A 139,680-nucleotide genomic window follows, 5' to 3' on the forward strand; every position below is an offset into this window, starting at 1 on the left:
ATGCACCATACATAAAGCATACCTACTTATTTGTTTAATTATCCCATTGAAGGTTTAGTGTGTCTTTGAGATTCTGTTATTTTGTGAAACCGAATCATGGGAACATGATATACTATTATACTAGGACATGTACTTCTTGGATGATTTTATTTTTACTCTCTTGGTGCTTGATGTCAATGAGTTCTAGCTCAAATGGTTCATTCTCCTTCTATAATAATGAGATAAAGAATCAGGTATGAGTACAAGACCCACGGAGTGTGTGTAACTTATCAATTATACATCTGCGTGTGTATGGTTTTTGGTGATTGATTGTCCTCCATTCCAACTTTGTTGTATACAATTAGTTCTTTTTTGAGTTCTACTTTTGTTTGTACCGTATCTTGAATAGAGTAGGCATGCTGCCAATGTAGGGAATCAATCCACTAATGAAGATATCTCAATGTCGCAGGCATATTTCAACAATATCTGGTTTATCAAGTCCATAAAATACGCTTGCAGGTAATATATATATATCAGTTACATAGTTAACCGTCTATTTTCTGCTCTCTCTCTCTCTACCTATGTGATGAAGATGCTCTTTCTCACAACCCCTCAATACACAGACACAGAATTCTGCTGGTCCTCTGGTTTGTGGAAGTTTATTCTGAGTAGACATGGAAAGCTGTTCCTAAAGATAACTTAAAGGTTATACCTGGTGCATAATATTCTCACTTTTTGCGGAGTTTGGGAGAGGTGATTGGACTGCCTTACCCCCATTTTTTTTCTCCCCGGAGGGGCTGATTCCTAGGCTTGAACACACAGTTTGTCGCTTTTGGTGGAAGGAATTTACCACTGCACCAAGGCCAACCTCTTTCCCAACANGCTCTTAGTTATGGAAGTGGAGGTCATATCTGGAAGTGACTATATTATAAAATAAAACTATGTTAATGGGAAATATTTAACCTTATTATAATTATCTGTATGTGCAGAAAGACTGGAGGGTAGAAGGCATAGTCAGCCCAATTAAAGATCAAGGCCATTGTGGATCTTGCTGGACATTCAGGTTAGTTTGGGTTAGATTCGATGTACTCAAATAAGGCTCACAAAATATACCAATCACTCTGCTTCTAAGTTCTAACCTTCAATTAATAAAAAAAAAAAATCCCTAACATTAATCAATAGACATAGTCGGCCCAATAATAATAATAATAATATCACCACACACTCTTGATATGATGGTTACTTTATAAATATAAATATTTGTGAGATGTGAGAAAAAAGAACCGAATTCAAGACTTTACGAAGTAACTCCACACGCATACTACGTAGATTATACTATCTTATATAAATAAATAAATAAAATAATAATAATAATAATAATAATAAAAGGGTTCGGTCGAGCTTACAAGAACAAGAGCAAGATCGCATGATTTGTCTTTCTCTGACAATTCAATTCAAAACCGAAATGACACAGAGCGCATGACATTGATTCAAATCTCACTCACATAGACATAGACATAGACATGGCCACAGAAAGAGAGAGACACGCTTCTTCTTTACCCTCAACATCACACCAAGACAACGCCCTGTAAGTCTTCGTTTCATTTCATTTCGTCTTAGCATTCAGATTCAGATTCAGATTCAGATTCAGATTCAGATGCTGATGGTTTCAATTTCAATGGTTTGTGGTCATTTTAGGTTTCTAGATATACTTCACGAGGCTCCTTTATTCGGTGACCGCAAGTCCAGAAGCATATTTGGGAGTGTCTTCTACTGTTTTTGCTTGGCAAGTACAAACTTTGGTTTTAATTGCATTGTTTATGTAATTTTTTTGCTGACCTGACTAATAATGTTGGGTCGGGTCGATTTTAGGCAGCTTTTGTCGTGTTGGCCGTGGGAGCTCCATGGATTTTTCATCCTATACAATACTTGATTGCGCCGTTGCTTTGCAGTTGCAATGTTGCTCTTTTACTAGTCACAGGTTTTTGAATTCAGTGGCTCTTATCTTTATCTGATTTTACAATCTTTTTTATCTCTGAAATTACATTTGTATGTAATGACTTTGTTGCAGTATTATTTTTTATAGTATTGATTGAAATCTTACATTACTTTGAAGATGCACCATACATAAAGCATACCTACTTATTTGTTTAATTATCCCATTGAAGGTTTAGTGTGTCTTTGAGATTCTGTTATTTTGTGAAACCGAATCATGGGAACATGATATACTATTATACTAGGACATGTACTTCTTGGATGATTTTATTTTTACTCTCTTGGTGCTTGATGTCAATGAGTTCTAGCTCAAATGGTTCATTCTCCTTCTATAATAATGAGATAAAGAATCAGGTATGAGTACAAGACCCACGGAGTGTGTGTAACTTATCAATTATACATCTGCTTCAATAATTATATGGGTCCACAGGAAAACTCTTTTTTGTTGTTGGGAAAGAGGTTGGCCTTGGTGCAGTGGTAAATTCCTTCCACCAAAAGCGACAAACTGTGTGTTCAAGCCTAAATCAGCCCCTCCGGGGAGAAAAAAAATGGGGTAAGGCAGTCCAATCACCTCTCCCAAACTCCGCAAAGAGTGAGAATATTATGCACCAGGTATAACCTTTAAGTTATCTTTAGGAACAGCTTTCCATGTCTACTCAGAATAACTTCCACAAACCAGAGGACCAGCAGAATTCTGTGTCTGTGTATTGAGGGGTTGTGAGAAAGAGCATCTTCATCACATAGGTAGAGAGAGAGAGAGCAGAAAATAGACGGTTAACTATGTAACTGATATATATATATATATATATATATATTACCTGCAAGCGTATTTTATGGACTTGATAAACCAGATATTGTTGAAATATGCCTGCGACATTGAGATATCTTCATTAGTGGATTGATTCCTACATTGGCAGCATGCCTACTCTATTCAAGATAAGACAACAAAGTAGAACTCAAAAAAGAACTAATTGTATACAACAAAGTTGGAATGGAGGACAATCAATCACCAAAAACCATACACACGCAGATGTATAATTGATAAGTTACACANGTGGTGGCTTGAGGACAGGAAAAAAATTCATGCTTACATACCATATGCAGTGATGGCAAAAGGGAGCGAACAATATGCTTCAATTTCTGGCTGAAACTATAATAACCCTACCAGACAAGAAAAATGTCACGATTTAAAGAATAAATAAATAACATATCAAAATACATGAATTAACATCCTAATACCATTCAACAAAATAGAATTATTATTGCATCTTAATAGCTAAATCCTCAAGTCTGGACAGTGCTTAGATTCATCCCCAGTACAGGGACTCATGGATTATTTTTATTGGTAAGTTATACATGCAAATGAGTATTAAACCAATGACCTCAACCTCCATCCCATTATTATGAGAGGAGGAAGTGACATTTGGACTAAGCTCATTAACTAGGGACTCATGGACTTAAGAATAACAAAACCAATATAATCCATGGTATCAATTCAAAAGGAAATTCTATTTTCAATGGGGCAGTAAGTGAATTTTCAATAATTATTATGGGGTCCACAGGAAAACTCTTTTTTGTTGTTGGGAAAGAGGTTGGCCTTGGTGCAGTGGTAAATTCCTTCCACCAAAAGCGACAAACTGTGTGTTCAAGCCTAGGAATCAGCCCCTCCGGGGAGAAAAAAAATGGGGGTAAGGCAGTCCAATCACCTCTCCCAAACTCCGCAAAAGTGAGAATATTATGCACCAGGTATAACCTTTAAGTTATCTTTAGGAACAGCTTTCCATGTCTACTCAGAATAAACTTCCACAAACCAGAGGACCAGCAGAATTCTGTGTCTGTGTATTGAGGGGTTGTGAGAAAGAGCATCTTCATCACATAGGTAGAGAGAGAGAGAGCAGAAAATAGACGGTTAACTATGTAACAATTATATATATATTACCTGCAAGCGTATTTTATGGACTTGATAAACAGATATTGTTGAAATATGCCTGCGACATTGAGATCATCACCCCCCCTCCCCCCTCCCTCTTTCTATTTTTGGTTTCTTTGGAATCTGAAAGAATATAGATGGTTCTCACTGAAGTTAACTAGAGAGCAAGGATTCATGTAGTTAGATCATAGTTGTTGGGATTTTATCTTTGCAATAATTGTTGTTATTATTGGACTTGTTTCAAATATTTTGGTTCAATGATAGGAACTGCTGCAATGCTACTAATCATGGTATGGAAACCCCGCATCTATTTTCTTTCCATCTCAACAATACTAAGGTACACATACTATCTAATTGTGCTGATTAACATTTATCTGCAAGATATACTGCTTCATGTAATAAAGTTGAGATAAAAGGGCAAAAAAAAAAAATTGCAAGAATTTTCCTCTTTGGACTATAAACAATACCTCTTAAATTTAGATGATCTTGAATGTGAATTTTTTTTTCTCAAATTATAATACAAACTACAAAGTGAATCAACAAAGGAAGAGATTAATCTTTTACTGTGAACTCTATTGTAAGTGAATTAACCTAAAGGAGTTTAGTTTGACCAAAAAGACTTTTTCACTGTCCAGAATCTTTTTTGTTGTTGCCATAAATGTTCAGATTCCTGATCTAGATATGTTTAATTTGTTTATAAAAAGCCTAAGGAACTATTCATAGGTTTGAACTTTAATGGTAGGAAGCATGAGTGCAGATTTACAGTACAGATACATTGGTATGGCAATTTTTAGAAAAGTATATAATACAATCTGGTGTGGATGTATTAATAAATGAACATACTTTTGTAAATCTTCAAGGTATATCCTGTACTTGTAACCAATGAGTATGTGGTAAAATTTTTACATCAAGTTATTGACAAATTTTGGGTACACCCATAAAGTATTGAATACATATTGAGATTTATCTCTTTCTAATTTTGCATTATTGATCTTTAACACTTAAATATTGATTGTTATGTCATGACACAATGGATTATTGTCAACTTACCATCCTATCTGTTGGTAGCTTGTAGTTAAATATGTTTAATGTGAATGCTACTTCTCCAAATTGTATTCTGGTTTAGTTTATGATTAAATATTGATTGTGACTGTGCCAAGCTATGTGCTGCTGACAAAACTTGGTTACCCATAAATCTGCAGGATTATTATGGTAATCGAAGCAATATGTGCTGGATCTTTTATGAGTGTCTATATTGGTGAGTTCTTACATCCTATTGACATTTAAAGGATTTGACATACTAGAGACTTGTGATTGAATCCCGTCTTTATTAAGGGGTTTGTGTGTGTGTGTGCGCATGTGGGGGGGGTTAAGTTTATGGGTTGGTAAAGTGGTACTCATTGTTTCAACATTTGTATTCAACAGGCATGGCTATTGGAAAGAATTTATTGAATCCCAATGTTTCTGTTTATAATAATTTCGAAGTTTCTCTAACCTGTAGGCCCTAGTTGCCTTTCCAATTGTCTTAATAAATAAAACTACATAATTCCCAGTGGTTGTGTACTATATCCATATTATACTAAGACCAATTACAAGGTAACCTCATAAGGTTGGTTGGTTTATTTGGCTGTTTTTTTTATTGGGTCTCTCTAATAGGTAAAAAATTACACACACCCAATGAGTTTTGAACCCACACTTCACCTTGCTCTAACAAGGGGATGAGATACTGTTTGAACTAGAGCTCACATACAAAAAAAGAAAAAGAAAAACATGACCTAATTTATGTTTTGTTTCATTCCAACTGCGGTTTCTGTATAGTCCAAGAGAAAAGCATTTTCTTCAGAGAATATTAGGATTCCTTTTTTCTGCTACCCCTTATGCTTTTGTTATGAAATTTTTTTGCATGTTGTGGTGTTCTATTTTGCTGAATATGAAGTTCTAAATTCATGTTGCATTAGAGGTTATAGGTTCCTTTAACTCTTTTCAATGTGTATTTTGGTATTTGCAGGTTATGTACACCAATACAATTCATTGAATTCTCAACCTGATGTTTTAAAGTCATTATATTCTCCACTTCAACCATCAAGTTCTTTGGAAGGTTTGAGGTAATCATGGAGTTATTGTTAATTTTTTTATTCCACTATCCGTATTCAACACACACACTCATGCATATCTATTAGTTGGATTATATATAACGCAATATGTGATGCCATATAGCGAATTTTGGTGCAACAGATATCATGAAGGCGGTCGACTCTCTGATGAGCAAATGGCTTTGTTGCAATATCAGCGTGAAAACCTTCATTTCTTGAGTGAGGAGGTATTTGATGATCTGAAATTTACAATTGGCATTGCTCCTATTTCACTGCATTTCATATCCAACAGTTCATTATGTCAGCATTAGCTGCTCCCGCATAATGGATTCCACACAGTAACACACACACAAAATATGTATGTACAATATTGTTACTAATTTCAGAGAAAAATGTGCTCATGCAGATTTTGCGATTGCAAGAGTGCTTAAGTAAATATGAACGGTCTAATGATGGAAGCACACCCCAGGTATTTGTCATCCTGGAGATGATTTTCCCTGTTTCTGTGAAATAAAAGCAATCTGAATGTCTTTGTTTCCTCAAAGAAAGTTCTATCCACATGATAGTAGATGGTGATGGTCAGTTTTAGATCCTTGAAGACTGAAAAGAATGTGATGTGATTGTGGGAGTCTTGTTAACTCCATATTCATATGTGCAATGGCTTGTAAGATACAGGTGGTGTATTAGAAACATTTTAAAAGACATGAATTCTGATGGCCAGTTCATGCTTGTTAGGGAGAGCTTATTTCATTGGTTTATTGGCTTTCCCTAGAAAAAGTAGGGTTTTAAAAAGTTTTACATGAGCCAAATAAGTAATAACAAACAGTCACATCTAATTGAAGGATTTGATGAAATATTTGAAGTGAAATGTAATAATAATCATATGATTTCTTTTGGAGTCCATCCAGTACGTTTATGTTCAATTTTTCACTAAAAGTTTTTAGGAAGAACAAAACTTAGATACAGTTTCTTTGGTGTTGTACCTTAGGTTCCCTAATTGAATTCAACCACGTGGTCCATAACATTGTTTGTACTGCATTGGTCAATATAATCATGTGATTGAATTTAATTGGGGAATCCAAGAAAAAACACTTAACACTATGTTTGGTTGGGTGGAAGGGGAAGAGAAGAAAAGAGAATAAGGAGAGGGAAAGGGGGAAAAAAATTATTTTTTATGCGTGTTTGGATGTAGAAGGGAAGAGAAAGGAGAGAGAGGGAATAAGAAAATAATAAAAAAAAGATCATTTTACTATTTTATTCTTATAAATTAATAATTAATTATGAGTACATAAACGTAATTTCACAAAAAATTCAAAATTTTCCAAGGGTTTAACCGTTTAAGAGTAATTTTAAAGATTTGAGGGGGGAAACTAAAAAATAAAAAATTGGTGGGCCCCATGGAATCTATTTCTTCCCCCTCTACCCCCTCTATTTCCTTCTAACCAAACAAAGGACAATGAGTCATTTCTCTTCCCTTCTCTCCCATTCCCTCAAACCAAACAAAGCCTCAAGGAATTGTACCTAAGTTTTACTTAGTTGAGGAATAGTCAGAAAACCATTTACTAATGGCTCCATGTACAGGTTGATCTCGCCCACATGTTAGCAGCTCGTGATCAAGAATTACGGACACTTACTGCCGAGGTAAGACCTGGTTGATCTTCCTCACTTGTTCATGTTAGTATGTTACACTTCTCCAAATGTCAATCCCTCATGTTGCTTTTGATTTTAGCATTGCATGAGCAGTGTTTACTGCTGCTATCCATTTGAAAATGAAACAGATAATGTGCATGTTAATTTTGTACTCTTGTGCTTTCTGGATTAGCAATGGCACAATGTTTCCATTTTTGTACTTTCCTGATGAAAAGCCTACTGTTGTGTTTTTTGATAAGAAACAAGCCTAATATTGTGTTCACATATCGTGATGGATGTTTGAAAGAATTTATTGTTTCTATCCAGGAAAAAGAAAAGAGGAAAAAAGAAAGGCACGTTATTTTGTGATATATAATAAAGGTAGATTATGCCAATTACTATGTGAACTACACAGGCATATCAACATTTATTACAAGGGAGAAGTTTTACGTTTTCAAATTTGTAGTTAAATGGGTAGTCCTTTCTACTTCAGATACAATGACCTATGGCATCATATAAACAACAAAAGAATGACACTTGGAGAGGTAACATTGCAGCAGAAAAATAGAGATTTCTACATTCTTCTTTCTAGTCCAAAGATGAATGAGATGAGATCCCTGTTTTTATTTTGGTAAGTTACACACACATCTATGAGTATTGAACTCACAACTTCACCTCCATATTCTTGTGGGAGGAAGTGACATGATGAAATCCCTACGTATTTGTTAATGTCTTTGGGGCTAATGTAATTGTTAGTGTCAAATGATGTAATCTTACTTTTGAGTTAGGTTAACTAACAGTGGTTATCTCTTAGAATAGGTAAGTTTTTTTTTTTTTTTCTCCGAGTAGTAAAACTTATTCTTTCTTTTTTGGTTAACACTTATTAAATCCTGTTCTTTGAAACAGAAGTATACATACTAAAACTTATTAGCCAATGACCTTAAATACGATTGAAACTTTTTCTCTGCCCCTAGACACCGGGACCTAATTTGTTCATCCATGCACACTATTCTTTTATTTAGGAAATTGAATATAGCATTTGACAACAATCTGCTGCATTATTAAACTGGATACTGAAAGGGACTCACATTGTAGGTGAATCAACTGCAATCTGAGCTAAGGCTTGCTCGGTCTTTGATAGCAGAGAGGGACTCTGAGATTCAGAGTGTTCGTGCTACAAACAATCAGGTAGGTACAAACATATTAGCTCCATGTCATTTCAGTATCATGTATATGTATTATAATTATTGAAGACCTGGAAACTCTTTATTATATCAACATATATGTATCATGTTTAGCATCTCCAGCTAGTAAGATGGACATACTTTTAAGCTTGCGTTGAATTTTTTTTTTAATGTTGTTTATATTTCTGGGGGTACTGAACAGTATGTAGAAGAAAATGAGAGACTAAGAGCTATTTTAGGAGAATGGAGTACCCGAGCAGCAAAGGTATTGTCTATTCGTTTAACTATTTGGTGTATGAAGAACATATGGCTAATACAATCTCAAATTTTGATTTTTTAAAGCTTGAGCGAGCATTGGAGGTCGAGCGAATGTCAAATCTTGAATTGCAGAAGAAGGTTTCAACACTCACAAATCAATCAAATACATCTGCAGAACCTACTGAACACCGTGGAGCATAGTCACACTTGTGTTGAATGTTTCTCAGTTTCATTCCTCTGCTAGGTTAAATTGAGAGAGAGAGAGAGAGAGAGAGAGAAGCAGAAGAAGAAGAAGAAGCGTTAAAAGAACTCAGCATTGACAAGTGATGGTTTTTTTTTTTGAGATAACTGACAAATGATGGTTGATTGTATATAAATTTGTTTATAGATTGCCCTTTTTTTTCCATACTCTGATAGGAGAAGAACATATATTCACAGCAGCCACCTATAGGTGGTGGAAAAAATCCTCCCATTTTGTTCTTGATATAGAGAGTCCATAATGATTCATTTCAATTGTCCCATGGCCATGGAGGATTTATAAATACTCGTCTCATATTATGCACCCACAAGGTCTGTCTATTTTATTTTCCTTTTAATTTCAACAAAATGGTATAATTTGATCCCTGATTTTCCTAGCCAACTCTTTCAATTTCAATCAGTTATATCTGGGAGGAGAATATGAATAATGGAAAAGAAAGAAAAGAATATATATATATATATATATATATATAGTCCTGTCATTCTCTCATTTGAGAGGTTTCTCCTTTTTTCTTTTCTTTTTTTGGGTGGGGGGAATTAACCCCTTTTTGAGAGTTAATCGGAGGGAATTACTTTCCTTCTTATACTAGCTTTTCAACCCCTAAAAATTTATAAGAAAAAAATTTATAAGAAATTGAAGGAAGTGGAATGAAATGAATCATTTAGAAATATTTATTCTATTCCTTTGTTTGGGAGTTTTAATAAGAATTAAAAGACCATTATCTTATTTGGAAGTTTAAGTAAAAGGAAATGAAATTGATAGAACATTACACATTTCTCTATTTCCCTCAAAATGTCAAATTTTCATTTCCCTCAAAATGTCAAATTTTCATTTTCCTCAAAATTTGGATGAATCAAAGGGAACGAAATTAGGCTTAAAGAAATTTTATGAAAACTCACAAAATACTCTTATATATTTAGCAATTTATTTTAAAATACGGATTCAATAGCAATATTGTCATAAAATGGTTTCATTACTCTCCCTCTAAAACAAGATTACTTACCTTCCATCTATTTCTATTCTTTTAGTTCAAAACATCCAAACAATATTGCTTAATTTTATTACATTTTTTCCCCATTACTTAAATACATTATGTTTCTTTTCATTTATTTTCATTCCTATATGATTTACTTATTACATTCTATTTCATTCCTTTATGAACTCCCAAATGAAGTGTTTCCATTCAAATTACCTAAAATGGAATGTGAAAGCATGTTACATCCAATCCCTTTTATCACTCATGACGTTTAGAGCACTTATATTTGTGTGTGGATTACATATGGTGTTAAATTTGCACAGTCAAGCCCAAAAATCACCCACATTAATTAATCTAAAAGTGTGTAAATTTACATTGTTGCTGTAATAACCATGTAAATAATCATGGTTGCTATTCACATGCAATTTTATTTTTAGTACTTCTTTACTCCTACGCGAAGAGATGATTAAAAAAAAGTAATAAAAAATTTTTCAAAAATATATTTTAATAAAATGTAGTATAAAATAGATAATATGATGTGAGATATTTTGAAAATGGTTGTGTAAAATAAAATAAAAAATTTATTTAAAAAAGTAGGTTCTTTTATGCTAAAATCAATAAAGATGAAAATGCTCTAGTAGGAAATAGATTTAGCTAATTTTAACAATGTGCATATCCAACCCACATTAAAGTCCCAATGCCAAAACGTACATTGAAAATTATGGAATTATAAATTCTGTTGTGTGTCTCATAGTAAAATTTCAATTAGTTCAACTGTTAAAAGTTCTTATTATCGAATAAAATACTTGAGTTCTAACCCACCAACAGCATAGAAACCAATTGTTATCTTGTTCTTATAATTAAAAAATAATAATAATAATAATAATAATTCATGGAATTGACTCAATAGCTTTCAATCATAGCCTATCTAAAAAAAAAACCCATGATGATAGCAAGCAGAAATGGGAAATAGACCGTTATAAAAAGATTATTAGCTATAATTCAAATTACAAGGGGCTGACATGAGTAGTTTCATTCAGAAAGAGACAGCCAAACACATCATTAAAGAAATCACGACCTTTGATTTCTCCTCCAACTAGAGCTTCGGTATCATACTTACATGCTCTCGTACAGTCGGGACAATAAGTCACCTACAAAACAAACAACATAAATCTTCATCATTTTGCCAAGTGCATTGGATAGAAACAACCCAAAAGAACACAATAATTGATACTAACACGAAGCTGGCATTCAGACTTTCAGGTACATACCTCCAGTAACTTTGGCTGGAAAGAGGTATCAATGACATCCACACCATAAATAGCCCTTGACTTCGGACTGTGCATATCTGGATGTACTGCAGCAGCAGCCTGAAGACTGATCGAATCATTGTTCTCACTCGCAGATGGATCTCCGACCATTTAACTACAACAAAAACAGGAATTTTCATGAGTTATGAGAAAGGTGATGATTTGTTAGAAGTTCTCAAATGACCATTCCCTTGGGAAGGCAAGCACAGTTTCAAATGAGCAAGCCCTCATACCTTGATGTTCCTGTTCAAACTCTGTCACAAACTCTGGTGTATTCTTGTGACTAAACCTCCCACGATAATTCTGTAGGCCATAAATTGATCATGCAACAAAACTTAAAACTTACTTTAATGCATGAAATGTTAAATTTTTAAATAAAATGTCAAAGTTAGTCTGGTTTTATTTACACAAACTTCGGATTAAAACCTCTGCGCCGGGGGAGGGGGGGGAGGGGAGGTAGTCCATAACCGCGTACTAACTAGAAAATTTATATAGTGATACTCAACCATTATGCATAGAACATACCATGACAGTAAAGTGGGTCTCATATTCGAAAAAACTGTGCTTGTCTAAAGAATATTGGTTGTTCGCCAATCTAACCTGAAAACCAAAAATGAAAGAACCATCTTAATATGGAAATCTTAAATGAAGACAATATCCAAGATACTCACATGCAAAATGTTGTTCTTCATTAATCTTTAGATAGTAAAGACGACAGGTTCATATCACATAAGCATCTAGGAAGTATTACACCAAAGAATAATGAGCATACCCAGAAAACGTCAGAAAGGAATATTTCTAGAGGGTTTATACTCCGAACTAATACTATGTAACGGAGATCAAACTTCTTCCCATTGAACAAAGCAGGGTGTTCAATATACTTTTGGCATATTTTAGGACCAGTCTCCATATGACGGATGATGCTGGATAAATTATCCGTTACAGTTGTATCAATGGTTCGTGCCATATTCCAAGGTTTTAAGATCCACAGATTGTCAAGCCCATCTCTTTTGCGTACATAATAGTCACCAATAAGTTGAGATAGATGAGTTTCAAGATTATAAGTAGGCTGCAACCATTCAGGAGATCCATAGGCCTGTTAGAACAAAAAAGATCCGAAGTTAATGATCTTCTTGCAGAGAAAAAAAAAGTCTTGTTTCTGTCTTTGACTTGATTATCCAAGCATGCCATAATGCCTTAGTTACATGGCAGCTCTTCAAAAGAGAAGTGGGCAATTTAATTTAAAACTGATGACAGGCAAAGGTCAGTTCAGTCAAAGAGTATTGACGCTAGCATTCACATGCAAAGTGAGCTTTTCCTAACCTTATGAACAGTCTCTGCCAAATGATGTTTCATGACAAGACAAGCCTCGAAAGGAAATTGGTTTATATATTGCTGATCTGTTATTCCAGCAGCCTTTTTCATATCCTCATCTACCTGGGTACTTGTCCATACAATATCAGCATCCTTTGGTTCAGATACTGTAAGCAAAACAAATCATAAAAGAAAACTTTCAGAAAAGAAAAAACCATAATTGAAAAAAACCATCAAAACAACAAATATGAAATAAATTGTTGTCAACCAAAGCTGACACACCAAAAAATACACCTAAGTTTTGCTTATCAGTGTAGTAGAGGATGCAGATAACTGCTACTAAACTGGCAATACTTATCGTATTCCTAATAATATTTTGCAGATGCATATCTCTTAACTTAACAGAAAAACACTTTTGAGATGTTACATACTAAACACAACTATGAAAGAATATAATTTTTTTATTTTATTTTATGGGACTACGAAAGAATATAAATTGATTAAATGAAGTCATACATAAAGGAGTTGAAAGCAATGAAACACAACACATACTGATAACAAACTCCGAACGTGTCAAAAACTCTTCTACATGAGGTAAATCAGTGTACACACGTAAAGGAGACCCATCAGTATGACGTATACTTCTAGTGGTAGAAGACTGTACAGATGGAGAAATCAAACTTTTCGATTGCAACTTCTGACAGTGCTTCTCGTACTCCTGAAGGATTAATGTCACGTAAGACTTGGCAAGAAGACACAGTTTGAATGAATAAAAACAGTGAATCACAATTTAAGATAGAAATTGGAGACAATACTTTTATAAAATAATTCTGCGGCGTATGGAACCAAGCTGAAAGTCTGGCAGAACGTTGTTTGTCCTCCCCAATACCAAAAAGAAAATCGCGAGTGCATTCATCTCCTTTTTGAACATTCTGGGTTGGCCATAATATAGAAAAGCTGAAAAAAGATAACCAGGAATTATTAATGTCAATAATTCTGCTAGTACCATTGGATTTACAACAAAGGAAAAGCTGCATCAAACAAAATGCATATGATGTCTCCACATGTGTTTATATGCACCAAGTGCATAAGGATCATATAGGTGTTTACATAAATCACGCATGAAAAATCATGTGGAGAGAAATTACGAAGTTCATCTACAAATGAGAAAAATAGTCTCTGCAACAAAGCAGAAAATTAAAATGAAGGATAAAAAGACAACCTCACAGCTGATGCCAGATTCCCCTCTGGCATGAAGAGAAAAGGAGCCACCCTGAAATTTGGTTCATCATTATGCCGCAATGCTGAACCTAGTTCATCCATCACATACCTAAAAAAGAAATCAGAAACAAAGAATCATCACTTCAAATTATCCCAAAAAGAAAAGTTCATCAATCCTTAAACGCATACCATACAGAGGTTTCATCAATCTTTTCCTCATCTGCAAGCCTATATGTCATCAAATATAGCCACATAGCACTTATAATGCGATCAGTAACAGGCTCCTCAGCAGTCCATTCAGGAAGACGCGGCTGAAGCACTGAATCAATCACATGCTTGCCAGTATCTAATATTTTTGATGCATTGACACCATTCAGTTCAGAAAGCTTAGGAAGAGATTCAAGAATATCTATGGCACTTTCCCCAAGGGGCCCAGGAATATCCACCTGCAAAACAATTTAATTTCTATAGAACCACAAAAATTTTTCCAATGTTGCCTTCAACAGAATCATCTCTGCATATATAGGATTGTAGCTATATCAAACATAACTACCTCCAAAGACTGTAAGCAGGGAAATTCCTTCAGGACTTCCAACAAGACAGCAACAGAATTCTGTTCCAAAGGATTCCCCCGAATATTCAAGTATGATAGAGAAGGCAACTCAACAGGTGAAAAAGCCTGAAAAAGACAAAGGGGAATTAGGAAAAGATCAGCAATGACCACTCCATCAGACTAACCAATCACATAAAATTGTACGTCCAAAAATCAAACTCAGTCCCTTTTTCTTCAAATTGGTATGCAAATATCAGAACTATATCAGCGAAGTAAGTACAAGGCAACCCCATTGCAATATTCCAGATCTCAAAATTCTTATCTACCTAATAGTTGCTGATAAAAATAAAGCATATAAATAAAGAAGAATCACATGAAGGAAGTACTGCCCGAACCTTACTGATCAAATTGTGAATACTTCTATCCGAAAGGTCAAGAGAGGAAACACTCCCCAATTGATGGTCACCCTCATGGATACTTCCTGGATTATCCTTTCCATACACTCCTCCACAGAAACCCAATGCCCAAGCACCAAATTTAGTGGTGAAACGCGAGTTGTAAATTTCAAGTCTTGGCAGTCCTTGAAGAACTCTATTCTCCAGCTGACTATCACTGGAAAAAGAATACATCAGTCCGCTCTTAATATAAAACCACTCGGTTAAAGCATAAGTGCATAACAGTAACAATTTTCCAAGTATTAGGGGCACATACCAATTTTTAACAACTGGGTTATTGTTCAACCAAAGAGCCCTTAGCTGTTCAAATTTAGTAACTTCCCGAGCAATTATTTCCACATTCTCAAGCTTGTTCCCACACAAGCTAAGTGCAAGTAAACCCTAATGCATAGCAAAACATATAGACACCCAAAAATCAAACAATGCCACATCTGCTAATATTATGAAAATTTCTCAAATAACATGTAGGCTGTAAAAGTTAACGCCTAAAGCAGTAACCAAGAAAAAAAAAAAAAAAAAAGACCGTCACACCGGAAATCTACTAGATAAATCAAGGGACAAGAACGTGTCATCATCAATGTCAAGCTCCTCAAGCTCCAGCCACCTGACTGCACCATCTCCATTCTCTTTTGCACCATGAATTTCACTTTCCATTGCTTCAAAAACGCTCAATTTGGTACCATTATGGTGTGAAATTCCATCAACAACTTCCTCAGCCTCTTCAGCATTGGAATTCAAATCAATATCGACACACATCAAAGCAGCCATCCTCTCAGCCAATCCTGAAACTTCCTGCAACTGTTTTGGTATTTTGGATTAGTTTTGAATATAATTAATTGAAATTGCAAAAGATAGTAATGATTTTGTCAGTGAGCAAAAGATAGTGAATTACAAATACCCAATTGAAAACTTAATAAATTTCAATCAGAGTTTGCAAAAACAAATTAAAAAGAGAGAGAGAGAATGGCATGGCAATGATATGAATGGTGTAATTCAAAGTAGAGAGTGAGGTACCTGTTTGTAGGCATCGGAGAGGCGAAAAGTCCAGGCATGGTCGACGAGGAACACTTGGGATTCCTTAGCCATGAAGTCGGAGGAGGTGAGTAGGAGACGCCTTTGACGGCCATCTGAAGTGGGCTCGATTGCGAAGTGGGCTCCGCCGTCAAAGGTCTCCGAGGTGAGCTTCTGGAACAGCTGGAAGTGCAGTGACTGAGGCAGCCCCGACGCCGTTAGTAACAGCCCGTGAACTTTCACGAAGTCTGAGTACCTCGTTATTCTCTTGCCCCCATCCCCAACCATTGCAGTTAAGTTATGGTCACTCTCAGTCTCAATCTCTAGGAACTGTCTACAGTAGAAGAAGAAGAAGAAGAAGAAGGTGGCCTTGCCCTTTTCACTACAGTAATAGGCTTATTATCATGAATATGAATAAAAAGACTCGTCAAGCATTCACATTTGCGTGAATTATTATTAGGGCATTAATCATGATTTCAACAAAACTAGAGCCCAGCCCGTTCCTTTGAATGGCCAGGGCCAGCTCATCATCACTGCTCACTACAGAGCGGGAAACAACATGTTTCGGGGCAACCCGGTCCCTCGGGGCTGGGGTATATCCATCTATACGCTCCAATTTATGGGATGAATGCCAAGTTGCCAACACTTGCGGCAAACATGGTTTTTTTTTTTTTTTTTTTTTTTTTTTTACATGTAGGCTGTAAAAGTTAAAGCCTAAAGCAGTAACCAAGAAAAAAAAAAAAAAAAAAAAAGACCGTCACACCGGAAATCTACTAGATAAATCAAGGGACAAGAACGTGTCATCATCAATGTCAAGCTCCTCAAGCTCCAGCCACCTGACTGCACCATCTCCAATCTCTTTTGCACCATGAATTTCACTTTCCATTGCTTCAAAAACGCTCAATTTGGTACCATTTTGATGTGAAATTCCATCAACAACTTCCTCAGCCTCTTCAGCATTGGAATTCAAATCAATATCGACACACATCAAAGCAGCCATCCTCTCAGCCAATCCTGAAACCTCCTGCAACTGTTTAAAAAAAAAAACTTTTACTTTGGTACATGAAAAATGTGTGGAAGTTCAATTTCATTCCAAACTTTCAATTTAATTAAAATTGCAAAAGATAGTGACTTGCAAATACCCAATTGAAAACTTAATAAATTTCAATCAGAGTATGCAAAAACAAATTAAAAAGAGAGAGAGAGAGTGGCATGGCAATGATATGAATGGTGTAATTCAAAGTAGAGAGTGAGGTACCTGTTTGTAGGCATCGGAGAGGCGAAAAGTCCAGGCATGGTCGACGAGGAACACTTGGGATTCCTTAGCCATGAAGTCGGAGGAGGTGAGTAGAAGACGCCTTTGACGGCCATCTGAAGTTGGCTCGATTGCGAAGTGGGCTCCGCCGTCAAAAGTCTCCGAGGTGAGCTTCTGGAACAGCTGGAAGTGCAGCGACTGAGGTAGCCCCGACGCCGTTAGTAACAGCCCGTGAACTTTCACGAAGTCTGAGTACGTCGTTATTCTCTTGCCCCCATCTCCATCCCCAACCATTGCAAACACTATTGGCCACTCTCAGTCTCTAGGAACTGTCTACAAGTAGAAGAAGAAGGTGGCCTTGCCCTTTTCACTACAGAATAGGCTTATTATGAATATGAATATGAATAAAAAGACTGAAGCATTCACATTTGCGTGAATTATTATTAGGGCATTAATCATGATTTCAACAAAACTAGAGCCCAGCCCGTTCCTTTGAATGGCAAGGGCCAGCTCATCATCACTGCTCCCTACAGAGAGGGAAACAACATGTTTCGGGGCAACCCGGTCCCTCGGGGCTGGGGTATATCCATCTATACGCTCCAATTTATGGGATGAATGCCAAGTTGCCAACACTTGCGGCAAACATGTTTTTTTTTTGGGCTTAAGTCATGGTCCAATTCGGTATCTTTACTTATGGGGTAACAAGACTTGTGATATAATCATATATCGGACAAGTTCTTCTAGATATACAACAAAATGTCACATTATTTCTATAACAAGGGAAGTGTCAACCTATTATAGGTCAAATAAAATGAGATTAAAAAAAATTATACCCAAACTCACCACAAAATAAAAGATAATGTGAGATTTTGTTATCTTTCTCTAATCTCTCTCTATCTCTCTCTCTCTCTCACTCTATCTCTATTTCGTATAGTAATATGAATGTGAATGTGAATGTCACCCACCCACCCAAGAAATGATAAGATCCACATGGTAGACAAGTGATGTAATCCACTATTCCACTAAAAAACTGCCACTTGTTTAAAATTGTTAGTTAGAAAAATTTTTTAAACAGAAATTAATTACTAACTCAGCAATTTTAAACAAGTTGAAGTTTTTTAGTGAAATGGTGGATAAGTAACATGGTCCACCAGAGGACTCTATAATTTCTCCACCCAGCCCACTTTGTGTCTCATCTAATGCCCTTTTCTTTCTTTTTCTCTTAATTAATTTGATGATTATGTCTGTGATTATTACTGTAAATGTGCATGTCATAGGAGCCGCAGTAGCTTCCAAAATTTTGCGATTCAAAGCATCCCTTGGTCTTCATTGAAGATGGATATGGTTGTTATGGGTGCCAAAAACTGCTTTATGGTCCTAGCTTCATTTGGAAATGGGAATTGATACCTATAAGAAGAACTTACTACTTTTATGTTCATAAATCATGTGCGGAAGCACCCATTGGGTTGTACCATCCCTTGCACCCAATCCATCCTCTCATTCTCTTTGATGAAAAGACACATTATCCTGAAGAAGAAGAACACAAACAAAAGACCAAATGCCAACTCTGCAATGAATCTCGCTGACAATACACTTATCGTTGTTATCGTTGTGACTTCAACCTTCACACCACATGTGTTTCCTTACCGCCCACCATGGAATCTAAAGTCTACCACCACCCATTAACCCCTTTTTGGAAGTGGATTACATTCACTTGTGACCTTTGTGGCAAAGAAGTCAAGGGTATACCTAATCAGTGTGCCCTATATGGTTTCTAGGTTCATAGTAGTTGTGCTTCTTTGCCGCGCAGTCTCAAAGTTGTGCATCACAAATACCCTCTCCACCTCACCCATTCTTATCTTGAAGTTGAACTCCATCAATCTGACTCTCGATTTTGTCAACTCTATGTTCAAAAGGAGAACACAAACTATGGGTTTTACTATTGCTCCAAATGCGATTTCGTTGCCCACCTTGATTGTGCTGTGGACTACTCAAATAGGGAGACCATAAATTTGCTAGAACTTAAAAAGGAGGAGAATGAAGATCTAGAGCTCGATCAATCTGTTAACTCGACAGCTTACGAAATCAAAAATATCAAAGTGGGGGAGGATGGAATTGAAATAGCCACATAAATCAAACATTTTAGTCATGAGCATGACTTAAAGCTTTCAAATGATGAGATTCTAAATAAAGAAAAATGCAACGGGTGCATCCAAGCCATTTTCCCTCCTTTTTATAGTTGTGTAAATTGTAGCTTCTTTCTTCATGAATCTTGTGCTAAATTACCTAGAAAAAAACAACACCCACTTCATCAACACTTACTCTCTCCCCAAAGTCAGATCATTGGAGAAAGACATTTGAGTGTTATGCCTGTAAATGTCATTGCAACGGCTTCATCTATTGGTGTGGGACATGCTATTTTGAACTTGATGTTCCATGTAATTTAATCCCGAACATCCTTACCCACCATGGTCATGAGCATCAACTTCTTCTCTCAAGCATAAAATTTGAACATAATTGTAGTTGTTGTGATTCTAAAATTTATCCAATATTCTATTGTACCACTTGCGAAATTGCTTTAGACTTCAAATGTGCTACACTATCATAAACCACAAGGTACAAACAACATGAGCATCCCTTCACTCTCCGTTATATTGCTGAAAATGACTTCGGTGAATATTATTGTGATATCTATGAAGAAGAACGCAATCCAAAGCCTTGGTTCTACTATTGTGCAAATTGCAATTATCCTATACATCCCAAATGTATTCTTGGGAAATATCCAAATATCAAGTTTGGAAGTGCATATGAATTTGGCTATCACCCACACCCCCTTACTTTCATTGAGGAAACTAAAGACCACCTTAAATGTAATCGTTGTGATCGTACTTGCATAGAGTTATTTTATCAATATGTCTAGTGTAATTTCAACTGTCATCATGATTGTGTATATTAAGGACAAATGTAGTTTTAATTTTTAATTTTATATATTCCTGTTGGGTTGAGCCTTAGTTCTTTATTATCAAATCAAATGTTTTATTACAACAATCCATTAGTGTCTTTTACAGGAGAATTTTTATTTATTTTGTTTCCTTTTGCTTATAAGCTTATTAGAATTGTTGTTTCATACGTCCAAATTGACCAAAACAATTAAGTGTTCTCACATTCATTAAAGTTAGATTTCAATTTCTACTAAATTCTTCATTGAACCTACCAATCTTGATGCTGGCAATAAGCCTAACCTAAGTTTTCTCTATTTTATTTATAGTATGTTTGGGTGTCTTGAACAACATTTGAGTTGGTTGTTGGTGTGTATGTATGTTTAGGTGTTGGGACATTGGTCAATTGTCGATGATGTGACCATTTTGGGGCTATGGGTGGTGTTTGGGGGTGTATCCTACCTTTTTGAAAAAATGTCTTATAAACCTCAACCGTTAATTCAATTACATAAAATACAAACAGCTTAGGCTCATAAGTTTAAAAATTGTCTGTAAGGAAAACTATGCAATCTTAGAGAAGATATGAATCCACAAAAGCATATAGGCAAATCACTAAGAATAGAAAGGTTGGTTTTTCTCTGAATTTTTAAACAATTAAGTCATTTTCTTTTTGTTTACTTCATTTATTTTGTGCGGCGCCCGAACTGTTGGCGAGAACGAAGGCAGAAATGGCGCGAAGACAGGCGTCAGGAGAGAGCAGAAGAAAGTTCCGGATTTGGAGAGGGCTCGTACCAGACGCAACGGGCGGAATCTGGTGCGTCGGGGCGAAGGCGGTTTGATGAAAGAGACGAGGAGCTTGAGCGTTTGCGAAGGATGGTGAGAGATTTAGAGTTGGAGGCAGAAGACAGGCGCCAGAGAATGAATCAGGACAACCGAGCAAGAAGACCGGGGGCCGGGGGGGAGCGACAAGGAGCAGGATCTGAACAATCTGGTTACCGCCGTCAACGAGAGCGCTCGGCTTCGCGAGACTCTCGCTTACACAGGGGTCAGCGCCGAGAACGCTCACGATCACGAGAGTATCCAGATCGGGGTTCGGATTCCCACTTCCTTGTGTTCTATTCCATCTTTGAAGATGATGCATTGGAGACATAATGTCACCATACAGTTAGAAATTGCTTATTCGCCCATTTATTGACTTGAGTGATTATTGTTACAAATGTAACTCATCATTTCTTTTCATTGTTGCAAATGATGAATTGCATATATTCGTGTAATCTTTTAGTTTTCCACTTTTATAACTTATTAGTTAGCTTTGAAGATGCCAAAACATGATTAGAATTGAAATAGAAATAGTAGAGCAACTCAATGATTCATTGTATAAAATAGCCACAGAAATCCAATACTTCAGTCATGAGCATGACTTAAAACTTTTAGATGATGATGTTCTAAATAATGAAAAGTGTCACGGGTGCGTACAAGCAATTTTTCCTCCCTTTTATAGTTGTGTAAATTATAGATTCTTTCTTCATGAATCTTGTGCTAAATTACCTAGAAAAAAAGAAACCCACTTCATCAACATCCACTCACCCTCTTTCCAAAGTCACCTTATTGGCGTAATACATTTTGGTGTTATGCCTATAAGTGTAATTGCAATGGCTTCATCTATTGGTGTGAGAGATGTGAATTTAATCTTGATGTTCCATGTAGTTTAATCTCAAACATCCTTACTCGAGCATCGACTTCTTCTTTCTAGCATAGAATCTGAACATAATTGTAGTTGTTGTTATTCTAAAATTTTCCCACTATTCTGTTGTACTACTTGCGAATTTGCTTTGGACTTCAAATGTGCAACACTAACACAAACCGCAAGGTACAAACAACATGAGCATCCATTCACTCTCCGTTATATGGCTAAAGATGACTACGGTAAATATTATTGTGATATTTGTGAAAAAGAACGCAACTCAAAGCATTGGTTCTACTATTGTACAAATTACGATTATCCTGTACATCCCAAATGTATTCTTTGGAAATACCCAACTATCAAGTTTAGAAGTGCATATGAATTTTTCTTTCACCCACACCCCTTTACTTTCATTGAGAAAACTAAAGACCACCTTAAATGTGATAGTTGTTGTCATGATTGCATAGAGTTTTTTTTTTTTTTTTTTCTTTTTTAAATTTTTTTTATCAATGTACCCAATGTAATTTCAACATACATCATGGATGTATATACTAAGGATAATTGTGATTTTACTTTTTATTTATGTATTTTCCAGTTAGGTTGAGCCTTAATTCTTTATTATGATACCAAATGTTTTATTACAACAATCCATTAGTGTAATTTACAGGAAACTTTTTTTTTTTCCTTTTGCTTGTAAACTTATTAGGATTGTTATTTCATACTCCCAAACTAATGAAAACAATTAACATGTTGTCACATTTATTAAAGTTAGATTTCAATTCTGTTAAATTTTTCATTGAACCTATCAACCTACTAATAATCCTGAGATGAGTTTTTTCTCTATTTTTTTTAAGCATGTTTGGGAGCTTTGAGCAAAATCTGAGTTGGTTGCTAGTGTGTATGTATGTTTGGGTGTTGGGACATTGGTCAATTGCCAATGATTTGATCATTTTGGGGCAATGGTTGGTGGTTTGGGTGTATCCTACCTTATCGAAAAAATGTCTTATAAACCTCAAGTGTTCAATTACATAATACACAAGTAGCATAATCTCATAAGTTTAAAAATAGTCTATGAGGGCAACTATGCAGTCTTAGAGAAGATAAGAATACATAAAAGCAGGTAACCAAATCAATAAGAATATAAAGGTTGGTTTTTCTCTAAATTTGTAATTAATTAAGTCTTCTTCTTTTTTTTCTTTTTACTTCCTTTATGTGACTAATTTTCTTTTGGCAGTGGACCTACTCCTTGCCTTTTGTGACTCCTTGTGATCCTTCCACTGCTAGTATGGGAAGTTTTTATCTATAAAAGTTTGAATCTCACTTCCTTGCATTCTATTCCATCTTTGAAGATGGAGTATTGAAGAAATGATGTCACAATCTAGGTAGAAATTGCTCCTTCACCCATCCATCATCAACATTTCTTTTATTGTTGCAAATGATGAATTGCTTAAATTAGTGTAATCTTGTAGTTTTCACCTAATAATTGATTTGTTAGCTCCAGAGATGCCAAAACATGATTAAAATTGAAATAGTAGATCAACTTAATGATTTATTTTATAACCCTGTTTTGGATAACAATGATGAGTCATAAACTATCCATTTCTGGCAAATATTTTGCCACTTACAAGAAGGGTGGGTTTATCTTTGACAGAAAGAATATGATCAGTATCCCTAGTTGGCCTCGTCTTGTTGTTGTTTAGGCTATTTTTGTTATTATTTGGGTCAATTTTTATTAATGCTATTTGGGGGGCATTTATATATATATATTTTTTTGTTTAGAGGGTTAAAGATTATGTTTTGGTGGCCAAGATTACTTTTGTTAAACCCAAATTCTTGAAATACTCAAGTCAGGGTGTTTAATACATTTTTTTAGGGTAGATGTATTCATGCTTCATCATGCCGTTGGATGTATAGACTTGTCTCATTTTGCTACCAGGCGTTCATGATTGCACTTGTGTCATTTTTACTAATATTTTTTTTGCCAAATTTATAAACTATTATTATCTCTAGACTCAAGATAAGTCATTATTCCTCTACCTTCAAATTTATGATTATTTAACCGCTAAATGCAAGTTACTTTATTGTTATTTTTACCGCTAAATGTACATGACTTCACCAATACTTTACCATTAAACACATGCTACTTAATTTATTTACTTTTCTTCAATGTTGGATATACATTCCATTTATCTCACTACCCAATACACCTTACTTTGTTTTAACTCATCATTAAATCCATGCTATTACGATCTTCACTTAATGTTAAATAAATATTAAAGTTCTTTAATTATTTGTGCGTTAGGCTTTGTTTCTTATTTACGCTTAAAAATACAATTGAAACCATTGGTCTTCTTTGAGTCAATGTTGAGTTTTGAATTTCAGTACCAAAACAATCTAGCACCTAGTTAGAACATTAGCATCAAGCGTGCTAAATGATAAAGTTTTGGCATTTAGAACATAAAATACCAAAATGCCACATACATCAAATCTGTCAAATGTCAAAAAAAAAAAAAAATGGTTGAAGGGTGTTGTAGCACCATACTATTTTTTTTCTTAGTTTTTAATTATATTTTCTCTTCTCTCTCCTAGTTAGTTCTCCACTCTTCCTCCAGGCTCTCTTTTTTCTCTACCTCTCTTTCTCTCTTTCATTTTCCTTAATATCTCTCACAGTCATCCCTCTCTCACTCTCAGCCTCTTGCCATGCAGTCGATGCCACCGACCTCACTTTTTGGTTTTCGAGTTGATTTTGATCATTTCTTTTTTTGTGATTTTGGGTTAATCTAATTTTGGGTTTTTTAGGTTGGTGGTTTCGGTGTGTTTTTAGTGGTTTGGGCTAGTGGTGGTTGGTTGATTTTAGGTTGTTTTTACGATAGCCAGTGATGGTTGGGTTAATTTTGGGTGATATTTGGTTAATTTTGGTAATGGTGGGTTTGCATTTTTTGCCATAGTGGTGAGTTGTGGGGGTGGATTGTGGATGCTGGTTGGGTTTTGTAATTTTTTATTTGTATTTATTTTTTATTACAGTAGGTTTTTTCAAGGATATTTAATGTGTTGTAATTATAAAATAGAATTAAGGATACTTTAATGTATTGTAAGGATAAAATAGAAGGTGAGATGGATGATGTATTGAATGTCATGTTAAAAGAGTGAAGTTGCCTTTTGGTGTGTCAAAGTAACTTTTTGTTTTTTTTTTTTTTTTTTTTTCGACACATCTTATGCCACCCCTCCTGTAATGACTTCCAGATGGCATGCACCCCAACAGAAGTGGTATCAATCAATACATTCATATTGTAATTTACCAAATTTTCTCCCCCAAAAAAAAGGAAAGTACTTTCTCAACTAAAATAAACCAGCGTAAAGGGGGAAATAAAATATAAAAATAATAACATAAAACCGAGAGGGACACAAAAACAAATTAAAATTTTGAGAATAAAAAATGAATGAGTTGATTATATCCAAAGAGTAATGGGGGTATTTACAAAGCATTGGACGGTGGTCTCCAATGTCAGATGAGATGCAGAGACAGAAATGAGAAAAATGAAAAATGAAAAATCTCACTTCTTCTTCTAACTTCTAAAACCCACGTTTTGCTTTCACAGGTGAATGCTCAAAAATGTGTTAAAAATATAAGAGCTGTTTAGACTCCCAAATTAAAGTTACGGCTTGATAGATTTTACTCTAACTTAATACTAAGTACGGAATAGAGTAACTGCGAGCGGATAAACAAATAAGCTACTCTAACTCATAATCATTATAACACAGCAGTAAAATGAAAGGTAAAAGAGTAGGGAAGAAGAATGCAAACACAAGATAACACGCCGATGTGTTATAGAAGAGGAAACCGAAGAACTCGGTGAAAAACCTCTCCACCGCCCTCCAAGCGGTAATCGATCCACTAGACAATCAGTTGGTATACATGAGTTAGCAAGAGACACTCCAAGCCTAATCTACCAGATGTACCTAAGCCCTTCAAGCTTCTACTCCAACAAGGTTTCTCGAAACCGTGTCTTGTCTAGCTTTCCGGATTCCGCAATACACCAGATTGCATCCGCCAAAGCCTGGCTTCTTCCAATATTTCCTAGCAGCACCAAAACCTCACTTGACACTCTGAAAGAATTCGGTAAGTGTTTGAACTATCAACCTCTAAATGGTATGGAAATTGAGAGGTAGAAGTTGAGGAAAATCCACAAGCAATTATGTAGAGAAATGTGGGTATAACAATCTCTAACTCTCAAGATTTGTGGTTAGGGTTTTCTCTCAAAAACACTCTTCAACATCTGTGGGTAATAATGATATATAGATAGTGTAGGTACAAAAAGTGTGTATCAGATAGGACAATCTGGCAAAACAGAATGTTTTACAGGTGTCTTGCTAGAAGGCCTTACCTGTGAGTTACTTGCGAAACACAGCTGTCTCCATCTTGTTTTGACTCTTCGCATTCCAGCATGTGCAGGTCATATGCATTACTTCGCGGGATGCTTAGTCACAAGTTATTCGTAAAAACTCTTTAGTCTTCAATTTGCTTGAGTCTTCACATTCTCTCTCTCTTACACACAACCTTTACAATGAAATCCCATAACAAATATAGGGTACAAAAATTGAACATAATTACAATAAAATTTAACACGGAATAAAAGCCAATAAAACATATAGTTGTAAATTACAACTTTACAACAGACAAACAAGGCACATGGCGTTATCTCTGCCAATTATGGAGAGTATACACAACCTCTCTCCCTTTTTTATTTTATTTTTTCTAAACTCTCCTTCTTACTATTACTAATACTCTAATACTATAATACATGCACTAAGGTTTACGATAATGTCTATGTTGAAACGAAATAAATATATTATTATTATTTATAATATGCGAAAAAGATAAAATTTCTTCTGCGGGTCGGGTCTACGTTACAATCAAGAATATTGCAACATATCTGAAGCAAATGCAGACCTCGATGAATATGGAACTATTAGTGGATTAAATACATTCACAATTTCACATCGTAAAGAAATAATAATCATCTTTATTTTAGTATTTCTTTTTCTGCTTTCCCATACCTAGCTCAGAAGAAGAATCAAGAAAGTGTTTACTAACCAGAAACCACAAAAGCTACTATCTGCATTAAGATAAAGGATAAGATGGAGTTATATTATATATTCACAATTATTTAAAGTATATCTATGATCTAGATTGTACCACATTATTTAAAATTTAATTGTGGACTTTCTCGTCTTCAAAAAAAAAATAATTTGTGGACTTTCTCCCTGTTCCACTACAAAATACTATAAATCTTAATCTTATCTCATAAACTTTCATAAGTCCTAAACTTGAAGATAAAAAGTTTTGACTCTTCCTTGGTCATTTGTAATTGTGGATATTACTAGATAATTTAAATATCTTGACAATTGGATTAAACAAAATAAGAGAAGTCTCTTATTGTCAACCTTGTTCATAAAAAAAGTCTTGTCTCTCATAAGAAAAGATAAGCTTCATATGTTTGAAATTTTGAGGAAATTAATCATGGATGTCATAAATTTAAGTCTCAAAATAACAAAAGACTTTTTTTTTTTTGAAATTGAGATTAAACTCTAAATCTCTTATTCAAAGACAAAAAAACTTATCAATTAAACAAACTAGCAGGCTGGAACCCACATTCTCTATGTTAAAATAACAACAAAGATAACAAAATGAACCTTCATATCAAATATTATGTACTATTTTTAAATTTTATTACAACATTACCACGTTTGGTAGTGATTATGGACTGTAAATAAAAAGTGTAATGATAAGTCTAAAAATTTCAATAAGAGGAAGAGGATTTGAGTCACAAAATGTGTTCGATTGTAGGAATTGATTAGGTCAAACTGTAAACAAAAACAATGTATTGGCGATAATGCTGAAAGTTGAAAGTGCACACACAAACGACAAAACTAAATGTTCCAAAATAGGGGGAGGAGAAGTTAAGGTAAAATATATATATATATATATATTTTATCATAACAAATAATAATAAAATATATATATGAACTTATACACATTTTCCATAATATGTTTTATTTAAATTGTATAAAGTACAACTATTTATAAGTTAAATACAACTAGTTTTTTCTTTAACAATTTAAATACAACTATTTATAAGCCATTATTATATTGCAAAAAAAGTTAGGATATAAAGAATCTGTTTTAAATTTTAAATGTGGCCTAATTAAATTTTATGTTTTTGAAAATTATTATTTTTCTTATTTGACCTTATGTTTAAAATTTTAAAATTATTGTTATTAATTTCTTAGGGTTTTGGACAATTTACAAAATGGACATTAAAATAATATTTGTCAAAACACAAATACAGTCTTTCACTTCTTTGAATAAATTTAGGAATACAATTTTATTTCACAACTTGTTAAAGTGAGATAGATTATGATTAGTAAAAAATAAAAGTGAAGTTAGCATTTAGTAATTATTCCATGTAAAAGTGATTGTCTAATACTTACCGCTTGTTATCTCAATAATTTGTGTAAAAAGTTGTGTTAGAGTTTATTTGGAATTCGCTTATTTTGTTGATGTAAGGACAATTTTTGCCTCAAGATCAAATGTTGCACTTTGTAATCATTTTTGACTTAAGAGTCCTACATTGGAAGAATTACCTTCCTTTTTCTACCTTATAAGGCATAAGCCAATGGAGTTAGAGTACCACTAACTTGGTTAAACTCATGAGTAGTACCAAAAAATACATTAAAACTTCTAAATAGTAGCAAAAATAAATTAAATAATAAAATAAATTGACAAATTTTATTCATGCCAAATGGACGCTTAGTTCATTAAATTTGGAATACAAGGGGACTTTTATCATGTATGATGTAACTTGAAAGGTGTAGGTGTGGTCAAATGTGAAGAAGATGATAATGGAGCCGTTCACATCAAATACCAAGACTAAGAGGTCAACAATACACTATCCTTGTATAGCCTCGAAACATCGTAACCAGGTACAACCTGGTCTACAACACAACTCTCACACTGACTGACACATGATATTTTATTTAAATAAAAAACAAAAACAAAGAGATAAATCACAGGTCAAAAAACAAAACGGAAATTCTTTCTTTCTTTAAAACAGTTTGCTTACTAGATCTCTTTCATATCCAAGAAATATATGTATAATATAATTTTAATTTTAACTCTTCTTTGATCTGGATAAGGCTTCAGAGTTCAGAGCTTTCACTTTCCCCCTTATTTATTCTCTCTCTTTTTCATTTTTTTTATTATTAAAAAAAAAAAAAAGAGAAAAATCTCTGTGTCTCGCTGAGATATCAAGAATGGAGGAGAAAATATCGGTGGCCCATGTGCTTGTTTTATAGTAAGAGTATATTTAGATCAGAAGTAGTAGTATTTATATCCACCAACTAAGCTCAGTAGTCTCTCTCACGCACTTGCTCTTGCTTATCCAAATTTTATTCTATTTTATTGATTTTCTGAAGAGTAGTAAAAGTCCTATACATATTGATCAGAAAGAAGCATGTCCATCACGATCGAACGCTCCAAATTCATGCAGTGTATTCCGATCTACGACTCGCCGCGGTTCCGGGCGGAGAGAGTGGGTGACGCGGAGGACTCGTGTAGCTCTTCATCGATCGGGAGGAACAGTGATACGTCGGACGGTGGTGGTGGTGGTGGTGGTGGTGATGAGTCTGGAGAGGAGAGTGAGGTTCAGAGCTCGTTTAAGGGACCCTTGGATACCATGAATGCTCTTCAGGAAGTTTTGCCGCTCAAGTATGTGTTTACTACTTTTCTGTTTCTGGGTCAAGCTTTCATTTTTATTTGATTTTACATTGTTTGATGCATTTAATTTTGGAGTGGATTAAATAAGGAAAGTAAATTTGTGTATGTGGTTGTCTTGATGTCTTCTGATTAGTTAGGCTGATGACTTTGTGGGTTCTTAATTTCATATCTTGTAGTCTCATAAGCTTTTATGCTATTTCTAGAATTTTGTTATCACAAATACGAAACCCCCTGAAATGATTGATGAAGTTGTTTGTGTCTTCTTGCATTTCATAACTCGTCTTAGGTAAACCTCGAATTGCTGCACTTCCATTATGTTACTTGATATGGCAATCATGCTCTGGCTGTTTCCTTTATCTACATCCTTATACCAAGTGTGTCTACGCTGTTACTGAATGGAGTTTTGTTTAGTCGGGAAGCTAATTTTCCCAAAATCGAATGGAGCGTAAAGAGGTGTAGAATGCCGTAGCCAAGCGAGTTGTAAAAATAATAGAAGAACTTGAAAAAGTGCTTATTATTAATGTTTAGGAGCTTGGATTCTAGGAGCATATAAAATCAACTTTATCTTAATATGGTCTATTAACTATTACCTATAAGAGTGATGATGTACAAGAAGTGAATATTTAATTTCCATAACTTAAGTAAATACTGATTTATTTCTATTCACTTAAAAGTGAAGTTTTCCATTCAAAATAAAAGAAAATGAGTTTTTAACGCACTTGTATTCCACATCAATAGTATTCTAATTCTAAATATGCCAATTTCCAGTTTTAACTGACCATGTTTGTATTAGGTTGAAGTAGAAAGGAGCGAGTCTATAGATTAGAATTTTAGGTCTTCTTGCTTAAGAATACTAATTCTATGGAAGCAGGCTTCAAGCTTATATATGCAATTTTCTATTACATGTTTCCATGGTCTTTTCTTGCGTGAAAACAATTTGACGCATAACTGGAGTGTTTTTCCCCTGGAGATCATTTTAACTGGAACACATGGATCTTCAACTTCAAGATTGTAAAATATAAACATATGAGCATGTAGCACCTGTCTTTCTTTCAAATGTAATAGTTGGCTGATAAATAACAGTTATGTTGTCCATCATTTTCATTGTTACCATCTGGTTTCTTAGTTTTCTTGCAATGTTGTTCTTTGTCTCATTTCAGGAGAGGCATATCCAATTTTTATAGTGGCAGGTCAAAGTCCTTCACAAGCCTAGCAGATGCCTCATCTGCTACCTCTATTAAAGACCTTGAAAAGGTAGAAAATCCCTACACCAGGAAACGCAAGAATTTATTAGCGCATGGTAATTTCTTGGACAAGAATCACAATTACCCGTTGAAAAACAATGGTGGTGGGATATCAAAGAGACCAGCCAACTCCAGTCGAAGCACAATTCCAATTGGGGTTACCATGACCAGCTCTGTAAGCAATAATAGAAGCGAGGACTCAAATTCAGTTTCAACATCCCCTTCTTTCTGCCTTCCACCTCTGCATCCACATGGTAAAACCCCACCCAGCAGCAGCTCATCACCACCGCCTCCCTGGCGAAATTCTCCATGGCGGTCATTCTCTCTGTCTGATCTACAGTGTGTTGCTGCAGCAACTCCTAACATATCTAGCTTGGCAATTTGTAGTCGAGATGAGGAAAACAAATTACTCTAACTTGTGTTTCATCCCACGCCGAGTTTGAAAGTTGGAAGCATGTTTGCTGTGTTAATTCTTTGCAGGCAGTCTCCTTGATTAATATGGAAATTTTGCCGATTGTACTCGCAGCTAAAGGTATCATGCCCGGGCATTTCTAGAATATGATCATAACAATGCTGCCCCTGCTCACCCCACTTTCTGTCCACTTTCGCAATCATGTAATGACTACAATGCTTTATTACTGTATCATAGAAGAACTTAAAGTTTGCTCCTCTTGTTTAAACTATTTTAATTGTCATCAATCTATGAAAGCAATTATCCTGCTTGGGGAGGAATGTAAAATTGTAAATAACCATATTTTACCAGTTTGTTTGATTAATTATCCTGCTAAGTGCTATGAGAAGTACACTTACTCTCTCTAGCCCTATAAAGGAGTGGGGTGCTGTGGCATGAGTATTCCATCCTTTATATAGTGTGTGTGTGTGTATTGGGGGGGAGGGGGGTGGGGTGTGTGGGTGGGGCGCGGTGTGTGTGGTAAGAGAATTCTAGGAGGCATTAATTTAGATTGGATTATTAATTTGTTGGTGGGAGTCGAGAGCAAGCAAATCCGTGTTTTTCTATAAAAGCTTCCCATAATAGCTAGCAGTTTAACTTTAATATATCACATCTCACTTGTTTCTTATTGAAATGGCTTAATTTGTTCTTGTTATTGAAACTTTGGATGTCTACTTCCAATAAAAAAAAAAAAAATCATCCAATATACTTTACGAATGGTAAAATCAATCTGCGTGACTCTTTCATGATGCCTTTTGAAGGGCTATAACTCTTAACTATAAATAGTATTCCATAATTATTATTTGGATAAATTTTCACAATTTTCATAGAAATTCCCAAGAATTCTCATAATTATTATTTGGGTAAATTTTCACCATTCTCATAGAGATTCACAAGAATTCTCTCAAGAGTACTACTTGAATAAGTCTCGGCTTAGTTGTATCATGGGTACATATTTACAGCAACTCTTTAGTATCATTTTTGTGGGGGAAAGTATTATCTAAGGATAATGAAGTGATCGTGCCTCTAAACCCTTTGTTATCTAATTATTTTGTAATTCCTTCACTGAATTACATATATTTTCCTAACATAAACATGACTTCAAAAACACCAAGATAGAAGGATGGGAGAGAATTTTAAATTTCGAGATCCTTTCTCTTTTATAAATATATGAAGAAATCATTTGAAATTGGACTTTTGGCTCATCAAATTTTAATATCTTTTTTTTTTTTTTTTGTATTTTTGAATAAAGAAATTAGGTTGCTTTCATACAACACCTCTCTTTGCAAGTGGCATGACTAAAGCTTCATTAGCAATCATTTCCCACCTCTTATACATCATTCACATATCACTCAAGCCATCTCAATCATCCATCCAAAACCCTAGACACCAAAAATTCATCAAACACCTGAAATACTTTTCGATTCGACTCAAAAGCAACTTAGGAAAAGATCTAGTCACATCTGCGCTATATTCCAAAAGGATTAATCTAGTCATAAGTAAAGTTCATTGTAGTTGTTAATAAAGCCTAGATCAACCTATATGGCTGATGTGAGACATCGCCCTTCAAGATCATCATCATCAAAGATCATCATCTCAACCTCATGATGATGAGATCTTTAAGTCAATTTCAAGAGTCTTTCATCCACAAAATCTGAAGACATCAGGTTGCACATTAAAAATTAACAACTTACACAAGAAGAAGAAGCACAATCTACCATGCAGTTGACAAATCCATGGATTAATCCAAGAAAGCAAGGCCAAAAACTTATTCTATACTTTTGATAGTGATCTGCCATCATATCATTTATAAGAGGACATGCATGTAGGTAAAGATCCAAACTTAATTTAATTTTCATCATAATTGGTTGGATGAAAGGATAAACTTTGATAATATGGGTTAATTCATATGCTCATGGATATAATACTATAATCATGCATTAGATCTAGGTTTAGAATAGGAATACTACTAAATATCACAAGATGAGGATATTTATATTCAAGCAATCCATAGCATGGTATCATGTTGGATGAATATGCATACATGACATAGTCATCAATTTTCTAAAGATTGATGTACGGATAGCATAGAATGGGTGCTTAACTCATTCCTATCTTTGTAACCTAGCATTTGAATCTATATCTTGAGTTTGTAAACCAAGTCCTTTTCTTCTTTTTTTGGAATTTTTTAGATTATAATTAGAAAATAACGCAATATACTTTCTTGTTCTAGATTTTAACGCTTTTACCATAACTTATTTTAAGCTATCAGTGAAGTTGTGTAAGGAGATAGAAGTCTAGATATGAAAGTTTTGGTGGGGTCATAATGGAGATAGAAGATCCACTTACTAGATTTTGATAGTGATCTGCCATCATATCATTTATAAGAGGACATGCATGTAGGTAAAGATCCAAACTTAATTTAATTTTCATCATAATTGGTTGGATGAAAGGATAAACTTTGATAATATGGGTTAATTCATATGCTCATGGATATAATACTATAATCATGCATTAGATCTAGGTTTAGAATAGGAATACTACTAAATATCACAAGATGAGGATATTTATATTCAAGCAATCCATAGCATGGTATCATGTTGGATGAATATGCATACATGACATAGTCATCAATTTTCTAAAGATCGATGTACGGATAGCATAGAATGGGTGCTTAACTCATTCCTATCTTTGTAACCTAGCATTTGAATCTATATCTTGAGTTTGTAAACCAAGTCCTTTTCTTCTTTTTTTGGAATTTTTTAGATTATAATTAGAAAATAACGCAATATACTTTCTTGTTCTAGATTTTAACGCTTTTACCATAACTTATTTTAAGCTATCAGTGAAGTTGTGTAAGGAGATAGAAGTCTAGATATGAAAGTTTTGGTGGGGTCATAATGGAGATAGAAGATCCACTTACTAGCTAGGTTAGATGTGAGAAATACTTTTGGCCAAAAGAAGTGGGGGTTTGGGCTCTGCGAAAAATCAACGATGCACTCCTAGTTACACAAGTGTGGCACATTTTCCATAATATTAATTATCTATTATACAAAGTTTTCAAAGCAAAAGTATTTCTCTAAAGGTTACATTTTGGAAGTAAAGGAAAATAAATCTAGGTCATATATACGCATGGAAGAGTATTTTCAAAGCAATCAATGTTATTCAAGATAAGACTCTTTGGACAATAAGGGATTATACATACATACATACATACATACATACATATATATGTGTGTGTATGGAAGGATAGGTGGTTACCACAACCAAATAACCATTGAGTTATTAGTCCACCACACACACATTGAGTGGAGAGTAGAGCGCATGAGAAGTAAATAAAGATGCTATAGAACCTGGAATGAAGAAGTCCAAATATGGCACATCTATATATATAATAATAGGTGAAGCAGAGAGAAAATCAAATAGAATTTCAAATTAGAGTTTCAATTTTGTGCCATGTGTCATTCTAATTGTTCAATTAGAATCTAAAATTGGAGTCCAATTTTACTATACACATGTACAAAGAAAATAATCAGAAGAATATAATATGATTTAGGGTTGTTTTCGAGAGAACCATTATTCTGATTCATTGTTTTTATTTATTTTTACGTAGGTTCATTGTTCTCTTAATTCAAACTTCAAAGTGCCTAGGGAACTATAACAGGAAGCTAAATATGGAAAGTGGCCATGGGAATTGAAAATAAATTTCAAAAAATTAATTAAAAATAAAAAAAATGAAAGAATATTGCAAGAGATGCACCACTTGGAAAAATTGAATTCCAATTAAAATTCATTGGACTTGGTAATGAGATGAGATGAAATTAATAACACATTAACCACTCATACTTTGGGAATCGATATTACCAATCTAAATCCATTGGACTTGCTTCGTAATAATACAACTATAAAGAATGTATAAAAACACGCACAAATCCATCTCTCTATAAAAAGAGATTGGAGAGAATTTCTTTTATCAGTCATGCAACTTCAAAGGATTTTTCTTCACACAAATGGCCATCATGTTACAAAATGACCCATCGTAAAACTACAAAATGAGTACAACTCTAAGTTTTTTTTTTTTTTTTTTTTTAATTTTAAATTTTTTAAGCTACGAAAATTTCAATCACCAATAGAGATTGAAGATTTAAAAGCGTGAATGGATCTTTTGGATAAACATCGTCACCAAGGTTCATCTTTCTATGTAATATTTCTATTTAGTTTTGATTCTCTTAATTGATATAGTGATGGGTTTGTGTGTATGCACATACATTGAGTCAATATTAACATTTTTTAAAATCCTTTGGTCCTTGCTTGATGATTGACTTCTCTTGCAAATATCAATCTTGCACGAAGATGGCTTTCAACATATTTGGTGTGACCTTATTGAAAACAATATTTAGTACATGGGAAGAATATCCAATGTCTATATACATATATATATATATATATATAATTGCATGGTTAATAATATGAATTTAGACTTAATTGAACCTTTTAAACATGAATAAACTCATGATTAATAATATATTCATTCCCATGCGGTAGCATGGGTTACATACTAGTGTTTATAAACCATGAAGCAGAAGCAATCCTGATGATCCCACTAAGTGTTAGAATGCAAGGAGGTAAATTGGTTTGGTTGGGTACTCAGAGTGTCAATTCAGGTTAGCATGTCGGGTTCGTGTCGTGTCGAGGTAGGGGTATTCGATTAAATGGCTCAATCCGAACCTGATCCATTTAATAATCGTGTTATAATCCTTCAATCATAACCCGACCTATTAATAAGGTGGGTTGACCTAACCCAACCCACTTGATATGCTTAATAAACGGGTTGTGTTGGGTTGACACAAATGTAACACAACCCATTTCAACCTGCATAATACTCCCTCCATTTCAATTTGTTTGTCCTCTATTTTATTTTGGGATGTCCCAAAATATTGTCATGTTTCTAAAATTAGAAGTCATTAATTTACTAATGTTCCTATTATGCCCCTACTATATTTCCAAAACTATTTGAAAAGAAAACCAATAAATATTTTAAAAAATCAATATTGATTAAAAAGATAAACTAGAATTTGTATTTGAAGTAATCCAAAATTGCTTGGAGCCAATACCCAATAGTTTTTGTATTGTGATAGTAGTAGATTTTTCAAATTTGATTAAGAGGAAAAGTTACAATTTGTGCAGTGTAATTTCAAAAATGCTAATATTGCTAAGGAGCGGATTTTTGTGCCTGTAATTTTAGATTTAATATTCCTATTTTTTGATAAATTTATTTAAGGGTAATTTGGAAAATTATATATTTTTTATGACAAACGAGACAATAAATGATGTTCCTTTAAAAAGTTTGATTTTTGAAACAGGACAAACAAATTGAGATGAAGGGAGTATTAAATATAACACCTGTCTAGAAATAATTTTTTTTTTACATCCCAAAAGTAGTGCATGCACTTCAAGTCTTCAATCCACATTCAAAATAATATAATTCAACAAAAATATAATATCTATCTAGAAATAAGTTCTTTACACTCCAAAAGAAGTGCATACACTTCAACCCAAATTCAAAATAACATAGTTCAACAAAAATATAATATCCTTAGAACTCGTCAAATGCTTAGTATCAATATTGAAAGAGTTTGAGCAAGCAATAGACTATTCCTAACTATGACTATAATTATTATCCATAGATTCTTTGTTGATGTCCAAATTCATAATATCTCCCACAAGCTCATCCAATTTCATTTGTGCAAGTTCTATGCCAAAAATATTTATAAGTATTAGTAGTTACAAAATATGATCACGCCTCAATAGTTTTACAATAACTAAATAATAATAATATAAGAGTAATAATAACTAATGAAACAAATAATATTACCTCTCTCCATACATCCAATCTCTAGTGCAAACCAATGCCTCAACAGTGTTCGGCCTTAATGAACTCTTAAATTGATCAATCACTCTCCCACCAACACTAAATTAGACTCTAAGGCAACAGTAGAAATAAGAACACTCAAAACATCACGAGCAATGGAAACTAATCCAAGGAATCGGAATTGATTTGCTTTCCAAAATGAGAGAATATCTAAGTTTGCACTCTTGTCCACTCTTGGCTCATCCAAATAGAGTTCTAATTGACTTTTTTGTGAATGGGTAAACTCCTCATCAATTTCAAATGAATCAAATTCCTAGATAAACAATAATGTCAATTTTTTTTTACAAAAATAATAAAATTAGATATTTATAAGAAGGTTTATAGAGTTAGGGTTTGTAGGGTTTAGAGATCTAGGGTTTGTAAAATTTTAATTTCCAATTATATCCCTTGTAAGTTTTTATAATTACTCACTTTTCTTTTTAAATTTAAAATATAAGTTGGATATAAAAGGCATTTGACAAATCTAAAATAAAATGAATATTTATTTGTTATACGACTTAAACGGGTTGTGTTAAATGGGTCATTTCGGATTGACACAAATAAATTGGTATGTCAAATGTGTCTATTGTGAGTTACGCGAGTTGACTTGCTTATAACACGTTTCTTATCGTGTCATTTTCAGGTTGACCCATTTATGACCCAAACCCAATAAGGTCCAACCTTAACATGCAAAAACCCATGTTGGGTTTGTGTCGTGTTCATAGGTTGAGTTGAACATTGACACCCCTAGGTACTCCACATGAATTGTGTATAATGTACTTGCCAAGGTTAAATCCTAATTCTTAAAATGAGCTTTGCACGATGCCATTCCCATGAAAGTGGACTTATTAAGACAAAGTTCATTTATTCATGAAGCCTAGCTACTTTGAATCCTATTTGATGGGCTAATAATAAGATACAAATCATGCACTTTGTTCATTTAATTCTATTAAACTAGTAGTGTGGCTCAAGTTAGACTTGCTTAAATAAGAGACTAACTTATTATTTCATATCTTCGATCGATGATATAATAGTGGAAAACATATGATTGTTATGCTGTCCTCGGTAATTCCGCAAAATAATAATAAATTTTTTAAGCAACCCCATCAATTCAGTGACTAATTTCGTCAGATACTCACAAAACTTACTGAATGAGTTCCTATCACACCAGCCGATCGAACAACAAACCTTTAAAGATCGAAGATCAGTACAAAGTAGTCATATATAGGTGCCACCAGATGGACATTTTTAAGGTGAAATTTTATAGAGCAGTGTTTTTAGATAAAAATTGAGCGGGCTTAGTTGGGTACGGTCATTCCAGATCAAACGGGTTCCATGTTTATTGCATTAAACAAAATATCTGAATGCATAAAATGAATATTTATTTGTTATACGACTTAAACGGGTTGTGTTAAATGGGTCATTTCGGATTGACACAAATAAATTGGTATGTCAAATGTGTCTATTGTGAGTTACGCGAGTTGACTTGCTTATAACACGTTTCTTATCGTGTCATTTTCAGGTTGACCCATTTATGACCCAAACCCAATAAGGTCCAACCTTAACATGCAAAAACCCATGTTGGGTTTGTGTCGTGTTCATAGGTTGAGTTGAACATTGACACCCCTAGGTACTCCACATGAATTGTGTATAATGTACTTGCCAAGGTTAAATCCTAATTCTTAAAATGAGCTTTGCACGATGCCATTCCCATGAAAGTGGACTTATTAAGACAAAGTTCATTTATTCTAGACATGGCAAAACGGGTCAGACCCGTTTGACCCGACCCGTTTGACCTGCGACCCGTTTGACCCGTAACCCGTTTGACCCGCGACCCGTTTGACCCGCAACCCGTTTGACCCGTTTAAAAATGACCCGTTTTGACCCGTGACCCGTTTTGACCCGCGACCCGATTGACCCGACCCGAACCCGACCTGAACCGCCCGTTTTTCCACATCTACCAACGTTGAGTAGATTGAGATTGAGGTGTAATTCTTATAAGATATTTACTTATTCTTCTTCACTTAATATGTTATGTACTCCATTATAGTTTGTCATTCTTTACTTGCCACCTTCATTTTCTCTTCCTACTTTAAACATATCAAAAATTATACCAAGATTAGCTTTTAGAAAGCTGGAATAAGAGTTGCACCAAATTTAGGTATCAAGTGTTTAGTGGTAATTGGTAAGTGGTAATAGTATCACCAATGAAAATCTAATCACAGTTAAAGAACTTAGAAACAATTGACAAATTGCATCTATTTCCAAAAAAAAAAAAAAAAAACTTGTTTGAAAAATACAGGTCAACTCGACCCGTCCCGCGACCCGTTTGACCCGCGACCCGTTTGACCCGTTTAAAAATGACCCGTTTTGACCCGCAATCCGATTGACCCGACCCGACCCGCCCGTTTTGCCATGTCTATTTATTCATGAAGCCTAGCTACTTTGAATCCTATTTGATGGGCTAATAATAAGATACAAATCATGCACTTTGTTCATTTAATTCTATTAGACTAGTAGTGTGGCTCAAGTTAGGCTTGCTTAAATAAGAGACTAACTTATTATTTCATATCTTCGATCGATGATATAATAGTGGAAAACATATGACTGTTATGCTGTCCTCGGTAATTCCGCAAAATAATAACAAATTTTTTAAGCAACCCCATCAATTCAGTGACTAATTTCGTCAGATACTCACAAAACTTACTGAATGAGTTCCTATCACACCAGCCGATCGAACAACAAACCTTTAAAGATCGAAGATCAGTACAAAGTAGTCATATATAGGTGCCACCAGATGGACATTTTTAAGGTGAAATTTTATAGAGCAGTGTTTTTAGATAAAAATTGAGCGGGCTTAGTTGGGTACGGTCATTCCAGATCAAACGGGTTCCATGTTTATTGCATTAAACAAAATATCTGAATGCCTTAATGATAGAGGAATCAAGGTATATTATGGAAAAAATGACGATGCAATTTTCCAAGGAGTGTAGAGTTTTTAAAAAAAAAAAAAAAAAAAAAAAAGATAAAAATTCTATTCTAGTCTAATTTAAATATGTATGTATGTAAAATTCCATTCTAAAAATTTAAACCTTGACTCTTACCTCTCACACCTTACAAACACGTGTATTTGTGAAGTGTAGAATTGATAGAGCAATATTGGAAGGGTGATTATTGTGAATGCAATTAAAAATGAAGTTGGAAAGCATGCTTAGTATGTGAGTTTGCCGTGTAGGCAGATAAGCCAGCATTGTGGCCACGCGTTAGCAAGGAAAGCAAAAGAAATGCACGTGTAGAGGCGGAGGCCGCGGAGCTATGTAATAGGGTGGGGCCATGGCTCCCCAAAAATTTTGAAATTTTTTTTAATATATATAATTATTTTAATGTTTTCAAAATTTAGACTATAAAAATAAGAATTGCTCATCCCAAATATTTGAATTAGTTCAATAATATTCTTAAAAAATTAATTGGTCTAATAGTTATAGAGATATAACTTTATTTTTTACAATTTTATTTTTTATTGTAAAATATGCTCCTATGGCTTTTAAATATTTGATAAAGTTTGACATCAAACATATTTGAATATATATTTTTCAACCCGTTATGTGGCGATTAACAAGTTATTGACTCATTAAAAAAGATATTGTCACTAAAACTACGTATAAAATGTCTCTTTAGTTGCTATATAATGGGTTAAAGTAAGATAATTTCAAATATATTCGGAGCTTAACTTATTCCTCCAAGTTTTGGATCATTCATGTTTTTGAAAATTTTATTAGTTCAATTGAAAGATTTTTTTATTTATTTACTTTAGTATGAAATTTGATAATTTGTACTGAAAATGAAATTTTTTAAGAATTTCACTATGAAAATGGTAAAAATGAATTTTATTTTATGAAAGATTGCCATCAAACATAATTTTGTTGAAAATACTAAGCTTTTTTTTTCCTTTCTTTTTTTGTTGGGCGTGTGTATATATAACTTATCAAATAAAAAAGTGTATTTATATATAATAAAAAAGCGTGTGTATATATATATAATGCAAAATCAAAATAATGATTAAATTATAATAAAGTAACTGATTATTAGGTAATCGTTTTCACATTTCACAAATCAAAATAATGCAATTAATAAAGTAACTAATATATGTCTTCTTATTATAGGATGAACTAGTATATGCTTTCTTTTCAATGGAAAAATTTACTGAATCTATATCACATGTTTACAAAATACAAAACATAGAGTATACTCATTACTTTAGTAAGTAATCCAGTTTGTAACTCGCCGCTTAATCTACATGCAATCTTTTAAACTAAATTGTTATTTTCTGTAGGTTCTAGTTAGCTCAACTAATAAAGTCTTCGATGGTTGTATAAGAGATCTGGGGTTTATTTACCGCTTACACCAAAAACTTATTAATGTCTTGTTCTTGTGATAAAGAGCTATTATCAAGAACGGACGCCATAAATTGAAACCTTCTCAAAAAAACATTTCTATTCTCTAACCCATCAAACTATTGTATAATTTTTTTAATTGCCAAGAATATGGCTTCCAAACAAGGAAAGATTATTAATGACCCAACTTGCAATTCCTACAGAAAGGTTCAAAACATTAATTATGCATTACATATATGAATTTTTTCCTAAAACAGATGTTGAAAAAAAGATAATCATTGTAATATGAAGAGGACTTTGATAAGAACAACATTATGATACTAACTCATTTCTGGTCTACATAAGTACTAGACTGACAATATATATAAATTTTCACAGACTACAAAGTCATATTTGTGCGACTTTAAGAGCCTCCTGACCTTGGCTATCCTAGTTGGTTGACAATAAGTTCACAGTGAAAACCAGTTTTACTTAAGAAGAATTACCTCCAGGTTTCTTTGCACTTTATTATAAATTGATTGTCAATATTTGAACTTTTTTTTTTTTGTATTGTTGGCATGAAACTTAATTTGTCTTTTGCACAATGAATTTTCTTTAAGTAAGTCCTTTTAATCACATATTTGGTCATAAAATTTCTTAGAAGATGCTAGTCTTAAAATTGGCTTCTCTAGCATGTCGAGCATGCATTGACATTATCTCTCTTTTAGTTATTTTAGTATTGTGACCGTGAATTTTAATTCTTCTTTGATTCATATTTGTCCTTGACTTGAAATTTATAAAATTTTGTTAATAGAAATTATGATGAAAACAATAATATTGACAATTACATTTCTTTACCAGGATCTTGTTGCCTTATTGCCAGAGTTAAGATATGATGGCTTCTTCATCTTCTTTTGTCTCTCAAGAGGAGTTCAATACATTCTATACAATTGACCGAAAGGTTTACACCCTCCTTGTAATCAACCTTTGGCGAGATCCAGTGGAGTCTATGCAAATTATGGCCTTATGGCTTTGGTTGGAGCGGGTGGGCTTTAATAATGTTGTGCATAAGATGTTATCTTTGCCTTACACTTTAGTCAATGAGCTCGCAGATGAGGCTATCATATGCCTCAATTGCATCAACACCAACCAAATACCGACCTCATCTGAGAACAATGATATTCCTCTCACCCAAAGTTTAATGGAGAAAGAGATATCTCTCCAATTTTTCCTAGATAATCGATTAAATGGTATTGTAGGGATCGCCAAATTTGTGAATGAGGTATGTATTAGAGCACTATCAGACATCATGCAACAAGCCGTCGAGAGAAATGCTTCTCAAAGTTTAGTAGAGAGCCAAATGTTGATGATGCCACCTTCTGCTTCCATTCACCAATCCTTAGTCCACCCTGGACTTCGTCAACCTAGAACCTTAGGACATGAGGTACCAGCAGATGATAGGACCATGTTTGTTACATTTTCTAAAGGCTACCCTGTACATGAATGGGAAGTTAGAGAATTCTTTACTAGATCATATGGGGATTGTATAGAGTCTTTGCACATGCAAGAAGTGCAGCCGCATCAACAAGCATTGTATGCTCGTATCGTTTTTCACAATGCTTCAAATATGGAAATGATACTAGGTGGCTTGGGAAAGGTAAAATTTATTATTAATGGTAAGCATGTTTGGGCTCGAAAATTTGTGCCAAAGCGTGCAAGATCCTCATTGTTGCCGCCATTGCCAACAACATCACATTTGCTGGGCACCCCATTTCGACCATAGTTTATTTATTTTTAGATGAAAGGGGTTTAGTTGTTATGTCATGTTTTCTTAAGGTATTGGAATAGCATATTTGAATAAAGTTCTAGAAGAAGAATTTTGTTGGAATTTTGTTTTATTACCGTCAAACCGAAAGAATGAATGGAAAAGGAAATCAATGTAGAAAAGTTTTAAGAATAATGCTACAGTTATAAACTATTTTATAATATTTTTACAAAATGTTGATGTTACCAACTTCTTATTGGTTTTTATATAGACCCACCATTAATAGAAAAATTATTAGGTACTCCCGGAGTACCATAAATGCGTATTCTCCCCTCTTACATGAATGGTGGGTTCCATCATGAATTTAATTAGTACGACCTATCATTCATGTGAGAGGAGGGAGTATATATTTATGGTACTCCGGGAGTATACAATAATTTCCCCCATTAATATCACTTTTTCATTTACCAATAATCACTCACCACATCAGTAGTTTGTAAATTTTTTTGTAAAATAGTTTGTATCTCTAGCATTACTCAAGTTTTAATTCTTTCACCTTCAGTAAATTCAAATTTAAATATATTTAACAAAATTTACTGCACACATTAATGCTACTTTTGTTGAATCTTATTGTACTGGTGGTACATTAATGATGCCATTTATGATATCTAAATTGATGATTTAAAAAAAAAAAAAATTGAAGAAGGATCAAAGTCAATAAATGCTGTTAATAATTTGAATTACTATCAACACAATTTGAATTCCCTATATTTATTGAAAAAAAAAAAAAAAAAAAAAACTCCTTACATATAAGACATTAACTTTCTTTAGTAATTAATTTTAGGACTTTGTTAACAGGTGCCGGCCAGCACCTATTAATGAACGAACTCTGGATCATTTATGATCTATTACAAATCCCAAATGCATAGGAAATTAGTAAAGTTTTACTTTGCAGCTGACTTTTTCCATCTAAACTGACACATATTTAATATATATTCAGTTTTTTCCATATCCCTAAAAAAAATGTGAATAGTAAATTTTATCACATTAATGGGTGATGTACGGTGTTGTACTGCACCGTACAGCACCCGTTAACAACATCCTTAATTTTATTGTGTTAGACAATTGACCAATCATTTGTTATCTCTCAATAATGATATTGAGCGGACTTTTAATTACACTTTTTAAATAAACATGCTTTAGAGGATTGACCATAACCATTAGTCATTCAATATGTGACACAATTTTTCCATAACTTTCTAAGAAGGCAAGTTGTGAGTGGTAGACACGAAGTTCTAAAATCATTAAAGCTCCCCATTAATAGCTCACCTCTAAACAAACTTCCTAATCCCATTGACCATGATTGACTAAACAATATGTAGAAAGAAACTAAACAATGGTCATCATTACATTTTTTAGGACAAAACTTAAGTACAGTACCTTAGGTGTTGTTTCTTAGGTTTTCCTCTTAAGATTCAACCATGTGGCTACTTAACTAAAAAATATACTTCCATTTTATGATAAAAAATCCACATGACTGAATTTTAAGAGGGGAACCTAAGGAAAAACACCTAAGTACTGTGCCTTAGTCTTGCCCCTCATTTCAATATGTTTCAATTGGTAGCAAATGATTTTTAAGTTTTAGTGCACAGACATAATGCAAAGTTGAATGTTTTCCTTTCACCCATAGTGACCCTGAGAAGCTAAAGAAAATTAGGGTAAAAAACCTCCTTTCACACATGATATTAAAGGAAATACCTTCTAAATGATTGCAATGTTGCCCATACTATTTGCAAAATCTTTCACTTGATATATTTTAAAAAATGATATTGGATTTGTTAAGAGAAACTTGTAGTCTAGGCTAAAGAAGAGTGCATTACTAAATTCTTTTAATGGTTAAGGAAAAGTTTTGATTTTTAAAGTTTTAGATTGTTTTTGGCTCTGAACATGTTTAGGGAGAAAAAATGTCAAGACCAGTAAATTTTTTATTATGTACATAGCTTTATGAATTCATACATCTAGAAAAAAATAATAACTTGTGATTAAATCATCCTGCAAGCTTATGATTCCTGGACAATTTCAACTAGTGAAATATATAAAAGAGAACAACATGCATTCCCACATGTCATAGTAATTTTAGGCATCATAATTAACAAATGAATTTATTTCCAGCATGTATGAGAAATTTTAAAATGCCCTCAATTTCAAGAAGAGTTTAATTGAATTGAACTTTTAGAGATCTTATACATATTTTTTACTATGTAACATTCAACAACATATTGATGTCATAGGTATCCTTTTGTTGAAGTTCGTTTGAGCTTATCCTAGGAGTATGGCATGGGTTATTTCAGCGCTATAGCGTCATGTACTCGAACATTGGCTCAAGACATTTTCTCTACCCCTTCAGGCTAACCTAGCCTCCTTCGTCCCCCGAGACTAACAAAGGGCAGTACAAGAATATTCACTTGTTGTCAATTAACTACGCCTTTGGCTAAAAAATTTTAAATTTAAAAAGAGAATAACTCATGATTTAGAAAGCAAGCCAACTGCCATTAAAAGGATGGAAGTAGAGTACTATTCAAAACCACCACGCTCTAGTGAAGAAGAAGATGAGCTTGGCCAGAGTGTTAAGAAATTCAAGGAAAATCTTGGAGCTAGGCAATTTTCCCAGCCCCATGTGCCGATTAGTTACAAAGGCAACCTTGTAGGAGAAATTCCTGGTGCATATGAACAAGCATTTAAGTTTGAGTAGAGCAGTGAAGAGGAGTATGAGTTGGATGTGGACATTGAACCACTTATTGAAGGCATGGTTAAAGTGTAATTATCAAAGGAGACAAAGTTACGTATCAGGGAGCCTTGGTCGAAGGCTTTGATAGTGAAAGTATTCAGTAGGACAGTGGGCTTCAACTACCTTACTTTCAAGCTCAATGCCCTGTGGAAACCATTCGCCCGTATGGATTGTGTGAACCTGAGAAAAGATTATTTCTTGATAAGATTCAGCAGCATGGAGGGCTATGACAAAGTTCTTCGAGGTGGGCCTTGGTTTGTGGGGGAAAACTTCCTTGCAATTAGGCCTTGGGAGCCATATTATAAAGCTTCAAAGGCAAAGCTCTCATCGGTGGCAGTATGGGTTAGATTACCTGGGGGAAGTGCTCAAAGAAATAGGCAAAGCAATTGGGCCGGTGCTTCGCATTGACACATACATAGCTACATAATCTAGAGGCAGCTATGCAAGGTTGTGTGTTCAAATAAACCTTGAGAAACCTCTAATCAAATGGGTTAGAGTTGGCCGTATCAATGAACAGGTTCTATGTGAGGGTATTTTGATGCATTGCTTTTGTTGTGGAAGGTTAGGCCACAAGCAAGAGCAATGTTGTTATAAGGTTAAGCTAACAACGAACTCTGGGGAAGAAGGTGAATCATCACACCATGAAGAGGGGGCTCAGGAAGAACAAATGGATGGCAATTTCGGTCCGTGGATGTAAGTTACGAGGAGACGAGGCCCAGTCAGAAATGGATGAAAAAGACTTTCATTAAGTCAGAAGCCAACCAGGAAGGAACTAAGGGCTTTTTGGGAAATCAATTGCCCAATTTACGTGTGGTGGAGGAGGACCCAAACCACAAGTCCCAAGGTGTAAAGCTGAATGGTCCGCAACCTTTTGCTAGGAGTATTGACTTGACACACCACAAGCCTGGGGAAGAGGAATATGATTTAGGAAGCAACATGGCCTTAGGTAAAGAGCCATTGGCTAGGGAGTCAAGTGTAATTATGGAAGAAAAAGAGGTACAAGCTACCTACCCCATCAAAAGTGGAGCCGCTAAAGAGCTAGGCAAGAAGAGTTCTAAGTCTCTCAAAAGACACAACAGTTCAGGAAACAAAATTTCTCATGTTTAGCCATCCTCCCTTTCCAGACACACCAGTCACAGATACAATGGAAACAAGTTTCCAAGATTCAAATCAGGTTTTACCACAAGGTTAGGCAATGAAATACAGGGACAAAGTGGTAGTAGTACCAAATGAAGTAATAGCCCAAATAAGAGCTGCTCCCACAGAAACCATAGGTTAGGTAGAGGAAGGTCTAAGGAAGGTGTGGATGTCCATGTTCCCCCTGACCCAAATCAGCCCCTAAACAAGGTATTTAAATTTGGATCATCCTGCTTGGGGTCTAGCGAACAACCAATGGTGGAAATTCCTAATGGATGTTCCACTAATTTCATGGGAAGAGGTAGAAAGGTTGAGCAAGCAACAAAGACCATCAGTGATTCCGCACTTCGATGAATCAAGATGGCTCATTCAAGAAAAGAGGTTAGTGGACTTTAGAGGGACAACATCGACCCACTTGGGGAATCATCTAACTTTGAAGCTAATCCAGATCCTGGAACCAGTCCAGAAGTGTGACATTTTGATCTATTGCAAGAAGGAAACTCTCTGCATTCTCAAGTACGTGATGGTTTGGAAACCAGAGTGGGCAATGGGCAAGGACCTCTTGCAGAGGATGGGCTGGAGCATGGTGAAGGCATCCATGTTGAACCTTAGACCGGTTGAGGTGCCTTTGGGATAGTTTGTTAAGATGAATATACTTATGTGGAATTGTAGAAGGGCTTTAAACCTTGATTTCAAGAGGAGGATTTTTGAGATGGCGATTAACCATCGACCTTCAATCATAGTTATCACTGAAACAAGAGTTGGAGGTGATAGAGTGGGGAGAATAATTGAGGGGCTTCCCTATGATGGGTTCATTACTACGAGTACTATAGGTTTTGCGGGTGGCCTATGGCTTCTGTGGAAAAAGGAAAATGTTAATGTGAATCTGCTCGCATCCACAGAACAAGAAATACATGCCACCATCAAGGTATGTTCCTCGAATCAATCTTGGTTTATTTCAGCTATTTATGTCAGTCCTAGATTAGTTAAAAGGCGTATTTTATGGTCTAATTTATCTAAAGTTGCCACTTTACATGATCTTCCCTGGCTTTTATTGGGAGACTTTAATGAAATCCTGTGTGGGGAGGACAAGTATGGGGGCAGGCAAGTGAATATCAACAGAACCTTAGAATTTAAGGACTGCATTGACAATTGTAATATGATTGATCTAGGCTTTGTTGGTCCAAAGTATACTTAGACTAACAAAAGACCTATAGCGGACCTTATCTTAGAAAGGACTTACAGGTGCTTCGCCAATCCTGGATGGCGCATTATGTACTCTGAAGCATCTATCACCCATTTGTCTTGCACTTTTTCTGATCACCACCCAGTGTTAGTGGAGCTGAACAGGCCTTCCCTTAATGCCTCGAATAGGCCATTCCGATTCCAAACCATGTGGCTCCTTCACCCGGAATTCCCTCGAGTGATCCAGGATGCTTGGGCTGAGAATTTTGGTCTCCGTGAGGCAACCAAAAATTTACAGAGAGGGTAAGGAAGTGGAACACGGATGTCTTTGGAAATGTTTTTGCTAAAAAGAGAAAAGTGATTGCCAGAATTAATGGAGTGCAGAAAAGCCTTGCCAATAATCCCAGTGAGTCCCTTCTCCATCTAGAAAAGCAATTGATTGAAGAATACACATCAATCTTGCTTCAGGAGGAGGAGTTTTGAGTCCTAAAATCCAGGTTGAATGCTACCACATTTGGAGATAGAAATACTGCCTTTTTTCACGTTTCCACAATTGTCCGTAAGCACAGAAATAAAATTAGAGGCATCAGAGATGGGTTTGGGGAGTGGATATTCGAGGAGGACAAAATCAGGGACCATATTCAGAAGAGCTTCTCTGACCTGTACTCCACGGGTATGGATTTGTCTATTCTCATGTCTAAAATCTCAAATTTCTCTTGTCGAGTTCTCTCAGAAGAGGATCAAGATAACTTAGGCAAGGCCCGAATAAACTTCATGCAGGCTTTTTCCAACACTTCTGGCATGACGTTAAGTACTATATTTGCGCAGAAATTAAGAACATATTCATGCAGAGCCATGTGCCAGCTTACTTGAATGAACCCCTCATCACCCTTATTCCTAAATGTTAGAATTTGGAGCTCATTTCCCAATACAGGCCTATTAGTTTCTACAACTCTATTTACAAAGTGGTCTCCAAGATCATAGTTGGCCGCATTAGACTACTTCTATGTAACCTTATATCACCTATGCAAGCTGCTTTCATCCCTGGAAGAAGAGAATTAGATAATGTCCTAATTGCCCAAGAATTAATCTATGCTCTAGAAAGGAAAAAAGGGAAGGAAGGGTTCATGGCCATCAAGCTTAACTTGGAAAAGGCCTATGACCGATTAGAATGGTGTTTCATTTACAAGGTTCTTCAAGCTTTCCATTTCCCCCCAATCTCACCAAGCTTATTATGAGTTGTATCACATCGATAAGCATCTCTATCCTTGTTAATGGAAGCAAGTTGGAAACCTTCCACCCATCATGTAACATTAGACAAGGAGATCCCCGGTCTCCTTATATTTTCATCATGTGCATGGAATATTTAACTCATCTCATTGAAGGAAAATGCATGGAAGGTAACTGGCCCCCCTTAAAGGCATCTTGGGAAAATGTTGGTTTTTCTCACCTCATGTTTGCGGATGATCTAATATTATTTGCAAAGGTCAATGATAAAACTTGTGAAGCCATTTCGGAAGTCCTACAAACCTTCTACTCGGAATCTAGGTAGAAAGTCAAGTTTGTTGTTGAAAGGGTTATGTCTAAATGAGTTGGCTGGAAAGCTAACTTTTTGTCCTTTGCTAGCAGAACAATCTTAGGGTACGTTTGGTACACTGAATAAGGATTACAACAGAAATTGTAATCTTTATTACTATGAATAAAATGTGTTGTAATGTAATAACTAAACATATTCATTAGTTTGGTTGTGAGTTATAACATTATAATGAAACTTAACATTTATTTTAAGAAATTTCTTATTCATACAATTATATCTCCTTCAAAATTGTTATTTTTAAATTTAAGAAAGATATGTGTTATTTTTTATAATTTTTTATTTTTATAATTGTTAGATGTATATGGAAAATTTGTTTATTTGGAAATATATTAAGTTTTGAAATTATTACACTTACTAAGAAATAGCTAATACAACCTTTTAAAGAGGTATAGTTATTCCTCATTTTGAAGAATAGCTATTCATAAGGAATGATTATTCCATATAATAAAAACATAACCAAACTAAAGAATAACTAAATCATAGGAATAACTATTACAATACAGTGTCTATTACAATCTACCAAACATGCCCTTAGTAAAATCCGTCATGTTCGCTATTCCAACATATGTGATGCAGGGAGTAGCCCTTTCCTCGCACTTGTGTAAGAAATTGGATAAGGTTAATTGAAACTTTCTTTGGGGTATGACAAATGAGAAAAGAAAGATCCATCTTGTTGGTTGGAACAAGCTAATCAAATCCAAGGAAGAAGGGGGTCTTGGAATTTAGGCATTAATGGGGAAAAACATAGCATTGCTTGCAAAATTAAATTGGAGAATGTTCCAAGAGAAGGAAGCATTATGGGCCAAAGTGATACTTAACAAATACTATTCAGCTTCAAGGAGAAGAGCACATGATCCTGACAGATTGCCTTCTTCCCCAAATTGGCAAGCTATTAAACTTGGGTTCTCTACTTTTGCTAAAGGCATTGGGATGAGAATAGGTAATGGTGAAAAAACCAGTGTTTGGTATAATAAGTGGGTGAAAGGAAAAACCTTAAGGGAACTTATTGAAGGCCCTCTGCCCCTTATAGAAAGTAGTTTAAAGGTGGCTGGCCTGATCCAAAATCAAGCTTGGAATTGGAATTTAATTTCCTTTGATCTCCCACAAGCCATCAAGGATAGTATCAGAGTGACTCTTACTCAAGTTTTTAACCCGGGGAAAGATTCAATTATTTGGTCTAAGTCTAAGGATGGTGAGTTCTCCACAAACTCTGCTTATCGCTTAGCCAACCTGGAACAACCTTCAGATAACTCCTTTCAAGGATCTTGGATCTGGAAAATTGATATGCTCCCAAAAATTGTGCACTTCATGTGGCTTTGCCACCATAATAGCATCCCAGTAAGAGGAGTTTTGGCTTTGAGAGGTATTAATTGTTGCACACAATGCCCCGTACATAATGATCAAGATGAGACAATAACTCACACTCTAAGGGACTACAACTTTGCTTGCATGTTCTGGGACAAGATTTGTGTGCCCCCAATACTCAGATATACTTTTAATGCAAGTCTATTTGACTGGTTCAAAGCAAACTATCAAAGCAGCACTGTCCATCATTCTACTATACCATGGAGTATACTATTTCCCTTCGCAGTCTAGTTCCTTTGGAAGCACAGGAGCAAGGTTTGTTTTGACAATACCCCTCTCAATCTTGCTCTCCATAAGTCATGTTTCAATCAGGCCTTGGAGTACTTTTACGGAGTAGGGAAAATCAGAAGCCAAAATTCGAGGGTGATAATTCCTATAAGATGGCTGAAACCTCCTATGAAGCTTAACACGGATGGGGCATCGCTTGGGAATCCAGGAAAGGCTGGTGGGGGTGGTGTTATCAGAGATAGTGCAGGTAGATGGGTGAAGAGATTTTCATGTTCTATAGGGCTTGCAACGAGTGTGATGGCCGAATGTGGGGCTTTTAGAGATGGGCTAAGCCTAGCAACCCAGCTGGGTATTCAAAATATTGTCGAACTCGATGCCAAAACTATTGTTGATATATTGCAATCTAACCAAGAGACTAACAACTCCTTCTCTCCTCTGCTTATTGACTGTAGATTACTCCTAAGGAATTTTCCTCAGAGCAGGGTGAGACATGTTTTTAAAAAAGCAAACTTCTGTGCTAATGCCTTGGCTAGAAGGGGTGTGTCACAACTTGAGGATTTTGCTGTATTTGATAATCCTCCTTCGGATGATGTTAACATTGTTGTAAACTCGGGTATGTATGGTTTGTACTATGGCAAACTCACAATTGCTATTTATGCTACTTTGGCCATTTTGGCTAGTTAATCTTTAATGAAGTTTCCTTTTAACCAATTTTTTTTAATTTATTAATAAATAATGATTTATATGTTAATATAAAATAAGACGTTAATTTATGGATATTCAAAACTAAAGTAATTAATAATCATATAGTTTCGTTTGTTGTAAACAAATGTAACCAATAAAGTAATTTCTTTAGTATTAATTGAGAGAGTGATAGAATAATTAAAATTTGTGGACATTCCAAGATAAAATGATCAAGAGTAAATTACATCACCCTCCCTTAAGGTTTATTGAAATGACCCTTTCCTTTTGATGTTTTAATAAATATAACATATAAATTTATGTCTGACTTTCCCCACTAAAATATTTAATTTTTAAAAAAGATTCCTACCTAATCTATAGTCAAACTCACACTCCTTCCACCTAAGGTTTGCGTAAATGATGTTCTCTACTTGGGATTTCTACAAATGAATAAAAGTGGAATATTCTTTTAGGAAAGTAATAACATGCAATGATATGGACTTATTTATTGCATTTATAGAAACCTCAAGGGGAGTGTCATTTATACAAATTTTTTTTTGTTTTTTTGGGTTTGGGGGGTGGGGGTGGGAGTGCCATTGTGATAAACTTAATGGAAGATTGGTGTAATTTACCTAATGATTAAAAATATTATCATTTTTCTTGCAACAAAAAAAAAATGTATCAATCAATTAATAAGTTTCAATCCTAATTGAGAACGATTAGATTTCAAGTTAGTTTTCCTCAAACACTAATATAATCCATTAGACACTAATATAATTCTTTTTGGAAAATGTTTGGAATCAATTAATAAAATTTCAATTTTAATTGAGAATGATTAGATTTCAAGTTAGTTTTCCTCAAACATTAACATAGTCCATTAAACACTGATATAATTCTTTTTGGAAAATGTTTGGCTCCAAACATGTTTGGAGCCTTAGGCTCTAACCACCAATAGAAATATGACAAGTGCTTTGTTATATGCAATGCACATAACTCACTTAGTTAGCTGGGTTAAGCTAGTTATGTGCATTACACAAGACAAATATAAATGTCATCTTCCTATTAGTAGTTACAGTCAAACTTTGTCCATTTTGTAATTGCCAAAATTTGACATTCCAACAAGGAAGAGTATTAACGAAGCCAACTACAATTTCAATAGAAGGATTCAAAACAATACTAACATCTTGCCATAAATGAATTCTTACTTAAAAAGATGTTGAGTAGTCCAGCATATAGTCCTTGTAAATGAAGAACACTAAGATAAGAACAACATTATGACATTGACTTGTATTTATTTTTCATAATTGGGTTGACAATACATATAAATTGCTTTGGTCTAAGAAGTCATGTTTGTGTGACTTTCAACGCCTTCCGACTTTGTCTGCGCTAGTTGGTTGCCGAGTGGTTCACAGTGAAAATTAGTCCTATTCGAGAACAACTATCTTCAGGTTTCTTTGTACTTCCTAAATCCATAGCAGGCCATTAAAAGACATTACTGTGATTCATTAGATGGATTACTCTCCTTAGAGAGTGTTATATATGATATATGGCTCTAGAGATGTATTGAAATGGTGGGCGGGAAATTGTACTCATGTGGATACAATCACGTATCTAGATATAAATTTTTTTTAGAATGTGCTAATCCTGGCCAAATTTCCTTCATTAGCATGTTGTTCATGAACTAGAATTATCTCTTTTTTAGTATTTTAGTATTGTGATAACAAATTTATTTTCTTTTTTGCTTCCTTTTTTTCTTCTGAATCGAAAACTATAAGTTTTTGTTGGTGGTATTGTGACAGCAATATAATATTGACAATTGCATTTGTTTTGGCAGGATCTTGCTATCCTATCGCTGAGGTAAAGAAATTATGCATTCTTCATCTTCTTTTCTCTCTCAAGAGGAGTTCAATGCATTCCATAGAATTGACAGAAAACTCTACTCCCTCCTTGTAATCAACCTTTGGCGAGATCCAGTGGAGTCTATGCAAGTTATGGCCCTATGGCTTTGGTTGGAGCATATGGGATTTGGTAATGTTGTGCACAAAATCTTATTGTTGCCTTACATTTTGGTTAATGAACTGGCAGATGAGGCTATCATATGCCTCAATTGCATTCACACCAACCAAATATCTTCATCATTTGATAACAATGATATTCCACTCATCCAAAGCTTGATGGAGAAAGAGATCTCTCTCCATTTTTTTCTAGAAAATCAGCTAAATGGTATTGTAGGGATTGCCAAAATTGTGAATGAGGTATGTATTACAGCATTGTCAGACATCATGCAACAAGCTGTGGAGAGAAATGCTTCTCAAAGCGTAGCAGAGAGCCAGATGGTGCTGTCACCTCCCATTCACCATTCCTTAGCCCACCATGGACTTTGTCATGTCGGACTTGGTGGAGATGATTTGATTCAACCTAGAAGACTAGGGAACGAGATACCAATAGATGATAGGACCATGTTTTTTACATTCTCTAAGGGTTATCCTGTACAAGAATGGGAAATCCGAGAGTTTTTTACTAGATCCTATGGGGATTGTATAGAGTCTTTGCATGTGCAAGAAGCGCAACCACATCAACAAGAATTGTTCGCTCGTATAATTTTTCAAACGGCTTCAACCATGGAAATGATACTCAGTGGTATGGGGAAGGTAAAATTTTCCATTAATGGGAAGCATGTATGGGCTCGAAAATTTGTGCCAAAGCATTAGCATCAAACCAAAATAATGAATGGAAAAGAAAATCTTTACAGAATGACTACAATTCTTTCACTTTAATTTAGAACTAACAAGAGTTGTATTTTTATGTGCAATAAATTTAGTGAAATGAATCATAGGTTGACACTACAATCATTATGCTTTTTGGTGATATCTAAAAATAGATGTAAAAAAAGGAATGATCTTTTTAAAAATTGGGGAAAATTAAACCTATTAACATTCAAAACAAAACTTGAATTCTCTACATTTATTCCCCTCACACCCCCCCCCCCCAAAAAAAAAAAATTAGAATGATGTTGAGTGAACTTATTACAACATTTTTTATTTTATAAGTTAATAGGACCACAACTAGGCTAATTGTTTTTAAAAAGAGGCCGAACGACACAAAGTTTTTTTTTTTTTTTCAAGAAGGGAGGTTTTATTTATTTAAGTGAACTAATTATCATGGATGCCTTGATAAATTAAATCTTATATATAACAATGATACATAAAATATGGACAATTATCATATTTTTCTGCATTAATTTTTTATTTACAAACCCTTCTTGACGATCAATCGGCACAATTATTGGCTCCACAGAAAATGTGCCCGAGATGAATGGTCTAGTTGCAAGCGATAAAGCTTCTGCAATCAAAAACCAAAATAGCAATATTAGGTGCAACTACATTATTATACTTTAACCAAGTAAGTGCTATTTGTACATATCAATATCAACAACAACAACAACAACACCAACCAAAAAAAAGGAGGTAAGTGCTGTTTGTGAGTCCGTTTCCAAATTGACACAATAAAGTGAACGTGAATCGTTTGTCATTCATGAACAAAAGGGCAAGGACAAATTAGGTAAATCAGCAGCTTGCTGTAAATAAAATTAAAATCTCCACCTCCCAACAAAACAACATTGTGTTCGTGTGTGTGTGCGTGCACCTTTCGTTCCCTCTCGTCCTAATTCAGATTTCAGAGCCCTCCAGCAACAGGCCGGGCCGTACATACGTTTACATGTACGCTTTAAATACGTATTCGATTGGAAAGGTAATTCCTTTTTTGTGTCATGCTCTTCAAGCACTTCCTCTAAAATTTATGCTTTTGAAAGAAACTAAACTAAATTAGGCATCCTGTTATGTGTTTGATGTTTCATACGCTCACTCAATCCTACAGCTTTGTTCTTTTATCTTTTCGAAAAAGCAAGAATTTGTTTTGATCATTTTTTGGTTGCTAAATTATGGTGACCGAGTTTAGTGTGAACTTTCTGAGAATATGCAAGAAATGGGTTTATTAGCTTTTGGGTAATTCTTTCTTTCAGTTTTGATTCAATATAAATGGATTCGGTTCCGGGTTCGAATGGCGAAGAACCCACTTCGTGGGAAGAACTATACAACATTAACTTGATGCCATCAGAGTTGTTTTTGAAGTTCAGGAAAGAAATGCAAGGTATTCGTGTTGGTCTCAATTTGGAGGTATCTTTCTATGCCTTGGCAAGATTTAATTTTTACTTGTCCAATTCAATTGCTTTTAATTTCTGATATGTTACTTCTGTGTGTTGGCAGCCAAAGTATGAAGGTAAGGTTGTTATGGACTATGTAGTTAGTAGGTTACTCCTTTATAGTCATGTGGTCAGGGTGTTAGTGTTACTGCATCACTTTAGGTAACCCCAGCTCTACGTTAGTTGAAAAACGACGTGTTTTTTGCTAATAGATTTAGTGCGGTAAACAACTTTGAACCGTGCCAATGATAATGGGATGGAGGGTGAGTTCATGTGTTCAAAACCCACTAGGTGTGTGTGTAACTTACCAACTAAAAAAAAACTGTAGGGGGGTAGTGGTCATTTGCTTCAAAACATGGCAACACTGTATCAGAAGATGACATGCATATGCACATTCTAGTGCCTCTTACACAAGTTTAGTTCTAGGATTGTAAAACTATGCAGTCAAGTGCTAGAACATAGACTACCCTGTTTGTGATGGTCTGTCTTTGAAAAATTTTGTCTGTCTTCTAAAATTTGGCGTTTTGTCTAGTATTTGATGTGCTATCTATATTTGGTGTCTTCAATGTGTAGATTATAGCCATAGAAACAGTCTGATTTGGGTATTTTGCATGTTTTGAAGCATCTGTGTTGCAAGGGACTGATGAATAGTTTGAAATCTCAACATATGGGGAATTATTTCTGTTAGTAATTTTGTTTGGCTGAGGGGATTTTCCCTTGGATATAATAACACAACTTTTCTAGTTTCTGTTCTGGTAGTAATAATTTAGTTAGTTTAATTCAGTGGATTGGCTTTTGTCATTTACTTTGTAATATGTTATTGAGATATTAATATCTGATTATGCCATGATATTGCTTCATATGACTTGATACTTAAATGTGAATATTAGTACCGTCACTTAATTGGCTGTAAAATTAATTATAATTGAAGCCTCAGTTGTGTAAGCTGAGGCTAGTTATGTTGCATGATACGTAATATTGTGTGAAGTAGTCCTGCTTGACATGTCCTGACAAGGCATGAGTTGGACAAAGCTGCTTTGGAGAAATAACAATTACATGTGTTTGAACAAGAGTGAAACCTTGAGGGATTGGCCTAATGGTTCTTAAGACCTCATGAAATCCATGAGATCTTGGGTTTAAAACCTCTAGTCAGCATCTTAGGATCACCCCTAAGGAATTCCTCCGTGTAATTACCTAGTGTGTATGGGACCTAGATTTCACACAGCAGGGGAAATAGTCAGGTGCTGAAAGAGCTTTGGAGACCTTCACAGAAAAATAAAAAGAAGAGAAAATAAAAAAGAAGTGTGTGATTGATTTTGCATTCATTTGATCTTTGTGGTTGTGCCTTGCTAACCTCTAACCTAATTAACTAATTTCATAGATAGCCTAGTAACTACATTACATGTTTCACTCAACCACTCTGTACAAAAGATATGGCATAACCGAATGCTTGAACAATTTAAATGTTTAGCTTTCATCTCAGGCTTTGGTTTGCTTGGATTTTACTCCTTCACTAATCAATTCCCTCATACCGTGATATATCATAATCTTATCACCTCCAATTCTCATTGTTTGGATGATTTTTTTAATGGTATTTCCCGACTTAAATGTTGTTTTGGTTCAGTTCTATAATGCTCCCATCAATGAGTTTCAAGCAAAGCTTGTACTGAAGCCCTTAGCACCTGACCGGAGGTGGAAGTTTATGTATGAGCCTATTCATCAAGATGTACGCCTTCTTTCCAAAAAGATTCCCGTAACCAAATTTCTAAATCTCCAGGTTTGATGCTTTTACATACCTTTTTCCGTATACAAAGAATATACGTGTATACACACACACACACACACACACACATAGAGAGAGAGAGAGAGAGAGAGGCATGACTCAAGGTAGTTGGCTTTAGTTGTATTTGGGCTTTCACACACAAAGTGCAGGAAATATGTAGTATTTTGCATGCATGGACCAAGTAGTATTTTGTATTTTGTCATATTAGTGTGTGTGCACATGCTTTTGGCACTATAGATAGCTTTAGTTGTATTTGGACTTTCACACACAGAGTGCTGGAAATATACAGGTTGGTATAGGCCACAATTTTCAGTTAAATGCAACTGGTTGGAAATGGAAGCTTACTACTTGTTTCGGTGGAGATGGCATATCTCGGATTCGGAATAAAACATCAGTTGGCTTGTTTCCTGGCATGGATTTGCGTTTTGGGTGGAGGGCCGATTATGTTCTTCCAGAAATTACTGGGTAACTGCTCAATGTTCTACACATTTACTATTGAAGTAAATATGAGAACTTCTGGAATTTATGATATTTCAGCATTAGAAACACTTTTATGTTCAATGACGTGCTTTATCTTAGTTTTTTTATCTTTATTTTAAAAGTGCTATATCTTACTAACATGTAGTAGTGACCTAATAGTTTCTTAGGAATACATGCAATATTGCCATTCCTCAGTTCATTCAATTATTTTTTTGTTCACACTGACAGTCTATCATTGTTGAAACCTTGAATTTAATAGGGCTCTTGGTACTAGTGAACCATTGTTCAACATGAACTCTGGACGGTTGCAAGCTTCACTTGATAGAGTCGAGGCCATAGTAACCCACAGTGATGCAGAATATTGATCAAGTCAAAAAAAAAAAAAAAAAAAACCAGGTATACTTGCTGTTAACTTTGTGGAGACAACTATTAAGATATTAGCTTTAAGTATCACCAATACATAGGGAATGGGTGTATTTGGAAAACAGAGCATGGAAGGCTTTTATTTTCAATTTCAGAGCATCTCTCTTTTTTCTGGCGAAACAAATTGAAAAAATCATAGCATTTAAAATGGATGAACTTTCTTTTTTAACTTCTAGTAGATGAGTGTGTTTTACATGACGCTCTTTGTACCATGTGGTTTCCAAGGTTTCATTTATTGTAATTGCTTGATGTATATACTTTTTCCATCATGTGTTCCAGTTCCAGATGCTCTTGGTATTGGTTTCATTTGAAGGGTCTTTTTCCCTCCAGTGCTTCTGTGCACTAAAGGTGACTTGGGCACAACATGTGTCCTAACATGACCACGTGTCGGCCCAGTGTCCTGTCTAGTGCACAAGAGCATTAGACAGAAGCTTTACCCTCATTTGAAAATTTCCACAGTTACTTTATCATTTATTATTATTATTATTATTATTATTTACGTGAACTTCACATACAACAGAAGCAGCAGGAAACTCATGAAAAGGATGCGAAGAGGCCCAAGACTTCAGCATTGTTGAAAAAGTAGATCTGATCATTACTTGGTTAGCTGTTCAAATGTTATGCAAGGGTCCGGTATTGAATTGTATAGCCTTAGGTTGGTGGGGATGCATAGTTACTTTAAGTTGAGAGATTCTTTCAATGTAAAACAAGTTGGTTTATGTAACCGGCTTCAGCGTACTTACGGTCTCTCCTGGCCTCTTAAAGACAATCCAGTGAAATTCGCAAGTGATGGTTCTTAATTCTTATTCATTTCATTCCATATTAAAATGATATGTTTTCGATGAGGACCATCAACTTTTCATTGTTTTGTATTCGTAATTTTCTTGTGAGCATTTGCACGTTTAGATGGAGAAGTTACACATACGGAAAGAAAAAAATGAATGAGACTGAGAAAAACAAACCTAAAGCCTTTTAAGTGGTGAAGTCTTGGTGCGATAGTGCTCAAGTACGACCTTTAGAAACAATTCTCTATTTTCAAATTGTTTTTTTATTTATTTACAAAGCATAAACCACATATTACCTAGTCATTCTTATGTCGTAGTAAACTCCAGATACCGGACATGATTATGATCATGTTTTCCAGTTCACAATGGACAAACTTTTCTCCCAAATTGAGTTAGAAGAATTTCCTCAAATCTATTGCATTGTATTCTAGAAGACCATTCAAGTGTTTTAAATCACATTATTTATTAAATTATTTAAGAGGGAAAGTCGCATCATATGAATATTAAGTAGGTCATTCTAACTAAAATAAATGTTAATCGTCTTGTGAGTTATTAATTAGAGTCCGTTTAAGAATTGGTTATTTGTGTTAGCTTATTTGTATAGTATTTATCAAAGATAACTTCATGTTAAATGTATTAAGAAATAAAAAAATAAAAAATAAATAAAAAGTTTTTTTCAACGGCATATCAACTCTCATATCATGATTCATGATGAACCAAACTGATCCTGGGGATGACATTTTACTTTTCTTGTTCTTTGGGAAATATTTTACAATAAAACAGCTGGAATCATTTTGTTACTATCAGTTTTACAGGCCTGTAGGCTTTTTTGAACTTGAAAACACCATCAAAATCCACATGTTTGAAAGTTGAAAGTTGAAACCCAGAGGAGGGAATATTAATTGCATGGGACTGTGGGACCTCTCTTACCTAGCCGTTGTAGCCTCCAACGGCATAATCCCATTCCATTCATTCCAACCCCTGCCTTTATAAATTCAAAATATCAATTGCATCACATAGCACATTTCAAGCTATTCCTAACATCTGAGAGTCAGAATTCAGAACCCAATTAAAAATGGCTTCCTCTAAGCTTAGAAGCTCATGTTCCTTTCCAAATCTTGTCCTCTCATGCTTGAATTTCACTCTCTTTATCCTTTCCTCAGCTTCTCTTGCTCCCATTATTCTACTGAGAATGCCTCCAACTTCTATGGGTATGGCTTTCCTCATGGTCTCTTGTGTTTCATTGCTCTCCTCCTTTGTGGGCTTCTACTCTCAGCTCACCCACTTCTGTTTCATAACCCACATGTCACTTCTCCTTGGCTCGGCAATTGGACAATTGCTTAGTATATTGGCCTTGTTTACAAAAGAGCAATCCAGCCTTTCCTTGCTCAAGTCCACGAGGGACCCCAAAGAGGCAAAGCTTTTGGTGAGGTTGGAATGTGGGGTTCTGATGGCAATGTTTCTAATGCAGTTGGTGGTGTTGGTACTGAGCTGTGCAGTGCACAGCTGTTGGCTGAGAGAATATGAGGGACTAGAAGCTGAAAGAGAGGCAATGGCAAGGAAGAGGAGTAGAAGGATAGCTAAAGTACAAGAGGAATCAATGGCTAATGTAGCCAAGATTTCAGATGTTAAAGCCAAGGAATTGGATGACAAAATGAAGAGCAAGTATGGGCAGTGGGTAAAGACTGATTTTGAAGGCTAAGGCTGAGGCACTTTCTTGGCTGCTTGTTCATTGTCAATGTTTAAATGGGTCTATATATGTATAATAGAGCGTTTCTCACTGTCTGTTACTGTTTCTGAATCCTGGTTTCACTATTGGTGTGGCCATCGAGCGTGAAGTAGTGTGGAATCTATAGGCGGTTCTTTTGGTTTGTGTGGCAGTAATGTAGTATTGTGCCTATTGCCTTGTGAAAGTTTTAACGATTCTCTGTTACTCTCCACTCTGTGTGTGACTAGTAACCTTATACAAATCCAGAATCTGCTCTCTCTCTCTCTCTCTCTCTCTCTCTCTCTCATAAATAATTAGAAGAAGGTAATGAGTGAATGCCTCACTAATCGCTTTTATATTAAAAGAATGCCATTTTACAAAAAATTTCCCCCCTAGCCTAGAAAATTAAAAGCAGAGAATCGAGTACATAGGTGTAAATTCCAAACCAACCTCAAAATACAAATAAAATATTCATTAAGTGTTCCATAATCCAATTCCTTTAGATAACAAGGTCATGGCATAATAAGTGGCAGTAAATATTGTACACTTGGTACACACAAATATCCATAATTTTTACATTTGATGCTTGCATCTTTTAAGCATGCCCCACATTTAATATATGAAACATGTACACTAATGAGTGTGAAGTAATCATTTGCTTTAACAAATTATTGAGGATCAAATTGTGGGAAATATTTTCAAAAAACTTAAGAACATCCATGTTACTTCTAATTATTTGGTACCCGCACAATTAACTAATAATAATGATAGTCCACAATGGAGAGACGACAACATGTCTCCCCGCCGTTAATCAAGCCATGCTATCCATTGGCTTTAGGTTCAGATAAGGCAACCAACATTAAATAATACATCAGTTCCTCGAAAAATAAATAAATAAATAATACATCAAATAAATAAGGCCTTGTTTGGATAGTGGAAACCCTATCACTCGTCACTCAAATCTCATAACTCAAACTCAGTTTTCATAACTCATATCTCTATCTCTATTTTTTCACTAACTCAAATTAAAACTTGTTTGGTTTTTTATTTTGTTTTCTATAACTCAAAATTTTGCACAAAGTGATGGACCCATTAACGATGCTAAGTCAGAATGGTCCCTTCTCTATCTTTTTTTTTTCTTTTTTCTTTTTTTCAGACCTCTTCCATTTCACGCCTCTCTTCCACTTTGGAATGGTAACAAGAAGTAGAAACTCAAAACCATATCTAAAACTCAACACCACACTATGCCCAGCAGAAACTCAATGTCATAACTAAAACAAGAATCACAATACCCACATATTTTTCAGTAATGTGAATGAGATAGCAAAAAAAAATCGAGAGAGCACACAAAATCCAACAACCACTGAGGAGTACACCACCATAAACAACCCACAAACACACCGATCTCAACCCACAAACCCAACGCCACCATAAACAACCCATAAACCCACCGATCTCAACCCATAAACCTACCAAGAAAAGGATCTGTAAAGAAGAAAGAATAAGAAAAAAAAAATTATGTAATGAGAATGGCGAAAAGAAAGGGAAAAAAGAAAAGAAGAAAGAAAGTAGAACTCAGTTGCTTCTTGTGAGTTTTTTGGCTAAATATTGCTAAATTTGAAACTTATTTGCATTATAAGTACTGTAGGGTCGGTTTTTGTTGCCTAAGCCCAAAAGAGATTGGTTATAGGCCCAACGAACCCAGAACAATGAATTTGTAGAGAGTGGGCGAAAGAGCTAGGCTGGTTATGAAGCGCAGAACAGTTGGCTAGGTCACGTGCAATAACGATAACATGAACTAAAGCTCAGATAACTCCATGAATGGTTGTCCGAAGAGGTGTGTTATTGAATGAACAGCGATTACAACGTTCAGAGCTACAGTAACACTTTTCTCTCTCTTTTCCTTTCTCTTTTTCCGCCCCCCTTATTATCAAGGACCCTTCTTCTTTATATAGCATCCCTCCCTATCATCTCTATCGTCCACTTGTTCTTCATTCACGCATTCACTCGAGTGCATGTCATGTCGCATGTCTACTTTAGTTCTTCGTGTGGCGGTAGCTGAGGTTGCACTGTTCAGGGGTCTTCTCCACATAAATGCGGCCAGAAAAGCTGTTACAGCGCATTAAATGCAGTGGTACCAGCCTTTCCTTCAGATATTTTTTAGTTCTGATCATTTCCAGATCCACCCAGAGTCTATCACCACCGTTGGGATCGTTGGGGAGATTAGTCGGACTTTTCACACGTTCGTTTGATCAGAGCTCATCATAGCCGAGGAGAAAGACATCCTCGGACAAATGGTGGCCTCCTCGGACGACACTCCTCTTCTGCTTCTGGGCTTCTTGCTTCAGATAGGCCGCCCCAACCACCTATTAATTCTCGGAAACACCCTGGCCCTTAATAGTGGGTTCCGGGCCCATTAAGTAGCTTTGGGCTTTTCCCCCCACAAGTACTGTTACAACTTATTTAGGGATATGAGGAGAGAGATTGAATTTCGGCAACAGTGTTGCCAAAATTCCAAGAAAAGTAGGAGAGAGAATGAGAAAAAGGCTAGAGAGAGAAAAGTTGAATTACGGCAATGGCATTGCCGCAATTCATTCTGCCCAACTGTGCTGACCAAGTGGCTGTGTGAGAAGTGCTCTGACCAAAAGTGTGAGTGCCCAAAAGAAAGTAATTGTGGCAATGGTATTGTCGAAAATGAAAGGGGAAAAAAAAAGTGAATGCCAAAATCTGGGGAAGAATTAAAGAAAAAATATAATATGCTACGTACACAATATTTTTACAATATTTTCACAATAAATCACAGGTAACTAGTTATTATTAGTTCAAATTTAAATTTAACATTGAGATTACTATTCTAATCTAACAATAACAAGAAGTAACAACCTGATACTTAAAATTTGTTGTAAAAATGTTGTAAAAATTGTGTGCACTTATCATTTCTTTAAAAAAAAAAAAAAGGTGTAATGGATTTGCTGAAACTTTTGTGGCAATTGTGGCTTGCCGAAAATGGGAGGAAAAAAAAAGTTTCAATGGGTTTGTGGCATTGCCAAATTTTTTTTTTTATTTTTTTTTTAACAATTGTGGCAATGCCATTGCCGAAAATGAAAAAAAAATAAAAACTTTTTTTCCCAATTGTGACAATGGTATTGCTAAAATTGTGGAAAAATTTCGCCACAATTGAAAAAAAAAAAAAAAAAAAAAAACTTTTTTCCCAATTGTGGCAATGGTATTGCCGAAATTGTGGGGAAAATGTCATTGCCACAATTGGAAAAAAGTTTTTTTTTTTTTTTTTTTTCATTTTTGGCAATGTCATTGCCACAATTGCCCCCAAAAAAAAAATTTGGCAATGCCACAAACCCATTGAAACATTTTTTTTCCTCCCATTTTCGGCAAGCCACAATTGCCACAAAATTTTCGGCAAATCCATTACACTTTTTTTTTTTTTTTAAGAAATGATAAGTGCACACAATTTTTACAACAAATTCTAAGTATCAAGTTGTTACTTGTTGTTATTGTTAGATTAAAATAGTAATCTCAATGTTAAATTTAAATTTGAACTAATAATAACTAGTTACCTGTGATTTATTGTAAAAATATTGTGTACATAGCACATCATATTTTTCTTTAATTCTTCCTCAGATTTTGGCATTCACTTTTTTTTTCCCCTCCCATTTTCGACAATACCATTGCCACAATTACTTTCTTTTGGGCACTCACACTTTCAGTCAAAGCACTTCTCACACAGCCACTCGGTCAGCACAGTTAGGCAGAATGAATTGCGGCAATGTCATTGCCGTAATTCAACTTTTCTCACTCTAGCCTTTTTCTTATTCTCTCTCCTACTTTTCTTAGATTTTTGGCAACACTGTTGCCGAAATTCAATCTCTCTCCTCAAATCTCTAAATAAGTTGTAATAGTACCTATAATGCAAATAAGTTTCAAATTTAGCAATATTTAGCCAAAAGACTTTGCTTCTTGGTGTTAACTGTTAACGAAGAAGAGAGAAAGAAGAGAGAGAGAGAGAGAAAAAAAAAGTGGAGAAGAAAGGAAAAGGAAAGCAAAGTGGAGAATAAATGGTGAGAGAGGGAAGTAAAGTCTGACTTGAGTAGGTATAGTGGGTCCCAGCACTTTATTTTTATACAACTTTGCCATTGAACACATTTTTCAATCACTTTAAAACATCTTATCTCAAACGTGTTTTTAGTTTTTATCCCTATAAGGGTCCGTTTGGATACAACTGAAAACTGAAAATATTGTAACAAAATAATTTTTAAATGTGTGAGTAGTACTGTGGGACCCACTTTTAATGAAAAAGTTACTGAAAAATGAAAATTATGGGTCCGTGAACAGTGCAAGAATGCACTGTTTATGGACAAAAGTTAACCAGTGCAGCTACTGTTCATTGAACAATAGCCGCACAGTAACCATGAACAGTAAAAAATCAGCCTTTACGTCCCTGGGAACGCTAAAAAGTTAATAAAAAAAAAAAAAAAAAAAAAAAAAAGAAAAAAAAAAGATAGAAACGCAAACGCATTTGGGAAGCGCAAAACGCACTTCCCAAACGCACACTAAGAGATCGCTTGGCTGGCACATTTTGCATCTGCATTGCGTTTTGCTTTTCTTTCTTTTTTTTTTTTCACGCGTTTCAGTTCACTTTTTTTATTGTTCATTACTATTGCAGCTACTGTTCATTGAACAATGGCCTCAACATTTGACTTTTCCACACAAATTTTACTGTTCATGGAACCACAAATTTTACTTCTCAGTAACTTTATCATTAAAAATGGGTCTCACGGTACTATTTACACATTTAAAAATTATTTGCTACAGTATTTTTTAGTTTTCAGCTGTATCCAAACGAACCCTAACTCAGATTTTTTAGAGTTTTGAATGATGAAAACATTACTCAAAAATATTTCTAAACAAAGGTTCTTTTATGGGTCTCACATATTTTGAGTTATGGGTGATGAAAACTGAGTTATATCACTCAGTTTTCACAAAATCCAAACAACTCCTAAGAGCATTCACAATAGTGAAGCTAAAAATTTAGCTATTTGGCACCATAAAAAGTTATTTTATCTATTTTACCTACTCACATGCTACAGCAGTTGATCTATTTTAGCTTTTAACACAATAAAATAATATAAACATCACAATAAAATAATATATTCACTACAATAAAATAATATATTTACTACAATAAACAACAATCACAATAAAATTTATTACAAAAATATTGTAGTAACATTTCTTAATTTTAATTTCTTATTATTCTTAATTTTATTTTTCCCATTATCTTGGTTTCATCCAAATACACATTTCTTTCTTTTCTTTTCTTTATTTTTTTTTTCCTATTTTTTTCTCCTCCACACACGTATACTCCTCTTATCTCCTCCACATGCATATACTTTCTTATCTTCACTCTATCTTCACTTGCATTTTTGTTTTTCTACTTCAGCTTTGTCTTTCTTTCTCTTTCACTCTATCTTTCCCGCCACCCGCATAATAGCCACATCGAAAAACACCGTAAACAAAATGCCCCCGAAAATTTCATCAACAGAGAAAGAAAATGCGAGATAGCAGAGAGAGGGTGGAGCTTGGAGGTTCGGCCTTTGAGGTGGAGATCTAGACAGAGAAAATGCGAGATAGAGTGGTCGATGCTGGGCAAGGGCTTGGTCAACGGCAACAGGCAAAAACGAAGAGGGTGAGGACTGAGTAAAGAGGAGCAACAAGCAGAAATGGAAAAGAGGAGAGAAAAAAAGAAAAGAAAAAAATAATATTAAAATATTTTGATCAGTGTGAATGCAACATAAAATAGTTTTTTTTTTTTTTTTTTAACCTTTAAGCTATAGTGCACAGCTAAAGATAGCTGTGCACTGTAGCTGAGAAGTTAAAATTTTTACCTTTAGCTCCACGACTACAACCCTCTTTTTTGTTTTGGTGTAATTAAAATAGTTATATAGCTATTTAACTACACTGCTGCAAATGCTTTAAGCCATGCTATCTATTAGTTTGTTTAAGGTTCAAATTCTTTAATAAGGGATGAAGGATTTGAACCTTAAACTTTTACGCTAGAGACACTAAGGTGGCATTTAAATTTCAAGGAATATAATGCTTGGCAATTTGAATACTAGGGAATGAAACTATTTTTATATTTTGCCAAAAAAATCCTTTGGATAGTATCAATTCTCTTCGCCCCCCCCCCCCCTCCAAATGTATTATAAGAAACAAAAATATAAACTATAAATAAATTCAATAAAATTATAGTAAAATATTTTTAATTGACATGTATAATACAAAATAATTATTTAAATTGTCAATAATTATATTTTATTTTTATTTTATATCTATGGATTAAAGAGTAGAGAGAATCAGAGGAATTTGTAAAATTGTTTTATAAAAATAAAAATTTTCAAACACAGGAAATGTGGATACCCACCTTTTTCAAAGAGAATCCACATTCCTACCAAAAGGAGGTTTAGTAAGAATCCAAATTCTCAAGCATTTGATTCCTTTGTGTGATTTGCAATCAAATGTGAAAATGTTTCAACATCTCGAGAATCCTAAAAGATTATCCCATACCAAACGTCATCAAAGACGTGTAAATTGAACCATAAGACTCAATAATTCAACAAATATAAAGTAGAATATCATATAAAAACCGTGGTATCCATAAATGTAAGAATAATTTTTTTTATTAACTTTAAACCCTTTTTTTTTTTTGTGGAGAAACATGATTAACTTTAAACTTAAAATTAAGATTCAATAATTACACCCAATAGTTTTTGAAACAGATTGACACATCCACCCCATTAGTATGGGGACAAAGTGTTCAACCAAATAAAATCTATTAAGTTGTGGTTTATAAAACCAGTTACGCATATTAAATTATATGATTCATTAAATCATATACCAAGTCAAATAAGTATTAAATAAGCATTATTATTAAAAGTACAATGGATAATATTTTAAGTTAACACATAATGAGTGAGATGAAATTTTTGTTCTACTAACTAATATATAAAGTTCAAATTGATTAATAAATTATTAATTGTATCAATTCAGTCTTTTAACTTTCATATCAAGTTAATGTCATCCTTGATTTTTTTTTATTTTTTATTTTTTTTACGGAATCAATACTAGAAGTTGATTCTATTTTGAAGTTTTAACATGTTCAATAATAAGCTTTTAATTTATGTTGCATTTACTAGATCAGCTAATTTTGATAGATTTATATGGAGACAATAAGATATTATCGGATTAAATTAACTTGGTTTTGAAAGTTAAGAAATTAAATTGACAAAATTAATAACTGACAAACTAAATTAAATTTTATTTAATAAAGGAATCCTTTGGTGCTAAAAATTCAATAATTGGATTAAATTAATAATTTAACTTCCCTTGATTTAAGATAAAGTGAATACCTTGAGGTGGGTTACATAAAAATAAAATTAGTGTCGGGGGGGTTGTTAAGGATCTACAAGTTGTCTGACAATGAAACCCAAAAGCATTGCATGACAGCCGCTAGCTGCTGGTTTCTACACCAATCTGTGTGCGTGTTCGCCCCAAAGCCACCAGTAAGTTGTAGTTGTAGTTGTTGTTGATGCCTTCACCTGGTCTCACTCTCTTTTCATGTCATGTGGCAATTGCTGATTTGTTGCTGTTCCCAGATGACAGTAGGACCCACCTAATGATTTTCGCACTCGAATTTGGATAGGAGTAGAAGGAAGGACACCCAATTTTGACTTAATAAGTTTTTCCAATTTCTTATATAGGAATCTACTTTTATATAGAGATATGGAGAAAAGATTGAGATAAGGATAAGGATAAAAGCCTTTAAAAAAAAAAAAAAAAGAAGAAGCAGTAGGCTAAGGCCTAGTATTTGAATTTTTTTTTTTTTTTTTTGGAGAAAAGTATTTGAATTTAAATAGAACATAGACATTGAATTGGAATGGATTATGATTGTAAATATTTTTAAACCTTTTTATTTATTTATTTATGGATTTTAACATGTATTTGAAAATTGAAAGTGATGTAGTGGGGTTAGTGTTTATTTTATGTAATTGTCCCCAAATTTTGTCAATAATGATATCTTTGAACGACATAAAAATCCAATTCAGAAAAGATAATCCTCTCATTAACAAACCTTTATGTTTTGAGAGAGTTTTAACTTATAGTGTCTGCTCCTAATGATAACTTTTTATCATCAGACTAAGTCATTAATCAGTTTTTAGTGTAGGCAGAAATTGAATTCTAAATCTCTTATTCAACCATCAAATACTTTATTAGTTGAGCTAATTAAAATCCACAAATATTAATAAGCCTGGTTAATGTAACACTAACATTTGATACGGGTAAAATTGCATATGATATGAGTAGTTAGTTAGGATGAGTCCAAATCCTCCGTCTTATCAATTGTGCTCCACTTTATACTCCACCAATAAAATTTAGATAACTAGTCTCTCTCATTAAATGAGATAACTCTAACTTTAATGAGAGAAGTTAGTTGTCTCATTTAATGAGATATCTCATTTAATGAGAGAGGCTAGTTGTCTAAATTTTATTGGTGGAGCATGAAGTGGAGCACAATTGATGAGACAGAGGATTTGGACTCATCCTAACTAACTACTCATATCATATGCTATTTTACCCGTATCAAATGTTAGTGTTACATTAATCAGGCTTATTAATATTTGTGAATTTTAATTAGCTCAACTAATAAAGTATTTGATGGTTGAATAAGAGATTTAGAATTCAATTTCTGCCTACACTAAAAACTAATTAATGACTTAGTCTGATGGTAAAAAGTTATCATTAGGAGCAGACACTATAAGTTAAAACTCTCTCAAAACATAAAGGTTTGTTAATGAGAGGATTATCTTTTCTGAATTGGATTTTTATGTCGTTCAAAGATATCATTATTGACAAAATTTGGGGACAATTACATAAAATAAACACTAACCCCACTACACCACTTTCAATTTTCAAATACATGTTAAAATCCATAAATAAATAAATAAAAAGGTTTAAAAATATTTACAATCATAATCCATTCCAATTCAATGTCTATGTTCTATTTAAATTCAAATACTTTTCTCAAAAAAAAAAAAAATTCAAATACTAGGCCTTAGCCTACTGCTTCTTCTTTTTTTTTTTTTTTTTTTTAAAGGCTTTTATCCTTATCCTTATCTTAGTTTTTAAATAATAAAAAAAATGATTATGAGGAAAATTATGCCAAAATGGAATTATATGCGTCTTGGGCATGGTGGTTTGTTTCGTTTTTTCCCTTATATAACTGTTACTCTGTTACTATTTTTTTTTTTTTTTTCCATATCAATATGGGACGCAATATGAGATGGTGATGTGGCAGGATCACGAACACGAAGTGGGTCTTGGACATTCATGGATGAGAACGATTATAAACACCCACAAAAAAAATAAAAATTGGCAAACCTGGTTAATGTAACATTTCATATGAGTAATATAGTATGTGATACTAGCATCTATGAATGTGTGTTACGTGCGTTCAAAAACTCTTCTAAACTTTTCACCAAAATTCTTGGGAAGTGATGAATGTTTAAAAAGTGAAAAAAAAAAAAAAAAAGCCTTTTTCTCAAAGAGGAGATGGTTTATAGTAAGATAAAATTAGAGGAGATCAATAGAATTGTGAGAAGAACCTAAAAAAGATAGATAAAAGTTATGAGACAGAAATAGATGACAGGAGATTAAATCGATTAGTTCAAAGAAAAGGAAAATACAATGAAAAATACAAAGAAATAATTAAAACAATATCAAAGGAAATGTACCTTTCACAATGAAGAGTTGGTGATGAATTGAAAAAAGAAATTGAGGAAATCAAAGTCTTTGTGCAAAGAAAGTAAAAAGTGGAATGTAAAATATATACAAATAGTGCAAGGATTTTAAAAGTTCATAGCTGATAGGTTTTTATTTTTTTGGATCAGATAGGGGATTAAGAAATTTGAATTAAAATAAAATAGGCTAAAGAAGTTAGGGAGCTGTATATATATATATATATATATATTTTAACATGTGTTTCTGTTAGAGTTTTTTTTGTTTGTTTGTTTGTTTGTTTGTTTGTGGGACAAGGGATTAAAAGTTTGAGTTCAATTAAAAGGCAATCAATATGTGTGTGTTGGATTGTAGGAATTTATTTTTTATTTTTATTTTTTAATGAGAATAGCTGAATAGGAATCTACTTTTATATAGAGATATGGAGAAAAGATTGAGATAAGGATAAGGATAAAAGCCTTTAAAAAAAAAAAAAAAAAAAAGAAGAAGCAGTAGGCTAAGGCCTAGTATTTGAATTTTTTTTTTTTTTGAGAAAAGTATTTGAATTTAAATAGAACATAGACATTGAATTGGAATGGATTANATTTGGCCTATCTAATGAGAATCTTTCTTTCCTTTGCCCCAAAGTGTTGACAATTGACAAGAGGCTTGAGTCTCAGTGGCATTGTATATAAGGTTCTTTTTCCACAGGAAGAATTTGGGTTCAAATCATACTGTTTGTTTGTTCCAATTCACTTATTGTAAACAAGAAAGAGAGAAGATTAAAAAAAAAAAAAAAGAAGAAGAAGAAGACAAGATCAAATTGTTAAATCCCTCCCTCCCTTAATTTGTAGCTAAAGGTCACTAAGAAAAAGAAAAAAGCAAGGAAAAAATGTGTAACATATATATAGAAGCAGAAGCATACCGTTCGTTAGCTCTATTTTCCCAATGGCTCTCTGCTCTTAGCCATGCCGCTGTCTACCGCATAATAATAAAAATATAAAAAGTTCAAAAAAAAAAAAAAAACACACACACACACACACACACACAATAAGTGCAGATTTTTTTTCCCCACAAAATTTGTGCCTAATAAAAAAAAAAAAAAAAAGTGGTGTCAAAGAAAGAAAATGAAGAAGAAGATAAATACCCAAAACTCTTCATCAAGAAAGGCCTCTCGCGCCACGTAGTGTCCAAACTCAAATCTTTTTCGATCTGTACCCAATTCTTGATCCGACGGCTGCAGTCGGTCGAATCGGAAATCGGAGGATGAAGATGATGATTCCCAGTGAGGAATAATGGACAGCTCTTCCTTCTTATTCTTCTTGCTCGTATAATTACCAAAAGATGATGATTTTTTAGAATCCATTGCCCTGTCTCAGTGTCAGTCATTGTCACCAAAAACATTAAAACTAATTAACACATACATGGGTTGTTCTGTTCATACAAAACAAACAAACTCACATTGTCCGAGAAGCTGTTGTGACCCTTTGAAATTTAGTATGATTTGCTGCAACAACAGCAGCATCGTGGGGAAACCTCAAGAGTTCGGGTCTGTGAATCGAAATCGTGTTGGTGTAGGAGCACATATCTGCTTGCTTTCCAGAATTTTGTTCACAGGGATTGCTAGAAAAGCAAAAAGCTAGAGTCTGTGTCTGTTTGACCCTCCCTGCAATAAAGTGTGCCTAATTTATGGAATAGAATAGAATTTTAGATGAAGCTGATTTTTTTGACGGAAAAACATGGTGCGCAAATACCCGTCATAACCGCCCTGTCTAAGACGATATGACCTCAAAGACAAATATTATTATTATTATTATTTTTCTCAAGTGGTAATTTAGAAATGACAGGGCCGGCTCTTCTTGTCGTTGTTATGTGAAAATAAACGTGAGTAAAAAAAATATATATATATATATATGTATAATATTGTTTAAATATTAAAAATTATTGTTTAAACAACGGTAACAAATATTCTCTCAATCTTCACAATACATTTTCACAACAATTACTTCTACTAAAATTACATTTTTTTTTCTGATTAGTAACCGCTAGTAATAACTTACTACTTAACATTTGTTGAGAAAATATTATAAAAATGTTATGAACATAACATTTTTTATAAAAATTTTGTTACAAGTCTATACTTTCTAATGACACAATAAATCTCACTACATTTTTTATAGCGGTTGAAATGACAGATTATGGTTGATGTATGATAAAAATGATGTAAGTGATAGGTGTCTAATGGGCCCAATGGAAGTGTTATTGTAGTAAAATAATTTGTCATTTCAACAAAATGTAAAATTTGTTGTGTCCGAAAGTATTTGGTATAAAAATTATATTTTGAATTTAGTGTTGATTTGGATGAGGGTTATTTAAAAATTAGGTTGCTTATTTAGCTTATTTCACTTGTGTACAACTCTTTTAAAACTTTACCTTCTGAAAGACAGCTATACTTTTATTGAACTTAATTTTTATGCCGAGTAAGTAAATAAAAGCTTTTCCTTAATTTTTCATTTTATATTCTACTAATTATAAAATGCAACATAACTGAAAGATTCTCATTAGATAGGCCAAATAAGTCATTGAAAGTAACATTATAATATGTTCATTTTTTTTTTTTTAAATATATATATATATATATATATCACAAGTATAGGAGGAGAAAAAGACTGCAATTTTTGGAGAAACTGACAAATGTGGCTGATGGAGAAAACAAAGATGTAAAGGATTAGGAATGGTTTTTAGATATGTTTAAGCCTCCAAAGTTTATTTGTTTTTAAAACTCTGAAAATGGTGGCCTATTTGGCATGTTTGTAGTGTCTTATGAGGATAAGTGTATTTTATGCATAAAAAAAGGGGGGAAATTGTTTGAGAATGAACACTAATTCTAGCTATGCTTGATTAACACAGATATGTAGATAACTTCAAAAGGAAATTTGCTCACCAGGTAGGACTTAATGTCTTCGTATTATTTTAGTTCATATGCATATGTGGAATATATTTGTTGCATGAATTTCTGAGTTAGTACCTCTTGTTTCTATAGGAATTTAATGCCATAAAAAGGCGCAGTAGAGGCCAAATTGGGCAGAAATGCACCTGCATTGTCACGGTATGAAACCAATCCACTAAGTTCATCATCATACCCTTTCGTTTGATTTAGTTCAAGCATTGGATAAAACAAATTGGTTAGGGTGAGTTTAAGTGGATAATAGAACTTCTCTATATTATGCTGGGAAAAAAGGATTATTGAATCATTGGTTGCTTGATCTAATCAAAGCTTCTGATAGTGTTCTGGTATATAATTTATCAGGTTATGAAGGAAGTGAAGAATGTAAAACGCACTGTAATTAAAAGTGTAGTTGGAACCCTTGATTTGTGCATCCGGTATATGTTGCATGGAGAGACTTTTCCTGGGGTACAATAGTTTTTTGTTTACTTTTGCAGCTTTTATGTGTTGTCTGTCTAATCCAGTTCTTTGGCTAACTTGAACCTGGCAATGGAATTAATTGCTATCACAGGAAAGGGTGAGAACTCCTCTCTTCTGCAGCATCAACAGAACAGACACAAATAAATATGGTTATATTGCAAACTTATGTGTGATCAAATCAGCACGTCGTCGGGGTATTGCAAGAAACATGTTACATTTTGCTGTTGAATCAGCCAAATCTGAGAGTAAGTCAAAACATTCATCTTTTCTTTACAATATAAAACTTATAAACTGTCTGATATAGAGTAGATGTTAAGAAAAAATTTCTCTACTGATCTGTTCTTCTATGGCAGGCGTGGAACATGTATATGTGCATGTGCATAGAAGTAACATACCTGCTCTGGAACTTTACCAAAAGATGGGCTTTGAGGTAATGTGGATAATTACATGTATTCTTCTTCTAGCTTCTTTTTTGGGCTTTTTCTTTTTATAGCTGAAGGGCTGATAGAGCTTTTGCATTCTTGACTAGATTGTGGAAGTGGCAAGCTCTCAATTGGTAGAAGACCAAACTTACTTGCTTTGTTTGAAGACATAGAAATTCATTCAACACAAACTATTCCTTCTTTTTTTTTTTAGGGATAATTACAGTAAACTCACCTATGATTTGGCCCTTTTTCACTTTGCCTACCCGTGGTACAAAACTTAACACTTTGCCCACCTAAGATTACTTCCTTTAGGGCTCTGTTACCCACCTTTGGCTTTTCCGTTAGAAAACAACTTTTACAACCAAAACATAACATAAAACGAATCAAAAAGTTAGGGTTTGAATTTTTTTGAAAGAGTTTGGATTATGGGGTTTTGTGTCTCTATGCAAACTACTAGTCCTCTATTGAAATTCCTTTGAAAAATAATCAAGAAAGAAGGAAGGCAAGAAAGATAGGGCAGCGGCCAACAAGGACAAAGACAGCAACACATGTTTCAAGAGTTGAGTTCAAGGGTTTGGTTTTGGGGGGTTTGTTAATGGTTATGGGGGCTGTTCTCGTCACTCCTCAGACCTCATGTGTAATCTAATGTAACTGGTGTTCTTTTTCTTCCTACTTCCTAGTTGTACTATCTGGCTATTTTCTATTGTTGTTGTGTGATGGGTTTGGGAATTGGGATTGGGGGGGTTAAAGCTTTATCTGCTTGTGCAAGAGCAAGACTACTGGTGTTTCTTTGTATTTTCCTAAAAGCTTCACCAAAAGCTGCCTTTATAATTGTATGACCACCTATATATGATGATAATGTTAAGCTAGCTATTGTTGTGTTTGTCCAAATGGGTATTTTATTTTTTGTCTTAATTGCATACTTTCTTTCTTAGCAACCAAATAGAGAGTTTTGGAAGAAATGGGAATAATTTAGAAATGTGAGAGACGTCACAGAATCAAATGGGTCTTGAGAGAAGTCAGGCAAGCTGTGCCGTCGTCTTACAAAATCAAAAAACACAAACACAAGGAAACCACCCCCCCCCCCCCCCCCCCCCCGCATGGCACTAATTATAGATTAAAAATTTTATATCACTAATGATTTTTAGTCAACCAAGAACTAGGCGTTATTGGTAAAGTCTTGATGTTGTATAAAAGATCTAGGGTTAATCTTGCCTACAAAAAAAAAAATAATTAGTTATTGGTTTGATATAAAGAGCTATATCAAGAGGGAACGCATAGTTTAAACTTTCTCAAAAAAAAAAAAAAAAAAAAAGAACTGGTGTTATGTATATATTAAAGAAATCAACAAACATAACTAATGAGAGTATACAAAAATTTTAAAATTGGTAGAAATTGTTGNATATTCCTATGATATAACTATTCAATTGTTTGATTATATTTTTATTACAATGAATTATTATTTCTTATGAATAGTTATTCTTCAAAACGAGGAATAACTATTCCTAATTAAAAGTACTAAATATATATTCCTTTAGCTTATATAATAACTTTTTAAATTTTTTTTCTAAAAAGCCATTAGTTGCCATATCTTTAAAAGGAAAGAAAATAAAATTTTCTTATTGTTAATTATTAGCTCTATTTTAAACACCCTAAAATAAGTGTATTTTAGAAAATTTGACTTAATTATTAGCTCTATTTTAAACACCTTAAAATAAGTGTATTTTAGAAAATTTGACTTAAAAATGATTTAATTATATATTCTTTTTATACTCTACTAAATTGTAGATGCATATTCAGGATTTTATTTCTAAATGGTCACTAAACTAATTAATAGTAATATTTATTACATTCCAACTTAATATATTCTTTGTAATACTTATTCTTATTCTCATGTAATAATCATCACAATGTATCAAACGTGCCCTAACTTTTCAATATTTTAATCCGGATTTATAAAATTAAATATAATATATATATTATTTATATAAAAAAAAAAATACTCCAATAAGAGTAATCACCTAGAGGACCCAACTGTTCCATTAAGTTAAGCATTTCTTGAGACGTGATCTTTCGACTAGCTTATCAAGAAATTTTAAGAACAATTGTTTACATCAATAAGGGATATGCTTGCAAACACCACCTTTAAAAAAAAAAATCTCAATTGATATATTTGCTTGATAGTAAAAGAACAATTATAAAAAGGAAGATTCCATCTATTTCAAGAGCTATAAAATTGGAGGATTCTCAATTTTTATTTTTATAAAAAAAACATATAAAATTAAATTTTTTTTTGGAGTGAAATAAAAAAAATGAGAATACGACTTATTAGTTACTATTATTATTATTATTATTATATACACTCGGGCGGGAAATTGCAACAGCGTATATGAGAGGTGTTTGTTGTTTCTCAGTGCCAAACCAAAGAAACCCAAAAACCTAATAACACCTTTTCTTTTTCTTTCCATATATAAGGAAAGAGATTGAGATAATCAGATAGAGATAGAGATAGAGATACAGAGCTCTCTCTCTCTCTGTGATTTCTAGTATCATCAATGAAGGTCTTAAGGTCTCGTAAAATAGTCCCTTTAACTACAACACCCATTACCAAAACCAAAAGGAAAACCAAAACCAAGACCAAAACCAAAATCGAGCCCTCCACTCCCACCCAAATTCAAGAACCCATTCTCCAATCTCCTACTCCCACTCCAACACCCATGTCTCCCGCATCAATCGGGCTTGGATCCGATTCGGTCTCCGTTGCTGGGGTTACTCGGCGACGGAGTCTCCGTCTCGTTTCCAAATCCGGCGAAAAAGGCACCGAGGAGGATAAAGGTGGGGTTTTTGTGGGTAATGGGGAAATGGGTATTATTGATTCGTTGGATTTGGGTTTTGCTGGATTGAGTGTAAAAGCCTCCGACGAAGATAAATCTAATAGTAAGGGTGGTGCTTTAAGGGGTTTTCGCGATGATGGGTTTAATAGGAAATTGAGTATTGACCTTAATGTGTTAGGTTCTGCGGAGGAGGAAGAGGAAGAGGAGGGTTTAAGGGGTTTTGGTGAAGTTGGTTTAGGTTCTAATTTGGGAATCGATACTTCTACTACTACGCCCAAGTCTAATAAGAGTGTTAAGGAGGAGCCGAAAAGGAAAAGGAGATTGAGTATTGATCTGAATGTGCTAGGGTCAGGGTCGGAATATTCGGTGGAGGATGAGGAGAATGGTAAAGGGTATTTGAGTTTGCGGTCCGGGAAGAGGGTTGTGAAGAAAAGAATGAGTGGAGATGTTGATGGAGGAGGATTGGGAAGGGAAGTGATTGATCTTGAGGTTGAGACTGGTGATAGGAGACTTAGAAGAGAGGAAAAGGGGAAAGGGAAGTTGGCCCTGGACGATTTAGAGGCAAATAATGGTGTTCAAGTAGAGGAATTGGATTTGGATTTGGATTTGGAATGTGCAGTGGATGTGACTAAGTTGAATAATGAGGGGCAAGGGAGTGGAGGAAATGAAAAGGGGAAGAGAAAGTTGGGTGGTGCTAGTGATGGGGGTGTTGATGAGAATAGTGCTAATAAGAGCAGAAGGAGATATAGCAGGGAAGAGAAGGGGAAGGACAAATTGGTTCGCGATTCTTCAGTACCGAATGGTGGTGAGAAATTGGAGTTGAGTTTGAATTCTGAAGTTAAGAATTCAGATAAAGATGTTATTTTGTTGGATGAAACCAGAATTGGGAACGCTGACAAAAGAGAAATGGCGGATAATGTAGCATCGTTGGATCAAACCAAAGTTGGGAAGGCTAACACAAGAGAGATTGACTCAAGCAGAAGGGATTACATGGAACGGTTCCGAGAGATAGCCAGGGAAAATGCCTCTAGGTTTGCTCATTTTTCTTCTCAAGAGGAAGAGGATGAGAACAATGTGCCTACTGAGGCTGAAGCAGAACCAGAAATCGAAGATTGGCCAGGACCCTTCTCCACAGCTATGAAGATCATTAGAGATAGGGAAGCTAAAAATAAGCGAGTGGAGAGTTACTCTTCAGACAAGAGCAAACCTGCACCAGTGATATGGACACCGAGATATGGCCAAAATCACAGAAAGCCCTCGGTTCCCTCACTGAAAGAACTATGTTTGATAATTCTTTCCCAGAATGCTGATGCAATTGCTTCACTTGAAAATGTCCCAGATGCTTTGAGGCACAAGCTGAGTCAGTTGCTATGCGATTCTCGCAGAATGAACAATCATGTTTTCGAGCTTCTTATTCGTGGATCACCTACAGAGGTTCGCTTAAGGGATTGTTCGTGGCTAACGGAGGAGCAGTTTACAGATTCTTTTCAGACGTGTGACACCAGCAATCTAACGGTATGTTCAAGTTATCATATGATATGTTGCTACTATCTCCAAATCTCAGTTATATTATTACTTGAATTCCTGGCATAGTAAGTTTAATGGGACTCTTCTTCATAATTGCAATAGAATAGTGTTTTATGATTGGCAAAAGGCTAAGTTCTATAATGTTCACGCTTGTGGGAGGTTCAGGTTTAAATCTTGTCTTGAGGTTTGCTCATATTTGTTTGGGACATGTTTATAGAGTAGGGAATTATGGGATACTTGAAACCAACATATTTAAGTAACTAAACGTTAGATTTCCATGTGTATTATCATGATGATCTGACCAATTGCAATTGATGCATATCGATGTAGTTTATGATGTTCATTTGGTACATTTTATTAATATACATTACTGCTAGACACCAAAGTTCTGTGCACTGGATCATAATCCCTGAGCAAGGGTGCAGGTTAAATTCTCTGGTCTGCTTCATATATTTCATTCTATGACTTGATTATGCTAAAACATTTTGTTTATTGACTTTTTTCTTTTTAGTTAAAGCTGCCTGTCAATGCAATATTGGTAGAAATGCTCTGCTCTTATGGGATTCTGGCACTCTCCTATGCTTCTGTTAGACTTGGGAACATTCAAGATTAATTAATCTATTTAGTCATAATCGCAGTAAAGTATGAGTAAATTGCAGCTGTATGCTGGTGTGTTACCGCAAAAATTATGATGCTAGACGTGACATATATCTACCTCTCCCAGAAATATTGATGCTTGATCTGCATTTGAGATGTCTTTTGTTTCTCCATGTTGTCCTCAATTTTGTTCCATCACCAAAGCTCCATTTGGGGTTTACTAACAGTGCTTTTGGATGCACTGTGCCACGGGAATGCAATGGAGGGAATGGTGGAACCCCATTGCATATAGGAGAAGGGAATGGACATCCATTCCCTTAATAAATGTTCTGCTGGGTGGAACGTTCTGTTCCCCTCATTAATTTAGGGGAAATGACATAAATGTTTGCATCCCTATTTTTATTAACACAATTACAATATAATCGGTGTAATAGTAAAATTATATGTTTCTTTACTTTCCTATTTATTTTATAAACTCCCAAACACATTTAAGGAGAAAAACTAACCTCATTTCCTTGTGATTTTCCCATTTCATTCCATCATTTTCCTTTATAAACGTCCAAACACAGTGTACTGTGAAGTAATTGCAAAGAGTAGCTCTGAATCAGTTGTTGGACTTAATAATGGGTTTACTTTTGAAAATTTTATCTGTGTATTATTTCAGAACTTGTGTTGAATGTATTAACAAGTTGCTGCGTACAAGCTTAGTTTTGAGGGAATAATAATGGGTTTCCATTTATTTTGAGGGAATAATATTGTTGTGATTTGAACACTTGATAAGCCAGATTCATTAATTTGTGGAATCAGGTGCTACAACTTGACCAATGTGGGCGCTGTATGTCAGATTATGTATTACCTTCTACCTTAGCTCGGTCATCAAATAGCTTGGCTGCATTAACTACTTTATCCCTCAGTGGTGCATGTCGTCTTTCAGATGATGGGCTAAGTAAACTTGTTTCTTCTGCCTCTGCTTTAAGATCATTAAATCTCAGCCAGTGTTCCCTTCTCACCTCCTCCAGTATTGACACTTTAGCTGATTCATTGGGATCAGTTCTTAGAGAATTGAATCTTACTGATTGTCAAAGCCTCGATTCTATGCTTATCTTGCCAGCATTGAAGAAGTTTGAACAACTACAAGTATTATCATTAGCAGGTATTCAAAATGTAGGTGATGATTTTCTCAAGGAATTCTTGACTGCTCGTGGTCACAATATTAAGGAGCTTGTTCTGGCTGACTGTGTGTATGTATCTTTAACACGCTTCTATTCAAAATTTCCTTGATTATCTTTAATGCCTTTAGATATGAACATTCTTTCATTTAGTTACCTAGAAAATGTTTGACACTTATTCCTTCAATTTTGCTGGATGTTCCAATTTTGTGCAGAAAATTGACAGATTCTTCCTTTAAAGTCATCTCTGAAACCTGTCCCGGATTATGTGCGATTGATCTTGTAAACTTAAGCAAATTGACAGATTTTGCTATTGGATATCTTGCAAATGGCTGTCGCGCAATTCAAAAATTAAAACTGTGCCGCAATTCATTCAGGTTTTTACTTTTTATAGTTTAAGTTAATATTTTCACTTTCTTTTTCTTGTACAATAGAATGTAATGCATCGTCATGATGGATTGGTTATCCCTAGATACTAGCGATGTTAATAAAATTATATTTGTTAATATTTGTGGTATATTGCTTCTTTAATGCATCGGGGAGCTGGAAAAGTGAAAAAACTTGCTGCAAGCAAGCTAAAGCTTAAAGAAGTCTGCTAAGGGAGAATAATCCCAGCAATATTTACATACAGGACCTTGCCTTTGAATTTTTCAAATTTATAAGTGGTAGGAAATACAAGCTTTACTTTAATTTGCATGGAGCATACTTCACAATTAATTAGCCAAAATTTTCTGTATGGATAGTATTATGAAAATCTGGTTTTTGCTCTTTAAAGTTTGTGGTTTCTTGGGTTTAATGTTAGAAAGTGAAGTTTAGAGAAAAAATATTGTATGTTGGAACATTTACTTTTAGGCACTGCATGCCTGAATAAAAGAAGTCTTTGAAAATGCTGAGCACCTGAGGTATAGTCAAAAAATTATTTTTGGAGTGTGAAGGCTGTTTCTGGTACAGGGTGTATGAAGGTTTTGTTTTTTTGTTTTTATTTTTTTTATTTTTAACTTTCAGGGCATCTTCTCCTATGTACTTATAAACACCCTACTATTTGTACTCCAATCACCTGAATGATTTCTAGTTTACCTTCTTTTGGTTATCATTCTGTTGATTTGATATTAAATTGTTAGATGCTCACCGAGCACAGGCTTGACATCGTCTCAGTGATGAACCAACTGAATAATTTTTTCTGCATGACAGTGATGAAGCTATTGCTGCATTCCTTGAAACCTCTGGAGAATGGTTGAAAGAGCTTTCACTAAATAATGTCAAGAAGGTAATTCATTTACCTCTCTGTCTCTCTCACACACATCCCCTCACATATGGGCATGCTCATAAAGGTACTTCAAAATTGATTCAAATATGTTGTGGTTCATACAAGGCTTTGCATAAGCAAAACTGATTGCTGCTTGTGTTGGTATTTAGTAATGATTTGTGATTGAATTTCCTGCTTTATGTGCCACTCTTTGGCCAATTTGAGTTATAATATTTCATTGCTACTCTGTTTAATTCCAGCCCTTCAGTTGAATGGGTCTGTTGAAACCAGGCCTATTTAATTGTAAATGATGTTCTCTTATTTCTGTCTGGGACTTGTGTGGTTTTTCAGGTTGGCTACAACACAGCCGCATCACTTGGCAGGCGTTCAAAAAGGCTGCATACTCTGGACCTATCTTGGTGCCGAAATTTGACAGATGAGGCTGTGGGTTTTATTGTAGACAACTGCTTATCATTGAGGGTGCTCAAACTTTTTGGATGCACTCAGGTATCTATTTCTGGACTCATTTCCTGGACAGAGATGCAGAGTTTGAAATTATGATCAGTTTTATATCCACTCTGAGGCTTGTTCTGAAATTTTCTAAACTTTATTTAATAGGATCTAAGATTATTTTGCAAGAAGATAGATTTCAAGATGTGATAACTCCCTTTTTTTTTTCCTTTTCCAGATTACGAAAGTTTTTCTTGATGGCCACTCTAATCCAGATGTACAAATCATTGGCTTGATGATGCGTCCAGTATTGGAACATGTCAAGGTGCCTGATCATGAAGAAGGTCCATTGCTTTATTACTCATAGTCTTCTCAAATCTGATCTCAATTTGGATCATCAGACATAATATCATAACTAACATCATACAGCAGCTAGAGACATAGAATAACAAAAGTAACTCAAGATGTTAAAGCATATATGAGTTGAAAACTCCTTAAGCAGTGTTCTTTTTGCCCTGTACCTATCTAGTCTTGTTACTTGCTTTTGTAATTGATCACAGTATTGTACTGTGTAACTGAACTTAACTGCAACTGTTGATATTTTGTAATCATCCGCATGATTTCAGTTAGATGCTTTCTTTAGCAATTCTTGTGGACAGACTTTTATAACAAGAAGTTTTTATTGGAGATCTTTCAATGAATTGTCTTATCTTGTGAGACTATCTTGTTTAAGAAAAATTTTGGAGACACACTCTTGCACACACTTGCCACAACGAGTAGATGTGTTAGGTGGAGATTTGTTTAATTTTCACTAGTACTATTGGTGGTTCCATTGTGTTAGTAATATAATTCAATCACAAATTGACCAATGTGCAAGTTATGTTGAAATGTTTGGAAAAATGTGTTCGGAGGAGAATGCTTATATAAAAGCAGGAGCCAGGGACTATTATGGGGCATTCTTGCGAGAGGCTCTGAGAAGAGCGGAAAAGTTTACTCTCACAGTTCAGTTCAATTGTGCCCTGTCAATGTCATAGGACGGCAGAATGGCCGTTCCATGTTTTATGGTGAATTTTTTAATGTGGCTCTGGACTTCTCAATTGTAGGGTCCTACAACTGTGGAAATCCCTTACAGCAATAGATGCAGGTGAATGTGATTATTCAGTAGATTTTTTATGGTAAAAGTAAAACTTTAACGGCGAGCATCAAATGCCACATAGTTGATCTTTAAAATCAACCAAATACCCAGATGGTCTGGCCATAAAGACCCTCTCCATGGTTGTGGAGGAGTTAACACAGAGAGAGAGAGAGAGAGAGAGAGAGAGAGAGGGAGAATGCATGCGCGCGTACACACACATATGTATAAGATAATTATTAATTATGAATAATGGACAAAGTTGAATGTCACGAGACGAGATTACAACCCCCATCCATCCGTCCATCCTCCAGAAGAAAAAAGGCATATCTTGCTACACTTCCTGAACTGCATTATTAAAAAGGTTATGTTAAATCGATATTTTTAAGGCAATTGTTAATAAACTATATTAAGAAAATTTTAACATAATTTTTATGGAAAATATGAAAAGCTGTCAATAAAATTAATTACTTTATCAACAAAATATAAAAATGTTATGTCGTGTTTTAGATTACTACATGTTGATCTTTTTGACCTTTTGCTAGCTATTAATTACGCCACACATTGTTGAAGTAAACGTTATTGTTGAAGTAGTAAGCCACTCATTGTTAAAGTAAACTGCATGTTGATTTAGTTTCAACCTGAACGGTGCGCTAGCTTTTTAAAAAAAACTAAACGTCGTCTTTCTTTTTAGCCATACTTTCATGTTAAACACTTAATTACACTTATTAAACTTAATATCATAGAAGATCGCTAAGTTTGTTAAAATGTTGTTTCTTTAATTCTGGATGTGATTTTGTTTTTCTACGTGAAAAAATTGCGTTTTATACTAATCAAACACTATTTTTGGGTTGGCTTTTTTGAAAACGCAACTTTTGGGCTTTAAACGCTGAAACAAACGGGTACTTAATATTAACTTTTTTCTTTTTAAATTATAGATTAGGTTTACGAACTGTCTTGCTATTTAAATCATGAGTTCAAATCTTCTTTCTTACTTTTCCTATTCTACTTTATGATTCATTAATAAAAACTTGCTACATGTCCAACCTACTTAATTAATTTATAATTTTATGATTTTCTTATTCTATTACATAAAATAAATAAATAAAACCCAATACATCCACCACCACCACTGACCTTCATGATCACTAATCAACCTCATAACTATACTTGAATATTTTTTCAACGTTCTTTTGTTGTAACAATTACCACTAATTAATATGCCCTATATATGTATTAGTATGAATTAGAGGGAAAATGTAAAAGAAGGGGGCTGGGGTTATAATAACATGGAAGATGGAGCCCAAACACATCTATTAATTCTCCGACTCCAATCTTTCCATGCAAACCCAATATCCAGTGCTCTTGAGTCTTGTCTTGTAGTGTGAAGCTTTGATAAAATTATCCTAGCTACTAGCTAGCTTGTGGATATATATGGTATGTGCTTGGTGTGGACAAGGACAAGAATAAGGTTTGAGCTTTGGAATTTAAAAGAAGGGCCCCTGAGCTGAGAAGCCACATTATTGGTTTGGTTCAGCTTTTACTATACCATTACAATGTGGGACTAGGGTCTTCGAGTTTTGAACTAGGTAAAGGCAAAGATTGTGATTGCTAGCGAGTACTGTAAACTGTAAAGGAAAGAAAATTGGATTTTGTCGAGTTTCAGGGGTGAACGTCAACCTGCCTGGAGGAGCTACCTTAAAAGGCTTTTGGATTCGCAGTCACTGTCAAATGGAAGAGTGAAAGGGGAGTTTGAAATGATAATTGTATGGACCGAGAACAGCAGGCCGTCCTTAAATTGCAGGCCCACTCATTGAATAGTTTCGGCCCATTTCAGCCTACTTAGCCGAACTGGGTAGAGCTAGCTGAGCATATAATTAAGCACCTCAAGACATGTTGTGAACAGGAGGTAATGCCTTAAGAGAATCCGCCCACCCAGCAATAACCAGCATCAAGCACGAGTTACTAGGAGGTCATGTCAACAGCAAAAAGTGAGTTCCCTCTGATTAATGATATGATACGGAAGGATCCACTGACATGTGGAATATCCTCTCATCATGACAACTCTACTGAGAGAATAATATAAATAGGGGAGGAGATAAAGGCATTGGAGGTTGGTAACATTGGGGAGAGAAATCATGAGAGAAGTAAGGAGGAGGAAATCTTGTTTGGATTCCAGTAGTCTTCACGGCAGAGTTGTAACTAAGGAAGTTCAGTGTCAAAATATCATCAGAAATCCATCAGTGTCATTAGCAATCATTTCTTGGACCTCCCATTGTGAGATAAACCCAACCTAGAGTACAAATAAATTGGGGATCTAGGCTCAAAAGCCTAAGGTCATGTTGCAATATGTTCTTGCATATATAGTCCATGGTGGGAGCTAAGTTGGAGGCCAAGGTGAAGGTGTTAAGGGTTATGGAGACGAGGTTTTGGTGGGACCAAGGATCAAATTAAGAATGGGATTGAGGTCAAAGGAAAGAGAACAGAAATTCAAGAGATAAGAGGTAGTTGAAAGTTGAAAGGAAGAGAGTAGTAGTTTTACAAAAATGCATTGAGAATAGGCCCGCTCATTTACTAGCAAAACATGCTATTGGCATTACTGACTTCTCTGTATGGATTAAAGAGAATCTTTGTTTTATTGAACAAGCTCTTCTCTATGATGTACTTGTTGCTTTCCATTATTAATAAAGTTTATGTAGTCTTCCCATAAAAAAAAAAAAAAAAAAGGTTAGCTTAGTTGTTATTGATTCTAATTTTAGCTTATTACTGACATCACTTTTTTATCCACAATAATAGCTTGTTACATATAATTTGTTGTGAAAATGTTATGTATATAGCATTACTCTTATTTTTGTTAAACCCAAATTTTGTAATTCTCAAGTTTAACATTTTTATTTGGTGTCAAAATAGGGTGATCTTGAGATAAATATGGAGTCACCGCTGCCTTTGCTTATTCTAAAATACCCATGGTGGGTAAATCTTCTTGACAAAAATCAACCCGGTGTCCCACTCCCATTCCCATTCCCATTGCATTTTGTAAAACTACTACTCTCTTTCAACTTTTAAGTACTTCTTGTCTCTTGAATTTCTGTTCTCTTTCTTTTGAGCTCAATCTCATTCTTACTCTAATCCTCAGTCCCGCCAAAACCACGTCTCCATAACCCTTAACACCTTCACCTTGGCCTCCAACTTAGCTCCCACGATGGACTATATCTGCAGGAACATATTGCAACATGACCCGTGGCCGTGGGGGTGTGGCACTTGATTTATAATTGGTTAGCTTTAGGAGATTATACTAGTTCATCATATGGAACAATTGCAATTGATTTTATTTATTTTTTGGCATTCTTTGTAGCACAGCGTCTGATGTTTCTAAACTATAAATTAAAACAACACTGTACTAAAGAAGAATATGTTAATTGCTGAAGATTTTGATTTGTAACAGTTCCTTGCCACTCTCTACCAACTTCTGCATAAAACCATCCAGCTCTCCTCGGAGTTTTCAAGGATCGCCAATTCGCCATCTTCAAGTCACTAAAATCATTACTTGGCAACCACCTACATTTCCCTTTGTTACCCTTAACACACATGGTAGTTCACTAGGTAATCGAGGATCTTCGAAGTGAGGGGGGGGGGGGGGGTGGTTTGGTACCAGGGCTGTTGGATTAAAGGATTTTCTCTGGCTAATGTATTTGGGTGTCATAGCCCTGCATTTGGCTTCTCTTATATTTGGTTGCAGGACCCTCCTGGATTGAGAGCAGACCATCTTCAACGTCACGTTTTCCGAAAGACTAATGGAGTAGTGGATGGACTTATCAAGGGGGAAGGGAGCAATGGAGCCGACTTGAAGGATACAATCACTGTCCAGCTCTTGTGTATTGCAGATATGTATGGGACCTTTTGCAAGTTGTTGCCCCCAAGGAGTGCCATATGGACCCTTCTGTTAACTTTAGGTTAAGATTATTATTATTTTGCTGAATTTTAGGTTATGATTATGATTTGTAACATCATAAAGTCCTAGTGAGATACAGGAAAATGAAGTTCCATCCGTTTAGAACTGCATGTCGTTTTAGAAATACACTTTTTTTTTTTTTTTTTTTAATTTAGTTTTTGTAAGCAACACATTTTTGTTAAATATCATAGAGAGTTTGTTTGGACAGTGTTTTACCATTCTCAGATTTTCCATGCACTCTCCTTCCACTTAATTTCACATTCTACTGCTGCTTCTGCTTCACAAATTGTTTATATACTGTAGTTCCTGTTGTATGTGGTGAGACTGATTTTCTTGACATGAAAAATCCATTTTTATTTCTTTGGTTGACTTTCCTTTTGTTCTATAACAGTTTATTCTTCTAACGCCACATACCCTGCTGATGGGCTGCGCACATTAGACTGCCTTATCAGATTAGTTAAAAGTATTACACTTCTTTGTTCATCACAAAGGAGCTGTTATTATCATCCCTTAATTTCAAAAGATGAATTCATGTCAGGTTTTACTATGAACTTGGGAAAAAGAAAGAACGAAACACTTTAAAATGCAGACCACATTCCTTTGGAAGCAGAAAGCCTACAATTTTGTAATATATTCATTACCTTTGAAGTAATGTTGTTATAATGGGTTTTGCAGGCTGTGATGACTAACAAGTAATTCTTACAGGAACTTGGACATCACCAGCTCAATTAAGGATTGCCTATTAACATCAAGAATTCTACAATTTGTGTGTACATTGACTCTTTGTCATCGTACAAAAAAAAAAAGGGATAATTACAATAAACCCACATGTGGTATGGCCTGTTTTCACTTTGTCTACCCGTAGTTTAAAACTTTACACTTTGTCCACCTGAACTTCAATCCGTTACCTATCTGTTACCCACTTATGTTAAAATCAGGGGTAAAAATGTATTTATCTTCAAAATAAATGTCCCCCTCCTCTAAAAACAAAAGATAACAGAAAAAACTCAAACAAACAAGATCAAGAGGGGGGTTTTGTAGAGAAACAAGATGTGTATCAAAACAAGATCAAACGGACACGCCAACACATTTGGTTCATCATTTCTCTATCTCACTCGCATCTCTCTCTCAATCTCTGATTTCTCTCTGTCTCTCACTCATCCCTTCTTCCCACAACCCATTTCAGATTTTTATATCCCAACGGCCCACATCACAGCAAATCCATCAGGCACGCTAAATAAACTGCACACAGGATATGATCAAACAAGTACAGGATAAGGCAAAACGACGACGTCTTGAGGAGAAGGAAGATGAGTTTGGCTAGAAGACAGCAATGGTGATGGTACGGTGGTTGTGGCGGCGAAGTTTTGGTGACAAAGCCAAGCATTGTGATTATATAGTGTGAAATTCGTGTGTTATTGTCTTCACTGTGACATTTTTTAAATACATATATGTTACTCTTGTATTTTACAAAGTAAAAATGTTATATATATATATATATACATTTAAATTAGGTTAGAGTATAATTTCTACCTTGCATTAAAAAAAAAAAAAATTGATTGAAACATGAAATTAAAGGAAAAGCTTTACTCGCCAATGAGGGCTTGGCTGAGTGGGTAAGGTTCGGACGCTTCGTGCAACACACTTAAGTTCGAGTCCCTCTGCCCGCAGGCTTTCGTTGGTGGATAAACTTAGTGGTGAGGTGTACTCACAAAATGTGAGGTGACTCCCATACAGAGGGTACAGAACGGGTACCGACTACGAACTCTCTGACCAAGGCCACTGGCTCCCTGCCCGATGGTGTAAATGTAATATGACCATGAAGACCTCCATTTTTGCTTCTCCAAAAGAAAAAAGAAAAAAAAAAGAAAGGTAAAGCTCTACTCCACTTGAACCATTCTATATATATACACGGCCACGTAAGCATTGTAATTATCATTTTTTAGCCTTTACACTTTTAAATCCAACTCTTTTAAGCCAATATATATCAATTGGATTATTGTTTTTTTCTAGACAGGATTTAAACACATCTCATTTATTGATGTAGAATGATTATCCTTGGAATTTCTTGATAAACTAATCTAAAATCCACGTCCTAGAAACGTTTTAATTTAATGGGATGGTCGAATCTCAAGGTGATTACTCTTATTAGAATATTTTTATTTTAAATCCTAATTAAATGATCATTTAAGTGAAAAAAAAAAATGAAATCAATTTTCTTTTCACTGACACGTCAGTTTCAGTCTTAGAAAGTTTTTTTTTTTTTTTTAGGAAGTAGTCTTAGAAAGTTAGAATTGAAATTCAAATATAAGTGATAATATCATGTAATAGCATCAATTTCTTACCAATTTTAAAACTTTTCTGTTTGATCTCATTTGTTATAATTTAACAATTTATTTAATATACACATAACGCCCAGTTCTTTTTTTTTTTTTTAATAAACAATACCATCTAAGACACACACACATATAAGGGAAGAGAGATGAGATAATAGAATACACTTACACACCAATACTAAAATTGCATGTGACAGTTTGTATCGCGGAGCAAGTGATAAATCTTTTCTTAATATCACACCTTACCAATGTGATATTGAGATGGTTTATTACTTACTTGAATAAAACCATTACTTGCATCAAATATTCAAACTATCAACACTGTCAGGCATTATTGTCTTTGCTGTCAAAATGATTGAATTCATATATGTTACTCCTTATATTGTACAGAGAATTTGATTGAAACATGAAAATAAAGGTAAAGGCTCCATTTGAACCATATAGATAAGATACACGGTCACGTAATCTTTTTTTTTCTTTTTTTCTTTTTTTCTTTTTTAAGAGATGCGGTTACGTAATTATTGTGATTATCATTTTTTTGACTTTATACTCTACGGTCTACATCCAACTCTTAAACTTACTCCTCCTTCAAACATTATATTAAGCATTATATATATATATATATATATTCCCCGAATTTGAGATAGATGGCATCACTACATGTTTTTTTTTTTTTTGGATGAGAGCATCACTACATGTTGATTGTTGGTTACAATCAAGCCAATATATCAATTGGATTTTTTTTTTTTTTTTTTTAAAGGTAGGCGAGATTCAAACGCTTGTGTTTATTATGATGTAGAATAAGTGTCCCGGGTAATTTTTATAAATTTAAAAAAAAAAAAAAACATCATTTAATAGCATCAATTTTTTACTAATTTTAAAACTTTTCCATTTTCTCACATTATTAGAACATCATTTATTATACATGATATTAGCTTACAACTTTTTAAACCATATATTTCTAAAATATGTAATGTTTTCTCATTATATATATATATATATGGTTTAGAATTTAATTAGATTTAGACTATTCAATTTTTGCACCCAATAATTCATTTTCCACAAAAATTAAAAAAAAAAAAATAGATGGACTCATGTGATGTGAAATTGAACTCCAATTTAGAACCAAAAAAAAAAAAAAGCAGCACGGCAACAAACATACAGAGACTAAGATGCAACTTTTAACTATCAAAATACAAAACACACTATCAATAAAACCGCAAAAGAGTAGCAACAACTGCTAATCACAAATAGCAGTACTCACTGCAAACAGATTACTCAATACAATCTAACCAAACAGATTACTCCTTCAAAGACTACAAAGCACAAAACTCATGATGGAATTCTTTGTCTTGAACTTTGAAGTTAGGCAGCTTCTCACACAAAAACTATGTTGTAGTGATAAATTAAACAACCATAATACTTAACAACTCAGATTTATCGTAGCATAGGGAGGAAAAAAAAGTCAAATGAAAAGATCACATATCAAGTCTAAAAGGAATTTAAGATACATCGCCAATTTGGGAGGGAAGGAAAGATGGTGGGGGTAAATCTATAGACCAATAGTTTCATAATGCGGCATGTATGAGGAAACATACTATAAACATGTGACTGATGTGAACTGATAGGCATATTCTTGTAAACAGTGCTACTTTAGACGCAAAATGATATTCTACTCCTTGTTAGTTTCCATGGATATGGACACAGGTTTAAACCAAATAGATTCACAATGGAGCAAAATGTTGAAAATTCCAAGCACCAAACAAAATAGCAAAACAATATAAAATATAATTTCAAAGTTGTAAAGAAAATAAAATTAAATCTCCTATGGGTCATCCATGGTAGGTTTCTTCTATCACTTCACAAAAAAATTTATAAATTATCCCCTAGTCTTGCTCAATCATACTCTTACGGTCTTACCAACAATAATTAGACTACTGGCTTTATTTATTGTTGAGATGCAACCATATTGATAAATAAAATCACCAAATAGCATTATAATGTAGTTTTGTTTCCAAAAGCAAGGTAGATATGAATATTTTTTAGATTCATATGGTTGCTTATTCCATTATATGCGATTGAAGTTTCATCTATGCATTTGAATTTTGATATTGTTAAATTCAATGGATATATATGAAGCAAAGTCGTTGTTAACTATCAAAAAAAGATGTGTGAAAAAGAATTAACAGTGTTACGTAATTCAATGAATATGAAATAGAGAAGGGGTTGCAAGTTTACTTACTAATCTGTTTGTTGTGCGTTTAGGATTGGGGGGTAGGGGGTCGTGAATGTGTTGTTGGAAGTTCTTTGACAATGGCAACAAGTGATTCAGGGTTGAGAGAGTGATGAGGACTAAAAGAGAGACGCAGTTAAGACCTATGTCTAGAATGTCTCTATCTGTCTTTTGGCCCAATGGACAGCTCTTGTAAGTATGTTTTGCTTGTCTGTCTGTCTGTCTAGAGATTGAAAAAATTAAGAATCTTTGTTTTGATTTACTTGATGAGTATGGAGATTTAGATGAGTCTCCTGTAAATAATGAAGGATGTTCTCATATGCCTACAAGTACTTCAAATCAAGTGGCACAAATGAATTTTAGGTTGAGTGGGGCAATGTCATGTTTTGATTTGTTTGTGAACAATAGTTCAAGTAGTTCAAAGAAACATAGGAGTGCTAGAATGAAATTTGATCATTTCATTGATAAGTGGGTGTTGAAAAGGAGTGAAGACTTTGATATTTTGGCATGATGGAAAAGTAATGGTCTCAAGTATCCTACTTTACAAAGGATTGCAAGAGATATTTTAGTCATTCCCGTTACAACTGTTGCTTTAGAATCTGCCTTTAGCATTAGTGTGAGACTTTTAAGTCCACACCATAGTAGGCTACATCCCAAGACTATAGAAGCAATAATGTGTGCTCAGAATTGGTTATAGAGTGAAATCAACGGTTAGCAATTGTCTAATTTCTATTTATAAAATCAAAATTGTGTTTTTATATTTGCTAGTTACAGTTTGATGAAGTTTATTCCATTTTTTAATTCATTGTTGTAGGTTCTTCAACTTTATCTGGAGATTGTTCATTCTAATCAATTCTTGATAATGGGAAGCCAAATGAAGATGATGGAAGTTGTGTCACAATTGTGGAAGATTAAACATTTTGTACTAATTTAGTAGCTTTTTTTTTAATTTATTAGCCTTGTTGGATTAATTTGTTGGTTTGTAATTATTCTAAACTTGTAGGATTTATTTTGTAACTTTTTAATTTCTTGGACTCGTTGGACTTTTGATACTTATTTCTTGGACTTGTTGGATTTAGTTTATGTTTATGTTTAGCAGGTGATTTTAGTTATGATTTTGTTGATTAATGATTAAATGGTTATCTTAGCTAGGTGATTTATTGATTTAAAATCTTAGTTATGATTTATTGAATTATGATTATGATATTAGTTATGGTTTATTGATTTATAGATTTATAAGTAACAAGTGATTTATTGATTTATGATTAGTAGTTTATGATTTGGACTAATTTGGCATTTGGGCCACGTTATCTAGGCTTGAATTAGAATATGCAGGCTTGAATGTAGGCAAAACTAAATTTGGGCTTCAATTTTTTTTTTTTCCTGGTTGGGCTTGGCATATGGGCCATGTTATCTAGGCTTGAATTAGAATATGCAGGAGTAGAATATAGGCGAAAATAAATTTGGGCTTCAATTCTTTTTTTTTTTTAGTTGGGCCACGAATTGGGCCCAATCCCTTAACGGGGCTCGGTTGGGGCGGGTTTGAGCCCCAGGAAAAAAAACCTGCTTAGTAAACGTGCTAGGTCCAGGCCATGAGTCTTGGCCCACGAGTCGGATCCAGGTATGAAAAAACCCAACCCGAACTCAACCCGTTGCCATTCCTAGTTCAAATCTCCAAGAACGACTTTTACACATATATACATTTAAGTTAGGTTAAAGTATAATTTGTATCTTGTAAAAAAAAAGTCCGTCCCTATTCTAGCCACCGATGATTAGTGGAACTCAGTCCTATGATCTCTGGGTTTTCAACTTTAAGATTTCTTCTGAATGGGACCCATAAAATGTGGTTATCAATTTGTTCATAATTGTTTAATATTTATTGTTACAAAGGTGGGATAACAGATACGAGAAGTTTGACTAATTACTTAATTTTATCTTTCTCAAAAAAAAAAAAAAAAACTTAATCTTTTTTTTTTTTTATGCGGCTACTGTTTCTCCACATACAAAGGTGGGATAACAGATACGAGAAGTTTGACTAATTACTTAATTTTATCTTTCTCAAAAAAAAAAAAAAAAACTTAATCTTTTTTTTTTTTTATGCGGCTACTGTTTCTCCACGTATGTTTTACTTAGGACTCAATGAGTCAAAAGGCTTTATTCTTTTGCGCAAACTTCCATTTTAAAATTTGGAGATGTTGAATTTTACATTCTAAAATTTAAGAATAGGGGGTGTTTGATAGAGTAGTTTGAGATGAGAATTTTTTTTTATTTTATTTTTTGAAATATGTGTGGGTGAAAAGTGTGTGAAAAAGTATGTAATGTTGTTTAAAATGTAAAAATGTGAGTTTGAAATAGAAAAACAAACAAGCCAGATTTTACTTTCTAGAGTTCTATTCTATTTACATTAGTGGCTCATTCATCCATATTTTGTGTTAAGTGACATATAAATTTTTCATGCATGTTTAGTTTGTCTAATAAAATGATGCCACAAAATAAAAAAATAAATAATTAAAAATAACATGGCATAGTTTTATTAGATGATCTAAACACGCATAACAAGCTTATGTGACCTTTAATAAAAAAAATATATATAGATGGAAGGGCTGTTGATGTAAATGGAATAAAACTTTATGAGGTAAAATTCAAATTTTGAAATTTTAAGGTATAAAGTCCAAACACCCCCAAACTTTAGATGTGTAGTTTGCAATTTAGCCATATTCTTTTGACAAAGTTTAGAGTTTATAGCCAATGGTTATGTCATCAATTAAATGTTTAAATTTCAAATTTTTATAGTCTAAAATTATGCACAAAAATAATTTTATGGATTGAATAGTAAATAATATCCGATTAGCACAAAATTTAACATGTGTGTTAAGAACACAAAGAATATGCAAACTAATAGTTAGATTTTCAAGATATGTAGTTAAGTTATTATTATTATTATTATTTTTTTTTTTGTAATGAGAGTTGTAGCTATTGGCTACAACTAAGTTTGTAGTCAAACTTTGTCTTTCTTTTTTCGGAATAAATTTTGTTTTTAACAAAAAAACTTTCTCCTTCCTCCTACAAACCTCCTTCCCCCATTGCACAAGAAAAAAAAATTAATTATTAAAAATTCTTAAAGGATAAAATTTAGTTACAAATGGTTACAACTTTACTCAATATATTTTTTTTAGATGTGAATTTTGACAAATCTATAATTGGATTACATTCTTTTCTTATATTCTCCGTGCTTGCAAAATTTTCAAAAGATCAGAGATCAATTGCTTTGTTATCAATCAAATGTTTAAATTTCAAGTTTTTGTAATATAAAATTATGCATAAAAAATAAGTTTCTGGATTGAATAATAAATAAAATTTGATTGACATGAAATTTGAAATGCGTATAAAGGACATAAAGAACATGCAATCCAACAATTAGATTTTCAAAATATGTAACTATATTATTTTTTTTAATGAAATTTAATTAATTTATAGTTAATGGTTACAATCAAATTTGTAACTAAATTTTGTCCATGCTTAAAATGGTAGACGTAGCTTGTGGAAGGATTTTTTTTTTTTTTTCAAATAAAAAAATACCACCACAATAGTAAAAATTTCAGGGCTTTTTCTCAACAAATGAGTGACTTGTAGATAATATAAATATAAATAGTGTCAAATAAACATATGTAAAGTGATAATTATTATTATTATTATTATTATTATTATATAAGGAAGGGAGTGTCCCAAGTCTCAATTTTCCGAATTGATGTCATGTTCCAAATCAATAAACCCATCACTCACATATTTTGTAAAGATTTAATCATTATTTGTGAAACTATAAAAAGTTTGTGAATTTTTTTTAATGTTTCTACTAACTATTGTTTTTTGTTTTTGAATTCGGGGTTGTTCTTATTAGAGGTCAATATTGGTAGGCGGAAAAGATGATTTAGGTTGGACAACGGACAATTTATCCAGCTCTCCTCTCATTCCATTTCCAGTTATTTTTTTTTTTTTTTTTTTTTTTTTCAAATAAAAAAATACCACCACAATAGTAAAAATTTCAGGGCTTTTTCTCAACAAATGAGTGACTTGTACATAATATAAATATAAATAGTGTCAAATAAACATATGTAACGTGATAATTATTATTATTATTATTATATAAGGAAGGGAGTGTCCCAAGTCTCAATTTTCCGAATTGATGTCATGTTCCAAATCAATAAACCCATCACTCACATATTTTGTAAAGATTTAATCATTATTTGTGAAACTATAAAAAGTTTGTAAATTTTTTTTAATGTTTCTACTAACTATTGTTTTTTGTTTTTGAATTCGGGGTTGTTCTTATTAGAGGTCAATATTGGTAGGCGGAAAAGATGATTTAGGTTGGACAACGGACAATTTATCCAGCTCTCCTCTCATTCCATTTCCAGTTTTGAGTCTCGTGACCTCGAAAAGGACTTTCTCCAACGAAGTCCTTGTTTATTCCAAGTATAAACATAGAATTAAAAGAAATCAATGAGAATCTTACATGTCAATTTTTTGATCCCATAACTATATTATATGTCAAATTTTATTTTATTTTTTGGTATAAGATTTGTTCCTACTTGTATATAAGCAAAATATTATTACAACAAAGCTAATAAGCTTTAACTAATCTTTTTTATTTATTTATTTATTATTTTTAGGAACAAACTTTAATGAATCTATATTAGTAATTTGACTACTTCAACTAGTCTATATTAGTAATTTGCCTAACTTCATTTGGTACTCTTCCCCTTACCAATTAACATTGTTATACTATATTAGAAATAGGGGTTTCTATGCACAACGCCCTTAGAATTTGGTTTATTAAAAATAAAAAATAAACGACCATCGAATTTGACTCCTTTTTTTTTTTCTTTTTTTTTTTGGGATAAAGCATCGGATTTGACTTAAGTGTTAATTCTTACATTTTCAATTTGAACAATTAACCCCTTAAAATTTTAGATTTGTGACAAATTAGACATTCTATTAGGGAATGTTTAGTAAATTGAATGGAGATTACTTTAGAAATAATAAGCTTTATTATGAGTCTTTTGGCTAAATATTGCTAAATTTAAAACATATTTGCGTTATAGGTACTGTTCCAAGTTATTTAAGAAAATAAGAAGAGAGATTGAATTTCGGCAACACTGTTGCTGAAATTCAACAAAAAGTAGGAGAGAGAATAAGAAAAAGGAGGAAAGAGAAAAATGAAACAATAACCTTGAATTTTGGCAACACTGTCGCTGAAATTTATCTGCCCAATTGCCGAAATTTATCTGCCCAATTTTCCTGTGCTGCCCGGACGTGTGAGTGTGAGAAGTGCAATAATGAGTGGGTGCCAAAAAAAAAAAAGTAATTGCGGCAATAGTATTGCCGAAAATGGTAGGGAAAAAAAAAGTGAATGCTAAAATTTAGGGAAGAATTAAAGAAAAATATAATGTGTTACGTATACAATATTTTTATAATATTTTCACAACAAATCACAGGTAACTGGTTATTATTAATTCAAATTTAAATTTAACATTGAGATTACTATTTTAATCCAACAATAACAATAAGTAACAACCTGACACTTAAAATTTGTTGTAAAAATATTGTAAAAATTGTGTGCACTTCATTTCTAAAAAAACAAAAAAAAAAAATTCCCAATTGTGGCAATGGTATTGCCGAAATACCATTGCCACAATTGAAAAAAAAAAAAAAAATTTCCCAATGGTATTTCAGCAATACAGTAACCTTGAATTTTGGCAACACTATTGCCGAAATTCATCTGCTCAATTTTCTTGTGCTGCCCGGACGTGTGAGTATGAGAAGTGCAATAATGAGTGGGTGTCAAAAAAAAAAAAAAGTAATTGCGGCAATAGTATTGCCGAAAATGGTAGGAAAAAAAAAAGTGAATGCTAAAATCTGGGGAAGAATTAAAGAAAAATATAATGTGCTACGTACACAATATTTTTACAACAAATCACAGGTAATTGGTTATTATTAATTCAAATTTAAATTTAACATTGAGATTACTATTTTAATCCAACAATAACAATAAGTAACAACCTGACACTTAAAATTTGTTGTAAAAATTGTGTGCACTTCATTTCTAAAAAAAAAAAAAAAAAAAAAAAATTTCCCAATGATTTTTTTTTTTTTTTCAATTGTGGCAATGGTATTTCGGCAATACCATTGCCACAATTGGGAATTTTTTTTTTTTTTTTTTAGAAATGAAGTGCACACAATTTTTACAATATTTTTATAACAAATTCTAAGTGTCAGGTTGTTATTTATTGTTATTGTTGGATTAAAATAGTAATCTCAATGTTAAATTTAAATTTGAATTAATAATAACCAGTTACCTGTGATTTGTTGTGAAAATATTGTAAAAATATTGTGTAAGTAGCATATTATATTTTTCTTTAATTCTTCCCCAGATTTTGGCATTCACTTTTTTTTTTCCTACCATTTTCGGCAATACTATTGCCGCAATTACTTTTTTTTTGCTTCTCACACTCACACGTCCAAGCAACACAAGAAAATTGGGCAAATGAATTTTGGCAACACTGTTGCCGAAATTTAAGGTTACTGTTTCACTTTTCTTTTTCATCTTTTTTCTTATTCTCTCTCCTACTTTTTGTTGAATTTCGGCAACACTGTTGCCGAAATTCAATCTCTCTCCTCATTTTCCTAAATAACTTGGAACAGTACTTATAATGCAAATATGTTTTAAATTTAGCAATATTGAGTCAAAAGACTCCTTTATTATTATCCCATAAAAAAAAAAAAAAATCCTTGCTACTATAAATAAAAGATGTTGTAATAGAATAACTATTCCTAGGGCATGTTTGGTATACTAGATGAGGATTATGACATGAAGGATAATCTTTAGAGAAAATATTGGGTCAGGCTGTGGCATAAAACACTGGTTTTACGCCAGCCAATAGAATCTTGCCACGTCACCTTTTGTACTTACCACTTAAATCTCTAATTAAAACAAAATGAATTAAGAAAAAAAAAAAAAAAAGCTTATGCCCCATAGCTCCGTTTGGGAGCTGAGAAAACGGTACACTCCTCCCAGCTCAACTAAATCAAGCCTAATAAAGCAACTACCAAGCTTAGTTGAGCTCAGCTCCTTATTTTCTAAAAGATACTCTATTTTCTTTGCTTTCTCTTATAAACCAAACAAAACGTTAAAAAAAAGGAATCGAAGAGGTGAATAAGCCTATGTACCTGTGGTGTGAAATGTGAAGCAGTAAAATCCCTCATATTTTGCAAATCTCTTCAATCGAGACACAGTCTATTTGTGTGAGAGAGAGAGAGGTCTTCACAGTTTCAGAGTGCTTGGGAGTAAGCTTTTTTTTTTTGTTTGTTTTTTTTTTTTTTTGTTTTGTTTTGATTAGGGATTTAAGTGATAAGTACAAAAGGGTAACGTGGCAAGATTCTATTGGTTAGCATAAAACCATTGTTTTACGCCACAGCCTGACCCAATGTTTTCTCTAATCTTTATTATTGGGAATAAAAATGTGTTGTAATAGAATAACAAAAAATATTCATAAGTTTGGTTCTAATTAAGTTGTAAGATTAGAATAAAATTTAAGATTTATTTTAAAAAATAACTTATTCATACAATTATATTTCCTTAAAAATAATATTTTTTTTATGTGTTTATGAAAATTTTATTTATTTGGAAATATATTTATTTTTTAAATTATTACACCTCTTAAGGAATAGATATTACAATCTTTTTGGAGAAAAATAATTATTTCTCATTTTAAATAATAACTTTTCATAAGGAATAACTATTTTCTGTAATAAAAATATAACAAAATTTAAGAATAGCTAAACCATAGGAATAAGTGCTTATTATAGTCTATCAAACATGTTATTACTGATAAGTTTGGTTGTTACGTGTGGAAAGTTTGTAAAATATTATGCATATGAAAATTTTTAAATTGGCATTGGTTGTTGGGGGTAGTTAACACTGAACATAAAAGCTTATAGGTTTCTTTATGCTCTATTTGTTTTGGTAATGATATTTTTTTAGAAAATGAGTCATTTTTCAAGAAGTATTTTTTATAAAATTAATTCAGTTTTCAATGTTTGGTAACAACTTTAAATGAGTTGAAAAACAACTTTCTAGCTTTCCTTATTTAGCTTTCTATGTGATAAAGTTATTTTCTAAATTTTTTTTAATGAAAAACAATATTTAAAAATAAGTCATGCTTTTTATGTTAATCAAATATAATTTTTCTTTGGCTCATTTTTTATATATTACCAAATACTAAAAAAATATGAAAAATTATCTTTACACAAAATTTTTTATCAAAACAAACAAAACGATACTAATATCACACTCATTCCCCTTCAATTATAATTAATTGTACAACGCGTACTCGAAATCAAGAAAGAAAGGTCCTTTTGCTTGCTTCTTTCTTGTTTTCACATTTCATTTGGACCAATGTATCTTTTTCACCTAACATTGACTCCGACTCTTCTAAAAATATTACTCCATAATATGAACTCCAACCACTTTTCGTTTTTGGTCAAGCACCGGTTCTATTTCTACCGCGTATTCCATGCTGTCCAAAGGTCTTACAACTTACGATTGCAACTCCCTAAGTCCCAAACTTTCAAGTAATTGCATTAATTAATAAGTGTGCACACATTAAAGTGATTATATTATTACAAAGTGTTTTATTTATTATTATTTAATACGGGCAAACATTCTTATGCCAATCATTGAGTTTCATATTAGTATTTTTCTTATAAATTATTGTTAACAAGTGTTTAAGGCTAAAATGTCAATTACATCTCTAAAGTTTTGGGGTCTTTAAATTTTACATTTTTAAGTTTCAAATTTTAAAATATACCTCCTAAGATTATATTATGTTTGCATCAGCAAACCCTCCATCTAAATTTTCCTCTTGAAGTTATTTTATTTGACGAACTAAACATGTGTTGCAAACTTACATGACTCTTAATAGAGAATATGGACGGAGTAGTTATTGATGCAAAATTACAAACAGAATATTACTCTGGGGAGTGAAATTCAAATTCTAAAATTTTGAAGTGTAAAATATAAAAATCCCTAAACTTTAGGAGTCTAGTTTTCACTTTAGCCATTTAAAAAAAGAAAAGAAAAAGAGTACAAAAATATCAATAAAATATATACAATTACTTTGAATGAATGCACTTGGAGCAAATGCAAGATACAAAAACTAATCTATTTTTGGATGAGAAAAGGGAGTTTTATTTATTTATTGTTCAAACAGTCACAAACCTAGCAACTAGGCACTCTCTAGAATTAGTAATGCTACTAATGCCTAAGTTCATTACATCCCATATATAGCTATAATACACAAAAATTGGGCATGTATTAAATTCCAAAATTTTGCTTAGCTGCTCCCTTCCTCATTTTGTTAGTCCACTTGCTACTTCATTTGCCTCAGGGTATATGTGATGAAGATGAATGATCCATTCCTGAGTTATAAGGTTCCTGCAACAAAAATCAAAGGGGCAACATCTAAGGTATAAACACCATATGTCCATTCGCCTCATGGTAATTTGTCCTTGTATAATATTTTTAATTTTCCATTAAAACTCCTTCAATTCCAAATTTACGGTATAACTCCTATGCTTTTTATTAAATGACACCTCAACTCTTTCAAATAGGAAAATCATATTTAGACCATTAAAAGAACAAAATGAAAAAGTATATGAAAATTAAGAAGTTCATTTGAGAACATCCCATTGTAGTAAACTAGTAAAAAACTAGAAGTTAGAATTAATTTTTGTAATAGCAAATTTAAAAATATAAAAACTAAAATAAAAATTTGTTGACTAAATTGAAAATAAAGCCAAAATATAGAAATCAAAATGATGTTTTTACAGAGATATTATTATTCCACTTTTATTTTTTATTTTTAATAATAGAAGAAAGGTTAGAAATTTAATTGAAAGAAGGAGGAGTTACATCATAAGAATCACATCATTAATCAGCCAGAACAGAAGAAAACTGTAAAAGGTAAATCCTCTAATAACAGAAAGATAAAAGCCTCCATTGGTTTTGGAAAAAACCATTGATTTCTCCATGGTTTCAGATACTGTATAAGAATTATTTATTTAGTTTTATTTTGACAAAATGGGGAGATTGTGAAAATGATATGGGCTGGCTATTGCTAGCTAAGAGCCATCTCATACTTTTCGAAGTCAGTCAGACACAGATAGATAGATAGATAAAACTCTCTCTCTTTATCTATCTATTGTTCGTTAATGGCGGTCTCATCCCACTTCTTCTTCATTTACTAACAACATCATCACCATTACACAGAGAGAGATAAAAAAAAAAAGGGTAATGGGTCACCATCACCACCACCACAACTCCAGCGATGGCATATCGCAGAGAGTCAGTAGTCCTCGTTTCTCGGGTCCAATAACTCGCCGAGCCCAATCGTTCAAGCGCAACAACAACAGTGAAAACAACAACAACAACAACAATAGCACTAGCACTAGCAATAGCAACAACAATAGTGGTACTAGTGGTGGCAGTGGTAACACCACTACCTTGCGTACCCACCATGAAATTGACGTCCATCTCAGCTCACCCAGATCCGAGATGGGCACCAGCCCGGTTTCCCTTGATGGGTTTGACTCCACTTCTTCAGCCTTGGAAAGGAAGCACCACCATGTGAGTCACAGAGTAAACATTCATGGGAGTAGTGCTAGCAGTGTCATCAAGGGGTTCTTGCTAAGCAAATCTGGGGTGGTGGAGTTGGGTTTTAGAGAAAAGAAGAAACTTGGGCATTGGATGTTCTTCTTGTTCTGTGGGATGTGTATCTTTCTGGGTCTTCTCAAGATTTGTGCTACTGGTTGGTTTGGATCTGCCATTGAAAGTGCCACCTCTAGTCAGGTTACTTCTTGTTCCTGTTCATGTGGCTGCCAATAATCAATATGTGTGAATGCCAATTGAAAAAAATAATAATGATATGCTATATTCATCTTTGTATGATTGTATTGCTTGCTTGTCATGTTCTTTCTCATCTATGATGTAACTTAATGGGGGTGATTAATTTCTTGGTGCTTGTGTTTCAATAAAATATTCATTTTCTTGATTCATCCCCTTTGCTAGGCATTTCATGACATGTTAAATTGTCTAGGATTTTGAGTGATCTGGCTTGGTTTGCATCCTTCATCTCACCTAAACTAATCCATCTTTTTTAATTAGGATTCAATTGACTCCATCACTGGTGGAAATCTAATGGACCAAAGCTCTCATGAATATGGATATAGGGAGGGAGGAATTGAAGTCGAACGCACTCTAATGACGGTGTCATCAGGTGTGTTCAGCACTCAAAACGGCATTGCTGAAGTAAGTTTCCATTCTTTTTCTCTTTAGCACACTATTTATGCACTTGGCTCTGATTGTTTCTCAAAAATGCATATGAATAAGAAGTAATTTATGATAATTGCTTACCTTGAGAATTTACTGGTGGATCATGTCTTTTCAAGAGTATTGCTTCTTCTTCATAAAATATCACTTGTTGCGGTGACAACCACTTTGAACCCTCGTCCAAACCTGCCCTTCCGTGCCGTCATGAAATTGCGAATCTCTGACAATGCTACCACTCCAAATCCCAACTACGCCACTCCTCTTGGCCCTACTTCCCTCTCACAGACTCTCTCCTCCCCTCTCCTCTCCCTCCATTCTAAACATGCCATTAAGCTGATAGGAAATGATGAATTTTATCTTTTAAATAGGGGTAGAGGTGAGACAGGGTTTGAATTAAGGATCACCACCACTATCACTATGATAAACTTCCCGTAGTCCCAAAAGTTTAAGCTGATAGGAAATGGTGAATTTTAGTACTTAACCACTATTCTAATACTTATGATGATTACAGTGCTCAAGTATCTGGTCCAAACCCAACAGTGAGAATTTCACCCAATGCATCCACCGGACAAGAAATCACAAAAGTATGATATGCATCTCTCTTTACCTTTGATGTCTATTTCTGTTGTGCTTACTTGTTTGATTCCAAGGTTATTGCCTTTTCTTACTTCCTTTTTCTTGCTTCTCTTTGCAGAGCCAGATGCGAAGACAAATGGTTATATTATTGTAAATGCCAATGGTGGCTTGAATCAGATGAGATTTGGGGTCTGGCTGTTGTGTGTTTTTTTCTTTCTTTCTGTTTCCCATAGACTTTGAATGTGAACTATAGTCTGATGTATCAATAATTTTAGAGTGCAGATTTGTGATATGGTTGCCGTCGCAAAGATTATGAAGGCAACACTTGTTCTCCCTTCACTTGATCATACCTCCTACTGGGCTGATGAGAGGTTGGTTTGTTTTTGTAATTCTACCATTTTTCACTGCAGTAATTGGAGTAATCCTTGTAAGAACAGTGGCCTTTTATGTTTGCTCAATATGAAATTGACTCAAATTGGTGAAAGAAATTATGTAGGATTATAATCTTTAAAATTTTAATGCTAACTTTTTTGAGAGTGAGTTCATAATACCGAAAAGATTAATATGTTGATTGGTTTTCTTTTTTGTTTTTCTCTGTTTTATTTTTCTTGTATTTTTTGGGTTTGCTCTATGTTCTTCATGCATAGAGTAGCCTTTCGTATGTATAACATCCTTAATTATCAAAAAAATAATACTGAAAAGTTTATTTTTTACTTTCCTTTCTCTCCTTTTCATTGCTTAGTAAAATAATGAATAAATGACATCTCTAGGCCTTTTGCATAACGCTTGGAAAAGTATTGATCTTTTCTCTAGTCAGCGGATGTTAAAATTACATACCCAGAGCAAACCCTTGGGTATGAAGACGGCTTTTACCCTCCTGTTCCTGAAGGAGAAGATGTCTTACAAACATGACTGCAGGAGGGGTTTTTCTTGTCCTGCTTTACTGGTGTCTATGGGCATGCATACAAGTTTTTCATTGATCAACTTTGAGCTGACTATTTTTGTATATATGGATATATGTTTGCAGTGGCTTTAAGGATCTGTTTGATTGGCAACACTTCATTGAGACTTTGAAGGATGATATCCACATAGTTGAGAGATTGCCACATTCTTATGCTGGGATTGAGCCATTCAACAAAACACCAATATCCTGGTCTAAGGTCAAACAAAATCGTGCATCTTGACTTGACTCATTTTCTTTAATGCTTGTGAATAAAATAGCCAAGAGCCTTGTAACTCAATTGGCACCTACTGATGATTCTAACAAAAATGTCTTCATATTCCCCCTCCTCCTTTTGTAACCATTGAATTATCAAATTAAATAATAATAATAATAATAATAATAATAATAATAATAATAATAATAATAATAATAATACCAGGCCGCCTGTAAGAACGGGATAGTATGTCCTCCATGCAATATAAATCATGTGGCAATATGTGACAAATCAGGTCACTTTAGCTTCCAGCACAATCCGTTCTATGCATAAATGAGCTAGATGCTTCAACATAATTCCAACATTACATGCTGTGCATCTCACTTCATTATTACCTTCTTGGAGATTAATCATAGTCAGTTACTTGTATTCATTTGTTCAGGTTACTTATTATAAGACCGAGGTTCTCCCACTTTTGAAGCAGCACAAAGTAATCTATTTAACCCATACTGATTCTCGGCTTGCTAACAACGAGATCCCAAGTTCCATACAGAAGCTGAGGTGCCGTGTAAATTATGAGGCATTAAAATATGCGGCTCCAATAGAAGCCCATGGAAACTCCTTGGTTTCTAGAATGCGACAGAATGGAAGCCCATATCTTGCTCTCCATTTGAGGCAAGTTTTGATAATTCTCTTTCTTTCAAATACTGAGACTGATTTCTTTTTCCTGCTTGTTTTAGTTGTGATTGGCACGAGTCATATGCCGATTAAATGGGCGCTGATATTATTTTTTGTGTGGGTTTCTCTAACTTGATTGTTGATTTTTTCTTTCCCTCTTAGTTATAAAAAAAAGAAGATCTTTTCTTTTCCCCCCTTAAAATTTGATGTTAAACTTCCTCTTGAACTGTATACAAATATATCCCACCATTAGATTTCGATGCCATTTTGATTTAGAGAAATTGAAACATAATGGGACCAAAGTATTACATTTATAATCTACTGATCATAGGAATCCATGGCATCAATGTAAAACTTGCTTTCAAATTCCTGTTCGCATCATTTTGAAATGATGTGTTTAACCTTCCAATGCATGATTTTGGGAAGAAAGTAGGCAAGGGGCAAAGACGAAAGAAAGTGCAAATCTTTCAGACTGTAGTATCCACCTTAGAAAATGGGTTGCTTTATCTGAGGAGGACATTAGTTCTGAGCTCTCATCAAAGCTGTGAGCAATCTCTAAAGGGAATTTCAAACTTGGGCCAGGCTCTAGATTCATATTAGGTTTTATTGAAAAGGGGGCCTTATGAATCACTTCTCTCTGAATGTCTGATGCAAATAAGGGAGCCCAAAATTGACTTGTGGGATTCCTGGTATATTGTGGTTTTCTTTGGATTGTTGCTCAGACTAGATGATGCAGGACAGTCTAGGCTTCACCACCAAGAGCAGCCTGAAAACTTTAGGCTTCACCACCTAACCACCAAGTAAAACAGCACCTGGAGCCTTTTCATTGAACTTCTAGGAACAAAAGACCATGTCCCATAAAACTTTCAACTAAAGATAATCTAAAAACTTATCCCTATCTTAAAAGATATGAAATCTAATCTATCTGAACTCAAAATAAAAATGAAATTCCGAAATAATCCAATCCTATAAGATAGATGATAATGAGAAGTAACAAATTCCAAAATAATAGTAGGACTAACTTACTCTTGTGCTTGGTTCAATTTCTAGGCCTACTTATTTGTTAAAAGAAGATCTTATGGAAGAATTATAGATACTGATATGGTAATAAGGTTAAGGGTTGATTTATCTTGTCCCAGCTGCTTTAATTATTCGTATTCCTCTCTCTGTTTTTCTATTACAGGTATGAGAAGGATATGCTTGCATTTACAGGATGCAGTCATAATTTGACTGTAGAAGAAGATGAGGAGCTACGGAGGATGCGGTATGAAGTCAGCCACTGGAAGGAGAAAGAGATTAATGGGACAGAAAGAAGGTTGCTTGGTGGCTGCCCATTGACTCCTAGGGAGACATCTCTTTTGCTTAGGGGGCTTGGTTTTCCATCCAGCACCAGGATTTACTTGGTAGCTGGTGAAGCTTATGGTAGTGGAACTATGCAATATCTTGAGGATGACTTCCCCTACATCTTCTCCCATTCCACTCTCTCTAGAGAGGAAGAGCTTAGTCCTTTCAAGAATCACCAAAACATGCTGGCTGGTATAGATTATGTTGTTGCCCTCCAGAGTGATGTGTTTGTTTATACTTACGATGGCAATATGGCAAAGGCAGTTCAAGGTCATAGGCGCTTTGAGCACTTTAAGAAGACAATCAATCCTGACAAGTAATGTACTAACCTATATTCTCTATAACTCCTGTCACCATGTCTAATTAGGCTGTTTTTGTTCTCTTGTGTATTGATTTTTCACTTGCCAAAATTGCAGTATATAAAATTTTCATTCTGTGAATTCAGGATGCATTTCGTAAACCTTGTTGATGAGCTTGACGGAGGAAAAATCTCCTGGAAGAAATTTAGTTCCAAGGTCAAAAAGCTTCACAAAGACCGTGATGGAGCTCCATACTTCAGGGAATCTGGAGAGTATCCAAAGATGGAGGAAAGTTTTTATGCGAATCCCCTTCCAGGATGTATTTGTGAAACAAGAAATAAAAAATAAAAGCTAAATCAACAGATTTTGTCATCATGTTTCATTGGGTTCAGCTGCATGCGAAAGAGATCAAATGGCATGCTGCCATTACTTCAGCCTTATTGTCTTTGGGAACAACAATCTTAAATTTCCAAAATCAGGAGAGAATCAGCTTGTTAGATAGAAGATGCTCCTACTTATATGAGGAAAAATCCTTGGTTTAGATAGAACTGATACAATGAATTCTGATCGCAGACAATAGCAAGGGCGACTGTGGACAGGTCAGATTTATATTTCTCAAGATATAAAATTTAAAAGGGAAACATTTATACAATGTATTGAAACTTCTCTCTATCTCTATCACACCACACGCTTCAAAAAACAATTGAAATTTCCTTTTTTCTTTTTGAGGGTGGGGGGGACTTGGGGAGTAGCGAGAGCTTGCATATACTCCGATTTTGTAACTTGGATAATTAATGGGATACAAGTGAATACTGAACGGATTGTATTATTTCAAGATATCAATAATAAGAAAAATGTGATTTTAAAGCTTTCATCTTCTGCTGGCTGTTGATGTACGAAACTCTTTTCTGAAATTTCTGTTATACCATAAATAAAAATAGGAAGTGGTGCATATCTATTCTATGCTCACTGAATGAGGCACCTGTATAATAATGGTCCTGACGTCAATGATTGTGTGCTGTCAATACATGGTGTTCGAAATGAATTATGATCTGATAAGTATAACCAGCTTGAAGAATCAAATTTCCCTTGTGGAAGCACTGGAGTTCACGATTTATGCCAAGCTTTGCTATTTCAGCTTCGTCATGCATCAAGCTAAAACAATTAAAACGAAGACACTATATTTTATTTCGTGATGTTATGATGCTGGTGTGATTTTGAAAGAAAAATCAATCCAAAATTAAGTGAGGAAAAGCAAAGAGTTCACGATGCAGGCGATCTTGATGATGTGATGTGAAAGTGTAGTAGAAGTTGTCACCATTTTATCTTCAAGTTGGCCAAAAGATGAGCCGATAAAAGATGCAAGGAGCAACACCATAAAGGTTGAGAAAGACATCCTTTCATGGTTTCTTGTCTGATTTTGCGGGATGGTTATTGAAGATAGTGGTCACTCCGCTCTTCCTCTGTTGGAGGAAACGTGAGGAAACAAATTTGTAGTAAATTGAAAACCAAGAGGTTTGCAAGTCCTAAATGCCGGGTTGTCTCTGATGGAGAATGAGATGTATGGACTGTTGATTGTTATAGTACTCTTTAACAAATAAACAGAACTTCATGAGATTTAGAAAATAACTGTTGTTGCCCATAAGATAAGATAAGAGGACCAATTATTCCGACATACATATCTCATTGGAATCAATATTACATCCAAATACATATTCAAGGCTTTGGCACCTCATTTCTCATTTAAAAAAAAAAAAAAAAAAAACCAAGTACAAAAATATCAATAAAATATATACAATTACTTTGAATGAATGCACTTGGAGCAAATGCAAGATACAAAAACTAATCTATTTTTGGATGAGAAAAGGGAGTTTTATTTATTTATTGTTCAAACAGTCACAAACCTAGCAACTAGGCACTCTCTAGAATTAGTAATGCTACTAATGCCTAAGTTCATTACATCCCATATATAGCTATAATACACAAAAATTGGGCATGTATTAAATATTTAAATTCCAAAATTTTGCTTAGCTGCTCCCTTCCTCATTTTGTTAGTCCGCTTGCTACTTCATTTGTCTCAGGGTATATGTGATGAAGATGAATGATCCATTCCTGAGTTATAAGGTTCCTGCAACAAAAAATCAAAGGGGCAACATCTAAGGTATAAACACCATATGTCCATTCGCCTCATGGTAATTTGTCCTTGAATAAATAAAAATGTCAAATTGAGAAATTTATATAATATAATGAAAATTAGAGAATTACAAATGACCAATCAAAGCAATAACCTAACAATAAAAAGGTACATGTTACAAAATTTCATTTATCCAATGATTGTGGAAGGTGAGTAGTGAAGGTTTCATTTCATCGATTTTAGGAAGGTTTAATTTTCCATTAAAACTCCTTCAATTCCAAATTTACGGTATAGCTCCTATGCTTTTTATTAAATGACACCTCAACTCTTTCAAATAGGAAAATCATATTTAGACCATTAAAAGAACAAAATGAAAAAGTATATGAAAATTAAGAAGTTCATTTGAGAACATCCCATTGTAGTAAACTAGTAAAAAACTAGAAGTTAGAATTAATTTTTGTAATAGCAAATTTAAAAATATAAAAACTAAAATAAAAATTTGTTGACTAAATTGAAAATAAGGCCAAAATATAGAAATCAAAAGAGATTAAATTCTATAAGGACGTGATGTAAAACTCATGTTTTACCCCTCCAATCCTAATATGCCATATCATCTTATCACATATTTAAGAATAAATACAATCACACACAATCAATTCATATAACCATATATAAATCCAACCAAATTGGGAATTTTTTGAGATGTTATTAGGTGGGATATGATGTATTGAATTTTAAATAAAATGCTGATATGGCAATCACTTATTAGATGGTATAAAACCTATGTTTTACACCCCATCCTTGTAGAATTTAATCTCGAAATCAAAATGATGCTTTTACAGAGATATTATTATTCCACCATTTTTTTTTTTTTTTAATAATAGAAGAAAGGTTAGAAATTTAATTGAAAGGAGGAGTTACATCATAAGAATCACATCATTAATCAGCCAGAACAGAAGAAAACTGTAAAAGGTAAATCCTCTTATAACAGAAAGATAAAAGCCTCCATTGGTTTTGGAAAAAACCATTGATTTCTCCATGGTTTCAGATACTGTATAAGAATTATTTATTTAGTTTTATTTTGACAAAATGGGGAGATTGTGAAAATGATATGGGCTGGCTCTTGCTAGCTAAGAGCCATCTCATACTTTTCGAAGTCAGTCAGACACAGATAGATAGATAGATAAAACTCTCTCTCTTTATCTATCTATTGTTCGTTAATGGCGGTCTCATCCCACTTCTTCTTCATTTACTAACAACATCATCACCATTACACAGAGAGAGATAAAAAAAAAAAGGGTAATGGGTCACCATCACCACCACCACAACTCCAGCGATGGCATATCGCAGAGAGTCAGTAGTCCTCGTTTCTCGGGTCCAATAACTCGCCGAGCCCAATCGTTCAAGCGCAACAACAACAGTGAAAACAATTGGAAAGGAAGCACCACCATGTGAGTCACAGAGTAAACATTCATGGGAGTAGTGCTAGCAGTGTCATCAAGGGGTTCTTGCTAAGCAAATCTGGGGTGGTGGAGTTGGGTTTTAGAGAAAAGAAGAAACTTGGGCATTGGATGTTCTTCTTGTTCTGTGGGATGTGTATCTTTCTGGGTCTTCTCAAGATTTGTGCTACTGGTTGGTTTGGATCTGCCATTGAAAGTGCCACCTCTAGTCAGGTTACTTCTTGTTCCTGTTCATGTGGCTGCCAATAATCAATATGTGTGAATGCCAATTGAAAAAAATAATAATGATATGCTATATTCTTCTTTGTATGATTGTATTGCTTGCTTGTCATGTTCTTTCTCATCTATGATGTAACTTAATGGGGGTGATTAATTTCTTGGTGCTTGTGTTTCAATAAAATATTCATTTTCTTGATTCATCCCCTTTGCTAGGCATTTCATGACATGTTAAATTGTCTAGGATTTTGAGTGATCTGGCTTGGTTTGCATCCTTCATCTCACCTAAACTAATCCATCTTTTTTAATTAGGATTCAATTGACTCCATCACTGGTGGAAATCTAATGGACCAAAGCTCTCATGAATATGGATATAGGGAGGGAGGAATTGAAGTCGAACGCACTCTAATGACGGTGTCATCAGGTGTGTTCAGCACTCAAAACGGCATTGCTGAAGTAAGTTTCCATTCTTTTTCTCTTTAGCACACTATTTATGCACTTGGCTCTGATTGTTTCTCAAAAATGCATATGAATAAGAAGTAATTTATGATAATTGCTTACCTTGAGAATTTACTGGTGGATCATGTCTTTTCAAGAGTATTGCTTCTTCTTCATAAAATATCACTTGTTGCGGTGACAACCACTTTGAACCCTCGTCCAAACCTGCCCTTCCGTGCCGTCATGAAATTGCGAATCTCTGACAATGCTACCACTCCAAATCCCAACTACGCCACTCCTCTTGGCCCTACTTCCCTCTCACAGACTCTCTCCTCCCCTCTCCTCTCCCTCCATTCTAAACATGCCATTAAGCTGATAGGAAATGATGAATTTTATCTTTTAAATAGGGGTAGAGGTGAGACAGGGTTTGAATTAAGGATCACCACCACTATCACTATGATAAACTTCCCGTAGTCCCAAAAGTTTAAGCTGATAGGAAATGGTGAATTTTAGTACTTAACCACTATTCTAATACTTATGATGATTACAGTGCTCAAGTATCTGGTCCAAACCCAACAGTGAGAATTTCACCCAATGCATCCACCGGACAAGAAATCACAAAAGTATGATATGCATCTCTCTTTACCTTTGATGTCTATTTCTGTTGTGCTTACTTGTTTGATTCCAAGGTTATTGCCTTTTCTTACTTCCTTTTTCTTGCTTCTCTTTGCAGAGCCAGATGCGAAGACAAATGGTTATATTATTGTAAATGCCAATGGTGGCTTGAATCAGATGAGATTTGGGGTCTGGCTGTTGTGTGTTTTTTTCTTTCTTTCTGTTTCCCATAGACTTTGAATGTGAACTATAGTCTGATGTATCAATAATTTTAGAGTGCAGATTTGTGATATGGTTGCCGTCGCAAAGATTATGAAGGCAACACTTGTTCTCCCTTCACTTGATCATACCTCCTACTGGGCTGATGAGAGGTTGGTTTGTTTTTGTAATTCTACCATTTTTCACTGCAGTAATTGGAGTAATCCTTGTAAGAACAGTGGCCTTTTATGTTTGCTCAATATGAAATTGACTCAAATTGGTGAAAGAAATTATGTAGGATTATAATCTTTAAAATTTTAATGCTAACTTTTTTGAGAGTGAGTTCATAATACCGAAAAGATTAATATGTTGATTGGTTTTCTTTTTTGTTTTTCTCTGTTTTATTTTTCTTGTATTTTTTGGGTTTGCTCTATGTTCTTCATGCATAGAGTAGCCTTTCGTATGTATAACATCCTTAATTATCAAAAAAATAATACTGAAAAGTTTATTTTTTACTTTCCTTTCTCTCCTTTTCATTGCTTAGTAAAATAATGAATAAATGACATCTCTAGGCCTTTTGCATAACGCTTGGAAAAGTATTGATCTTTTCTCTAGTCAGCGGATGTTAAAATTACATACCCAGAGCAAACCCTTGGGTATGAAGACGGCTTTTACCCTCCTGTTCCTGAAGGAGAAGATGTCTTACAAACATGACTGCAGGAGGGGGTTTTCTTGTCCTGCTTTACTGGTGTCTATGGGCATGCATACAAGTTTTTCATTGATCAACTTTGAGCTGACTATTTTTGTATATATGGATATATGTTTGCAGTGGCTTTAAGGATCTGTTTGATTGGCAACACTTCATTGAGACTTTGAAGGATGATATCCACATAGTTGAGAGATTGCCACATTCTTATGCTGGGATTGAGCCATTCAACAAAACACCAATATCCTGGTCTAAGGTCAAACAAAATCGTGCATCTTGACTTGACTCATTTTCTTTAATGCTTGTGAATAAAATAGCCAAGAGCCTTGTAACTCAATTGGCACCTACTGATGATTCTAACAAAAATGTCTTCATATTCCCCCTCCTCCTTTTGTAACCATTGAATTATCAAATTAAATAATAATAATAATAATAATAATAATAATAATAATAATAATAATAATAATACCAGGCCGCCTGTAAGAACGGGATAGTATGTCCTCCATGCAATATAAATCATGTGGCAATATGTGACAAATCAGGTCACTTTAGCTTCCAGCACAATCCGTTCTATGCATAAATGAGCTAGATGCTTCAACATAATTCCAACATTACATGCTGTGCATCTCACTTCATTATTACCTTCTTGGAGATTAATCATAGTCAGTTACTTGTATTCATTTGTTCAGGTTACTTATTATAAGACCGAGGTTCTCCCACTTTTGAAGCAGCACAAAGTAATCTATTTAACCCATACTGATTCTCGGCTTGCTAACAACGAGATCCCAAGTTCCATACAGAAGCTGAGGTGCCGTGTAAATTATGAGGCATTAAAATATGCGGCTCCAATAGAAGCCCATGGAAACTCCTTGGTTTCTAGAATGCGACAGAATGGAAGCCCATATCTTGCTCTCCATTTGAGGCAAGTTTTGATAATTCTCTTTCTTTCAAATACTGAGACTGATTTCTTTTTCCTGCTTGTTTTAGTTGTGATTGGCACGAGTCATATGCCGATTAAATGGGCGCTGATATTATTTTTTGTGTGGGTTTCTCTAACTTGATTGTTGATTTTTTCTTTCCCTCTTAGTTATAAAAAAAAGAAGATCTTTTCTTTTCCCCCCTTAAAATTTGATGTTAAACTTCCTCTTGAACTGTATACAAATATATCCCACCATTAGATTTCGATGCCATTTTGATTTAGAGAAATTGAAACATAATGGGACCAAAGTATTACATTTATAATCTACTGATCATAGGAATCCATGGCATCAATGTAAAACTTGCTTTCAAATTCCTGTTCGCATCATTTTGAAATGATGTGTTTAACCTTCCAATGCATGATTTTGGGAAGAAAGTAGGCAAGGGGCAAAGACGAAAGAAAGTGCAAATCTTTCAGACTGTAGTATCCACCTTAGAAAATGGGTTGCTTTATCTGAGGAGGACATTAGTTCTGAGCTCTCATCAAAGCTGTGAGCAATCTCTAAAGGGAATTTCAAACTTGGGCCAGGCTCTAGATTCATATTAGGTTTTATTGAAAAGGGGGCCTTATGAATCACTTCTCTCTGAATGTCTGATGCAAATAAGGGAGCCCAAAATTGACTTGTGGGATTCCTGGTATATTGTGGTTTTCTTTGGATTGTTGCTCAGACTAGATGATGCAGGACAGTCTAGGCTTCACCACCAAGAGCAGCCTGAAAACTTTAGGCTTCACCACCTAACCACCAAGTAAAACAGCACCTGGAGCCTTTTCATTGAACTTCTAGGAACAAAAGACCATGTCCCATAAAACTTTCAACTAAAGATAATCTAAAAACTTATCCCTATCTTAAAAGATATGAAATCTAATCTATCTGAACTCAAAATAAAAATGAAATTCCGAAATAATCCAATCCTATAAGATAGATGATAATGAGAAGTAACAAATTCCAAAATAATAGTAGGACTAACTTACTCTTGTGCTTGGTTCAATTTCTAGGCCTACTTATTTGTTAAAAGAAGATCTTATGGAAGAATTATAGATACTGATATGGTAATAAGGTTAAGGGTTGATTTATCTTGTCCCAGCTGCTTTAATTATTCGTATTCCTCTCTCTGTTTTTCTATTACAGGTATGAGAAGGATATGCTTGCATTTACAGGATGCAGTCATAATTTGACTGTAGAAGAAGATGAGGAGCTACGGAGGATGCGGTATGAAGTCAGCCACTGGAAGGAGAAAGAGATTAATGGGACAGAAAGAAGGTTGCTTGGTGGCTGCCCATTGACTCCTAGGGAGACATCTCTTTTGCTTAGGGGGCTTGGTTTTCCATCCAGCACCAGGATTTACTTGGTAGCTGGTGAAGCTTATGGTAGTGGAACTATGCAATATCTTGAGGATGACTTCCCCTACATCTTCTCCCATTCCACTCTCTCTAGAGAGGAAGAGCTTAGTCCTTTCAAGAATCACCAAAACATGCTGGCTGGTATAGATTATGTTGTTGCCCTCCAGAGTGATGTGTTTGTTTATACTTACGATGGCAATATGGCAAAGGCAGTTCAAGGTCATAGGCGCTTTGAGCACTTTAAGAAGACAATCAATCCTGACAAGTAATGTACTAACCTATATTCTCTATAACTCCTGTCACCATGTCTAATTAGGCTGTTTTTGTTCTCTTGTGTATTGATTTTTCACTTGCCAAAATTGCAGTATATAAAATTTTCATTCTGTGAATTCAGGATGCATTTCGTAAACCTTGTTGATGAGCTTGACGGAGGAAAAATCTCCTGGAAGAAATTTAGTTCCAAGGTCAAAAAGCTTCACAAAGACCGTGATGGAGCTCCATACTTCAGGGAATCTGGAGAGTATCCAAAGATGGAGGAAAGTTTTTATGCGAATCCCCTTCCAGGATGTATTTGTGAAACAAGAAATAAAAAATAAAAGCTAAATCAACAGATTTTGTCATCATGTTTCATTGGGTTCAGCTGCATGCGAAAGAGATCAAATGGCATGCTGCCATTACTTCAGCCTTATTGTCTTTGGGAACAACAATCTTAAATTTCCAAAATCAGGAGAGAATCAGCTTGTTAGATAGAAGATGCTCCTACTTATATGAGGAAAAATCCTTGGTTTAGATAGAACTGATACAATGAATTCTGATCGCAGACAATAGCAAGGGCGACTGTGGACAGGTCAGATTTATATTTCTCAAGATATAAAATTTAAAAGGGAAACATTTATACAATGTATTGAAACTTCTCTCTATCTCTATCACACCACACGCTTCAAAAAACAATTGAAATTTCCTTTTTTCTTTTTGAGGGTGGGGGGGACTTGGGGAGTAGCGAGAGCTTGCATATACTCCGATTTTGTAACTTGGATAATTAATGGGATACAAGTGAATACTGAACGGATTGTATTATTTCAAGATATCAATAATAAGAAAAATGTGATTTTAAAGCTTTCATCTTCTGCTGGCTGTTGAAGTACGAAACTCTTTTCTGAAATTTCTGTTATACCATAAATAAAAATAGGAAGTGGTGCATATCTATTCTATGCTCACTGAATGAGGCACCTGTATAATAATGGTCCTGACGTCAATGATTGTGTGCTGTCAATACATGGTGTTCGAAATGAATTATGATCTGATAAGTATAACCAGCTTGAAGAATCAAATTTCCCTTGTGGAAGCACTGGAGTTCACGATTTATGCCAAGCTTTGCTATTTCAGCTTCGTCATGCATCAAGCTAAAACAATTAAAACGAAGACACTATATTTTATTTCGTGATGTTATGATGCTGGTGTGATTTTGAAAGAAAAATCAATCCAAAATTAAGTGAGGAAAAGCAAAGAGTTCACGATGCAGGCGATCTTGATGATGTGATGTGAAAGTGTAGTAGAAGTTGTCACCATTTTATCTTCAAGTTGGCCAAAAGATGAGCCGATAAAAGATGCAAGGAGCAACACCATAAAGGTTGAGAAAGACATCCTTTCATGGTTTCTTGTCTGATTTTGCGGGATGGTTATTGAAGATAGTGGTCACTCCGCTCTTCCTCTGTTGGAGGAAACGTGAGGAAACAAATTTGTAGTAAATTGAAAACCAAGAGGTTTGCAAGTCCTAAATGCCGGGTTGTCTCTGATGGAGAATGAGATGTATGGACTGTTGATTGTTATAGTACTCTTTAACAAATAAACAGAACTTCATGAGATTTAGAAAATAACTGTTGTTGCCCATAAGATAAGATAAGAGGACCAATTATTCCGACATACATATCTCATTGGAATCAATATTACATCCAAATACATATTCAAGGCTTTGGCACCTCATTTCTCATTTAAAAAAAAAAAAAAAAAAACCGTGCATAGCACCCTTTGAACTTACTAGCTCGAAGTCTATATTTCATCTTTCTAGTTGTATTTTACTAGTATTTTTTAAAATTTTAACCAACAGAACCTGTAGACCTTGCATCTATCTACTCTTCCGTTATGCATTACACAATTTATATTAACATAAGCAAGGAAAGACTGCTAATCATTGGAGATAATTACAAAATAAAAATATAATATTGGCTCAGATTTTATAGTTCAACAAAGTCACAACTTTAATTTAAATTATAGGGTTAAACACCCAAATCCAAAAGGACTAAAATAACAAAAAAATAATAGTAATAAAAACATTTTCCAATCAGAATTTAGAAAACGATTTCAGTAGAGCTCACCCATGACTCATTTTAATACATTGTTTGGGTCTAGTGTTTAGTGGCACTACACCAACCCAAGTCCCCATTGTTTGCACCATTTTGCTTCTCATAACTAAAATACCGTTTTGAAAATTTCAATAATTTTTTAAGTATATAAATATATATTTTATTTAAATTTTCTCAAGTAAATTGTTGGGTCGCTCACTCATGGGCGTGGGGCGCACACCCTCCTTGAGACTTGAGGGCAATCCATTTATATATGAGATGAAGTGTGATATTTTGTCACACACAAAAGGTTGTTGTAAAATTTATTAGTTTTGGTAATTAATTCAGAAAACTGAGAAAATTTAATACAAATGGAAGAAAATTATGGGAAGCTACACTACTCTGTTACCTTACATAGATATTATGTAACTCACATTTTCCCAGATTTTTTTATTGTCTCTAATTTTTTAAAATAATTTTTATGGTTTTTGACAAATGAATAAAAATTATAAAAATTTGGAAAAGTTAAGAGAAAATTATGAGATGCCACATTAATCTATTCTTAAACACAAAAATCATGAGAGCCAAAATTTTCAAATATTTATATACACACACGCACTATTAATAACATGATTTCTTGTTTGAGTGTCATCATTTTGTATACTAAAATACCTTTACAAAAATTCTTAAACTCTCTAAAATACCCCTATCTTTTAGTTAAATAATTTTTTTGGAGAAACTTTAGTTAAATAATTTTAAATTTAAAAATACAAATAGGTTAGAAAAGTAATTTACTATTTTAAAAAAGTACCTAAGTTTTAAATATTTCAATCATTTATCAATTCTCATGTAAATAAAGATCCTAAAAATTAGGACACTATTTCTATCTCATTTTTAAAAATTATTTCACTAAATTCGAAATAAAAGATAAAAAAGAGCCTAATTGCATGTGCAAATCACGTGTGATGAGTCTTATGTGTGTGTGTATATATTGGTTTTGACAAATGACTAAAAATGATAATAATCTAGAAAAAATTATGGAAAGCCGCATTAGTCTATTCCTACACATGGAAAGTAAGAAATTCCTATTTTCCACATTTTTGGTTTCACTTTAATATTTTTAGTGAGTTTAGAGGCATAAAAAGGATTATTAGAAAATCATTTCATTAAATTTATTGTTGAAAAGTTTTCAAAATAACTTGCCAGAAGTTAAATAAAAATTATATGCTATTGAAACCTAGTTTCACATCATATCGTATCATATCATATACTATATAATAAAAGTTAAGCATAGAAGTTGTGGCTGTACCAAGTAGTTTTACCAAATTACAACAATATTTCAACTTATTTGTTTTTATCAATTCCTTTAGATAAAATAACAATAAGTGTTTTAACAAAGCATGTAACATGCATCTAAGTTTCAATTGATAGAAACAAGAACTTATTTGTTTTTATTAATTTCTTTAGATAAAGTAACAATAAGTGTTTTAACATACAAAACATTCAACATGCATCTAAGTTTCAATTGATAGAGACAATAACTTATTTGTTCTTATCAATTTCTTTAGGTAAAGTGACAACAAGTGTTTTAACAAAACATACAACATGCCCTAACTTCAACTAAAAATCTATTATCAAAATTTCAAAATTTATATACATTCACTAATGGTATTTTCATAAAATCTCTCTTGCACACCACATTTTTTGTTTTTGGTTTTTTGGAGTTGAAACTTATGCATATGTATTTGTATTAGAGGGATATACATGTTGCATAGATTCATAGGAGTTGATAAATCTATATGATACTCTCTCTCTCTCTCTTTGGAATAATTTTTTTTTTCCTAATAAACAATTGCTCTCATTAATTATTAAATTAATTTTTTACTAATTGTTAGGATATATTTCCTCAAATTAAGTGATAAAATTAATAACAGTTTAATTTACGTAAAACTTTATCATTTAAATTTTAACAAATTTAAATTCTATTCGAACTAAAAGTTTATTCTAAAAATTTTTTAACTACCTTCCCTAGGAAAAAAATAAAATAAAATAACTGAAATCCAAAATCCCACACAACACCTCATGCTTTTTCCCCCCTCAAGTTGCATCTTACATTTTATTAATTATTTAAAAAATTATTTCATTAATTTTTGGGACATATTTTCTCGAATCAAGGGATAAGATTTAGTTATAATTTAATTTAGTTAAAACTTTATCATCTAAGTTTCAGAAATTTAAATCCTGCTCCAACTAAAAATCTATTATCAAAATTTAAAAACTTATATATATATATATATATATATATATATATATATATATATATATATATATTCACCAATGGTCTTTCCATAAAATCCTACTTGCACCCCACTCTTTTTTTTTTTTTTTTTTAAGTTGCAACTTACTCATATGTATTTTGTATATGATATTTTTGATTAAATAAATTTCATGTATGGATATTAGTTAAAAGAATTCTACTTTAAAGAAGCAAAACAAGGGACACCCATTTAAGTTCTTGGTTTCTCTTTGGTACATTATTTATTTATTTTTTAAATTTCTCAACTTTTGAACTATTTTGTGTGTTTTAGGTTTTGGTTATTCTATCTATTTATTTTGTAAGTGTTTTGATTTTTTTTTTCAATTGACTATCACTACAAAAAATTTAGTTCAAAACATGTCTTTCATGTGTTGTAGCGAAAACTAATTCCAAGTTACTTTTATTTACTGATTGTTAAGACTTTATCAATATATATATATATATATATTGTGCTTTGTGTTAATTTCTTAGTATGCGGAATTTCTCCAATATTTTTTCGAAAGTCTAACTAAATTCAATTTAGAATTCCTCCTATATCCTTTTAGACTATAGATTATATTTGGCTAAATTAGATTTATCGGTCCAAATTTCTATGTAAGTTTATCTTTTCTTAAAACCTTTTTCATTTTTTTTAATTTTCAAAAATTTGGATTGTTTTTCATGTGTAATATTAATATATATGTTTTTAAAGGCTAAAGCACAATATAATTAGAGACATTATTCATGTTGTATACATTAGGGTGTTAACCATTTGAATAAAATCAACACTAAAATAGATGATTTAACTATCAAAATAAGACTTAAAAATGAAATTTGTTTTAGGTGTACAAACACAATTGATTTTTTAATCTTAAGTTTGGAATTAATTATTTTAGGATAACCTTATTTATGCAAGTATTTTAAAAGATTTAACTCCTTGAGTACAAATTACCCTCTTCATTAATAAATAAGGAATTATAAAAAAATAATTAGAAAAGTTTTTATTGATAATTTTAAATAGAAATATTATATATAAGGACATATATATCAAATTATGTATTTTATATAATAATATTCATTCATTTAGTTAGAAACGAGTTTTAAAATTATATAATAATAACTCACGTAGTTATTATTTTTCAAAAAAAAAAAAATATATATATATATATATATATATAAAGAAAATTCATGATTAAAGCTGTGCAACACACAAGATTTTCACTAGTTAAATAATAATAACAACGTTAAATATTATATGGTGCATGTCTATGTGAGATTAATACATGTAGTATTTGAGAATTTATCTTTTACAACTAAATTTGTATCATTTTTTGTGATTATATTGTTATGCATATGAAATTTTAAATGCATGATGATTGGATGATGGAATGTATTGTAACACATGCTTGAATAAGAACAAATACTTGTGGGTAGTATACTAGTACTTGAAAAAAAGATTAAGTAAGAAATCACTTTTGTGGTGATCCATTCCTAACAATCTTGGGCTTTTGGGCCTGAACCCCTAATTTACTTATACTCTGGGTTGGGCTTATTCCATAATGAGAGGTCTAAGAAGTGTTTCTTTAGGTCACTGATGGAGATTTAGTGTATGTTTGGTTTGTGCGTTTTGCGTCCACGTTTGGACGCAAACGCGTTTCAGCCTTTTTTTTTTTTTTTTTCCTTTCTCAGTTGTGCTGTGATTGTTGACTTTGGTACAAAACTAATTGCACACCTCAGCAACTTGTCAGCACTTTAATCAACTGTTCAGCATTTAAAAATTATTTTAATAAACTTTTCAATACCTTTTACACAATGTTTTAGTAACTTTTTAGTCATGGGACCGACAAATCTCAATTTTTAATAATTTTTTCATTAAAAATAGGTCTCACGGTACTATTCACATATTTAAAAATTATTTTGCTACAGTGTTTTTCAATTTTCAGTTTTCAGTTTTTAACTGTATTCAAACGGACTCTTAATGTTACTTTGGCACTTAATTCTCTACTTTTTAGCTTAGCCGAGGTGGCTACTATGTAGCTGAGCCTTTTCTCTAAAATCCAAGTATGATTTCCTTCTTCTCGGGATGTGTTTTTCCTCACTACTCTCGTGTCTCTCTTTTTCCCAAAATTTCCAACCCCTTTTTTTCCTACATCTCCTCCTCTATTTATACCCATCTCTCAATAGGGTAGTCATGATAAGAGGATATTCCTTATGTCAATGGGTCCCTCTATATCATATCACTAGTCAGAGAGGACCCACTTTCTGCTGTTGGTATGATCTTCTAGTAACTCGTGCCTGGCACTAATTATTGCTTGGTGAGCGGATTCCCCCAAGGCATCATTTTTTGATCACAGCATGTGTTGGGGTACTTGACTTGTGTGTTCGGCCACCTCCACTCAATTCGGCTAGTGGATTGAGATGGGCGGAGACTATTCAATGAGTGGACTTGCAGTTTGGGGCCGATCTGTTGTTCTTGGTCTGTGCAACTTTGATACATATTTTTTGTCATTAAAATAGCAATATTCGAGTAGGAGTACCCCTGCCTTTGTGAGAAGAAAGTGACATGCTGATGTGTGTCACAAAAAGGGATACAAATCACAGAATTTACAACCACCATTATTGGCAGATCTGGGTTGTCAACGTGAAATTAATTGTCTATCATTTTAATCATGGCTTGTCATCTTAATAAGTTAATCAAAAAATTTGTGTCTATAAGAAAGTTATTTAGAAAGCAGATGAGGGTCATTTTAGTGAAGGTGTGTTGTGGTTTAAGGTTGCTTGGAATAGAATGGTAGATCGTGTCAAGTTGGGGTTGTCTGTTTATGTTGACATGCTCTTAATGGGGTTACCTCGAAAGAGTTTGGATTAGAATGGGTTGTGATCAAATTAATCATGATTGGATTTTGTCCCTGCTTATCTCTTGAGCTCGTTGAAGCAGTACTTATGATTCTAAATAAAAGTTGCAAGGGAATGACTCTTGGAATACGTGACCCTTCAAGAAGTTTGGACCATACAAAAGTAGTTGATAAGGTTATCGAATTTGATGGTGGATAATTTCAGATTTCAAATGCAATTCCTCATGTAGAATAATCATCTCCACATTCCTACTATGATGATTTTAATGGTCTCTCCCTACAGAATTTTATTGTTAATATACTTATTAAGCAATTTGGAACAGAAATTGCCACCTACTATCTTAGAGCTTGTGGGATAAGTATATCCCATTTGGAACACAAAATAAATATCAAGCATTTATTTTATCTTGCTTCGTCAAAGGCATATGCATTTGCCATCAACGGAATGTTGGCTCGCATACTAGTCATAAATGCACTCATTAAAAGTCTACAATCAAAGTTCCAAAAGCAACACAAAAACCACTCACTCACAAGACTCTAATAAACCTAGCTAGCTAGAAACTGCTACTGACTTGAAGAAGCATACTCTTACAGGCCTTCTCAGTCATGACAAAGAAACCATGGGAATGAGCACAAACAAAGGAAAAAAAAAAAAAATTAATTAAGAGAATCTCTGGAAACATTTTTATTGGTAGATGATCTCCGAAGACCTTAACCAGTTCCACCAAGAACACCTTTAAGCTTTTTAATCTGAGCTGTGTCAAGGAAAGTAGTTGCTGCTACCAATTCAGTAGGTAAATTGTTTCCAAACAAAGCATAGTCCAGAATTTGGAGACCTGGGCTTGAACTACTGAAGCTAACAAATGCAATAGCCACAGACCCTCCTGCATTTATTTGGAAGTGAAGTAATCCTTGAGGGAAAACCATAATGTCACCCTTCTTAAGGGATTTAAAGTAAACAGTGTTAGCTGACGAAACAAACCCGGCACAGATTTTTCCTTGCACAACAATTAAGATTTCTGAACCTCCAGGATGTGTGTGAAATGGCACAACTCCGCCAGGTGCCAAGTCTAAACGAGCAAAAGAAATTCCAAGGCCATTGACAGCAGGAAATTGCGCAGCGAATGCTGGAGTCACCGCGGCTTTAATAAGATTTGAGGTGTTACCAGGAATGCCTAGGCCAGAGAAAACAAAATCATTCACTGTGACCTTTGAAGGGTCCTTGCAAGAGTAGCCTGCAGGGCCTTGAGGAGCCGTGAGGTCACCGACACAGAAGTCTTGCACAGCAGCATGGGAGCTGCTGAAGAGACAAAAAATGAAGAATAAGGGAAGTATCATCCTCACAAATATTAGATAAGCCTACGTTTATTTTTAGCTTTCAAAGTGTGTTTGAAGGAAGGTGGTCTTGGTGTCAATTATATAGAACTTTGGATATATGGATATTTTTTGGGCGTAGTAATTCGTTGATTTGGATACGCCCATGCAGGACTTCACGGGCAACTATAGGAAAAAAACAGACAGATATTGAGCTAGCTGTGTTCCATGTCTGTTGTTATCTTTTTCCACAAAACAACAAGAAGTCCCTTTTTGTTTGATGTATCTTTCGCATCTACCGTGGTACATGTTTTCTAAATTCACTTCTTTTAGGAATTACTTTTAAAATTAATCTAAAATTTCAAAATGTTGAAAATCAGTTGTAGCAAATAACACTTAATTATATGCATTATATAAAACATTTTTTTCTGGAAAAAAAAAAAAAAATATATATATATATATCTTAATTATTGAAAGTGGAAAAATGTGATTGAGAAAAACTGATCACACGACTAAGATTTTGGGGTGAAATTAATTTAGAGTTGTGATCATCGGAAACAAAGAAGCATGCAGATTTGGATTAGTTTTTTGCTTAATTAATTAATTTGTGAAAATAGGCAAAAGTCCACTTACGCCTACTAAGAAAAAGTGCTAAACTAAATACACATATAGTATCACACTTAATCCCTCCCAAGGGAAGAAAATCATATTTTTCACATAAAATGTGAGTTTGGATATCGCTTATTTGTTAAAAACTAAAATGTGAATAGTTCTGCAAGACCTATTTTTAATGAAAATTTTGTTGAAAAAAGAGGTTTGTGAGTCCTGTGAACAGTGCACAAAATCTACTAAAAAAGCTATAAAAAAAAAAAAAAAAAAAAAAAAAAGACAAATGCAGACACGTGAATGTGAAACGCAATCCAAACGGAGCTGAAATGAATTAGCTGTGTATGCTTGTGTTTTACATAACAAAGCTCTAGCTTGCACGCAATAACTTTAATTGGAGTAGAGATAATTAATGTATGGTGGCAATGTAGCCAATTCATCAAATTGGAAATATCCTCAAAATCAATTTGCATTACTCTTCCTTCCTTACAATAGCTTAATTAATTAATGTCCGATTGGAGAAAATAAATAAAAATAAAAAGACTCCTCAGTACGTATTATTTGAAATACTACAGTATATAATTGACCAAAAGCATGTTATTTTATAGTCTATCGGATAAGATTAAGTAGGAACTAGCTTAGTCAGGGAGTGAAGTCCGTAAGAAATTTCCATAAACAGTGGAGATTGAAGAAAATATCAAGATGTGGTCCACGAGCAAGTGGTAAAGGGTGCAAAAGACGGCATAAGAAGACGTTTTGACAGCTGAAAAGGAGTCTCTCTGCAAGCCTTTCTGACTTTGATGAATTGCAGCCAAGCAAAATTTGTGTGGATGTTAGGAATGCCCCTCTTCCCACGGGGAAGACTCTCTGCAGTGAATACTTAATTTCTAAGTTCTTTCATTTTATGGTAATTTTCATTGAGGAATGGATCAAACTTATTTTAATTAGATATACTATTTTAGTGCTGTTCTTTAGATTTTCATTTTAAAATTTTGTTATATAACTTTTTTTTTTTTGAAATAAAAGCGTATTTTTTAGTTAAGTAAACACATGGTTGAATTTTAAGAATGAAACCCAAGAAACAACACTTAAAGGTATTGTACATATTTCTCTATTCAATTGCAAAATTTTGGAACGAAAAAGACTTATTATTATTATTATTATTATTGTATGTACCTTGTGTTTGGTCATGGAAGATATATTATAGATTGCTTTTTTAAACTATATATGAATGTTAGACTTATGGTTAAGTGATTAAATTCACAATTTTCTAATAGTTTAAGTTTTTGGGAGAATCGGTAATTTAACAATGAATCAATAACTACACTATAATACTTGCTTGCTATAATTTGGTTAACAAAATTGTTTGTTAATTTGTTGAACCCGATTAGCAATATATATTAGTAAGTGCAAATAATGCCCGATTAGATTTATTTTTCATAATTTTTTTATTTACTAAAAGCAGGTGAAAGTAAAATTTTACCTTAAAAAAAAAAAAAGAAACTTTAAAAAACTGTATATAAATCAATAAGTAAATATACTAACATTTGAAAACTAAATTGAACATGTTGATATATATAAAATGGATATATGTTTGCAGTGGCTTTAAGGATCTGTTTGATTGGCAAAACTTCATTGAGACTTTGAAGGATGCGATATTCACATAGTTGAGAGATTGCCAGATTCTTATGCTGGGATTGAGCCCTTCAACAAAACACCAATATCCTGGTCTGAGGTCAAACAAACTCATGCATCTTTACTTGCAGCTCAATTGGCACCTACTGATGATTCTAAAAAAAATGTCTTCATATTTTCCCTCCTCCTTTGCAACCATTGAATTATCAAATTAAAAAAAATTATAATAATAAAATACCAGGTTTCCTGTAAGAACGGGATAGTATGTCCTCCATGCAATATAAATCATGTGGCAATAAGTGACAAATCAGGTCACTTTAGCTTCCAGCACAATCCGTTCTATGCATAAATGAGCTAGGTGCTTCAACATATATAATTCCGACATTACATGCTGTGCATCTCACTTCACTATTACCTTTTTGGAGATTAATCAAAGTCAGTTACTTGTATTCATTTAGTCAGGTTACTTATTATAAGACCGAGGTTCTCCCACTTTTGAAGCAGCACAAAGTAATCTATTTAACCCATACTGATTCTCGGCTTGCTAACAACGAGATCCCAAGTTCCATACAGAAGCTGAGGCGCCGTGTAAATTACGAGGCATTAAAATATGCGGCTCCAATAGAAGCATATGGAAACTCCTTAGTTTCTATAATGCGACAGAATGGAGGCCCATATCTTGCTTTTCATTTGAGGCAAGTTTTGATAATTCTCTTTCTTTCAAATTCTGAGACTGATTTCTTTTTCCTGCTTTTTTTAGTTTTGATTGGCACGAGTCATATGCTGATTAAATGGGTGCTGATTTTTATTTTTTGTGCAGGTTTCTCTAACTTGATTGTTGATTTTTTCTTTCCCTCTTAATTATAAAAAAAGAAGATCTTTTCTTTTCCCCCCTTAAAATTTGATGTTAAACTTCCTCTTGAACTGTATACAAATATATCCCACCATTAGATTTCAATGCCATTTTGATTTAGAGAAATTGAAACATAATGGGACCAAAGTATTACATTTATAATCTACTGATCATAGGAATCCATGGCATCAATGTGAAACTTGCTTTCAAATACCTGTTTGCATTATTTTGAAATGATGTGTTTAACCTTCCAATGCATGATTTTGGGAAGAAAGTAGGCAAGGGGCAAAGACGAAAGAAAGTGCAAATCTTTCAGACTGTAGTATCCACCTTAGAAAATGGGTTGCTTTATCTGAGGAGGACATTAGTCCTGAGCTCTCATCAAAGCTGCAAGCAATCTCTAAAGGGGATTTCAAACTTGGGCCAGGCTCAAGATTCATATTAGGTTTTATTGAAAAGGGGGCCTTATGAATCACTTTTCTCTGAATGCGCGATGCAAATAAGGGAGCCCAAAATTGACTTGTGGGATTCCTGGTATATTGTGGTTTTCTTTGGATTGGTGCTCAGACTAGATGATGCAGGACAGTCTAGGCTTCACCACCAAGAGCAGCCTGAAAACTTTAGGCTTCACCACCTAACCACCAAGTAAAACAGCACCTGGAGCCTTTTCATCGAACTTCTAGGAATAAAAGACCATGTCCCGTAAACTTTTAACAAAAGATAATCTAAAAACTTATCCCTATCTAAAAAGATATGAAATCTAGTCCCTATCTGAACTCAAACTAAAAATGAAATTCCGAAACTAATCCAATCCTATAAGATAAATGATAATCAGAAATAACAAATTCCAAAATAATAGTAGGACCAACTTACTCTTGTGCTTGGTTCAATTTCTAGGCCTACTTATTTGTTAAATGAAGATCTTATGGAAGAATTATAGATAGATACTGATATGGTAAATAAGGTTAGGGGTTGATTTATGTTGTCCCAACTGCTTTAATTATTCGTATTCAACCCTCTGTTTTCTATTATGAGAAGGATATGCTTGCATTTACAGGATGCAGGATAATTTGACTGTAGAAGAAGATGAGGAGCTACGGAGGATGGGTATGAAGTCAGCCACTGGAAGGAGAAAGAGATTAATGGGACAGAAAGAAGGTTGCTTGGTGGCTGCCCATTGACTTCTAGGGAGACATCTCTTTTGCTTAGGGGGCTTGGTTTTCCATCCAGCACCAGGATTTACTTGGTAGCGGGTGAAGCTTATGGTAACGGAACTATGCAATATCTTAAGGATGACTTCCCCTAAATCTTCTCCCATTCCACTCTCTCCAGAGAGGATGAGCTGAGTCCTTTCAAGAATCACCAAAACATGCTGGCTGGTATAGATTATGTTGTTGCCCTCCAGAGTGATGTGTTTGTTTATACTTACGATGGCAATGTGGCAAAGGCAGTTCAAGGTCATAGGCGCTTTGAGCACTTTAAGAAGACAACCAATCCTGACAAGTAATGTACTAACCTATATTCTCTATAACTCCTGTCAATTCAGGATGCATTTTGCAGTACATAAAATTTTCATTCTGTGAATTCAGGATGCATTTTGTAAACCTTGTTGATGAGCTTGACGAAGGAAAAATATCCTGGAAGAAATCTAGTTCCAAAGTCAAAAAGCTTCACGAAGACCATGATGGAGCTCCGTACTTTAGGGAATCTGGAGAGTTTCCAAAGTTGGAGGAAAGTTTTTATGCAAATCCCCTTCCAGGATGTATTCGTGAAACAAGAAAGAAAAAATAAAACCTAAATCAACAGATTTTGTCATCATGTTTCATCGCGTTCAGCTGCATGCGAAAGAGATCAAATGGCATGTTGCCATTACTTCAGCCTTATTGTCTTTGGGAACAACAATCTTAAACTTCCAAAATCAGGAGAGAATCAGCTTGTTAGATAGAAGATGCTTCTACTTATATGAGGAAAAATCCTTGGTTTAGATAGAACTAATGCAATGATTTCTGATTGCAGACAATATCAAGGGCGACAGTGGACAGGTCAGATTTATATTTCTCAAGATATAAAATTTAAAAGGGAAACATTTATACAATGTATTGAAACTTCTCTCTATCTCTATCACACCACACACTTCAAAAAACAATTGAATTTTTTTTTTTTTTTTGGGGGACTTGGGGAGTAGCGAGAGCTTGCATATACTCCGATTTTGTAACTTGGATAATTAATGGGATACAAGTGAATACTGAACGGATTGTATTATTTCAAGATATCAATAATAAGAAAAATGTGATTTTAAAGCTTTCATCTTCTGCTGGTTGTTGATGTACGAAACTCTTTTCTGAAATTTCTGTTATACCATAAATAAAAATAGGAAGTGGTGCATATCTCTTCTATGCTGTCACTGAATGAGGCACCTGTATAATAATGGTCCTGACGTCAATGATTGTGTGCTGTCAATACATGGTGTTCGAAATGAATTATGATCTGATAAGTATAACCAGCTTGAAGAATCAAATTTCCCTTGTGGAAGCACTGGAGTTCACGATTTATGCCAAGCTTTGCTATTTCAGCTTCATCATGCATCAAGCTAAAACAATTAAAACGAAGACACTATATTTTATTTCGTGATGTTATGATGCTGGTGTGATTTTGAAAGAAAAACCAATCCAAAATTAAGTGAAGAAAAGCAAAGAGTTCACGATGCAGGCGATCTTGATGATGTGATGTGTAAGTGTAGTAGAAGTGGTCACCATTTTATCTTCAAGTTGGCCAAAAGATGAGCCGATAAAATATGCAAGAAGCAACACCAAAAAGGTTGAGAAAGACATCCTTTCATGGTTTCTTGTTAGATTTTGCGGGATGGTTATTGAAGATAGTGGTCACTCCGCTCTTCCTCTGTTGGAAGAAACGTGAGGAAACAAATTTGTAGTAAATTGAAAACCAAGAGGTTTGCAAGTCCTAAACGCCGGGTTGTCTCTGATGGAGAATGAGATGTATGGACTGTTGATTGTTATAGTACTCTTAACAAATAAACAGAGCTTCATGAGATTTAGAAAATAACTGTTGTTGCCCATACGATAAGATAAGATAAGAGGATCAATTATTCTGACATACTTATCTCATTGGAATCTAGTTGACATCCAAATACATATTCAAGGCTTTGGCACCTCATTTCTCATAAAAAAATCCGAGCATAGCACCCTTTGAACTTACTTGCTCGAAGTCTGTATTTCATCTTTCTAGTTGTATTATACCAGTATTTTTTTACATTTTAACCAACAGAACCTGTAGACCTTGCTTCTAGCTACTCTGCCGTTATGCATTACACAATTTATATTAACATAAGCAAGGAAAGACTGCCAATCATTGGAGATAATTTATATCATCTATATACATATAACCAAAGCCTCTAAAACTCTCACAATTTTTTACGTCAGCACAATACTCTATCACTTTAATAAGTCAAACTTAAACTTAAACTTAAACTCAAACTTATCATTATTATTTTTTTAAACAAAATTATTTTTGTTTAATACAAACTAAATATCACTACAAAAAAAATGCCTATTAGCGACCAAGAATTTTAGACGGACCCAAAAAGCCCTCTCAAAAAATCTTATTTGCGATGGCAAAATAAAACCCTCGCAAATACTTGATAAAATGTGAAATATTTGTGACCAACAAGAAAAACTGTCGCAATTATGTGTTATAGCCGTCACAAATACAAATATTTTGGAGGGAAATTTTCCCTCCATATTATTTGCGAGGGATAATTAAAAATCTCTCGCAAAAAGTGTATTATTTGTGACAGTTAAAAAAAGCCGTCACTAATACTAAATTATTTGCGAGGGTTAAAATCGATCTTCACAAATAATCATTAAAATGTCAAAATTTTTGGAGGGAAATATTCCCACCAAATTATTTCCGAGGGACAATAAAAATCCCTTGCAAAAAGTTTATTTTTTGTGTGGGTTAAAAATATGCCTTTACTAACACTAAATTATTTGCGAAGGTCACGATTGACCTTCACAAAAAATCATTAAAATATTAAATTTTTTTTGGAGATAAAATTTTTTCTAAAATTCAAAGAAAAATAAAAAGAAATGTATAAACATATAGCACTTTGTATTCTTTAGATGAACCTTTTGTTTACCGTCTAAAAAAAAAGTCTTTTATATACATCCCATATAAGAAATGTCTATCCTTATTTTCTAAACAACTGTACTCATAAAAAAATGATAGCACTTTCAACTTCAAAATGGTAGCCTAAAATTCAAGAATTTTAGCCTTTTGTACTCTTTCTCTCTCTCTCAAAAGTGAATAAAAATTTCTTCTCATTAAAATAATGCATAAAAAATGAGTTTATAAATCAAATGGTAAATTACATCCAATTGGCATGAAAAATGGCATGCATGTTAAGACCATATAGAACGTGTAATCCAACGGTTGGATTTTCAAAATATAAATTCAATAATAAGTTATTGGATGACGTAATATTTTTTAGAGTTACATCACGTGTAACTTGAACACAACTCTATATTTCTTAATTCGATGTGAATTTTGACATATCTATCGTTAGATTACATTATCTTCATATATTTTTCATGCTTATAAAATTTTAAGGTGATGAAATATTAATTGTCATGTCATCAATCAATTGTTTAAATTCAAGTTTTTGTAGTTTAAAATAATGCAGAAAAGATGAGTTTATAAATCAAAGGTAAATTACGTCCGATTGGCATGAAAATTGGCATGCATGTTAAGACCATATAGAACATGTAATCCAACGGTTGAATTTTCAAAATATGAATTCAATAATAAGTTATTGGATGGTGTAACGGTTTTTAGAGTTACGTCAGGTGTAACTGGAACTTAACCCTATATTTCTTAATTCAATGTGAATTTTGATAAATCTACCATTAGATTACATTATCTTCATATATTTTTCATGCTTACAAAATTTCAAGGTGGTCAAAGATTAATAGGCATGTCATCAATCAATTGTCTAAATTCAAGTTTTTATAGTTTAAAATAACGCATAAAAAATGAATTTAAAGATTTAATGGTAAATTACATCTGATTGGCATGAAAATTGGCATGCATGTTAAGAACATATAGAACATGTAATCAAATGATTGGATTTGCAAAATATGAATTCAATAATAAGTTATTGGGTAGTATAACATTTTTTAGAGTTATATTAGGTATAACTTGAACCCAACCATATATTTCTTAATTCGATGTGAATTCTGACAAATCTACCGTTAGATTACATTATTTTCATACATTTTTCATGGTTACAAAATTTCAAGGTAATCAAAGATTAATAGGCATACATTTTTCATTGTTTTCATACATTTTTCATTATTTTCATACATCTTTCATTGTTTAAATTAACATATATGTTAATTAGGACTCTGTTATTAAGTAAAAAAACGTTAGGACTCATAAACAGTCACGTTAGGATTTATCTCTTCCTTATAAAAACCCTACGTGAAACTAACAGAAAACAAATGCAACACACTTTAGCTTGAAGCTTTCCTGGAGCCCTTTTACGTGAAGTTTTCTTGGAGCCTTTTAGTAAGTCACCAATCACCATCTTTATGTGTTTTTAGTTTTAGTCAATTGTCCTGTTGAATTGAAGAACAATTATATAAATATGATAAAGAAGTAAAGAACTACATGTGTGTGTGTGTATATATATATATAACTGAAAGTTTCTGAAACTCTTACAATTTTCCACATCTTTATTTAAATAAAATTATTTTTGTTTAGTCCAAACTTGACAAAGAGTGAAACTCTATCTTTCTAACAAGTCCAACTTAAACTTAAACTCATCATTATCATTTTTTAAAAAATAAAATTATTTTTAATTAATCTGAAATCTCTAAAACTCTCAAAATTTTCCACTTCAGCACAATATTTAAATAAAATGATCATTTTATTTAAATAAAATTATTTTTGTTTAGTCCAAACTTAACAAAACGTGAAACTCTATTATTCTAACAAGTCCAACTTAAATTCAAACTCATCATTATTATTTTTTTAAAACAAAATTATTTTTGTTTAATCCAAACTTAATAAGGAGTAAAACTCTATCTCTCTAACAAGTCCAACTTAAACTCAAACTCAAACGTTGATAATTTATCTCCAAATTTGTGAAGTTAATCATGAACACTATAAATGCAATGTAGGCCCCAATATTTTTTTTATAGCCGAGTAGAGTTATGAGCTCTTCTTATGTTATTTTCTTCTCCTTTACTTTGTTAAAAAAAAAAAATTTATTTTATAGTTTTTCATGTATTTTTTAAAAAGTAATTTTTGTACATAAACCATCAAACTCTATTTAATCGTTTTTTACAAGATAAAAAAGCTTGCAATAACTAAAATCATTCTTTTGAATGTAACTCATCTTTCTCTTATATTTCTCTATTGTTTAGTCATGTATATTTTGTTTTGTTTCAATAATTTCTAAGTAGTTATCATCTGATTCTTTAATATTTGTTGGTCTTTCAGAAGTTTTAATATCTGAATTATTGAGTTATTCTTTTGCAGTATATGAAATTGTTTGACAAATTTTTTGTAAGCCATTGCACGTTCACAATGACTTATTCATCAAATTGTAACACAAATTAAAGTTATACAAGAGCAAATTATGCAATAGTGTAGTTTCCTAATCAATTTAAGATTTTATAAAAAAAAAATTAGTCTACCTCACAAATAGGCAAGTTCTCGTGCATAGCACAGGTTAGTGACTAGTATACTATATAATCAAAGTTGGACTTAGACATAGTGGTTGCGTCAAGTGGCTTCACCAAATTGCAAAAAAAAAAAAAAAATTTAGATTTTTAGATTTAATAAATAAATAAATAAATATATATATATATATATGAAAGTTCAATATGTGTATAAAACACCCTTGAACGTTTAGACCCTAATTTATAAAATATCAATTTAAGCTTATAATCAAACATGATAGGTCACAATATGAATGACCCCTTGTGATTAACCTTAATTAATTAATTTAGCCAAGTAATTAATTAATCAATTAATCATTCAATTTTATGGAAGTACAAACAAATCACCAATCAACTAAGTATGCAGCGGAAAATAAATAACACGGTGATTTGTTTACGAATGGGGAAAACCCTAAAGGCAAAAACCCCACCGGGTGATTTTCAGGTCACCACTCCCGAAACTCCACTATTATCAAATCAAGCGGTTACAAGTAAAGGAATCCCAAGTACCTTACCAACCTACAGTTGAACCCTTACCCCAATACCCAATTGGACTTGATCTGTAGTGACAGTCTCCACCTTTGATGCACGGCTCCCAAGTACGTGACTAACCAATGCGCGGATCCAAGTACGCGACTTCAGAACACCAACTGATGAAGAATGGTTGGCTGCAAAGTTCTTCAGATCATCCTTTCTGATGAATAGCAGGAAGATGCTTGGTTACAAAGCCCTATGGTGCAAATACACAGCAACTTCTTGATGGAAGATGAACTAGGTCAAGAACTTCGTCTGTTGATCACAATTTGCTTAAACAGAGATTGCTCAATGATAATGCAACTTGTGTCACCCAAAACGGCTCTTAAAATAATCCTTTTATATGTTTAGGGTTAGAAGAAAAGAAGGTCCAAAAACATATTCACGATCCCAAGAAAATCAGATTGGAAATCTGACTTTTTAATTCTCGACAGATAGCAGGTGTCGAGGTAGCTATCGAGAGGTGTTGAGTTTTAAAAATTCTGCACTTCAACTTGCTTTCTCTTGGACAGACTTGATGACTTCAACACTTGACCTTGAAACATTGTTCTTGAAGTATTAAAAACACCTAGAACTACCCAAATACAAGCAAAGTGCGTTTTGTCAAAGGATTAGCCAATTTACATAACTAAGTGATATATGTTCTTAAACAAGTTAAAATATATATGTCCTAACAAAACAATTAATGTGTGGAACATGAACATAATCCAAACAAAGAATTGATAACTAATCTAAGCCAAATATAAACACATCCACAGCAGTAAATATAAGGCAAAGATAAAGGAAAAGAAGATGCAAACACACGGACAACACACAATGTGTTATCGAAGAGGAAACCGAAGTCCTTAGCGTAAAACCTCTCCGCCGCCCTCCAAGCGGTAAATAATCCACTAAAGAATGTAGTTGGGATACATGAACAGTATAAAACCCTCCAAGCCTAATCTACTCAAGCACCTAAGCCCTCCAAGCTTCTTGCTCCAATGAGGTTACGCCGAACCTATTTCTTCTTTAACTTCCTAAATTCCGCTACTATACCATAGCATCAACCAACGTATATTGGTTTCTTCCAAACTGCTTCCCTTAGTACCAAATGAACCTTCTCACAGACGTGGGTGTGGTGAGATAAGGATTTGATCAATGACCTCTCAAGGATGTGACAATGGAGTGGAAAAGAGAAGAGGAATTTGTAGAGTCTCTAAGGTAAAGATTGGGGATGAGGCAATCTTGTTTTTCTCTAGGGTTTCTCTCACAAAATTCTCTCTAGAAACTCTCTCAATTTAGTGGGTATAAAGGTCTATATATAGTGATGTGTGTTTGGAATACGAAGAGACAGTTTTTGCAAAACATGACTGGTTGGCGGTTTGACCTCGCGGCTTGTCCAAGTCACGAGTTCAAGTCGCGACGTAACGGCCTGGCCAGTCTGGGACTTTTGTCTTGTAGTGTGACAGCTGGCGTGACCCTTCAGCTCCCCTGTGTGTATCTTATGTGCCAGCATTTGGCGGTTTGCCAATCGCGAGTAAGCCACGAGTCCTAGCCGCGAAACTCTGCCTTCTTGCACATACTTGAGCTTTTCTTCACATCTTCTCACCACTACCCTTACAATAATCCCACCTAAATACAGGGTTACTAAGTGCTAAATTACAAGCAAATTGACATAGAATAAAGCCAATAAGATGGTTGATAAATTTTAACCTTACAATCTCCCCCTTTGGCTATTCCGTGACAAAACCCTAAACAAACTCTAGACTTAACGCGTGAGTTAGGAACAGTTGGAAAACTTACTCACACCTAATTCTAGAATTTGTGAAGTTTAAGAACCATATGGACAAGTAGCTCCTAAAACACAACAACACAATAAGTTCATTGTATGCAGAAAACTTGTAATGTAAATGGAGCAAGCATAATGCGATCAAGCACAATGGAGTAAAGTAATAAACCATGGCAAGACCAAAACATGCAATCACTATAACCAAGTGATCAAAATGCTCATTCACACTTGGAATGAACATCCAGACATTCAAGTTGACAAACACAAGGTAAATCACTTGAATGACCAACATTCAACCAATGCATAATACATGAAGTATGTGCATCTAGGAAAAATCCTACATGGGCACACGAGTGATAGTACTTAAAAATGAATGCATATTATTAGGTTAGAAGTACTGATTTAATAAAGCACAAAAGCTGCATAAAGCATGACACAAACCACAAAGATCTACAAGTGTGCATACAACCAAACCCTTAAAACTTACATAAGCAACATGGGTACAAACCTTAAACAAATGCTGAATTAACTAAATAACATCATCAATATATAATTAAACCAAGTATTAAACACATTCAAGAGTTATGAGTTTAAACCAAAGCAAGACTAGGACCTATAATTACAATAGTTAATCAACCCAAAGTAACAAAACTATAACCAAAACAGTAAGGATTATGAAACTCCCCCTCAAATAAGCACTTCCCCTCAAGTGCTGGCCTAAAAATTCTCCCCCTTTTTGACCAGAATGGCCAAAGGGTCACTAGTCCTGGTTAGTGTAAATGTTGTCAAACTTGGCTGAGAGTACATCCAGCTGATCCTGCATTGCTGTCATCCTTTCAGTATGCTGGTTCTGAACCTCTCTGAGTTCATCAAGCCTTTCCAGGATGATCTGAAATGCATTAGAAGGTGCAGCAGATGAAGTAGAAGCCCTGCTCCTCTTGACTCTTCTTCTTGGTGTGGAAGATGGTCCTGCAGCCTCTGCTTCAGTCTCCATTGGATCACCTTCTTCTTGGACACCTTCCTCTTCTTCACTTGGAAGACGACTTTGTATCCTTGTGAGAGTGAATTTGTTTATGGCTGATAGAGTAGGCATGAGACTGATATCTTGTGGGATTGCAACACCCTTTTCTCTGAAAATCCTCATAAGAAGACTTGGAAATACCAGCTTGGGCCTCGAGGTGGTTCTAGTCTCATCCATTACAGTATCAAAAATGTGAGAACTAATGTTAATAAAGGTTTCTCCTTAAGTTTCATAAGAAAGATAGCTCTAGCATTTGTCAGTGTAGTCATCTTCCTTATAGGATACAGGTTGTACGTCATTATGGTGGTTAAACACCTCATGTCTTTAGGAAAATCAGAAGTGTTGAGACATCTCTTTTCTATAACCCCACCAATTCTTTTCTGGATAGTTTCTAGAGAAAGCATTTTGTCCTTATAGTTAGTGAATTCATAATCTTCCAATCCCTCCAGCCCTAGAACCTTATCAATATCATGAGCATCTAAGGTAAATTCCTTTCTTCTCACCCAACAACTCAACTTATCCTCCCTTATCACAGCATTTGCATAGAATTCTCTGATCAGAGGTTCACAAACAGGGGGAAGGTCACTCAGCAATTTTTCCCAACCTCTACCCTCAAAACAGCCTGGAATGAATGTGTCATTCAATTCCCTGAAATCTACAAATCTCTCATGAATGATGGTTCCTCTTGAGGAAGAATCCCTATATCTCTCAAAGTGTTGGATTGACCTAAATAGGTTAGAGTCCATTTTCATTCTTTTGTCAGTTTTCTTAGCAACAGTCTCTTTCTTTGTTGGAGATGCAGTCATCTGTAGACAAGCAGAAAAGGCCACAACAAAACATAGCACAGAATGGGAAAATGCAAACATATTAGTAACAAGTTAGTTACACAGTGAGAAATAGAGTGACCAGGCAAAACACAGAATAAGCACAGATGATAACCAAACATTGGATAGAACAAGTTAACCAAGTTTAAACTATATGTATGCAAACAAATTCATATAGATTTGAGCAAATGACAATGAGTCATGACCCATTAGGTATGAACAGTGCAGAAAGGAGAACACATGCAGCAACACCTCCAAGATATGGTGATTTAAAAATCAAAATAATGCTAACCAAAAAAAAAAAAAAAAAAAAAAAAAAAA

General features: G+C 33.9%; 14 protein-coding genes, 1 long non-coding RNA gene and 1 pseudogene across 15 annotated transcripts in view; 13 read left to right on the plus strand and 3 right to left on the minus strand.

The window, feature by feature from the left end:
• The window catches only part of LOC112023279 (pro-cathepsin H), a 5,307-nt gene extending 4,216 nt beyond the window's left edge, over positions 1–1,091 (plus strand). Inside the window, exon 4 of the mRNA XM_065770327.1 lies at positions 969–1,091. Coding sequence (XP_065626399.1) covers positions 969–1,076 — 108 coding nt within the window. The 3' untranslated portion in view covers positions 1,077–1,091. The remainder of the gene's footprint in view (positions 1–968) is intronic.
• Positions 1–9,581, plus strand: part of LOC111993010 (protein FIP1) — a 10,304-nt gene extending 723 nt beyond the window's left edge. The window contains exons 4-14 of the mRNA XM_065770328.1: positions 449–515; positions 3,047–3,093; positions 4,169–4,241; positions 5,107–5,162; positions 5,913–6,009; positions 6,140–6,224; positions 6,404–6,466; positions 7,579–7,638; positions 8,722–8,814; positions 9,013–9,075; positions 9,153–9,581. Of these exons, the coding sequence (XP_065626400.1) occupies positions 449–515; positions 3,047–3,093; positions 4,169–4,241; positions 5,107–5,162; positions 5,913–6,009; positions 6,140–6,224; positions 6,404–6,466; positions 7,579–7,638; positions 8,722–8,814; positions 9,013–9,075; positions 9,153–9,269 (821 nt within the window). The 3' untranslated portion in view covers positions 9,270–9,581. The remainder of the gene's footprint in view (positions 1–448; positions 516–3,046; positions 3,094–4,168; positions 4,242–5,106; positions 5,163–5,912; positions 6,010–6,139; positions 6,225–6,403; positions 6,467–7,578; positions 7,639–8,721; positions 8,815–9,012; positions 9,076–9,152) is intronic.
• LOC136066285 (uncharacterized) lies at positions 1,368–2,361 on the plus strand. The gene is made up of 3 exons (XR_010627733.1): positions 1,368–1,567; positions 1,678–1,769; positions 1,856–2,361. It is a non-coding gene; the product is annotated as an uncharacterized LOC136066285 (long non-coding RNA).
• Positions 9,582–11,266: 1,685 nt separating the features above from the next.
• On the minus strand, positions 11,267–17,854 carry LOC111993008 (uncharacterized). The gene is given in 16 exon segments (XM_065770329.1): positions 11,267–11,454; positions 11,575–11,675; positions 11,678–11,728; positions 11,847–11,916; positions 12,139–12,213; positions 12,386–12,709; positions 12,937–13,094; positions 13,480–13,645; positions 13,743–13,884; positions 14,150–14,257; positions 14,338–14,594; positions 14,702–14,827; positions 15,097–15,313; positions 15,413–15,537; positions 15,688–15,954; positions 17,426–17,854. Coding segments are annotated over 16 exon segments (2,622 nt in total). The 5' UTR covers positions 17,717–17,854; the 3' UTR covers positions 11,267–11,310.
• Positions 17,855–29,102: 11,248 nt separating this feature from the next.
• On the plus strand, positions 29,103–31,788 carry LOC112039770 (protein OXIDATIVE STRESS 3 LIKE 2). The gene is made up of 3 exons (XM_065770330.1): positions 29,103–29,400; positions 29,552–29,813; positions 30,983–31,788. The coding sequence occupies exons 1-3, from the start codon at positions 29,385–29,387 to the stop codon at positions 31,479–31,481; spliced, it is 777 nt and encodes a 258-aa protein (XP_065626402.1). The 5' UTR covers positions 29,103–29,384; the 3' UTR covers positions 31,482–31,788.
• Positions 31,789–42,696: 10,908 nt separating this feature from the next.
• Positions 42,697–43,584, plus strand: LOC112039790 (uncharacterized). The gene has a single exon (XM_024072698.1). It carries the CDS (start codon positions 42,697–42,699, stop codon positions 43,582–43,584), a length of 888 nt encoding a protein of 295 aa, XP_023928466.1.
• Positions 43,585–54,415: 10,831 nt separating this feature from the next.
• Positions 54,416–55,258, plus strand: LOC112039789 (uncharacterized). Its single transcript, XM_065770393.1, has one exon. The coding sequence runs from the start codon at positions 54,416–54,418 to the stop codon at positions 55,256–55,258; it is 843 nt and encodes a 280-aa protein (XP_065626465.1).
• A 755-nt stretch (positions 55,259–56,013) lies between these two features.
• On the plus strand, positions 56,014–60,234 carry LOC112039819 (uncharacterized). The gene is made up of 6 exons (XM_024072721.2): positions 56,014–56,297; positions 56,569–56,722; positions 58,373–58,525; positions 58,821–58,996; positions 59,271–59,407; positions 59,955–60,234. The coding sequence occupies exons 2-5, from the start codon at positions 56,585–56,587 to the stop codon at positions 59,374–59,376; spliced, it is 573 nt and encodes a 190-aa protein (XP_023928489.1). The 5' UTR covers positions 56,014–56,297; positions 56,569–56,584; the 3' UTR covers positions 59,377–59,407; positions 59,955–60,234.
• A 981-nt stretch (positions 60,235–61,215) lies between these two features.
• LOC112039773 (uncharacterized) lies at positions 61,216–62,159 on the plus strand. Its single transcript, XM_024072678.2, has one exon. The coding sequence runs from the start codon at positions 61,295–61,297 to the stop codon at positions 61,919–61,921; it is 627 nt and encodes a 208-aa protein (XP_023928446.1). The 5' UTR covers positions 61,216–61,294; the 3' UTR covers positions 61,922–62,159.
• A 10,400-nt stretch (positions 62,160–72,559) lies between these two features.
• Positions 72,560–73,511, minus strand: LOC136066294 (GCN5-related N-acetyltransferase 6, chloroplastic-like). The gene is made up of 3 exons (XM_065770387.1): positions 73,178–73,511; positions 72,864–73,086; positions 72,560–72,690 (listed from the first exon to the last, which is right to left on the minus strand). The coding sequence occupies exons 1-3, from the start codon at positions 73,300–73,302 to the stop codon at positions 72,679–72,681; spliced, it is 360 nt and encodes a 119-aa protein (XP_065626459.1). The 5' UTR covers positions 73,303–73,511; the 3' UTR covers positions 72,560–72,678.
• A 771-nt stretch (positions 73,512–74,282) lies between these two features.
• LOC112039787 (GCN5-related N-acetyltransferase 6, chloroplastic) lies at positions 74,283–76,459 on the plus strand. Its single transcript, XM_024072695.2, has 6 exons — positions 74,283–74,663; positions 74,760–74,825; positions 75,027–75,131; positions 75,235–75,388; positions 75,497–75,573; positions 75,673–76,459. The coding sequence occupies exons 3-6, from the start codon at positions 75,030–75,032 to the stop codon at positions 75,736–75,738; spliced, it is 399 nt and encodes a 132-aa protein (XP_023928463.2). The 5' UTR covers positions 74,283–74,663; positions 74,760–74,825; positions 75,027–75,029; the 3' UTR covers positions 75,739–76,459.
• Positions 76,460–77,969: 1,510 nt separating this feature from the next.
• Positions 77,970–84,092, plus strand: LOC112039828 (uncharacterized). The gene is made up of 6 exons (XM_024072735.2): positions 77,970–79,917; positions 81,334–81,767; positions 81,911–82,072; positions 82,887–82,962; positions 83,293–83,448; positions 83,630–84,092. The coding sequence occupies exons 1-6, from the start codon at positions 78,124–78,126 to the stop codon at positions 83,756–83,758; spliced, it is 2,751 nt and encodes a 916-aa protein (XP_023928503.1). The 5' UTR covers positions 77,970–78,123; the 3' UTR covers positions 83,759–84,092.
• Positions 84,093–103,168: 19,076 nt separating this feature from the next.
• LOC112039829 (O-fucosyltransferase 35) lies at positions 103,169–109,358 on the plus strand. The gene is made up of 9 exons (XM_024072737.2): positions 103,169–103,950; positions 104,266–104,409; positions 104,942–105,014; positions 105,125–105,195; positions 105,289–105,377; positions 106,034–106,166; positions 106,606–106,838; positions 108,025–108,501; positions 108,631–109,358. The coding sequence occupies exons 1-9, from the start codon at positions 103,396–103,398 to the stop codon at positions 108,830–108,832; spliced, it is 1,977 nt and encodes a 658-aa protein (XP_023928505.2). The 5' UTR covers positions 103,169–103,395; the 3' UTR covers positions 108,833–109,358.
• A 2,687-nt stretch (positions 109,359–112,045) lies between these two features.
• Positions 112,046–117,693, plus strand: LOC136066298 (O-fucosyltransferase 35-like; the record flags this gene model as incomplete). Its single annotated transcript, XM_065770394.1, has 9 exons — positions 112,046–112,291; positions 112,607–112,750; positions 113,283–113,355; positions 113,466–113,536; positions 113,630–113,718; positions 114,375–114,507; positions 114,941–115,173; positions 116,360–116,836; positions 116,966–117,693. Coding segments are annotated over 9 exons (1,668 nt in total), but the record flags the coding sequence as incomplete, so codon positions are not given.
• A 6,909-nt stretch (positions 117,694–124,602) lies between these two features.
• Positions 124,603–125,463, minus strand: LOC112039831 (auxin-binding protein ABP19a). Its single transcript, XM_024072741.2, has one exon. It carries the CDS (start codon positions 125,400–125,402, stop codon positions 124,776–124,778), a length of 627 nt encoding a protein of 208 aa, XP_023928509.1. The 5' UTR covers positions 125,403–125,463; the 3' UTR covers positions 124,603–124,775.
• A 2,209-nt stretch (positions 125,464–127,672) lies between these two features.
• On the plus strand, positions 127,673–130,779 carry LOC112039788 (O-fucosyltransferase 35-like; annotated as a pseudogene).
• Positions 130,780–139,680: the final 8,901 nt, after the last annotated feature.

The sequence above is a fragment of the Quercus suber genome, unplaced genomic scaffold (genome assembly GCF_002906115.3).
Source record: "Quercus suber isolate HL8 unplaced genomic scaffold, Cork oak 2.0 scaffold_30, whole genome shotgun sequence".
Lineage (NCBI taxonomy): Eukaryota > Viridiplantae > Streptophyta > Magnoliopsida > Fagales > Fagaceae > Quercus > Quercus suber.

Bases quoted from the DNA above. Each gene is read 5' to 3' on its own strand.
- LOC112039828 (XM_024072735.2), top strand. From the start codon at position 78,124: ATGAAGGTCTTAAGGTCTCGTAAAATAGTCCCTTTAACTACAACACCC. The intron at 79,918-81,333 runs GTATGTTCAAGT...TTGTGGAATCAG, and splicing joins GTGACACCAGCAATCTAACG to GTGCTACAACTTGACCAATG. The intron at 83,449-83,629 runs GTATCTATTTCT...TTCCTTTTCCAG, and splicing joins AACTTTTTGGATGCACTCAG to ATTACGAAAGTTTTTCTTGA.
- LOC112039790 (XM_024072698.1), top strand. From the start codon at position 42,697: ATGGCTTCTTCATCTTCTTTTGTCTCTCAAGAGGAGTTCAATACATTC.
- LOC136066294 (XM_065770387.1), bottom strand. From the start codon at position 73,302: ATGTGCTCCTACACCAACACGATTTCGATTCACAGACCCGAACTCTTG. The intron at 73,087-73,177 runs GTGAGTTTGTTT...ACACTGAGACAG, and splicing joins ACAACAGCTTCTCGGACAAT to GGCAATGGATTCTAAAAAAT.
- LOC112039829 (XM_024072737.2), top strand. From the start codon at position 103,396: ATGGGTCACCATCACCACCACCACAACTCCAGCGATGGCATATCGCAG. The intron at 105,196-105,288 runs GTCTGGCTGTTG...TTTAGAGTGCAG, and splicing joins TGAATCAGATGAGATTTGGG to ATTTGTGATATGGTTGCCGT. The intron at 108,502-108,630 runs GTAATGTACTAA...CTGTGAATTCAG, and splicing joins AAGACAATCAATCCTGACAA to GATGCATTTCGTAAACCTTG.
- LOC112039789 (XM_065770393.1), top strand. From the start codon at position 54,416: ATGCATTCTTCATCTTCTTTTCTCTCTCAAGAGGAGTTCAATGCATTC.
- LOC112039831 (XM_024072741.2), bottom strand. From the start codon at position 125,402: ATGATACTTCCCTTATTCTTCATTTTTTGTCTCTTCAGCAGCTCCCAT.
- LOC112039787 (XM_024072695.2), top strand. From the start codon at position 75,030: ATGAAGGAAGTGAAGAATGTAAAACGCACTGTAATTAAAAGTGTAGTT. The intron at 75,132-75,234 runs GTACAATAGTTT...TTGCTATCACAG, and splicing joins ATGGAGAGACTTTTCCTGGG to GAAAGGGTGAGAACTCCTCT. The intron at 75,389-75,496 runs GTAAGTCAAAAC...CTTCTATGGCAG, and splicing joins TGAATCAGCCAAATCTGAGA to GCGTGGAACATGTATATGTG.
- LOC112039770 (XM_065770330.1), top strand. The intron at 29,814-30,982 runs GTATGTGTTTAC...GTCTCATTTCAG, and splicing joins CAGGAAGTTTTGCCGCTCAA to GAGAGGCATATCCAATTTTT.
- LOC112039773 (XM_024072678.2), top strand. From the start codon at position 61,295: ATGGCTTCCTCTAAGCTTAGAAGCTCATGTTCCTTTCCAAATCTTGTC.
- LOC112039819 (XM_024072721.2), top strand. From the start codon at position 56,585: ATGGATTCGGTTCCGGGTTCGAATGGCGAAGAACCCACTTCGTGGGAA. The intron at 56,723-58,372 runs GTATCTTTCTAT...GTTTTGGTTCAG, and splicing joins GTGTTGGTCTCAATTTGGAG to TTCTATAATGCTCCCATCAA. The intron at 58,526-58,820 runs GTTTGATGCTTT...GGAAATATACAG, and splicing joins CCAAATTTCTAAATCTCCAG to GTTGGTATAGGCCACAATTT.